This window comes from Lygodium microphyllum, chromosome 24 (genome assembly GCF_053477565.2).
Source record: "Lygodium microphyllum isolate KBCC chromosome 24, Lygodium_microphyllum_v1.1.10, whole genome shotgun sequence".
In the NCBI taxonomy this organism is placed as follows: domain Eukaryota; kingdom Viridiplantae; phylum Streptophyta; class Polypodiopsida; order Schizaeales; family Lygodiaceae; genus Lygodium; species Lygodium microphyllum.
The window spans coordinates 37457385-37601563 of record NC_141158.1 but is presented as its reverse complement, the minus strand read 5'-3'; the positions used below and the strand labels follow the sequence as shown (position 1 = coordinate 37601563).

At 40.9% G+C, this 144179-nt stretch overlaps 1 protein-coding gene across 3 annotated transcripts; it reads left to right on the top strand.

Annotated features, from left to right (window-relative positions):
• The first annotated feature begins 57616 nt into the window (after positions 1–57616).
• LOC148014983 (uncharacterized) lies at positions 57617–126346 on the top strand. Of its 3 annotated transcripts, XM_087665661.1 has the most exons (16): positions 57617–57982; positions 58365–58827; positions 59164–59303; positions 59399–59589; positions 59723–59900; positions 60158–60421; positions 96851–97000; positions 97180–97289; positions 97491–97599; positions 97706–97739; positions 123953–124395; positions 124489–124836; positions 124939–125040; positions 125567–125629; positions 125705–125789; positions 125875–126346. In XM_087665661.1, the coding sequence occupies exons 2-16, from the start codon at positions 58422–58424 to the stop codon at positions 126135–126137; spliced, it is 2886 nt and encodes a 961-aa protein (XP_087521787.1). In that variant the 5' UTR covers positions 57617–57982; positions 58365–58421; the 3' UTR covers positions 126138–126346. The 3 variants fall into 3 exon arrangements, with proteins under 3 accessions (XP_087521787.1, XP_087521788.1, XP_087521789.1); XM_087665662.1 differs by lacking the exon at positions 96851–97000; XM_087665663.1 differs by lacking the exon at positions 57617–57982 and having other exon boundaries at positions 58629–58766.
• Positions 126347–144179: the final 17833 nt, after the last annotated feature.

The window sequence follows — 144179 nt, the reverse complement described above, 5'->3', positions numbered from 1 at the left end:
AAGTCTGTACCCCAAATGGCAGTCAGCACTCAAAAGAAAGTTGGTGCCACATAGGTTGGGTCTCTTTGAGACCGCCATTTGGCCAATCACTCCTCTGAGACTGTCATAATTTGGGCTCCTAGTTTGGCCATTGCAACACGGTTTTCAAACCAACGTTTTTCAAATTGACTTCGACCCTCTGATTGTCGCTTTAGTTGCTCTATCTCTAAGAGATTTGGTTGGCAGAGAACATCATTGAATGTTACAGTTAAGCGTAGTTTGTTAGCTTCCTCGTCAGAGGTGAGTCGTATGCATTCATGCAGGAGCCTGTCATAGTGCTCGTCAAGATGTTCTTGCTCTTCCCAGGATAGGGGGAATGGCAAGTATTCTTCAAGCTGCTCCCTAGGGAATGCTCCCATGTGCTCAAGGACATAGACATGTGTGAATACCCTGATTTTAGCATCCAACTTGGTTAAGCATTTTGCAATACTTCTATGTTCAATGAGGGCTTGCTCGGTTGCTATCTCATGCAAGGTTCTAGGAGTTTCCCTAGGCTTTAGAATAGCTGGGGGCTCATGCCTAGATGAGCAAGATTGGTCAATGCTAGGATTGCTTATACTCTCAGGGTTTGTGTGTGTTTCCTTAGGTTTTGTTGCTACTGTGTCATGGTTCTCCTCAGGTGTGACTGGTATAGATTTGTCACCCTGTTGTGATAGTGTTGTATCCACTCTTGATTGGTCAATGTGAGTTTTGTTGTCAGTGGATTGAGTGTTGCAGGAAACCGCTGATGATGACGGTTGCTTTGACTTATCAAAACACACAGATGTGTCTAAGGTTTCACCGTTGTTAGGGGAGATGGCACTGGGTTCCTTAGTGGGTGGACTCAATGCTTTATTCCCAAGTTCTTCTATGCTCTTGGTATCGATTGTCTTGGCGTCTACCACCACTTGCAACTGTCGTTATTTCCATTGTTTTCTCCTCTTTTTCTTGGGCAATTGTGGTGTCTCCTTTAAGGACTCAGGACCCTGAACTGGGTCAATCATTGATGTGCTCGGTTGGGCCTTAGCACTCTCTTTCTCTTGTGTGCTCTCATGGGACTTAGTTGTGACCTGTTGAACAGCCTTGCTGGGTTGATTAGTCAGATGCATCCTCTCCTTGGCCACCTCTTTGAGAGATTTCTCCTCAAGCCTAGGCTTTAGGTGCTTTGGAAGTCCTGGAGGCATCAAGGATGTTGGTTGCGACGCCTCTTCCACAGGTGAACTGCTAAGGACACGTTCCGCAAGGGGCATTGTCACGGCCAAGGGCTGCGACTACTTTGATCCCTAATTGGAAGTAGTAGCAACTATTTCAGAGGACTAGCTACTATTAGTAGTTTGTAGTGTCAGGTCCTCAGGTAGATTGGAAGTGGTTGTGTCTTTTTTTTCCTTTGAGCATTCACTTGTGCAGATCGAGCCTTAGTTGATCTAGCCATAGTGGGTTGCACAGGCATATCCTTGGTTCGAGAGCTATGGGTGGTGTCAAGTTCCACCTCTTGGACATTTGGAAGCTTAGCTGGAGATAGAGATTGGGATTAAGTAACTACACTTGACGACTGATGTTGTGCTTCATGCTCGTGGCTATTAGATGATTTTGTTGTTTGCTTTGTTGAGAATTTAACCTTGCCATGAGCAATGGTGTGCCTATGATGCCTGTTATCCTCTTGGGAAATCAAAGGCTTCTTAGGCACTAGTAGCTTTTGTGTATCCTCAATAATTACATCTGATATCTGCTTGTCAAGCACGCTAGGCTGAGGATCTACCCTTCGATTAGTCCCGTTTGGTTTCCTAATTTTGATCGTGAGGGGCTCGATCACTCCACTGTTTTTGACTCGAGACTTTTTTTTCGTTTAGATCTCCTCCTATGCTTCTTTACTCTTGATACGATCTGGCCTTCAGTCGTTTGACAAAGGAGGTTTAGCAGGGGATTTCGGCACCCAAACCCATCGGTTACTTGTGTAATATCCTTGAGCACGTAGCAATACCTTGGATATCCATCTTTGTGTTCTACTGACCCTCCATCGATGCCTTCGTCTATAAGGCTTGGGCTTCTTTTGGGGTCTTCTACGACATTTGTAAGTCCAAAGGCCATCCTTGGCATTGTCTCCTGACCTTCTTGTTTCAGTATGGCCTCACTCACTAGTTCTCGTTGCTCGACCTATGCTTGTATCAACTCTTCCAACAATTCCTTACTCTCGTTAGCAGACTTGACTATTATGTCAGCACCTTCCTTGCCTTTCCCTCGAGGTTCAATAAGATTACCCTTGCTAAAGGTTATGACTATCCTCACACCCGGTAGTGTCATGTGTATCCTCTGTGCTACATAGTCGGCCTCACACTTGGTCGCCCTTTTTAAGGGTCTTCCTAGGAGGGTTTCCTTCCCGTAATTAGCACTATTTGGATGTTAAGAGTGGAAAAAGACTGAATTTTTTACTAATTTTTGTTGTTTTTTAAGTCTGAATGATTGATTTTTGATGGATTTAGAGTGGTGTATGGTTGTTAATGGAAGTGTTTGAGAGTATTTTGAATTGTATTGATTATGTTTTGGAAGTTCATGATGATTCTCAAAAGAGATATGAAGCTCTGTAATGTTCTGATAGGTTCTGTTGAGGTTTTGATTGGTTCTATATACCTTCTGTATAGCTTCTGTTTTGTTTTGATTTTCTTCTGTATGAAGCATGGATTGATGATTGATGAAGATTGAGACATTTTGAAAGCCTCTAGAATAGTTTTTGATAGTTTGGAATGGTTTAAGTATGAGTTATGAGGTTTTTATGGCCTTCTGTAACCCTTTGTAGACCTTCTGTAGAGCCTCTGTCTCTGCTCTGTAACTGTACTGTAGTTGCTCTGGTACTTTACTGTACTGTTCTGTAGATCTTTTGTAAGTGTTCTGTAGAATGTACGTGTAACTTTGGAAAAGTTTTCTAACTTTTGGAAAGGATAAATCTAAGTTCAAAAGAGCTAAAACAAATGGAAGAAGCAGCTGCTGAGACTGAAGAGAAGGCTAAGTGACAGTGATAGTAGTGAGCTGTGAAAAGACACTGTAGTGGCTCTGGTGACTCTTCATATCAGACATATCTCTTGGGAGGTGCATCCATGACCTAAGAAGGATTATTGAGAGTTATTATGAGAGTATTGTAGTGAGGAGATGATGTACTATTGATAGAGAGAGAGAGAGAGAGAGAGAGAGAGAGAGAGAGAGAGCCAGAGATAGTCAATTCTATCAAACCAATGTAACTGTATATGAGAGATTGAGAGAGAAAACTATGAAGACATTGAAGATGAATACTATGTGATTGATTTCCATTCAAAGATGGTGTATTCTTCTAGGTTCTTTGTTATATTGATGGATTCTATGAAGATGTTGAAGATTATCATTGATTCTATCAAATATGTGGGAGATATCTACTATGATGCTGCATGAAGATTTACTGTCTTCTTTGTTTTGGTTATCAAAAGAATGAAATAAAAGCTTGTTGATGTTACAAGATAGATTTTCTTGTAGTAGAATCCCATTTTCCTTGGTGTTCCTCTTGGGGCTCCATTGGAGGAACATGAAATAGGATACGCAAGCTTTCAGTTTCAATTGTCGCAAGGATTTTGCACTTCCCTATGAGTGCTTGTGGGTGTCCCCAATAAGGGCTAAGAGTTGCATTAGTCGATGTGAGCTCTGGTTGGCCTAGTAGGGTCAATGATTCATAGGTCAAGATATTAAAATCTGCTCCTTCATCAATCAAAGCATTGATAGTATGCTCTCTTATCGCGGTGAGTTTGACCCTAAGATAAGCAGGTCCGAACGATAGTGGGTGTTGAGATATCGAGCTCCACTTGTGATATGCCAGGGTGACCGTTGTGCATTTATGTCACTGACTTGTTAGTTGCATATGCGGTTGGTACACCGCCCATGAATAATAGCTAGATGACAGCTATCCTTATTTACTCTAGTTTGTGGCTCAGTTAGTATGCCACCTTAGTTAGTTGAGTTTGGTTTGAGACCCATATATAGGGTTCTTCTATTTCTATGTACTAGACTTCTTTTTGGCTTACACAACTAAAAGAGGAAAACTGTTTTCAGCCTCCATCTTTGTGTGTATTCCCCCATTGTGCAAGCAAGAAAGCTACAAGTGAGACTCCTTCCTTCTCTCTCACAATCTTGACATGGTATCAGAGCCTTGTTCGTGATAAGGAGCTCAAGAAAGCAAACCAAGTTCGCGGTGTTCTGGTAAGAGGACCAGTGTTGCTCTCATTTTTCTGTTTTGGGAGCAAGTCTCTGCAGGTAGCACAGCCGGAAAGTGCAAGAGTGTATTGTCTCAGATTGAGAGACCCTTCGTGGTGTAGCAAGAGGGCAGTATATGCTGCGGGTAAGGACTTTAGCCCTTAGTTGCCCTGTTTTTTTGATTTGAGGCCATTTCGATGCATGTTTTGGAGGCGGAAGTTTTCCACACGCACTCAGGAAAAGGCCTCGTTTTATGCTGTGCGACCACTCTTCTACAGGTTGGTGAAAAGTTAATGTAGAAATTGCATCATATGCCTGTGCGCAGAGACATTAGGAGTTACAGAATCATCCTTGTTGCCTATTGATGCAAAATCGTCACTAGGAAGTGACTGTGTGGTCAAATACCACTTTCGTCAGTTTTGCAGATTTGCCCTTGTGAGGCTGAAGCTGTGTTTTTTGCAGTGACAGAATTTTTTGCAATGTTCTGTAATGGCATCTGATTCTCTTTCACAGATTGTCACTGAAAAGCTTGACAAGAACAACTTCCAAGCATGGAAGTTTAGAATGACGAATTTCCTTATGGGAAAAGGATATTGGGAATTCATTGCAGGAAATGAAGAAGAACCAGTTCTTCCTGATATTCCCAATCAACAGCAAATGCATGCATTTAAAGGATGGCATGAGAGAGGCAGAAAAGTTATGTATTGGCTGTCTATCAGTATTTCAGACTCTATGATTGTGCATATTCAGGATGCAAGTACGCTAAAGGAGGCATGGGATACTTTGTCAAAAATGTATAGCACAAATATGCAAGCCAGGAAAATGCAGCTCAAGCAAGAGTTGCACAATGTGCAAAGAGAAAGTATGAGCATCAATGACTACCACATGAAGGTGAAGAAGATTGCAGATGCACTTGCTTCCATTGGGTCGCCAGTGGAAGATGATGATTTAGTTTCTGTGACCTTGAATGGTCTAGGAAAGGATTATGCACAGTTCCGAAAATCCATTTCCGTCCGTGAAAGATTTCTTGATTTTGAGGAGTTGATTGCTCTTCTAATTTCTGAGGAGTAAAGAAATGGTGGTGCATCTTCTTTAGGAGGAACTTCAAAAGAAGTTGTCTTTTACTCAAATGCTGGAAGAGGTAGAGGCTGAGGTAGAGGAGGCCGATCCGGAGGCCGTGGTAGAAATCAAAATATGCAGCAAACTCTAGACAACAAGTCCTATAGAGGAGGACGTGGTAACTCTAGAGGCAGGGGGAGCCAAAGAGGTCGTGGTGGATGGCAAAGAGGCCAAAATGCGAACAACAATGTTGAATGCTACTACTATGGTAAAATGGGTCATATGGCTAAAGACTGCTATAAAAAGCAGAATGACATCATGAATGGAAAATTGCAACAAGGGAATTATGCATCTTCTAGTAGATAGGGTGATGAGAGAAATGAGCATTTGTTTATGATGCAGTACATGACCAATTCTCTGACAAGTGCAGAAGAAAGCAACGATGTGTGGTATGTTGACTTAGGTCCATCAAACCACATGACAGGTCATCCAGAATGGATGCAAGATGCAAGGAAAATGGAAAAACCAGGATTTGTGGAGACTAGTGATGATACTGCACATCCTATTGTGCAGATTGGAAATTTTCCTTTGTCTATTCAGGATGGAAAAAAGAAATACCTGTCGGATGTATTTCATGTCCCGAATATCACCAAGAACCTGGTTTCTGTTGGTCAAATGGTTGAGCAGGGCTTGCAGGTCAGATTTAATTCTCATGGATGCTTTGTTGAGGATATGAAAAATAAAGGTCGCTTGATAGCAAAAGGAAATAAGAAGGGCAGAATGTTTACATTGGATGCAGACATGCCTGAATTGAGTGCAGCAATGTTTGCACATGGGACCAGTGTAGTTGCAGATATTGATATCTGGCATAAACGCATTGGTCATGTTAATGTACAGTGACTTAAATCAATGCAAGCCCAAAATATTGTTGGAGGATTGCCTAAATTCAAGGTTGCAGAAATGCATAAGGTATGTGAAGCCTGTCAGTTTGGAAAATAGGTAAGGAAACCATTTCCTAGATATGTTCAAGAGAGTAATAAGCCATTGGAATTAATCCACTCTGATGTGTGGACTACTAAAGCTGCATCTCTTGGAGGCTGTCATTATTTTGTCACTTTTATTGATGACTATAGCAAAAAAGTTTGGGTGTATTTTATGAAAAAGAAAAGTTTGGGAGGGGGGGGGGTGGGGTGGGGGTTGTTTTCAAGGTCCGTTTTATGAAAAAGAAAAGTTTGGGTGTATTCTATAGCAAACGGGGTAGAAAAGGCTTCTGAAATCTCGTACGGTAGTCAAAAAATTTATCAAAAATCCACAAGTGTCGCTCGTGTGCCTTTTAAAAGCTGTCTTTCACTTTGTGCTTAAAATCGTCCTAGCTGCAGCCGCCGCCTTCGATGTTAAATATTTTTTCCCTAAATTTCAAATTTTTTGGCAAATTTTAGGCACATCCCGGGCTCAAAAATCCGCTCTCATTGGTGACCATGGGATAGGGCGACTCAGCCCATCGAATCCCGCAACAAATCTGCACAAAACAACCGAAGGAAGCATCAAGCTGATACAAAATAGATACATACTAAAACACAACACAATGCTTACCCTACCCCCTGACAAAACCAAGGCATGAAATCCACAAGGAGTAGGCCTAGCATAATCTAATAGAAGGTCCAAAGCTAGTCACTAACCAACTGCTCCAACATGGCCAAACTAAAAAGAACTATCAAAGAGGTTGCCCTAAGTGGTGGTCTAAACTACCTATCTAACTAAGGACAACACAACCAGGAGCTCCTACTAGGCGAGGACTCCTATAGCCTGATCAAGAAGTATTGTCTTTTAGCACATTTCTTCTTTTAGGTTTTTTTTTCCATACTCGGGTGTGTAAAAAGGAGGGAGCTGAGCGTAGTGACCCAAGGAGAACAGGGCATCGGCCTCGGGCCCTGTCTCGGTACCCAAGAACCTACCAAGCCCTCGTGAGGTGACACTTAATCCTTTTCTGACGCTCACTTTTATTTTCGCTCCAACCTTGCTAACTTTCTTCTTTTCCAGCAAGATGCCACCCCTAGGAAGACAGGGCATCGGCCCCAGGTCTGACTGGTCCCCAAGAACCTACTAGGCCTTCGCAAGGCGATGATCAGCTGCTTCTAAATTTTCCTTTCGTTTCTTTTCTATTTTTATAGGGATTAGAACCCCTTTTTACACACATTTGTATATATTTATTTTCTTTGAGATATTCAGGGTTTTTTTTTCTCTATCATCATCTTTTTTCCTTCTGGCAGGCTTCTCTAACTGCCTCACAACTAAGCAAGAACTTCTGGAACAATTGCCTAGCAGGCTAGCAGAACAGGGTCACTAGGACTACTTCCTAAAATAGGTCTTCCAATGCCTGGCAATGTCTTTACAGGAGGCAACGACTACTCAGACCTCCCTCAGTCATACCCAACCTAAACCTGGGACTTCATGCCTTGGATACCGGTCCCCAACAAGAAAAGAAAATCCCCTCCAAGTACACAAACACATATAGCATAAAAACACGTTACTTGAAAAGAAGAAATATCACCTGGATAGGGCCACGAGGAGCTTCCGCACGACATAGGCTCCTTCCAAGCTCTTCTTCGAACCTGTCTAGCACAAAACTAAAACAAGAAACCAATAATCGCACCTGTACTAAACAGACAACTGGCCCTCTTGGCCTAATGAAATAAAGCATTTCTCTACAAAAACTGATCGGCCTCCTTGGCCTAATGAAATAAAACAATATAGCATCTACACATCCCTCCCCGAAATAGTACAAATATACAATAATATGCTCCTTTCCAAGGAGGAAAACTAGAGCTCACAGCCCTAAACTAAATGCATAAGGTTATGACCCATCCCTCTTGCATATATAGCAAGAGGTGTATGCATAACATGTCTAATCAGTCTATGGGTCCAGGATAACAATAATAGATGGGTCTCGGCTACTCTTTGCATCACCCATATCAACCATTGCTTGCCATATATTGCCTGCTCTGATAACATTCCCCAAGAGCAACCGGGTCCTGTCTCATTATTGATAGCAATATCCAAACTAGGACCACATTTGAAGAAAAGGTCTTCTTCATAAGAAAGATTTGCCAGTGATTCCAGTAATGTGGAATCAGTTGAAGAGACACTTTCTTAAACTCCTCAAGTAGGGTCATGGCAGTTCGATGATACATACAAAGAATGCGATTCCGCACTATGTATGCCCCATCTAGCTTATTCAAGATCAATTGGGAATCCCCTTTTACTAACATAGCATGTGCACATCTTGCCTTGAGCCCATCGAGGCATGTCATCTTGAGGTTATCATCTTCATGCATTGATCTCTTGATCACCAACAATCAAGTATGTGTGTCCTCAAGCAATTGAGCCCAAGAGGAGAAAAACGTATTTGTGAAAATACATCCAATGCATTAACATTAAAAAAGCTTGAAAGCTTTGAAGCTTCTAAAGACCATGAGCCGTGGTGAATGCACCCAAAGCTTGACAAGAAATTGAAAGGAACTTTGTTGGAAATCATGAACCCCAGAGAGATCCTTTTTTTCACATGTATTAGAAACCTTAATATACTAGTAAGGTGAATACCTTGAGGGGTTGTATTTTCTAACTCTAGACCTCCAATAGCTCAACCAACTACACCAGTGACCACTCATGGGATCCTAGAATGCCACTTGCATCACATTGTAGAGGTTCTGCTTTTGTCATAATTAACCAAGACCATGGCATGCTTAGAAAAGGAACCTCAAAGCATTATTTACTTCTAATACCTTGAGAGTGGGAAGTTTTGCCCTTAGGAAACTTCAAAAAGTGCCACGCCTTTTTTAACCTAGGCTTGTTTTGGCATAGAAGCAACTGAGTGGGGAAAGCATATGCCTTGACTATCACTTGGGAAGGACTTCAACAATTTACAATACACAAAGATTGATTCATTGAGGTGTGCAACAACTTGACATCTTGATATGGAGGTCTTCTACTCATTGGACACACAACCATAATTAACCTTGGTCTTAATAGTAGGCACCATAAGGAGGTCCTAACTTTGACCACACAAACCCCTCAAGGCATTCCCTTGAATATCACAAGGGAATTCAAAATCAAGTCTTGATCCATTGAAAGCAAAGCTATACCTCAAGTATAAGGCTACAACGTCTAAGGGGAAACCATGTAAGACTTACACAAGGCTTACTTGGGATTGACATAAGAATCTAACACTTCTACCCCCAAGAGAAAGAGCTACATGTTCTTAGACATGACACATCACATACCTCAAGAAATGAAATCAAGTAATTGATAGAAAGCCATTCATGCACTCACCTAGAACCATTCCTTATGGCTCCTTGAGTGGATATGCTAGCTAGCTGCAATTATCAAGTCCTTAGACCCCTTGCATGGCTAAATGATTAAGAGTGACCACCCTAATTGCATACTTATGCATGCTTAACGACATCAAAGCGACACCCAACTCTAGAAGTCTGTAACCTTGGTAGCCTCGATCATCCTAGATAAACTTGGAATAGCACCTAGCATTGGAAATTGAATAAAAATTCCCATAGTCACAAAATCAATTTGAAAAGTATAAGGAAAGGGATGATCTCTATAGCTTCATGGAGCAAGTTGAACAAGTCTACAAGACCAGTAGCCTGTAGGACATTGAGAAGCAAACATAAGCTTTCGAGTTATGTCTAAGAGAAAGTGGCAAAACTTGGTTCACTAGCTTGGATGGCACCATGCTCAATGATTTTTACGTGGTCAAAGATCTCTTTGTCAAGAAATTTTTGAAAGCAGAATATGCAGAGAATTTGATAGTCAAACTCATGAATGTGAGTTAAAAGAACAAGGAAGAAATCTATGATCATATCACTCATGTTTAAAGTCTCTACAAGAGTATTGTGGTAAGTTGAGCGACCCATGCAAAAGGTAATCTCCATTATGTTTATCAGTGGGATTATAAATGAAGAGCTTTATAAAGCATTAATTCAAGTATGCAAAGAGACATGCTAGGTAAAGTCTTTGAATAAGTCATAAGAGCATGCTAAAGGATAGGAGCACTAAAGCTATCCATCCTACAGACATTATCACCACCATACACAATGAGAGATCTACAATTTGTAGCATGAGCAAACAATCTCTGAAATATTAGACAAGGAGAAGGGAGTGAATCTTAGCTATTTAGCCAGGGAGCTTGCAAAGCTTCATGATGACACAGTGAAATGACTTGCAAGACCACATGTGCAATGCATCCATTGCATTGACAACCACCTTTTAGTGGGATGCCCCGATCCCAAGTCATGCACTTACATGAACTACACACACTTTGGACACGAGGCCATGCATTCCCAACTACTTAGGAGATTACCATACCCTTAGACCTATGTATCACAGTTCTATCTAATAAAGGGACAATTCAATTATGGGTGAGGAGCTCCATTAACACTATTAGCACCTAATCAACAATGGCATACGATATCTAGGGTGGACATAAATTTGATAGGAATACCTAGAACACTTGGACCCATTATCACCCACCCACCAAGTGATGCACATGTTCACTCCAAGGAGGAATAAATGGAAGAGGAGACTTACATCAACCCTTATGTCACCTAGGATAAGGAAGGGTATCTAATCCTTATGTATTTTAGCAATGAATTCTAGTGATGGTTGAGGAAAAGGTTGAGGTGTGGGGGGAGCTCACTCTTAGGAAACTCTTAGTTGTTGGACTTGTAGGCATCCAAACCCACATTTCATCAAAATGTCTAGAGAAGGACCATGCTAACAAAGACAAGACTGAGTTGTGGTGTCCTGAATGTCGAGTCACACATTTGCATACCGATTTTCTTGGACATAAACCATTCACTAGTTTGGAAATTGTGCCTTTAGTGCACATAATGTGCAAACACTAGAGAATGATGCCACCCTAATACCACTGAATGTGATTACTAAAGCTTAAGTAAAGTAAGCTATCATCTCAACACATGGGCCTAGCAAATTGGATGTTTCATTGATAAGAGAAAGGAACTTGAAGGAGAGAAAAAAGAGAGCTAAAGAAAATCTCACTTTGAAAACAAAAGGTGTCACATCATTACTACAAGAAGGCATGTCCTTGATGCAGAAGTAAAAACATCAATATCAAAAACCAATGAAAGTGTTAAAGTCAAAGAGTACCTTAACCCACAGCAACAACAATTGGAAATAGCAAATAATGTTAAAATTTGGGTGAAAAAAGCATAAGCACATCTCCAAGACATGGAACCAATAATGAAAAGTGAACTTAACAATCTAACAAGAATGAGCTTACCTTCCTCTCCCACTTACATTGAATCATGAGGAAATTAAATACCCAACATGCCTAATCAAGAGCCAAGTTGTAACATGGCTCAACAACAATAAAACCACCATAGACACAAATACGAAAAGCAAGATGGAAACTTGCTAGCCACTCTAACCTCAATTATGATATCTCCACCACTTGTTCACTTGTTAAAATAAGGCCCTATGCTTTGGGAAGCATCGAAGGAGTGGATAGAGGGATGTATGAAACTCAACCCCATGTTTAGGAAACCTACACGTCAATGCTTCTTGAGAAGGAACAAAAATGTATGCAATTATTCCTATCATAGCATTGGGCGATAGAAGTAGAAATTAGATCCCTAACATAAGGGCAAGAGTTAATGGCCTTAGACATGGGGCAACCCACCTATTGAAACTATCTTGCTTTAATGTCACATTGGCCAACTGAACAAAGGTTCAACTTTTGGGGTTCTGAAGAACTACCCAATCAAGATTGCATGTATCCAATTGTCAATGAACTTTATTGTCATGAAGGGAGTGGATTATGATATCTTATTCGACAAATTGTAGATGAGCAACACACATGCAATTGAGCACTGGGGCAATGGCCTAATGTTCTTTAGGAATCACATGGACGTAGTTAGAATCAAGATGGACATGTGGGAGACCCATTAACCTAGATGTCGTCTCAATTGTGGTAAAAGGTGAATCTAAAACCTCACCGACCTACGAGCCACTCATAAAGTACATACCCTATCCGCATGATGAATGAGATTAGATGCACATTCTAGCAACCATTGACTTGCCCTTGTCGAAAGAGGAACCCAATAGTAGCCAATAGGGTGAGTAGTCAAGGAAAGAAAGAAAGAGCAACAAGCACCTCAAACAAAGCCCTACTCATTGTCCCAATCTAGATGATGGCATGGAGTGCAAATGTAAAACAAGCTTTTTGCATGACCTATCAAATGCCATTCAACAAGCTAGAGGTAATGACAACCCTAGAAACAATTGACTATTATATTGACTGGTATATGATAGAGTAGATCATTGTTGTCGATACTAAAGCTAAGGAAAAAACTGCATTACTCATCAATAGAGTAGTTAAGATCAAACTTAGCGTAAGTACCTCAAGGTGCTAGATGACGTACACGTACAACAGTTACATTATATGAAGTTGCAACCAAATCCCAACTACAACAACCAATCAAAACCTCCAATAAAGGATACAACTAAAACTCCAAGTGAGAAATTAGCTCTAATAGTGATCTAGAAATCTCATTTGCCACCTAGGGCTCAATGTACCAAATGGGACCTTCCAATCCACCTACGATGCAAAAAGTTGAAGGAGGAAAGGAAGAAAATACCCTAGGATTTAGAAGTCAAGAAATAGAAAAAACATATGGATTTCATCAAGCACTTTAGGAAATTTAAGGAAGGAGATCGAATTGTGGTATTGCTAGGAGCAAAGCATCATGGATAGACCATGGATTGATAGAAGCACCAGTCAAGGTAAAGAAAATCAAATTGTGGTATTGCTAGGAGCAAAGAATCAACGATAGACCAATGGATTGATAGAAGGACCAGCCAAGGTAAAGAAATTCAAATTGGCTCTAGCAAGGGAGAAAATTCTCAGGTCGTGTTCATATCTAATGAACTAACCAAGGATGAGGAGACCAATCTGATAAACCTCTTAAAAGAGTTCAAGGATGTATTGGCCAATCCACAGAAGAACTAAAAGGGATCAACCCTAGCATCATCACCCATAGCATCCCCATGGTGCTAGATGTGGTACTTGTGATAGAATGATCATATGTGATGAATCTAAAACATGCGGGAAATAGATAATCTCTTAAGCGAAAGATTAATCTAGGAGATTGAGCACAAATACTAGGTCTGACCTATTGTCATTGTGTCAAAGAAAAATAGAAAGATCAAAGTATACATCAACTATAAAAAGGTCAAAGTAGCAACAAAGAGAGAGAACTATCCATTGCCATACACAGAGCACGTGTTAGAAAGAATCACAAGAAAGGAGGCTTATAATTTTCTCCATGAATTCTTGAGTTGTGATAAAGTGCAAGTTTATCCAAACAAAAGACATAAGACATCATTTATCACTAAGTGGGAAGTGTTTGCATACATAGCCCTTCGGCTTAACTAACACTCTTGCCACCTTCTAGCAACTTATGTGTACAATCTTCAAGAAAATGCTTTAGAAGTGTTTGCAACTCTTCATGGATAAACTTTGTGTACACACCAACTAAGAAGAGCATCTAGAAAACCTTTGACTAGTCATTGAACATTGTTCATAATGTCTTCTCTCTCACTAAACCCCTTGAAGTGCCACTTTTGGATAAAGCACAATCATATTTTAGGGCATGTAGTTTCCAAAAACAACAATGCTATTGATTTTCAAAAGTCAAGGTGATCATTGACCAACTATCCCTAAGAAACCACGATAATGCTATCAACTTTTGAAAAGTCAAGTCGATAATTGACCAGCTACCATTAACAAACTACAAGGAAGTTCAATGCTTTCTTGGTCACATTGGATACTATCGATGAAAGTATACGCTCATTGCTAGATTATTATACAACTTATTGATTGTCTTTGAGTGGACCAAGGAATGCCCTTATGAAGCACTAAAAGAGGCTCTAATAACAACTCCAATTTTATGAGCCTTGAACAAGAAGATAACCTTCCATATAACATTGATGCTTTGAAATTCGCTACGAGATTAGTATTGCGCTAGAGCTTGGATCTAATGAGCTTCACTAGCCGCCAAGTCATGGACATTGAAATGACCTACCCCATTATTGAGAGAGAGGTTTTAGCAATGTTGTTTACTATTTAAAAAAATTCCACTATTAGCAATGACATTCACCTTTTTCATTGATCATCAAGCTCTAGTTTACTCAGTAATCATACCTTCTCCAATAGGATGCATAGCCCGATGGTTATTATTTCTACTTGAATTTGATTTTTTTAGTAGTTGTGAAGAAATAAAAACATCACTACATGACTAATCATCTATTCCATATACCTAATGAAGAACCAATAAAAAAAGGTATTGTGGATGATCTTCTTGCCACACATCTATTTAAGATCTCTTAGGAGGAGGATCTAAATAAAGTAGATCTTACTTTGTATTGGGCTGATGATATTGTAGAGCTACCAAAAAAGGGAATATCTAACCATTCTATTGAAAAGACATGGCTTCATCACCTAATTCTCAAAGCACAACCCTATCAATTGATCACTGGGCAATTGTACTGGCTAGGACAAGATGGCTTGCTAAAAATGTGTGTATGTGAGGATGAGATGCCCAAGGTTCTAATAGAAGCACATGTGGGAGTTGCAGGAAGACACTCTAATGGAGACTCAACTATACAAAATATCATGTGGTCCTAGTTATGGCAACCCACCTTTTTCCACAATGCAATGAAATTCTTAGAACATTGCAATGAATGCTATTGCACAAAGGTGCTTATGCAAAAAGATAAAATGGAGCTTATGCTGGTTATAGCCTCCAACATTTTGAGAAATGTAAGATTGACTTCATTAGACTCATAAGCCCTGCAACCTATTACTCATAGCATATCATTGTTGCAATTGATTACTTAACAATGTGAGTTGAGGTAGGGCACTCGAAAGAACAATGCTTATGCAGTAGAAAAGTTATTGTAAGAGTAGGTAATCTCAAGATTTGCCTATTCCCTTAAGATCGTGAGTGACCAAGGCATGCATTTTATCAATGAAGTGACATCATGTGTTGTCCACTTTCATGGTCATTCATCAAAAGTCATCTCCTTACTATCATTGGATACATGGTCAAGTGGAAGCCATAAACAAAATCTTGACCAACATATTGACCAAAACCGTTTCAACCTCTTACAGCGATTGGGACAATAAGCTTATGGTGACCTTGTGGACATATTAAATAGCCTAGAAGAGGATGACTAGACAAACCCCATTTAAGTTTATATATGGGACCAATGCCATAATTCTAGTTGAATTATTTGTTCTAAGCTTGAGATTACCTATGTAAGAACGATGGAATTGTAGAGATGCTTGGACCAATTGGTTTTTTATGGAACTTGAATGATTATATAGAAATGAGATTTTTAGCAATATATGCCCTAATCTATGACCAAAACACTAGATGGAAAGCTTGGTCTGAGAAGAATGTTAAATAGAGGGCAACTCACCTCCTACATGAACCACCAATTTTGATGTCACCAATTTCTATGTGTGTTGTGAGAATCACAGAGCTTGTACCCTAACGATGAAACTTACCATCGGCTATCTTAAAACCAAATTCATGCCTAAGAAAAAGCATATTCACACTCTAATTGATGAGGGAGCTAATTACAATATCACGACATACAATTATTGGACTAGTATCGAGTGACCTCAATTAATCCCTACCATTGCCAAAGTCAAATCCATATGGGGATACACCATACATTCTATTAAGAATATGACAAGTGATGTTGACCATTGAGACTAAAAGCCTTCCCACCATTTTTTATGTATTTTCTACTGTAAAAGGGGTTGGGAAAGAGGCCTTGTTGGATTGATCATTCAAATGACAAGCCAAGTGCATGGTTGATTATTACACACAAGAAAATCACCTTACTCTATCCAATGTAAAGATCATCATAGCTTTTAGCAAGGGTGCACTTGTTTCCTCCAAGTAGGAAATACCATTGAAATTCTCAACCTCATTGGGTAGAATCCCTAAAGAGAAGGGTAAACCTCAGCTCAAGGTGTTGCTCCAAGTGCAAGAAAACAAGCATGAACTAGTGATCAAGATTGCTCGACCAAATAAGACCCATCAATAGTGGATTCCCACAAATGAATGCAAAAACACAAAGGTAACACCTCATGTAAAATGAGCATACAAATCTACCTACCAAGCATCGATCAAGTCAAAATCAACTAACATCATGACCATACCCAAACCAAATGTGTCTCTAAAGAAGTGCTACATGCACAAGGTTGTTTATCTAAGTATAACTCATGGATATGGCTACTATAATAGTCATAACATAACCATACCCAAATCAAATGTGTCTCTAAAGAAGTGCTACATACATAAGGTTGTTTATTTAGGTAACTCATGGATATTGCTACTAGAACTCTCATAACATCAAAACCTAACCTATAGTTGACTCGTCTCCATTGCAATGCCAACTATTGCCAAAAACCCAAAAACAATCAAGGAAACAATTGACACGATGCCATACTCCCATTGCTAACCATATATTGATATATATAAAGAGAATGCCTACTATTACAACCCCTAGCCTTATTGCCTTATACTTAGTAGGCATTCAATAGGAGTACCTGCCAAATACATTGACTATAGACCCAAGCTTAGAGCTTCCATAAAAGACAAACGACAAGGTCTCAAGTTGCGGGGAGAGACCTAAGGCACCCCTTGGGCCTTCAAGTTGCCTTGCAACCTCCAATTGCACACACTTTGCTATCTTAAATGAAAAAATCCAATAAGGCAATCACCAAAGGATAATGTTTTTTCCACAACACATACTAAAACCCATCAGCCAACTACCCCATATAGAAATCTCATATAATCCTAGAAACATGCAAACTAAAGTAATCTAAATGGCCCACGCATGCTAACTAATCATATTAACCAAATGAGTCCAACAAAACCAAATCCACCTACAAGACTGAAAACCTCTTACAAGAGACATCCATTTTGGAACTATTTGTCGATATGGCCATTGATATAGATGAATATGTCATTTCATGCATTGGATGAGTCGATGATACCTTCATGTTGTTTGCCTATAGTTGTGAGAGAGTAAGACCCAACTAACATCCATAGAAGAGGACTAGGCAAAATACAACTTGAAAATGGAAATTGGGCGATATTGCCACTCAAGATAATGTTGTATTTAGAACCTTACTAAAATGGTACCCAAAGATCTAGAAGTAAAGGAGATGGTGGAAACATGAAAATTTTAGGGATACATAGGTAAATTGAACTATGACAAGTGCACAAAAGTACTTATATCCTATAATCTAGATAGACACATTGAAGCAATCATAGTGAAGGATGTGAACGATCAGCATCGGGTAGACATATCACTATGATAGGATGTGGTACACAAAGCCTTGAACTTGCATGAGAAAGAAGAAAATAAGTCAAAAAGTAAGACAATTGTCTACACTAGGTTTGTACGAATAAGTAGAAGTTCAGGAAACGATGGAGTGAGCATAGAAGACATTCTAAACCCTACTGTGAAGATCTAGGTGCAATTGATTTATACACTTTTTTCTAGCACCAAGTACAACTCCCTAATGAGATAAATCCAAGTGGGGATGCTATTAAGATTAGTATCAAGACATGTGGACAAGAAAAACTTCAACACATATGTCATGGAAACCATCCATGTAACAACCAAAACCCAAAGTTTAGGAATACAAGGACTTTAAGAATTTGGACCCACACTAGTAATAAATAAGAGTGCAGAAAGAAAAAAGCCATAGTAAATGCTATATTCATTGGATTTGATGACATCTCAATAGCAATTATAGAGGAAGTTATCAAGGACCTCTAGATAAGAAAAGCACTAGCATCACAAAGGCCTCACAAGGTATCAATACTTGAAGTTTCATCTTTGCTATAAGGGATACTAGAGCAAGCTAGTGGAAGACTTAGGAGATGAGGAGGTAAGGAAATCATAAAAGAAAGTAGAAGAGACTGCAAGAAGGCTAGCTAAAATGCAATGGAAGCATAAAGCATAGTAGGAAGCTAGCAAAAAACCATCAAGCCAAACCTCCAAGCAAAGCCCGACTAGGAAAAAAGAAGTGAGTAGTTACTAGAGGAAAGAAGAAAAAGAGTTGAAGACACACAAAATGCTAGAATTGAAATTTCACAATAACAATAGGTGACATAGGTAGAGCTACCAAGTTCAAAAATCTATGATGAAGGCAGGAGAAGGAAAATCATCATCAAGGTAGCAACAAGAAAGGAAAAGACTACATCCGAAAGAGGAATCAAATAGAGAGGAGGAGAAATGGAAAGAAAGGCAATAGAGGAAGAGGAGGAGCTCAAATATTAAGAAGTGAGAGATTTGTTCCAAAGCCATCAGGAGATCAATGGAGGATCCAACAAGGTCCAAATAAATAAAGCACATGGGTCCTAATCTTGGAATCTTAATAGAAGTAGGAACTAGTCAAAGAGTAGGCCCGAGTGTAGAAGGAACCTTATTGCATCCACAAGGAACAATTGAGGGTAAGGGATGGCTAATAGCTCCACCACCATTAATCATGACCATCACATCCTCCATGTTGGTGATCACACAACTGAGGACACCTCCAAAAGCAAATAGGAAGATAAGGCGTATAGTTTGGAAGCACAATGTATAGATTGTTCACAAGCAATGTCAGAGGAGACCATAATCACATGTAAAAAGACTAGTAATCATAGATGTAGAGTTAGAGTAGAGAACACCTAAGGTGCCTATGATTGAAGGATCCTCAACCTTTGTGCCTCATACTCGCACAGTTCTATGTAAGAATTCAAAGATCCGTTGAAAGAACCAGAGGACCAACTAAACATGGAAAGAAAATTTGCTTTAACTACATTGGAGAGGGAAAAGGAGATCCATGCGGCATACTAACAAAAAGCAATTAGGGAAAATTTCAACTTGAAGAAGGGATTGGTGGTGCTTAAGGCTAGAGAAGACACAAGAAGGAACTGTGAAGAGATGTAAGAAAAAATGCAAAGTGGAGAGGGCAAGCAGAGTGCAGTTGGAGGGCTAATATGTAAATATCATTCATGATTGTAAAGCTCGACTAGAAGGGGAGTTGAACACATTGTTGCAACTACATGAGCAGCTAAAGATAGAGATCAAAGAAGTAAGAAAAGCCAAAGAAGATGCTGAAGCAAGGAAATAGAAAAGTTATGGAGTTGCGTAATGAAGTAGGAAGCATATTGCACAACTATGAGCTACTCCAAAAGCAGCTAGCTTATGAAATGCACTAAGGGGCAGAGTTGAATCAAGCTTGGAAATAGTAGTATGCAACATTGGAAGACCTAACAATGTGGTATAACAAGGGAATAGAATAGGCAAAGGAAAAGATTGACTAATGTGAAGACAAGAATGCAAACACCATGCTCAACTTAACCATGAAATTAGCTCAATTAGAATGTGAGTGAAACTTGGCAAATGAAAGGGTTACAATAGTGAAAAAGATGATGCAAATACAATGACAAAGTTTTTCCAATACCCTGATTGCAATGTCAGAACAAAGTGAAGGATATTCAATTGAGAATCTTAAAAGAAAGTTGCATCTCACTTAAAGGAGCACTCAAACAAAGCTCGGGAAAGAGTATACCTGAACCTAAATATAAGATGACAAAGTGATTAAGGAAAGTTGGGCTCTCAATAGAAGACTTGGGAATTATTGGCATCCTAGTAGCTGATGAACTAATTTCAACCACTAAAGAACCACTTCCCTTACTTCCATAATTCAAAGTGGAACAATGGGATCCAATGGATACTAAAGAGACAATGCCATGTGAGCTAGACCTTATTGTAAGTGTTCAAGATGAACTTGCTTCCTTGGAAGTAATGATAGATGTTAGGAAAAAAAAGAAGGAAAATGTGTAAATAATTAAGAGAAAAATCACTCCCTCACCCCATTGATGCCAGATGTGCCTTTTTCATAAATGTGGGAACGCAACCCTATCAATTGGGATAGTGAGATCTTAGCACTAGAATAGTGGGAGTCCTAGGATTCACTAATGTGATTTATCTTTTATTTCCATAGGGACTCAACAAGATGCTCCCTCTTGATTGGATCCAAGAAGTAATTAGGGTAGGAACATAACTATGAAAAAGGTAGCTCAAGCATAAGGCCCAGGCTCTTGGAATATGGCAGTAGAAGCCAACTGATTATCGGCACGTGACAAGTTGTTTGAAGTACCCAAGGTAGTACAAGGATATGATTCATAAGTGAAATGGAGGAGAAACATTGTAGATATTAGTATGGAAGACTGGGTTGCATTTTATGGCAACCTAATCCTTGAAAGAGGAGATCCTACCTACACGTCATATCCATGAATGCATAAGGTTGATTACGACCCAAAAAAACATGGAAGATATGAATTTTCCCTTAACATTAATCCCATAAAGAGGATGATAACCTCAAATTCCAAGAAACTAATTTGGTGCCATACTTCAAGTTATTTATGTTTGATTTTTCAGATTGCCTTGGTCCAACCTTTATCATTATATGCAAGTACTTGTGACTGCTCCACACATTATTGAACCGAAGGAAAGCAGCAAAGGAAGAGAGTTTGCATGCACTCTTTTTTTACATAAATGTAGGCATTGATATATATGCTATGGCAAGTCTTTGCCATTGAGCAACCATGCTACCAACCTATTGTATTGAGTTGTTTTGTTGGAGGACATGAATGCTAGGAGGTTCAAAACTTATAGTCACCTTCTAACGATACCACAAGTTATAGTCACCTTTCATTGCAACGAGGCTTGTCCTTAAAAGTTATATATGATGAATAGAGCCTACATTCAAAAAGTCATTAAAGCCACTCTCTCTAACAACATAAGAGATCAAGGAAGAAGCAACATAAAATAGCCACTAAAAAGGGGGGGCATGGGGAAAGAAAATAAAAGAGAAATAAAAGAAAGCAGAAGCTCTAGCATAGAACAACTGCATCCATAGTCACATCACCTAGGGACTCTCAAGTTGGGCACACCTATTGGCCTCGATTGATAGACTCTGCTCCTAACCCCATATCATGTCCCCATTATAGCCAAAGGTGGACTTCCTACTATCTACATGTCCTGTATAATTTGAATTTATGTAACCCATGATTCTAATGTCCTGGCTACCATAGCAAACATGCAAGTCTAGAGTGCTCTTAAGGTATCTCATGATACCCTTCATGGCATCCCAATGTCGCCTACCAAATGTTGCCATAGAATGAGCCACAACTCCCACTACAAATGCTATGTCAAGTGTAGTGGCTATCATGGAAGACATCAAGGCTTACCAGCCTACATATGGAACTACTCAAGGATTGTGTGAATATACTCCTTTTGTGACAAGTAGAGAAGTCCCTTAGAGCGATTGCAAATAATGTGCATACAATGTATGTAAGAAGCATACTCCATGTTCTTCATCTCAAAGCTCTTCTTGAGTTGAGTTTTCAAAGCATCCAACTCATCATGAGCACTCCCAACAATCAACATGTCATCAATATATAGTACCCATATGTCTGGCTACCATCACGGGCATTCTTTGTATAAAGACGCAAATCCATGTCAATGTAGGAATATAATTGTGAATGCATGAAAGTATCAAACTTGTGATACTATTCTCTAGGTGCTTGCTTAAGTCCATAAAGACTCTTCCTCAACTTACATTGTAGGTGTTCCTGACCCTTGTTCACAAAGCTCTTAGACCATTGCATATAGATGTCCTTAATGTAGGTCCCCATGTAAGAAAGTCATTCTCTCATTTATCTAACACAAGTCTAGATTGATCTGCATGACCAATGCCAAAACCAAGCGAAGGGTAGTCATCTTCAAAAACAACTCCCTTTTCTTATTTAAAATCCTTAACAACCAAAGTGATCTTGTATGCTCCCTTAACAACCAAAGGGACCTTATATGGTCCCTTTGGGTGAAGCAATGCCTCTTTTCCACTAAGTAATGGAGCCAAATCCCACATATTATTCTTTTGCATTGAATTAAAACTTAGACTACATAGCCCTCTCCCAAGAGCGACTATCATCTCTATGCATAGCCTCCTCATAGGTAAAACACTCATCACAATAAATTGAAAGGTGAGAAGGAGGTGAGAGCTATGGAGAATGGAGCAAGAGCAAGAAAGAGAGAGACTCCAAATGTGGGAACTCCAACAATCACAATGTGTGACCGACCTTCCCTTTATTCAAATGTCACTGAAAGAATAAGGAATGAAGTGACAGTGATGGACGCCCATCGCTTACAATGTGCAAGTGCGGGTATTGTTAGTGTAGTAATACACGGGCTGCTAGTAGGCAGAGGCATCTTTACCCCCAACAACCTCCCACTTAAAGATGAATCTACCTTAGTGAGGAGTGAGAAGAAAAAAGACAAAAAAAGATAATACAAGAGAATGAGGAAAAACATCATCTCATCCAACACCCATCAACTTCCTAAGGAAGGTAAAGTGCTATGTAGAGAGGCTTTTCGTGAGCAAGTCTGCAGGATTGTGGTCAGTTGAGATCTTGACAAGGTCAACAGACTTTTCCTCAATGACCCCACGAAAGAAGTGATACCTCACCTCAATGTGTTTTGTCTTCGCATGGAAGACTGGATTCTTAGCTAACTGGATAGCACTCATAGAATTCGTATGCAGTGTAGGGATAGCATTTGCAATACCAAGGTCAGCAACCAAACAACCCAACCAAATGGCCTCCTTACAAGCCTCAATGGTTGCAACATACTCAGCATCTATAGTAGAAAGGGCTGTGCATTTCTACACCCTAGATATCCATGAAACAACACCTCCAGCAAAAGTGAAAACATAGCCAAAGGGGACTTCCTACTATCTGCATGTCCTGCATAGTCAGAGACAGTGTATCCCATGACTCCTGTATCCTAGCTTCCATAACATATACACATATTAGTAGTACCCTTCAGGATACCTCATGATACCCTTCACGACATCCCAATGCCTCTTGCTAGGTGTAGCCATATAATGTGCCACAACATCAACTGCAAAAGCAATATCTGGACAAGTGGCTATCATGGCATGCATGAGACTACCCAATGTGGATGTATAGGGAATCTTGGTCATCTCGGCCCTTTGCTCATTTGTCTGCAGACAATCGGCATGTGATACCTTCACACGAGAAGGCAATGGACACCCAATAGGCTTTACATTCTACATACGGAAGCACTCAAGGACTTTATGAATGTACTCTCTTTGTGATAGATAGAGTAGTCCTTGATGCCTATCACGCGTAATACGCATACCAAGAATATGAGAGGCCTATCCCATGTCTTTTATCTCAAAGCTCTTCTTGAGCTGAGCCTTGAGAGCATCTAGCTCACCATGAGCTTTCCCTGCCAAAAGCATGTCATCTACATAGAGTACCAAAATCAATAAAGATCCATCACAAGCTTTCTTCGTGTACAAGCATGGATCCATAGCACTATGACTATAGCCCTGTTGACTGCATAAATGCATTGAACTTATGATATCATTCCCTAGGTGCCTGCTTCAAGCCATAAAGGCTTTTCCTCAATATACACACTAGGTGTTCCCTGCAAGGCTCTGCAAAGCCCTTAGGCTACTCCATGTAAATCTCATCATGCAAGTCTCCATATGTAAGAATGTCATATTGACATCTATCTGATACAAGTCCAAATCAAGTTGTGCAACCAAAGCCAAAATCAAGCGCAGTCATCTTAACCACAAGAGAGAAGACCTCATCAAAGTCAACACCATGTTCCTTCTTAAAATTCTTTGCTACCAATTTGGCCTTATATGCTGGCTTGCGGTGTCTAGGGGTACTTTTCAACTTGTACACCCACTTGGCAGAGCCTTCTTGCCACTAGGCAAGGAAATCAAATCCCAAGTATGATCCTTGTGTAATGAGTCTATCTCAAACTGCATAGCCCTCTCTCAGGAGTTGTAATCACCCATGCACATAACCTCATCATCATAGTTGAGAGTCTCTCTTGCATCTGTAACCAAGACATAATGCATAGAGGGCTCAAAGCACTTAGGAGAGCATCTATCTCTACTAGAATGCCTCATTGCATGTTGTGTTGCCTACCCAACATCACGTCTAACATCTTGGCTATGAGTATCAATTGCTACTGCAGGTTGTCTAGCTGGCTGTATGGGAGCAGGTAGCTCTTGTTGAAAGATAACCCTATGTATCTCCACTACATTTTTAGGCTACCTATGCATTTTGTCATCATGGAATACAACATCATGGTTGTGGATGACTTTCTGCACCTGCGGATCCCAAAGACACTATCCCATCTCACCTGCATCTCCATAGCCAAGGAATATGCATTTCACGCTTTTAGGATCCACCTTATTGTGCATGATGCCAGGAGGCATATTACACGGTGGATTCCGTAAGATTTTATTACCAAGGCTCATACACAAAGTGGATTCTTTGTGCGAGAAGTCGATGGGGACGCCTATCCTTTTCGGGCGTTTTGTTACATGGGTGATTCCATAGCGGGTGATTCCACAAAATACATACTTAAATTAATAAACATTTATGACTTTAGAGTGCACACTCATGATAATTTTTGGGCGTTTTGTTAATTTTATGTGTACATGGGTGATTCCATAGCGGGTGATTTTGCAAAATACATACTTAAATTAATAAACATTTATGAGTTTAGAGTGCGCACTCGTGATAAATTAAGGTTAGGATTGATTTCTAACCAATTTATTTATGTAGCTGAAGACTGCTAGGTATTTACTTTTGTCGGTTTAATTATATTATTTTACTAATGATTGTGAATGCTTTAGTTGATGTGTATGTCAAGATTGTGGGAGAGAAGGAAGGAGTCTCACTTGTAGCTTTCTCGCTTGCACAATGGGGGAATACACATAAAGGTGGAGGCTGTAAACAGTTTTTCTCTTCTTAGTTGTGTAAGCCAAAAAGAACTCAAGTACATAGAAATAGAAGAACCCTATATATCGGTCTCAAACCAAACTCAACTAACTAAGGTGGCATAGTAACTGAGCCACGAACTAGAGTAGATAAGGATAGTTGTTATCTAGCTATTATTCATGGGCGGTGTACCAACCGCATCTGTAACTAACAAGTCAGTGACATAAATGCATAATGGTCACCTTGGCATATCACGAGTGGAGCTCGATATCTCAACACTCCCCCTCGAGCTCAATCCCAATTCCTGCACACCAAGTAGGTCTCTGAACCTGCGCAGCTTCTCTACGCCCAATGCCTTCGTAAATATGTCAGCTACCTGATCCTCTATGCTGACATAAACTAGATCAATAAGACCTCGTAAAACCCTCTCCCGCACATAGTGATAATGCACCTCAATGTGCTTTGTTCTAGCTTGATAGACTGGGTTATTTGCCAAGTGTATACAACTCATGTTGTCACAATAAATGACAACTGGCCCATCTGTAGGCTGATGCATATCATAAAGTAGCTTATACAACCAATCTACCTCACATGCAGCCATTGCTGCGCCCCTGTACTCAGCCTCTGTGCTCGATAAGGCAACTGTAGGCTGTTTCTTGCTGCTCCAAGTGACTGCAGCACTCCCAAAAGAGAACACATATCAACTGGTAGATCGTCTATCAGAAATACTACTAGCCCAATCAGCATCAGTGTATCCAAGCAACTGTATCTGAACCCCAGTCTCATAAAGTAGTCCATACTGCAATGTGGACTTCACATACCTGAGTATGCGTCTAGTCGCATCCAAATGCAGTTTCCTTGGAGCCTGCATAAACTGAATTACCAATCCAACAGCATAGCTCAAATTTGGCCTGGTAATAGTCATATAAATCAAACTTCCTACTATACGTCTGTACATAGTAGGGTCTTCCAGAAGCCCACCTGCATCTGCGCTCAGCTTCACATTCTGCTCCAAAGGAACTGAAATAGGCTTACAACCTGTCATCCCATATTTGGACAGCATGTCCAATCCATATTGCCTCTGCAAGAGCCGTATCCCACTTGGTGATCTAATCACCTCAATGCCCAAGAAATAGCGCAGCTCTCCCAAATCCTTCATCTCAAACTTCTGCTTCAATAGCATTTTCACATGAAGGATATCTTCATCACTGTCACCTATCATAATCAAATCATCAACATAAATAACAAGTAGCATAATACCTTTCTCTATTTTTCTCACATAAAGTGAGACATTTGCCTTGGAAATCTAAAAGCTAATAGTGACAAGATACTGTCCTATCTTGTCAGACCATGCTCTAGGTGCTTGCTTCAAGCCATACAAGGCTTTCTTCAACCTGCAAACAAACTCAAGATGAACAGCATGCACATAACCTGGTGGCTGCTCCATATAGACCTCTTCTTGCAAATCGCCATGCAAGAAGGCATTCTTTACATCCATCCGATGTAAAGACCATCCCTTTGATGTAGCCATAGCAATGACTGCTCTTACAGTTGCCATCCTTGCAACCGGACTGAATGTTTCTTCATAATCAATGCCATATGTTTGTGCATACCCCTTGACTACTAATCTTGCCTTGTATATGTTCACAGAACCATCTGCATTGTGCTTCACCTTATAAACCCACTTACAGCCAATTGCATTCTTATCTTTAGGCAAAGATACCAATTCCCATGTAGCATTTGCTTCCAAGGCATCCATTTCTTCATCCATGGCTTTCTCCCATTTTTGTTTTCCTATGGCTTACTCAAAAGAAGTGGGTTCTGGTTCTTGTATCACTTTGACCATATATGCATAGTGAATGGCTGTAAATCCATCATATTTCATCCTATCTACAGGATACCTAGCTCTGGTAGACCTGTGCAAAGTAGGTTCACTCCTAGGTGCTCTCAAAACATCCCTGGTCTTCCTTACTCCAGGTGTAACAATAGAAGGAATACCCAACTCATCATCAATGCTCTGTTCTGAGCCACTGGATTCACCATCCACATAAGAGTGACCTGCATTCACATCAAACATGGGCTGATCTACCTTCTCTTTTCCTTTTCGTGATACCTACATACCACTATCTACATTGCTTTGAGAAGATTCTCCTAATCTCAATCTGCCTGTCCATGGCGAAGAATGTGAACCACTGCTAGAGGATGCTCCAGGTCCACTAATATCTTGTGACTGCTGCTGTGAATTCTGTGCAGCATTACCATTTTGCCCATCTACATTATAAATCACATTTACTTGTTTATACTAGCTACTCATCTCATCAAAAACAACATCTCTGCTCACTATAAACTTACGAGTAGAAGGGTTATAGCATCTATACCCTTTCTGCTGCAAAGAGTAGCCAATAAAGATGCACTTCTCAGCTTTTGGATCCAACTTGGATCTCAACTCATCTGGCACATGAACATAGGCAATGCAACCAAAAATTTTCAAATGAGAAATATCTAGTTTCCTACCAGTATACCTCTCCTCTGGAGTCATCCCATGTATTGCTACAATGGGAGTCCTATTCATTATGTAGACTGCTGTAGCAATTGCCTCAGCCCAATAAAAATCTGGCAGGTCTTTTTCATTGAGCATGGCACGAGATACCTCTCCAATATGCCTGTTTTTCCTTTCTGCAATTCCATTTTGTTGTGGGGTATGATTGCATGAATATTGCTGCTTTATGCCATGCTCCTGCAGGAACCTTGCAAACTCATTTGAGAGGTACTCTCTCCCTCCATCTGACCTTAGGCATTTTATTTGCAGGCTTGTTTCTTTTTCAACCGTAGCTTTAAGAGTTTTGAAATGCCCAAAAACTTCACTTTTCTTTTTCATAAAATACACCTAAACTTTTCTTCTATAGTCATCAATAAAAGTGACAAAATAATGACAGCCTCCAAGAGATGCAGCTTTAGTAGTCCACACATCAGAGTGGATTAATTCCAATGGCTTCTTACTCTCTTAAACATGTCTAGGAAATGGTTTCCTTGCGTGTTTTCCAAACTCACAGGCTTCACATACCTTATGCATTTCTGCAACCTTGAATTTAGGCAATCCTGCAACAATATTTTGGGCTTGCATTGATTTAAGTCGATGTACGTTAACATGACCAATGCGTTTATGCCAGATATCAATATCTGCAACTACACCAGTCCCATGTGCAAGCATTACTGCACTCAATTCAGGCATGTCTGCATCCAACGTAAACATTCTGCCCTTCTTCTTTCCTTTTACTATCAAGTGACCTTTATTTTTCATATCCTCAACAAAGCATCCATGAGAATTAAATCTGACCTGCAAACCCTGCTCAACCATTTGACCAACAGAAACTAGGTTCTTGGTGATATTCAGGACATGAAATACATCCGACAGATATTTCTTTTTCCCATCCTGCGTAGACAAAGGAATTTTTCCAATTTGCACAATAGGATGTGAAGTATCATTAACCAATCTCCACAAATCCTGGTTTTTTCATTTTTCTTACATCCTGCATCCATTCTGCATGACCTGTCATGTGGTTTAATGCACCTGAGTCAACATACCACACATCGTTTCTTTCTTCTGCACTTGTCACAGAATTGGTCATGTGCTGCACCATAAACAAATGCTCATTTCTATCATCACCCTATCTACTAGAAGATGCATAATTCCCTTGTTGCAATTTTCCATTCATGATGTCATTCTGCTTTTTATCGCAGTCTTTAACCATATGACCCATTTTACCACAGTAGTAGCATTCAACATTGTTGTTTGCATTTTGGCCTCTTTGCCATCCACCACGACCTCTTTGGCTCCCCCTGCCTCTAGAGTTACCACGTCCTCCTCCATAGGACTAGTTTTCTTGAGTTTGCTGCATATTCTGATTTCTACCACGGCCTCCAGATCGGCCTCCTCTACCTCTTCCTCTACCTCTTCCAGCATTTGAGTAGAAGACAGCTTCTTTTGAAGTTCCTCCTGAAGAAGATGCACCACCATTTCTCTGCTCCTCAGAAATTAGAAGAGCAATCAACTCCTCAAAATCAAGAAATCTTTCATGGACGGAAATGGATGTTCGAAACTGTGCAGAATCCTTTCCTAGACCATTCAAGGTCACAGAAACTAAATCATCATCTTCCACTGGCGACCCAATGGAAGCAAGTGCATCTGCAATCTTCTTCACCTTCATGTGGTAGTCATTGATGCTCATATTTTCTCTTTGAACATTATGCAACTCTTGCTTAAGCTGCATTTTCCTGGCTTGCGTATTTGTGCTATACATTTTTGACAAAGTATCCCATGCCTCCTTTGGCGTACTTGCATCTTGAATATGCACAATCATAGAGTCTGAAATGTTGATAGATAGCCAGTACATAACTTTTCTGGATCTCTCATGCCATGCTTTAAATGCCTGCATTTGCTATTGATTGGGAACATCAGGAAGAACTGGTTCTTCTTCATTTCCTGCAACAAATTTCCAATATCCTTTTCCCATAAGGAAATTCGTCATTCTAAACTTCCATGCTTGGAAGTTGTTCTTATCAAGCTTTTCAGTGACAATCTGTGAAAGAGAATTAGACGGCATTACAGAACGCTGCAAAAAATTATGTCACTGCAAAGAACACAACTTCAGCCTCACAAGGGCAAATCTGCAAAACTGATGAAAGTGGTATCTGACCACACAGTCACTTCCTAGTGACGATTTTGCATCAACATGCAACAAGGATGATTCTGTAACTTCCAATGTCTCTGCGCATAGGCATACGATGCAATTTCTACAGTAACTTTTCACCGACCTGTAGAACAGTGGTCGCATAGCATAAGAATGGGCCTTTTCCTGAGTGCATGCAGAAAACTTTCACCTCCAAAACAGGCCCCGAAATGGCCTCAAATCAAAAAACTAGTGACACCAAGGGCTAAAGCGCTTTCCCGCAGCATATACTGCCCTCTTGCTTCACCACGAAGGGCATCTCAACCTGAGACAATGCACTCTTGCACTTTCCGGCTGTGCTACAGAGACTTGCTCCCAAAACAGAAAAATGAAAGCAACACTGGTCCTCTTACCAGAACACCGCGAACTTGGCTTGCTTTCTTGAGCTCCTTACTACGAACAAGGCTCTGATACCATGTCAAGATTGTGAGAGAGAAGGAAGGAGTCTCACTTGTAGCTTTCTCGCTTGCACAATGGGGGAATACATACAAAGGTGGAGGCTGTAAACAGTTTTCCTCTTCTTAGTTGTGTAAGCCAAAAAGAACTCAAGTACATAGAAATAGAAGAACCCTATATATGGGTCTCAAACCAAACTCAACTAACTAAGGTGGCATACTAACTGAGCCACAAACTAGAGTAGATAAGGATAGCTATCATCTAGCTATTATTCATGGGTGGTGTACCAACCGCATCTGCAACTGACAAGTCGGTGACATAAATGCACAATGGTCACCCTAGCATATCACGAGTGGAACTTGATATCTCAATAGTGTAGAGCGAGCAGCGGTGGCAGTGGAAAGCATTGAAGGATAGCGTGTATTTAAGTTATCGTCAATATTTTTTATGGGTGCGTATCTTAGGCATGGCGCCTATATTTTGTCGCGCTTATTTATCAAAGTGCTTGATATTTATTTATTATTTTTGTATGCCCATGGACGCACGATTTAGATATTTGTATTGGACATTGTATTTGGGTACGTCTGACTTCTTGGATGCCCATTAGCTTTAATTCTATTTGGTACAAAAGCAAACTCAAAAGCTAAAGTGTGCCCTTTTGTAATTTGGGCTATTATTTGAGCTCAAAGATGATTAATATATGAAATACATGCTTTGTGGAGCGCTCATACAAGCCGTGGGGGGAGATTGCACCCAATTGGTCTCTTATTCATGTCGTGCAAGCTTTCTACATTGATTTGTGTGCAAAAAGTAGAGTTCTTTTATTCTTGGGGACCTTCTGACTCTCACTACGCGCGCTTACGGCATCCGATCTGTGCACCAGTGGTATTAGAGCAAAGCTGAGATCGAAAGCTTCCAATCGCTTACCATCTTGCACGAAGATGGAGCTCTTGGAACGATCAAGCTCTATAGTCAATTTCGTCACGAACAGTCGATAGCGGTGTGTTCCTGGCAGTCAAGAACCTCCATTTGCACTCTCTGATCGCGAAGGACCAGCCTATGGAGGCAGAGGACCACTTGGACATCTTCTTCTTCAAGTCGTCTGTGAACAGATAAGAAAACTCCTCTTCCATAGCTAAAAAGCTTAAAAGCTTTATCTCAAAAGTTTAAAAAGCTTAATAGTAAGCTTTAAGAAAGCTTAAGCCCCACAATTTCACGATTTGGTATCGCAGCATGTACTCGCCTGGGTCGACGGTGTAAAAAACGGCCCCCCTCCTTAAAAATGAAATCGTCAACAGTCAAATTCTATAAGCTTAATCACATAAGCTTTAAACTCCTAAGTCTTCCAAGTTACCAAGCTTACTTACTTCTCCAAGTCCTGCAAGTCACAGAAGTCATAAAAGACTTACTTCAACCACTCCCATAAAGGCAGTTCACACGTAGAAGCACAGAAACCGTTTATTGCTTTCTGGTAGACCCTGTTCATATTTGCAGACTTGTTGAATCGGTTTCAGCAAATGCAGAAGGCCATACGCAGGTCATACAAAGATTATACGCAATTTCTACAAAGACGATTGTGACAACAAATACCGCAATCGCAAAGGACAAAGACCATAAAAGCCAAACAAAAATTTATGAGCCTTGTATACCCGCCTTTGAGCTACCTCATCCCGCTAATCAAATTTTGAGAGTGTGAGGTCTTTTGGATTTTACAGGATGACTGAACAACATATGGACGATTTTATGGTTGAAGGTGATTTACCAAAACCAACGATGGAACAAAAGTTGGATTTGATTATGATGCAATTCGATGAAGAATGAAGAGCCTGATAAGCTTTGCAAGTTCAATTGGCCAATTTGCAACGATCTACCACCGACAAAGATGGACCGCAACCCGAAGATCTTATATGACGTACCATCGATGCGACACTTGAAGCCCAATCCATCCGTAAAGAAACAAAGATAAGTAAAAGAAACTTCAAATTTCGTACTTTTAATGATGGATCTCAAGATGGAAAGACTGTACTTGCATTTATCAGTCAATTTGATGATTACTTCCATGAAGAAACATATGCTGAGAAAGAAAAAATTAAATGTGTCACTAATCATTTAGTTGATCGAGCATCGTTATGGTAGACTATGGTCCGCAAGAGCATTGATTGTCCCACTACATGGGAGAGTTTCCAAAAGAAGTTTTTGCTGTATTTCCTTCCTCCTCAGTTCCATGAAAAAGCCATTAAGCAATGGGATCTTCTACAACAAAGAGATCGCGAACGTATTTCCCAATACACTGAACGTGTTTTGAATGTTCTACTGCAACTACGCATGCTCGAAGATGTACCTGAAGCGACTCACAAACGCAAGTTTATGTCTGGCCTACTTGGACATTACTATATTGAAGTCAATATGTTTAAGCCAACAACCCTTGAAGATGCAATTTCCTTGGCTCATGACACTGAAGACAAGATTCACGGAAGAGACAAGCGACCACAACAATTTCAAACTAATGGTAACTATGGTTTCAAACAATTCAATTCAAATTTTTGAAGATTCAATCAAAGTTGTTTTCTTCCATCTTCATTCCGTAAGTCTTGGACACGACCACCTGCTTTGCCATCAAATACTAATCCAATCTATTAATAATATGCACTATAGTCGTAACTATTTCAGCCCAAAAATGTTGTGGTAAGCATACATGGCTAAGCATATTGTTTACCCTCTCCTGGATAGTCCTATTCATGCACTCAGCCATACCATTCTGGGGAGGGGTGTAAGGGGTGGTCAACTGACGCTTAATATCCCGCTCATCACAAACTGCTCAAAGGCATGTGAGACATGCTCACCCCCATTATCTGTCCTTAGGTATTTCAGCCTATGCCCAGACCAAACCAAGCCAACACTGAAATACTACAAAGACATCAGACTTCTACTTAATGGAATAAGCCCAAACCTTACATGAAAAGTCATCAATAAATGTAACAAAGTACTTCGCATCTCCTAGTGTGACTGACAGGGCATGGGTCCACAAACATCAGAATGCATAAGAGCCAATGGCTCACCCGTGCATGATATACCTCTCTTCTTATGCAAGTTCCTAGTCTACCTACTATATAAAAAATGATGACATGACGCAAAGTCAGAAGAGTCAAAAGGCAGGATACACTACAAAGCACAAAGCATTTTCATTCCTTTAAGAGACATATGGCCCAAATGAGCATACCAAAGAGATACATGTGGGATAGAACCCACTGCCAAAACATGATCAAGAGTAGAACCAGATACAACCAAAAGATAGAGGCTGCTTGACTTGGCACCTCTCACAAGTACAAGTCTGCCACGAGTAATTTTCCATATAGAGTCCCCAAAAGACACATGATATCCTGCATCATCAAGTTGTCCACTAGCTGACATAAGACTGCGGGTCAATGCAAGTACATGGTGTACATCATGCATAAGAAAAGTACTGCCAGAGGAAAACTGCAGCATAATATCACCTATGCCCACAATATCAAGAGACATGCCAACAGCAAAATGCACAGAACCAAAAATAGTGTGGCATGTATGAAACCAGTCTCTCTGCAGGGTGTCACATGAAAGGACACACCCGAATCCAAAAGGCAACACTAGGCATACATAGAGTGAGTGTTAGTCATCTGTGAGGCATCACATGAAAAAGCTGCAAGAACATAATCTCCATCAGAGTCGTTGGGATGCATAACATTAATTTCCTCAATCTTAACACTAGACTTTGCAGATACAATACTACAATCATAGGACTTCTCCTGCACTTTCTATTTCCCCTTTTCCTTGTTCCTTTCATTGCGTAGTTCATGTTTGTGGCCTAATGTGGCCCTTTTTCCCACAGTGATGGCATGTAACATTTGCATTCCTGCCATGAGATTTGTTATGTGATTTTCCACGAGACTTGGAGCGAGATCTCTGAGAATCCCATCCACCACGGTCACTACCACTACCATTCTTTCCATTTCCATCATTCATGCCTCTAACTATCAATGCATGAGAGACATGTGAGGCATCCAAATTCTTTTTGTTTATCTCTTCTTGAAGAAGAGCACTCTCAACATCATATAGCTTAATTGTAGTAGTAGAGGCACACAAAGTAGTATGAAAGATATCTCAAGAGTCATTAAGAGTGCCAAGCAAGAACAAGGGAGTCACATCCTTCTTAAAATCAATGCCATGCAATACCAAATGTTTCATGATAGAATGGAACTGACTCAAATGAGCAGACATAGTCATGTTCTCCTTCATGCAGAGATCCATAAGCTCTTTTAACCAGTATATCTCGAAAGAAGCAGAACTTTTCTTGTCATACAAGTTCTTAATTTTCTCCCAAAGATCTCATGCACTCTGTGATTCCTCAACTACATTGTAGTGTACTTGTTTTGTGAGAGACAATATGTTAGTGAACTTGCACAATTCATTAAGCTTAAGCCACTGATCATTAGGCGTCATGGCGGACTGCTACCCACTCAATCTCAATGGTTTAACCTGCGATTTCTACAACAACACTTGCCATATTTGGTTTTTCCAATAACCATAGTTTGTACCCTCCAACTTAGTGGTCAATGGCTAGCTGTATATTGATGTAAACAGCCCAAAACCACGAGCAAAGCAAGACAAAATGGCGAAGTAAAAGTGATCAATGATGCTACCCACCAAGTACCATCAATAGTACATCAACATGACATGATTCAGCTTGATAAATATATAGCAGTTTGCATAAAACAGCTTGCTATAATAAATGATATAGCAGTGAGTAAATGAGAGAAAATAGTGAGCTAATAGAGATCTAATGACAACAATGATTGCCAAGTCCAATATTACATCAAAAGCGGGCATAATAGAGGCACGATGACAGCCAATGAACATGAGCCAAACACCCAAATGTGTCAAGAGAGTCCATCAGTACAACCGATACATCCCCTGAGTAATAAGCAAGATGTGCATGCCACTGTGGCAAGACTTGACAAAGGTCGATGTGTGCTCAATGAAGATGGATCAAATTAGATCATAAGCATCCAAGAGTAGACATGGAAGCATCTACCAAGCAAATATCATAGTCAAGGATGTGTAAGAGATCGATGTCTCAAATCTCAAGTAATAGCTCAAATGCATAATCCGCAAGCTCTGGGTAAATCCAAGACCATAATCATAAAGCTCCCACTGGCACAAAAGTCGATGGGAAATGAGCAACCAAGCTCAGAGATAGCATGTAAATGCATAAGACATTTCATAGCCAAGACTATACATCATGAGAGCACCAAGCGCATGTAAGCAGTCAAGTGTATGATAGTATCCAAGTACATCATGTACGAACCCAAGTAAATCTTTGGCAAGCCAAGAAACATCCAAAAGAGGTTCCAAAGTATCCAAGTACAAGCCCAACTGAAGCTCCAAGTGGCAAAGAAGCTCAAACAATGTAGGTAGCATGCATCACTGACATATGCTTCAAAGCATGTACAAATGGGTCATGGATAGACCATAGGTATAGCCTCTGTCACAAAGCATGCTAGTGTAGACCAATGCCAAGTAAGTTCCAACCAATACAGAGCTCAAACAAGGCTCAAAATACATTCCAAAACCATCCAAGACATTTGCCAACCTTCGTTTGCATCCAAATAGTCATAACAAGCATCCGGGAAGCACCCGAGACCAAGAGGCATAACATAACTTGAGTTAAATAGCTTCAGCCCTGCTCTATTACAACAACAAATTCACTGTCAAATTGAACATAAACAAGGCCAAAATCAGCACCAAATCAATGGCATATCATATGCATAGCTTCCCATAACATCCGAGCATGATTCAAGTACCAAATGGCATCAATAGCTAGTATCAAGCAAGCATAAACATCAAAATGCTAATGTAGCACTATTTGGGGCTGCCTGCGGACTGTTATGACAGTCCTAGTCTGAAGTATATCAAACCCAAATGTCAATGCCATGGTTGAAGCATGATCTTATGCCTCAAATGAGATCGTGTAGTGCCAATGGCCTGAAGAGGTGCCGGAGATGAAGGCCACATTTTTGACAGTTGAGAAAATGGTGCAACCTACTAAAATCATGTTTTTGATGTTGTTGAGGGAGATGGACACTACTTGATGGTTAGGGAGCTTCCATGGCTCCTAAAGAAGCTTCCCAAGAGGCGCATAGAAGAGAGAGAGCTTAGTTCCAAACCTTCATGAGCTGAGCCATGACTGCCCTGTTCTTCAAACCATATGGGCTGAAATAAAGAGGGGAACGAGAGCTCCAATACTTGCAGATGAATGTCCTAAGAGGTTACCCAAGAAGGATGAGACCGATTGGAAGCTCAAAAAAGGTGTGGCTATGGTTGCCAAGAGTGAAGACAAGAGTGTAGGTATTCGAATGAATGCTGAAGGAGTGCTCAACCATGTTCAAGACTTCAAAGAACCAAGGTTTGATACTAGTTGAAAGGTGAGAAGGATCGAGCAAGAGAGCACGGAGGTGAGAGCTATGGTGGACGGAGCAAGAGCAAGAAAGAGAGAGACTCCAAATGTGGGAACTCCAACATTCCCAATGTGTGACTGGCCTTCCCTTTATTCAAATTTCATTGAAAGAATAAAGAACGAAGTGACAGTGATGGGCGCCCACCGCCTACAATATGCAAATGCGGGTACTGTCAGTGTAGTAATACATGGGCAGCTAGGCAAAGGCAACTTTACCCCCAACATCAATTGCCATCACATAATGCATAGAGGGCTCATAAACAATCAAGAGGATGTAAGGCTCCTCTAGTAGAGTATCTCGAGACTGGTTGGGTAGCTTGTATATATTGTCCTCTCTGTCCAATATCATAATCCTATACAACAAATGGATCCTAGGCCACTGCAGACTCTTTCACGAATAGTCATATTTATGCGCTTTGCAATGCCATTCTAGGGTGAAGTGTAAGGGGCAGTCACCCTCTCTCATCACAAAATTGCTCAAAATAATGTGTGACATAGTCATCCCCATTGTTAGATATTAGGTATTTCAGTCTATGCCTAAACTAGTTCTCAACCATAGTCAGAAAGCACGAAAAAGTAGGTTCAACTTTTAACTTTTACTTTATGGAATAGGGCCAGAACTTATGCGAATAATCATCAATAAATATAGTGAAATACTTAGCACTACCCAAGGATTAACAAGGCATGGGACCAAAAATATCCAAATGATCAAGAGCCAAAGGCTCACTCATATGCGAAGAGCTAGAATTTTTATGTGTGTTACTGGTGCACAGATCGGATGTTGTATGCGCGCGTAGTGAGCACCGGAAAGTCCCCAAGAACAAAAGAACTCTACTTTTGCACAAAAAACAAGAGAGAAAGCTTACATGACATGAAGCAAAAGACCAATTGGGTACAATCTCCCCCCATGCCTTGTGTAAGTGCTCCACAAAGCATGTATTTGATATATTATTGATCTCCAAGCTCAAAAAATAGCCCAATTTACAATTAGCACGCTTTAGCTTTTGTGTTTGCTTTTGTCCCACTAAAGATTTAAAGCTATTGGGCGCCCAAGGAGTCGGACGATGCCCAAATACAATGTCCAATACAAATATTTAAATCATGCGTCCATGCACATACAATATAATAAATAAATATCAAGCGCTTCTATAAATAAGCGTGTCAAAATAAATATTGGTGCCACGCTGTCGTCGTATTAAGGGCTGAAGGTCTACCACCAGGGCTTTAGTGCAGAAGAGGAGTTTAGGATTCAAAGTTCAGGAAGGAGAAATAGATTGGGGTTTACTAAGATCCGGGATTTAGAAATGATTTAGGTACGGAAGAAGAATTCAAGCTTTTTCTCTATGTATTTAGCATACATGAACGGAAGAAATAACTCTATTTTGATTACATCAAATGCCTTTGGATACATACATCATATCATAAAGGATATTTTTAGATTCTCAATTCAATTATGAATATCAAATGCAAGTTCTAATGGCTTTTATTTCAAGTACATAGATGGGATTTCAACCCTTTGGAACAAGTATTATGTTGATAGACTCAAATACATTCAAGATTTGGGCCAGTAATACATGAAATAATTTGAAGAAGCATAATTTTAGCTTCAGCCCTGTTTTAAAATAGAAATTTCTAGCCCATAATCAAGCTCAAAATGAGTCCATAAACTCATGAAGAAGCTCCTCTAATCATTAATGAACAAAATCCTAACGAAAATATGTAATTTCCTTCCATTATAACCACATAAATCTCTTGTTTGCTCATAAAAATGGACAATAACAGTGGGTTTCCCTGTTTATGACTGGTTATTTCAGCCCATATACCTTCAAAATCCTCACCCTTTGCTTGCCCCAAAGTCACTCAAGTACTTGGGTACAAGTTGGGCTTCATTGGACCAAGAATGAGGTAGACAAAATGAGAGAAGTCGTGCATAAGAGCAGGCTGAATACTTTTCTCTCAGATTTTTCCCTTTTATAGACTGTTTAAACATGCATTTTCGTCAGACCAAATGGGCAGAAAAGTGGAGCTCTCACCGTGTTTACATCTTCAGCTTCTCGGCCTGTTGATCTTCAGTTTGCATGCTCCAAAGCATGCACCATAGCTTCAGCTTTCTCCAGTTGTGCTCAGACTGTGCAGTCCGCATTTTGCACCAAAAATGCAGGCTGCTCCTTGCTTAGGCCCAGGTCACTTTTTGACCTACCGAGGTCACTTGCTGGTCGCTTAAGTCTATTACTTCAAGTCCCCTGTGAACTTAGTGGACTTTTGGCAACTTTTAGCATTTTTCTTGAGTTCTGACCATATTTTTGCACCTGAATCAATGTGATTTATCCTACAGATTGTCAATTACTTCCAGTTGACCAAGTTGTAGGTTCCCATAGACTTATTTTTCATCAATATACATGGTATAACTGAAAATTATATGCTAAATACAAAAGAACTTATGTAACTAAGTTGGTTATTGGATAACAATGTCTGAATTTTGTATGCAAATTTCTCATATAACTCCCAGTGAAGTTCTTCTGTGTTCATAAGAATCCCATGATTTATATTATGAATAGTAAACTATTTGACATTCACCCCCTCCTAACCTGCACATCCTCTAGCATGTGCCATTTCATAAGATTACAGGTCAAGGAGGGTCTTCTTCTAATATATCTTCATCTTCATTTTCTAAGTCTTTTTCTTCCTGCATGTCTTCAAGTAGAGGCTCATATCTAAGTCATCAAGTTCATAAGTTGAAGATTCTCTTCATTTGAAGAGTTTGATTCGTTTCCCGACTATTGGTATCTTAATCATGGTCCCATCCATTTCAGCCAAAGAGTAAGTAGCATTATTATGTACTACTTTTACAACATATGGTCCAAACCATCGCTTGGCTAACTTCCTATGAGCACTATATTGATTGTCCAGGGTGCTATCATAGACAAGTACCCAATCATTCTCTTGAATAGCTCTTGGACGGAGTCGATGATGCTTGTCAAACCTCTTCTTATTCTTTAATCTTCCTATTTTCAGCCTTTCAATGGCTGTTTTGACATCTTCTGGCCTTTTTTCGAGTTGCCTTATGCGCAGAGACAACAACTCTTCTCTATTCATGCCTTTATCCCAAGGTAAGATACTCCATGTGACAATGGATTCCTCAATAGGCATAACATGTGGTTGTCCATATATAAGTTCAACCGGCATATATCCTGACATTGCACTATGGGTAGTTCTATCAGCCCATAATGAGAATGGTAGCATTTTAGGCCATTTCCTCATCTTTCCTTTGCATGATTTTGCTAAAGCTTTAAGAATTGGTTGATGACCTCTTTCACTCTTACCATTGCCTTTAGGGTTGTAGGCTGAAGTAAGAGATAGCTTAATTCCCAATTGAGTAAAGAAATGGCGAGCCTCATCAGCATCCAATTCTCCTCTATCAGCAGTTACTTTAGTTGGCTGCCCAAGAGTGGAAGGCAATCTGTTTCAACTATAATGTGTGTGCCCATGAAGTACTCCCTGTCACATTTTAATGCAGTTACTACTCCCCAAAGTTCTCCTTTAATTTGAGCATACCTTCTTTGTCGTTCATTAAGAACCTTCGCTCCAAAGCGGATTACATATCTATTGCCTTCAAGGTCATCTTGACCAACTGCCCATCCTATTCCAATAGGACTTGTGTCCACTGTGAGTATAATGGGCTGTCCATTAGAGTAATAAACCCTCTTTAAAGTGGGTGCTGAAATCAGCATTTTCTTGAGTTTCTGAATAGCCTGAGTATGTTCTTTTTCCCATATAAACCTTTGGCCCTTTCTTAGCAGCTGATAAAGACTTTCAGCAACATGAGCAAAATGTGGTATCCAAATAAGGTAGAAGACACATGCACCAAGAAATCTTCTCACCTCTGAAACATTTGTACATTCTTCCTGCATTTTGCTGATAGCATCTATTTTGGATGGAGAAGGCTTTCGGCCATATGGACCACACATATGTCTGACCACAAGGACTTCTTCGACTCCAAAAAGAGATTTAGATCCTGAAAGAGTAAGATGGACTTCTTCTAATTTAGACAAGATTTGAGCACAATCATTAATATGATCAGAAACAAACTTTCGACATCCAAGTTCATTGAGTTCATTTTTCTTATGAACTTCACATCCTTTGATTGAAACATCATCAAGAAAAGAAAGAGTCAATTGAGGAATATAATCCCTCAATACTTTATGCATAGCATTCATCATGTGAGCTACTGAATTCGTAGTCCCTTGAGGTAGAGTACACATGTGGACTACGCCAAGAGGCGTCTTCATTGTGGTAATGTCTCGGCTTTCCAAAGCAAGCTGAAATTGGTCGTAGCCTGAATATAAATCTCCCATGGAATAGATTGCCCTACCTACAAAAGCTTCAGTAAACTCATCAACAATTGGCCCTGATCCAACATTTCTAATAGTGACTTTATTGACGGGTTGTAAATCTTGAATAAATCGCAAAGATCCATTCTTCTTAGGTATGGTAAACCATCGGTTGGAATATGGAGCTGAAGATGGCTCCAATATTCGCATTTTTATCTTTTCATTTAGAAGTTCCAATAACTTAGGCAAATGAGCCCTTGGAACCGAAATTGGTTTAAGATTCCAAGGAACATGTGGGACCGTAAAAATCACCATTGGTGCCACAATGCTTGGATCCATACAGCCAATTTCATGCGGCTGAAATGAAAAGGCCTTTGCCATGATTCTTTAACATCTGTATGAAGATTTTCTTTTTAGCTGGTAAGAGGAAAGAGTCTTCACCAATTTTCAGCTTTTGTAGACTTTCTACTGTAAATTGGTGACCAATATCTTTAGGATCACGAAGGCTTGGCTATTTGGATACCCTTTCTGCCAGTCCTTTGCTTTCAGGCGGTAGAGGAGTAGCTACCAGCTTGACCTTTTTATCAACTGTTTTATACTTTGTTTCTACCCTTACTTCATCCTTGTTTGGCTGTCCAAAAGCTTCATAATCTGCAAATTTTTGAATTATGTCATACATATCCAATGTACATACATGTATGGATTGATTTTCAGCTTGATTTTCAGCATGAACGGTTGTATAAATTTTAGCCATTGTATCATTATAATTCAGCCCATAAAATAGTCCTGAAATTTCTTCATCTTTAGGTAAAACATCAATTTGCTTCAGCTCTTGTTCCATATGACACAAATATTTTCTTTCAGCCCTGTTCATGGCTGAAAATTGTTTATAACAGCCCACACTATTGGCTGTAAAAACCTGCAAATCAGCTTTTGGCCTTGCCTCCTTTATATGTGGAGGCAATTTTTTGTGACATGATGCACTGCCATAGCCTCCACTTATAGCAGTGCTACTCGAAAACCCTTAAATTCTCGAGCATTAGGAGGAACATGATGATCTCTCAATCGATCTCTATTCCGGTGGTGATTAACACAGACGGTCAGGGATTGGACAGCTTTGTCATTATCCTTACTTCTTATCCGAGCATATGATGAACCATCATCAAGAGCCTTTGTCTCTAAATGAGACTCGAAAATAAATGGTTGTCCAAGAATGATAGGATAGCTGCAGGAATCTTGAACAAAGAAATGAAATTCATCCTTTACATTACCAATAGTAACTTGTACGTAAGGACATGCTGCATAAAGATCGCCAGAAGAGTTATTGGCTGCCTTCATGCGCCATCTTGGGTCCACATCAGTGGGCCATCCACCATTCTCATAGAGACTTCTTGACATAACATTAATTTCCGAACCATGGTCTATAAGGATGGAGTTTCTTTTTCACCGATTTTAACAACAGTTTCAATAGTCACCCTTGCCTAATGGGTACGGGAGTAGTGACTACTAGGAATAAAGTGAGCTTCACTTTCTTCTTGCATGTTGTGAAGAAGAGCCTCTTTCTTACGCATGGGCTACACTTTAGATTGAGAAGTCCCCACCATAATGGCTTCTTCAGTTTCTACTTCATAAATGTCTTTATCTTTGGCTTCTATGGCTGCAATCAATTCTTTGATTGGCTCCAATCGAATCCCTTGAGTTTTCAGCTTCTCTTCATCCTGCAAATACACATGAAGTACTTGCAAAAAAGCATGTACAGATTCTTCAGTTTCCTCACCAACATATTGTCTTTTTCGTTTAATTACATCAATTATTACATCATGAAATCCTCATTTTGCAATATCGAGAATTTCACCTAATGTAAATTCAATTCTTCTTCTAAGATCCGTTTAAGATCCGTTGCGGTCTCTATGTGAGATTGCAACTTGTAACTGGGATGCTTTCTTTTTCTTTTTCCTTCTGTCTTCTTTGCTTAAGGGGCATCTCCCATGTCAAACTCTAGTGGTGGTGGATTTTCAGCAGCCTTTTGTTGGTCTGGTTTACTTCTTATTATGCGTTTAGTCGGTCCTGAAGAAGAAGGACCGGCAACATCTTCTTCTATTTTCTTCTATCATGGCTTCTTGATTATTAATTTCAACTAATCAAGCAAAAGCTAAAAATGAATCTATAGGCTCGATCCAACCGGTTCTTCCTCGAATACATTGATTGGCACGTTAAATCATCTTTAGTTGCCTTGCCTTGCTCCATGCGATCCAAGGCCTGCATCCACACTTTAGATTTTGCATTAGTTTTACATGCTTTAACAATTTCATTAGTTGGCTCAATTTGCAGCCCATAGGTTGCAGCATCAACAGCTGCATAGGCCGTTCTTGTTGCCAAATCCTCCAATCTTTTCTTCATGCCATCGTTGTCGAAGTTTGGCTCAAGAGGAAGCCCCATTTTGGTTGCATGAATTTTACCATCCTTCCAAAAGACTAATTTTTATGCTTCAGCTTCACAGAATGCGCCACACTCCCTCTTGTCATGTTGAAGGCTATCACACCAAATACAACGTCTTTTGAAGCCTTCTTGTATAGGCCTTTAGGCGGTTGACCGACCCCTTTCTTCTACTTTTACATCAAGCTTTTCCACTTTAGAATTAATCTCTGTTAGATTAAGATGGAGATCCCACATGCTTTTAATTAGCTCGTCCATGACATCCTTCTTTGGAGATGGAACATAAAAATTTATTGGTTGCTCGGCCATAGAGACAGGAGGTCAAGAAACTGGAACAGGCTCCTTCATAGATTCAGTTGTTGCAGGGGTTGATCCCCATCTTAGGCGCAATAGCTCTCTTCGAGCAATCATATTAACTACTTCAGTGACATCACTCCAAGCAGTCTTCAATCCCATCTCAGAGTTAGGGTCTTTAAGTTGATCAGTTAATTTCTCCTGAAGAGAAGAATCTGCAACCTTTAGAAATAATTCAATCTTTTGACTTCCCATACCTTGTTGGTCGTCAGGATCTAGTTGGGCAAATTTGCTTTCAAATTCTCGATGAAGAGCAGTGGCGGTTAGACCCTTATTGGGCCTTTCAACCCATTCAGTGAAGACTTTCTTTGTCATAAGGCCAGAATCTTCAAGGAAAAATTATTCTCGAAGAGCCTTCTTGAACACAGTCCATCCCGCATCTTTTTGGAAAAGACCATGAATTTGGTCATGGAGGCCATGCGCAGCCAAACGGGCAAAATAACGACTCCAAGCATGTTGAGGGACTCCAAAGAAGACCATCTTGTCAGTATAAAGGCGGATAAAAGAGGATACATTTTGCCCATTAAATTGCTTGAGCTCTTGTCCAACTGCTTCTAAGGCTTTAATGGCAGCAGCATCAATCCGCTCTTCTTCTTGTCTCCGTTGTTGTTGCAATTGCAACTGCTGCTGAAATTGCAATTGTTGTTGTTGGCTTTCTTGCATTAGACGAACCAACTGTTGCAAGGCATCTCCTCCCGAACTTGATGATTCTCCCATTAGACTTCTTCTTCCGCAGCGGACTTTCACGTCGGGTTCACCACTGTCGTCGTGTTAAGGGCTGAAGGTCTACCACCGGGGCTTTAGTGCAAAAGAGGAGTTTAGGATTCAAAGTTCATGAAGGAGAAATAGATTGGGGTCTAATAAGATCCAGGATTTAGAAATGATTTAGGTACGGAAGAAGAATTCAAGCTTTTTCTCTATGTATTTAGCATACATGAACGGAAGAAATAACTCTATCTTGATTACATCAAATGCCTCTGGATACATACATCATATCATAAAGGATATTTTCAGATTCTCAATTCAATTATGAATATCAAATGCAAGTTCTAATGGCTTTTATTTCAAGTACATAGATGGGATTTCAACCCTTTGGAACAAGTATTATGTTGATAGACTCAAATACATTCAAGATTTGGGCCAGTAATACATGAAATAATTTGAAGAAGCATAATTTTAGCTTCAGCCCTGTTTTAAAATAGAAATTTCCAGCCCATAATCAAGCTCAAAATGAGTCCATAAACTCATGAAGAAGCTCCTCTAATCATTAATGAACAAAATCCTGATGAAAATATGTCATTTCCTTCCATTATAACCACATAAATCTCTTGTTTGCTCATAAAAATGGACAATAACAGTGGGTTTCCCTGTTTATGACTGGTTATTTCAGCCCATATACCTTCAAAATCCTCACCCTTTGCTTGCCCCAAAGTCACTCAAGTACTTGGGTACAAGTTGGGCTTCATTGGACCAAGAATGAGGTAGACAAAATGAGAGAAGTCGTGCATAAGAGCAGGCTGAATACTTTTCTCTCAGATTTTCCCCTTTTATAGACTGTTTTAACATGCATTTTCATCAGACCAAATGGGCAGAAAAGTGGAGCTCTCACCGTGTTTACATCTTCAGCTTCTAGGCCTGTTGATCTTCAGTTTGCATGCTCCAAAGCATGCACCATTGCTTCAGCTTTCTCCAATTGTGCTTAGACTGTGCAGCCCGCATTTTGCGCCAAAAAATGCGGGCTGCTCTGCTCCCTACTCAGGCCCAGGTCACTTTTTGGCCTACCCAGGTCACTTGCTGGTCACTTAAGTCTATTACTTCAGGTCCCTTGTGAACTTAGTAGACTTTTGGTATTTTTCTTGAGTTCTGACCATATTTTTGCACCTGAATCAATGTGATTTATCCTACAGACTGTCAATTACTTCCAGTTGACCAAGTTATAGATTCTCATAGACTTATTTTTCATCAATATACATGGTATAATTGAAATTTATATACTAAATACAAAAGAACTTATGTAACTAAGTTGGTTATTTGATAACAATGTCTGAATTTTGTATGCAAATTCCTCATATAACTCCCAGTGAAGTTCTTCTGTGTTCATAAGAATCCCATGATTTATATTATGAATAATAAACTCTTTGGCAACGCCTAAGATGTGCGCCCATCAAAAATGATAATTTCTACTAAATAACTTGAATACACGCTATCGCCCAGTGCTTCCCAACACCACCATTGCCTGCTCTACACATCAACTGAAGCATTCACAATTGTTAGAAAATAATAAAATTAAACCGACAAAAGTGAATACCTAGCAATCTTCAGCTATAAAATAAATAAATTGGTTAGAACTCAATCCTAACCTTAATTTATTACGAGTGTGCACTCTAAACTCATAAATGTCTATTAATTTAAATATGTATTTTGCAAAATCACCCACTATGGAATCACCCACTTGCACATTAAATTAACAAGACGCTCAAAAAGGACAGGCGTCCCCATTAACTTTTCGCACAAGGAATCCACCTTATGTATAAGCCTCGGCAATAAATAAAATTTTACAGAATCCACCGCAAAACCTCACGGAATCCACCGTGGAATATACCTCCTAGCATCATACACTCGGGGTGGGATAGCAATTGTCCTCAATTGCTATTAGCTCAATGTGGAGCTAGCAGTGAGGGGTAAGCACTTAGGTCTCGAGCGTGCATCCATTGGGCCTCTTCAATATGATGATTTCTAAACTTAACCAAATATCTAGAATATCTATGGCCACTTCGAGTGGTCATGAAGTCAGTATCTAGAATAGTTTTAGGCTCAAGGATTTCAGTTTCTTTTTCTAGCAAGGGAGGGTTTTCATAAACATGGTGTACAGGTAATTAGCCTCTAAATGGTCATAATAAACTGATATGAAAAGTGTTGTGGATTTTCCAGTGTTGTGGTAATTCTAGTTTAAATGCATTGTCATTGATTTTGTGAATGATCTTGAAATGTCTATAAAATCTAGGGGCTAACTTTACAAGAGGATGTTTGTCAACACTTTGTAATCTTTGCTTTTCAAACAGGTGTAGGTAATCTATATCCATAAATAATTTCAAATGGTGCTTTCTGTGTAGCTGTATGTGGTGTGTTATTGTATGCAAACTAAAGTAAATGTAAATGTGTATCCCATGTTTGTGGTTTTGAAATTATGTATGCACACAAAAGATCTAAAATGGTACTGTTATTAGCTTTTGTTTGCTCATTTATTTCAGGATGAAATGCAGATGAAAAATCAATCTTTTCCAAAGTTAGTAAACAAAGTAATCAAAAAATTATTGCAAAATCTAGAATCATGGTCAGAAATAATAACTTTTGGCAAACTATGATTAGTGAAAACAGTTTTAAAGAACAATTGAGCAGCCTGAGATGCAGTTAATGTTTTCTTGCATGGAATGAAATATGCTTGTTTGCTAAACCTATCAACAATAGTCCAAATCATGTCATGATTAGCTTTAGTGTTAGGCAAACCAGTGATAAAATCCATTGAGATCTGTTCCCATGGTCGTTCTAGAATTGGTAAAGGCATTAATAAACCATATTGTTTACCATAGTGTCTTTTAACTCTTTGACAAATTAACCATTCAGATACAAAGTTAGATACATCAAATTCCATGTATGGCCAATAAAAATCTTCAATTAGTGTACGTAAAGTAGAAATAATTTCTCTATGGCCTTGGTATGGGGGACAATGAATTTCATGCAAAACAAATGATCGAAATGGAACAGTTACACATAATTTTTTTCATAAAACATAAATCCATCAGTGTAAGACAATGAATCAATGGGAATCCAATTCTTTGCAACTAATTTATTCCAATCAACTTGAAAAGTAGGGTCTTGGTCATAAGTATCTTTCATAGGGAGAAGAGAGTCAAAAGATATCACAGAAATATTATGTATAGTCGGTCTTCTACTTAAAGCATCGGCAACAACATTCTTTTTTCCGGGTTGATATTGTATGAGTGGATGAAAACTTTAAATAAAAGCAGCCCATTTAATGTGTCGGTTAGATACTTGTGGTTGACTAAGGAGATGTTTAATACTTTGCTAGTTAGTTTTGATCATGAATTCAGATCCCATTAAATAGTATTTCCATTTACGTAAAGCTTGTACTACAACTAGCAATTCCTTATTATAGATAGAATATTTAAGTTCAAAGGGTTTAAGTTTGCAGCTAGAGTAGACTATGGGATGAGAATCTTGCATAAGGACTACTCCTATTCCAGATCCACTAGCATCAGTGAGACTACTAAGAAAAATGATCTATTGAAGTCAGGTAATTGCAATACAGGAGCATGAGTTAAAGCATGTTTCAGTAAATCAAAGGACTTTTATTGATTGTCAGACCAATGATACACAATGCCTTTCTTTAATAATTTTATCAAAGGTAATGCAAGCAATGAAAAATTTCTCACAAATTTTCTATAGAAGCTAGCAAGACCTAAGAAAGAACGTAATCCATGCACATTTTTATATATGGGCCAATTCAAAATTGCTTCTATCTTTATAGGGCCAACTTTAATACCTTCAGATGAAACAATATGTCCTAGGTATTCAATTTGTGTTTGGGAAAATTCACTCTTTTTTGGATTAGCATATAATTGATTCTCTTTCAATAATTTGAAAACCAAAGATAAATGTTCATAATGCTCGTTCTCATTCTTACTAAAAACCAATATGTCATCAAAGAAAACAATGACACAATGTTGATGCTTCAGAAATATGCGATTTATCATATGACTGAATCTGGCTGGTGCATTAGTTAAACCAAAAGGCATAACAAGGAATTCATAGTGTCCAAATTGTGTTCTAAATACAGTTTTGAATACATCATATGTGTCCAATCTTACTTGATGGTATCCAGATTTAAGATCTATCTTGCTAAATATTGTAGATCCTTGTAGCTTATCCATAAGATCATCTATCCTAAGAATCGGATATCTATTCTTAACAGTGATTTTATTTAGGGCACGATAATCAATGCACATGCGATAGGTATTATTTTTCTTCTTCACTAATAGGACATGTGCACAAAATGGAGAACTACTAGGTCTAATGAGTCCTCGAGTTAACAATTCTTCAAGTTGGGCTTGAATTTTTTTCTGTTCAATTTGGTTATGTCTATATGGTGCTTTACATGGTGGTTGTGATCCAGGAATTAGGTCTATTTTGTGATCTTCGGGACATATAGGTGGTAAGCCAGGTGGTAAATTAGCAACAAAACAATCTTGAAATTGTGAAAGAAATTGTGCGTGTCTAGGATGCATCTGATTTTCTTTAGCCTTGATTCCATTCACCCATATTAAATAGGACTTGCTACCTTTTCGTAATTCACGTTTAGCCTGAGTATGACTAAGCAATGGAAAATTATCGAAAGTGTGCATACCATGCAATGTGATTTATTCCCCAGTAGAATGAATTTTCATCGAATGCGTAGAATAGTCTATATCAAGATTGTACTGATGACGCCAAGGCATTCCTAAGATAATGTCACTAGATTGCAAAGGCACAACCAAGAAATTTCTACTTTCGACATAATCACCAATTTTAATTTCTAAGTCATGCATTCTTGTGTTTCATTCTATCTAGTGCCTAAGAATGCAGCCTTGATGTGATAATGTGTAGAAACAGTATGTAAATTCAATTCTTTGACCAATTTTGCAGAAATAAAGTCGTGCGTGCTCCCATCATCATGTAAAACAGTCTTTTCTTTACCATGCACAAGATATTTCATCGTTAATAAAGAATGGGGATTTGGCATACCTGGTAAAGTATCTGAAGTAGTACCAATGTCGTCATCGTCTTCCATGAAATCCGGCATTTCTTCATGTTCTTCATCTTTTGTCACTTCCAAAAAATTAATGTGTATAGTTGGCTTTTTGGTTTGACAATTCGCCGCTAGATGTCCGAATTGATGACATTTGTAACAGACTATGGGTTTGGCTTTAGATACATTATTGGTAATAGCAGGAAGTTTAAGAATGTTGGGATTTGGTTGGAAAGATGGCTTAGGGTTTGGATTTTTGTTTGATGGTAAAGCATGTGGTCGTGTCCAAGATTTACGAAATGAAGATGGAAAGAAACGACTTTGATTGAATCTTCGAAATTTTGAATTGAATTGTTTTGAACCAAAGTTACCATTAGTTTGAAATTATTGTAATCGTTTCTATCGTCCTCGAATTTTGTCTTTAGTGTCATGGGCCAAGGAAATTGCATCTTCGAGAGTCATTGGCTTGAACATGTTGACTTCTGCATAAAAATGTCAAAGTAAGCCAGACATAAACTTGCATTTATGGGTTGCCTCAGGTACATCTTCAAGCATTCGTAGTTGCAATAAAGCATTCCAAAAACGCTCGGTATATTGTGAAATAGGCTCACGATCCCTTTGTTGCAGAAGATCCCATTGTTTGATTGCTTTTTCGTGGAATTGGGGTGGAAGGAAATTCTGCAAAAAATTCTTTTGAAAAGTCTCCCAAGTAGTAGGACAATCAATGCTCTTGCGGACAACAGTCCACTATAGGGATACTCGGTCAACTAGATGATTAGTGACACACTTAATTTTATCTTTCTCAGCATACTGTTCTTCATGGAAATAATCATCAAATTGATAGATAAAAGCAAGCAGAGTCTTTCCATCGTGTGACCCATTGAAAGTACGAAATTTGAATTTCTTTTACTTATCTTTGTTTCTTTCCGAATAGTTTGCGCTTCAAGTGTTGCATCGATCGTACGTCGTATAAGATCTTCAGATTGTGGTCTATCTTGGTCGGCGATAGATTGTTGCATATTGGCCAATTGAGCTTGCAAGGTTTGACATGCTCTTCATTCCTCTTGAAGCTACATCATAATCAAATCCAGTTTTTGCTCCCTCGTTGGTTTGGGTAGGTCCCCTTCAGCCATAAAATCTTCCATGGTTTGATCGGACATCCTTCAAAATTCCGAAAGACCTCACACTCTCGAAATCTTGTTAACAGGATGAGCGTAGCTCAAAGCCGGGTTTACAAGGCTTATTTCTCTTTTTTCTTTTATGGCTTTTTATAGTATTTCTCCTTTGCGGATGAGAAATTTGATGTCACAGTCGTCTTCCAAGAAGATAATCTTGAGTGTAGACTGCATGTTGTAAACTGTTTTCTAGAATCTGGCTCTATCAGTCCATAGGTGCGAATAGGGGCTTCCAGAGAGTTAAAATCAGGTTCGTGTTTAAGCCGGTGAGAACTGCCGCTATGGAAGAGAGTTGGAATTGACCTTTGTGACTTAGTAAGGTTGAAACTTAAGAAGTTTAAAGCTTTAAGCTTTAAACTCAATCTTTTTTTTTTTAAATTAGGATTTTGATATGTCCTAAACGACGTCGACGTCCTTCACGGCATCCTTCCGCTACGATTTGACAAATCGTTTAAGCTTAAGCAAAGCTTAAAGCTAATATTAATGAAGTTTCTTACTGTTCTTCTCTGAGAGAAAAAAAATGTCTTGATGAAGGAGCTTCCCGCATGGTCTTCCGCCTGTAGAGGCCGATCCTTTGTGATCTAAGTGCGTAGTAGGGATTCTTGACTGCTAGGAACATGTTGGTATTGACGAATTGCCACAAGACTGACTATAGAGCTCGATCGTTCTAGGAGCTCCGCCTTCGCGCGAGATGGTAAGCGATTGGAAGCTCTCGATCTCAACTTCGCTCTAATACCACTGGTGCACAGATCGGATGCTATATGCGTGCATAGTGAGTGCCGGAAGGTCCCCAAGAACAAAAGAACTCTACTTTTGCACACACACACACACACACAAAAAAAAAAAGAAAAAAAAAAAGAGAAAAAGCTTGCACGATATGAAGCAAAAGACCAATTGGATACAATCTCCCCCCATGCCTTGTGTGAGGGCTCCACAAAGCATGTATTTGATATATTATTGATCTCCAAGCTAAAAAAATAGCCCAATTTACAATTAGCACGCTTTAGCTTTTTTGTTTGCTTTTGTCCCACCAAAGAATTAAAGCTATTGGGCGCCCAAAGAGTCGGACGATGCCTAAATACAATGTCAAATATAAATATTTAAATCGTGCGTCCATGCGCATACAAAATAATAAATAAATGTCAAGTGCTTCGATAAATAAGTGCGTCAAATTGGTGCCACGCCTAAGATGCACGCCCATAAAAAATGATAATTTCTTCTAAATAACTTGAATACACGCTATCACCCAGTGCTTTCCAATGCCACCACTGCCTGCTCTACACATCAATTGAAGCATTTACAATTGGTAGAAAATAATAAAATTCAACCAACAAAAGTGAATACCTAGTAGTCTTTAGCTACAAAATAAATAAATTGATTAGAGCTCAATCCTAATCTTAATTTATTACGAGTGCGCACTCTAAACTCATAAACGTCTATTAATTTAAATATGTATTTTGCAGAATCAACCACTATGGGATCACCCACTTGCACATTAAATTAAACAAGACACCCGAAAAGGACAAGCATCCCCATCGACTTTTCGCACAAGGAATCCACCTTATGTATGAGCCCCAGCAGTAAATAAAATTTTGCGGAATCCACCGCAAAACCTCACGGAATCCACTGTGGAATATACCTCCTGGCATCAGTTACAAGTCTACCTACCATATAAAAAATGATTGCATGAATCAAAACATGAAAATTTTAGGGGTAAGAGATACTACAAATAAGTCAATACTTTTATTCTTTTAAGGGACATATAAACAAGATGGCGATGCCAAAGAGGTCTTGACAGTAGACTTTGTGATGCTACAATCATCAAAAGTCTTAACATTATCCTACACTTTTCCTTGCCTTTTTCATATTTATGGGCTCATGGAGATACATTTGATAGCCCATGTACACATCTGTCTTGTTCATTTTAACATTCATCGACTATAGATTGTTTCATTCTATTGACTCTTTTCTCTTGCCCTCTTCTCTTGTATTCATTTCCTTTTAGTCAAATCATACACTTCTGCATTTGTTACACTCTGAGAAATCATTATTCTTTGCATTTAGCTTGTGTCTTGCTCTCTCTTCTCTCTCCACATATTTGTGGAGCTAAAAATTTATTACATATTGATTAGCTCTTTAAAACAGCCCCAAAACATGTAAATTACCAAAAGTTTTATTAAATGGGGAGTGGTTCTAGAGAGCTTATGTGTCCCACATGCAAAACCCTAATTTGGGAGGAGGATCCTTTTGCACCTATAGACAGACATGCTAACCACCATGTAGCCCCATCCTTGTCTTGTAGGTTTTAGCCATCAACCCTTTTCCACTAGTTGTCTAGCCTCCCCAGTGATTGTTACTACATGGTCTATACCTGTCGCTCAACCTCCCACTACTAGCAGTGATTAGTTGTCATCATCTTCAAGTGGTTACATTATGTGTTTACCAATGCCAACCCTAGAGACTACTATGTTTTGGTTTCTAGCCTATTGCCCTTCCATTTTTAGCATTGACTTGATTTGCATTGGCATCTATATCAGGTCATTTTTGTGTTTTCGGCACTTTTCTTCATCATCCTCTGCTCTAATTGGTGGTTATTACACGTTGCATTTTATGGCACTATGATCGATTATGATCATCTTGTCTACAATAATGACATGTAAGAGCTAACTTGGGGCCATGGGATTTACTATGATCCTATCTATGGGATTTACTATGATCCTGTTTATGAGATCTAGACTTTGACTTACCCTAATGTATATCTTTACCACATCGATCATTACCATTTATAACATCGTTATAGCCTCTTACAATGAGTGCATGAGAGGTGTAGGTTGCATCAATGTTCTTTCTCTTTACCTTCATAGTAAAGTACGACATCCTCTATATCTTTGAGTATAAAACCATCTGCAGGAGCATTAGTGCTGATGGTAGTGTAGAAAGTCTCCCATGACTTAGTGAAAGTGAAAAGCAAGAATATAGCCCTAACATTCTCCTCATAGGTAATCCCTTGCAAAGTAAGTTGGTAGTAAATAGAATGAAACTCATTCCACTGAGTAGACATAGGCATGCCTTCCTTCTATGACGGTCCAAAAGTTTATTCTCCTAGTGCAACTACGAAGCACAACTTTGCTCATCATACAGATCACATATTTTCTCCCATAATTTCCATGCACCACACTCAGTCTCAATGACATTAAAGTATACCTCCTTAGACAAAGATAAGATGACAATCACATGATAATAGACTTGCATAACTCATCATGATCATCCTAAGTATGAGCATCCATGTCCTCATACTTTTGCATTTCAATGGTCTAATTTGCTTCCTTTGCACCAAACCTACCATATCTAATTCTTCCAATAATTGAAGTTATTTCCATCCAACTTATCAATGTTAAAGATGGCACTATCCCTAGAGGTACTAGAAGCAATTGCCATTATGACTACAAAGAAAAGAGAGAATGGGCTACTATAATAATAGTAAATCAATCCCAAAATTGAATGCAAGAGGTGTGGTGTAATACAATGTATGGCTGTCCATGAAATGAATGCACTAAAGTGCTCAAACCAAGTGTTAACTCTCAACGAAATGATTGAAAATCGAGTTTCAACATTGATATCCATAGAACTACAAAAAAAGAGTATGCAATAGTAGGCAAAAGTCCAAAAAATGACAAGTTTCCATTGCCATGGAAATTCATAATAGCGGCCAAGAAATATAATACAACTAGCAGTGTCGAGAAAGAGCATAAACCACCAAGTACCAAACACTGACAAAAAACATCCAAAGGTGTTAGATACATAGATGCACACCAAAGTGCTTACCGAGAATGTATCCACCACTAAAAACTCACTGATAATAATAAGTAATGGGTATCCAAAGCAAAAGTTGATTAGCACACAATAGGCAATGTTTGCAAAGACAATGTATGCATAAACCAACAAACCATGCACATAAACAAGATGCTCCCATAGTCTCTAACGAACCAAGCTCTGTAAAGGATATGCCAAAGTACTCCCATGGAGCAATCCAAAATGTCTAAAGGAGGAAATAAATGTATGTATGTATGTATAGGGGGGTGTGTGTGTGTAAGAGGACTTCAAGCTCATAAAATTGAGAAACGAATGAACCAAGTAGCCACTGCAAGTAGGTATATAACCAAGCTCAAAGCTTAACAAGAGTATAACCATACATGTATATTAGTGCAAGCATCCATGTAGAGTCCTTGGGTAGTATGTAGGTATCAAATACATAAGCATTCAAGTTGTATGCTTGCTATCCACAAGGTATTACAGTAATAAATCCTTAAATGGTGGAGCTATATGAACTCTAATGGATCCAAATTGCTTTCTCAAGCATTAATATATCATCCCATCATCGAATCTTTAGTGGATAATCATCAAAGAAGCATAAACATTCAAAAGTTTGCTACCCCAAATTGTGAATAATAGGTCTATTCACAATTATCAATCAATGACCAATCATTCTCTTCCCAAATAATGCCTAAGTTAGAGTCCAATATGCTCAAAAGAACCCTAAAGGCTAGAGTGATCGAGGGGATGCAACAACAGCAGGACAATCCCCAAAAAAAGCATGAAAATTTGTAGGGGTTGCTCATGGTTCTTCTATTACTATGGTTGAACTCAAAGGTCACTTGACAATGGCCAAATTGATCTCTATGGATTGTGGAAGAAGCTAGAGATGTACCTCAAATGGAAGAAGGTGTGGTTGCCATGGAAGCTTGGTTGAAGTTCTCTTTCCAAGGTTGAAGAAAAATGTTGGTGAAGCTCCTCGAATTCCCACTCACATACCAATTGAAAGATGGAAAGGGTGAACAAGCATGAGAGTACAAGTGGAAGCAAGAAGCAAGAGCTATGGAGGTTGGAGCAAGACCGTATGTGGAAACTTCAACATATTGACAAGAAATGAGGTTGTTGAGTACATAGACACATCCCCTATCGATATATGACAAGGAAAGCTAACAATGTCAATGAATATTATATTCTAGTGGACATGTACTTGCTAGGCCACCAAACTTAGATAGCCTTGCATTTTATGAGTACCATAAAAACTATAGCATCATCAAAACTACATTTACAGCACAAATGAAGATGTTGCAACTCACAAAAGAGTTAAAAACTATAGCTCATTGTGCTCAAACAATAGACCCATAGGTGGTCTATAACCAAGTGATCAATGTAACCTTTGGTTTGCATATTGTGAAGGGGACTTTAGCTAGTAGAAACAGCTTTCTCATATGCTACTACACCTACAATCTCATTACCAAGAATAAGAGCATATTGTTGACAACAAGCACAATAGTAGCCACAACTAGACTATCCAGTCTTTCCACCATTTATTATTGGTTCGTCCACAACAATATTGGGTATCATTTTAAGAAACTGACAAACGATTCATTTCTCAAGTACAATGTACCCTTAACAACATTCAAGGGCTAGTTGCAAAGTGGCAACACAAGGACAAAATATCAAACACTTTCTCTACAACATAGCATGCAAAGGGAATAACAAAGTATATACATGACACATTAGAAGGCATGGAAAGAGCAGTAGAACGACATAAAAGGAGGCTCATTTGAAAGACAAAGAAAGATATTCAAACCTATTAGCCCATAAATTTGAGATCAATATCAAAGTAATATCGCATAACACACAAAGACGAGAAACCTAAAGAAGCGAGCAACAATCCTAAAGAAAAAAATGCAACTGTTGCAATGCATCACAATTTGCATGGATACTTAGGAAGGTGTAAAAAGTACCACTTTTTGAAGAGAAGAATCTGGTTATAGTAGAAAAGCATTGTACTTGCTTCAAGGTACTACTTTTGCTTTCGTTTGTTGATTCAAAAACTATTCGCTAAAGTTAACTTGCTATGCACACCTGTGCAAGAAAAGCCATGAACATACAATGCACCTAAATTATATTGTGGTACAACACAACACCCTCTTTCATCGAAGAATACAATCACTAGACTTGACTACATGTGTCTTTCCTAATTACTACGGCTGGGTTCACAACAGATGGAGGAATAACGAAGGGTAGGGGCATGTTATTTGTATGGAAGGATGCGATTAGTTAAAGGAAAAGTGAATTTCCTCCATACCTACTTTTTAATGTGAAGTCGAGATATTATACTATACGATATTATATAGTAGATGATATGTACAACCTCCATACCTTCTTAAATATTAGTGGTATGTCCCCTTGGAACAGAAACATTTTCACTCAGAAAAGGTGAGTGTGGTAGGCTTGAGGGTTTTGAGCCCGTGGGCATAGCGAATAAGGTCTTTCCATATTTGCACTAATCATGTTAGACCTCCACTTGTTTGTGCATAGCCCTTGCTCGATTCCTTGTGTGAAAAAGAGTGGAGATTTCTTCCGTTCACTGTAGTGTGAAGCCCGTGCGATGCAAACTACCTTTGTTATGCATTTAAGAGAAAGAGGAGGCTTAAGGGACCTAGGCACACACTATAAAGCTTTTGATTATTAAAACACGCTACAAACTGCCTGCGCGAAGGTCTGACCTAAAACAAAATTCAGGATAATTAATTAAAATCGAGGAGAACAAAAAAAAAAAAAAAAACACGAAAAAAAGCGCACCAAACGGATGGGAGCTTCCAAGGCCCATTTCCTTTGTATTTTTGTTGGCTCCTTCCATTGTGTGTGTTGCAACAACAAACAAATTCACTCCTCACTAACAGAAGAAGCAGCTTTCCAGGCAAGGCTGTTTGCCAGGTAAAAACACAGGAACAGGAGGACGACGAGGAAGAGGAGGAGTTGGCGCTGACCGTAGCAATCACGACAACCTCGTTGGTCGCGCAGCTCCCCGCAGCACAGCGTCACAGGAGAGGGCAGGCGATTCCTTCCTTACCGGCAGAGTCAAGCACTCCCCTGGTTCCACCCTCAGTCGGGTGCTTCAGAGGCTTCTGGCGATCAACATGCCTAATCCTCCTCGAGGAAGCTAGAAACATCATCTGCTGCTCCTGTCACCGTCCCCTGCGTCGCCCTTCCGGTGTAAGTTCCCCGTCCCGGGCTTTCATGATTTGAAGGAAAGCTGAAATACGACAGTTGTTCAGGCCAGGATTGCAGATTTCAGACATGATTTCGGCAAAAAATCCCTCAAATTCCTAGGAAATTTTATGCAGATACAACGTTGGACCGTTCCTTTTCAAATGCTCGAGCAGAAAGCTTTTTTATTTGAACCACTGTTTTTTGCCGATACTGTGAATACCTCTTTACGTAATTTGTGTTTCTCCCGTCATCAGTTGACAGAAGTAGTTCTCCATTTCTTATGCACCTTTATTACCATGAAGATTTGTTGTATTGATTGGTTGCACATTTTGTTTGACACTCCGATGAGAATTTGAGAATCAATGAATTTCTGATGTTGACACAGGCACAAAGCAATTCTGCATTTGATTCATCAGCAACAGTGCCCTTCTGATACTAAAGCATGAGTCAGCCACAAATGCAGCACAGGTCTGCCATTATGAACGGAGCTAGCCGGCGTCGGTCAGATAGAGATCTCGGGAATCGGGCCGAGAATTTTGTAACAGAGTATCAAAACTACAAGCCTTTTCATCCTGTCAGGTCTGGGACTGAAGCTTCCACACAGCATGGCCATCAAAATCTCAACTCCACAAGTGATTATGCAGAACATGTCGGTGTTAGCAGGCTTGTTGGAGACCAGGATGAAATATTTTTGCAGAGAGGAAGCAAAAGTGGTGGCCTTGGACCTTTGAATGAACGCCTAATATATATGACAGCCTGCTTAATCGGCCAGCCTGTTGAAGTTCAGGTGAAAAATGGGTCCATCTACTCAGGCGTCTTTCACACAGCAAATGCTGAAAAAGACTACGGTTTGTCTTTAATGCCATTCCTTGGTCAGTACAGGAGAAGATTAATTGTTTAACTGGAAAATTCAATACCAGTTTGCATTTGACATTGAAGCTTGAGTTTGTTGGGCCGTGCCACTGCACACTTTTCCAGCTAATATATGAGACAAACTAGTGTGTTTTGTTAAGGAAAATTCAGGCTGATTGCTGAGGCTCAGTGATATGTTCACAGTTAAGTCAGGGAGCAATTATTAGCAAGCCAACTTTGCTTGAGCTAGAAAGATTTTGTTTTTTGCATTCCACTGCTTTGTCATGCATGAATATGCGACACTGGGACGATCTCATGCCTATTTGACACAGGTGTGGTGCTAAAGATGGCTCGCCTTGTTAAAGATGGTTCAATAAAAGGGGTTAGGACTGATGTAGTCAAAGATCTAATAAGGAGACCTGTAAAGACTTTTATCATCCATGCAAAAGATCTTGTGCAAATTATTGCAAAGGTACATCCACCGCTGTTCATCATCAAGCTTTGGCATGTGTACAAAGCAGTACAATGCATTCAAGTGATGTTCTTTTTACTTGTTTTCTTTCACAGGATGTCCCTTTAAGTGGAGATAGCTCACAGAATGGCCGGTCTCGTGAAAACCGAACAGAGTTACTCACAGATTCTTTCCTATCTCAAGGACGCCATTCGGAATTGGAACGAGAGCTCAAGCCTTGGACTCCAGATAAGGATGATCCTAAAGATTTAGGTCTGGATTCGACATTTCAAAACATATGGAATAGGTAATCGTATCTACCAGGTTGAGGTTGGCAAAGATTTGTCATACGAATGATGCCAAAGCGTGAAAAGAAAGTTTGTTATGAATGGTACTATTTCTCACATATTCTTTTAACCATTTTGCTTGTAAATTTTCAGAAATTGGGATCAATTTGAAATCAATAAGAATTTGTTTGGGGTTGAGAGCACGTTTGATGAAGAAATCTACACCACCAAATTAGAAAAGGGCCCACAAACAAGGGAATTGGAGAGAGAAGCACGGAGGATTGCGCGTGAAATCGAAGGCCTCAGCTCCAAAAACCTTCATGTTGCTGAGGTGATACTATTTCAGACATGTCTTTTTCATTAGCTTAAGGTAGCATTTGGAGGGCATTTGACTTTCACTCTTTTCCAGTTTTTGAGTTTGATACAATGTCAAGTCAACAAGGCAGCTCTTTCATATTCATGAAGGTGTTATGCATTGCGACATTTAATCATTGTGTTTTGGGTGTATTTAATCAGAGCAAGGAACCTTTAAATGCTCTTGAGTGTGGCACAAGGCTCTCAAGCAGACTTTTGTTTCTGTAACTTCAGGAGCGAGGCATGCATCTAAGTTCTGATCTGGATGTCATGGATGAAGAGAGTAGATTTTCATCTGTTCTACGGAGCAGCAAACTGGACTTGGGTGAAGAAACCGAGGACACAAACATTGATGTGCACAACAATGAAACATTTGGAAGTTCTTATGACGAAATTGATGCTAGTCGAGTTGGTTCAACTGAGGATGAGCCTGGCATGAAAAGCACAAATGAGTTGGATGGTAGATCAAGCAGGTCATTATCTTCTGAGTTGAATGAGGTATCTGCATCTTTGATCTTGCTCCTTCTCCTTTGCACGTGTAAGATCAAATTCTGTTTGGTTGATTCATTATTGTGTCATTTATTTTCCCAAATGGGGCTTCTACTAACTTGGAAGATATAAGATGCAATTTTGTTTCAAGGGGGTGAGCTCACCTTATATAGACGAAGGTCCCAACGAGTTTTATCTGGGTTGGCAGATGAGGAGTTTCCCTGTGGATTTGAAATCTTGTCGTACTTCTCACCTTTCCTACAATCCTTCCAAATCCAAATTTTGAAATAGTGGGAAGTTCAACTGTGCATCAATGGTTGTTCTATCATGGAACCTTCCTAAACCTAGGGTCATTCTCCATGCTACTTCCAGTCTGGAGGATCAAATACTTCTTCACAATCAGTTGCTCAATAAGACTTAAGGATTTCTTGTGTGAAAAATATAAGTGGGTTGGGTGCTATCAGATTCTGGAATGCAGTAATATAGCAGTACCGCTTATCCCCATGCTTTCCTGCATAGCATTTGAACATTCTTGAGGATCCCTGCATATCAGCCTAGTTAATGACAAATGGTCTTTACAAAATGTTGTGTGTGTTCATTGATTTCACCTTCCATGTTTGTTGGGCATCAATTTCATTGCACAGCTCCGAATTGTGTCACAATTTATAAGATCTGTGCTTCAAACAAGCCAACCATGCAAGAGTCTCTTGTGAGTTTAGACAACATGCTAGGGTTCCAATCTGAGGTTTTTGTAAACCTGTGGAATAGAAGGCTATGCAACATAAACAATGTTGGCCAACCTGAGCTGTCACCAAACAGGCATAGAAGGTCAATTCTATTCTTTTTGTCTAGGTGTGTTGTGAACTATCTTGGAAACCAGGATCAGATTAGTGATTGCATCATAACTTGAAGAAAAGAGATTGTGGGACATAGAAGCGACCTTTATGAATTCAATGCTGGAATCTGTAAATCCAGGAAAAACATTATATAGAATTTGTGCACTCCAAATTGCAGTTGAAGGCACCTTCCTAGGAGATTGTGAGGTGGTAGTCTCACATTTGGTCAATGCTTGGCCCTTGATGTATTGGATGACGAGAGTTGTTGACATTAGGGTTATCTCCTCCTATCTTCTAGCCACTGATATTGGCTAGCAACTTTTTATATGGTTGGCAAGGTGATTTTGTGCTGCCTGGTCTGTGCCAAGTTTTCTTTTAGTAGATGCACGTCTTCAATGGTGTGACCATTACCTATTGATCATGTTTGAACTTTTGACATGGTTCAGCGGACAGGTTGTGATGGAAACATTCTTGTGATAGAATATGAGATCTGTTATGTCTTTATGTGAAACTCATGTTTCATATGATGGGTTTGATAGCTACATTCATATGGAAGGAATGCAGATTTTGTTAGCATTGCATATATTTTGTGCTGGTCATCTTGTGATTGTGAGCTTTGTTAGAGTTTGATAGAGACAATGGAGCTTTGACAGCCCTTGCATTCGGGTTTCCAGTGTGTCATTTTTGTTCTGAGTGTGTTCACACTGCTTTCGGTGATCTGGATCGAGGCTGCATTTTCATTGGAGGCGGCAGCATTTATGATGGGGCAGCCAGTTTCACAGGTTGCTGCATTATATGCAGGTGCATGGATCAGGTTGGCTAGAATTGGGGGTTTTTTGCTATGAATAGCAGCCCCCCTGGCTGCTGGCCACTATTCTGCCTGCTACTTGTTAGCAGATATGCCAGCTCATGTGCGAGTCTATGCATGCAGAGGCTGGGGACATTATTTAGGATATTTTAGGTTTTGGTCATATTTAGCATTTATTGCTGGCCGACCTGATCATGTTGAGGACATGTTTTTGTCCTATATATTCAGGCTCCTCCTCCTCACTCAGTGACTCACCTGCCATCATAGGTGGAGACTCCGGGGAGAGAGGAGCCAGTGCTGGTGCCCATGCAGCCAGTGACTCATTGTTGTATGCAACTGTCTCGTGTTGGATATCTGGATTCCATTTCCCGAACATACATCTGAGTTCTCATTTGTATTGTGCTCTTCAGTGTTCTTTCTTTCCCTTTCTCTTTTGTCTTGTGTTTTAGCAGTTTATTACAGCACATGTTTACGCGTCCATTGCTGCTCCACTTCTGACACTACTAGCCTTCTCTTTGTATTCAGACTTTCATTCTCTCTCATCAGCCTGATTGGGTGCCCTCATTGATGCGTATCAGTTGTGTGCAGAGACTGACCAATGTAACCTTGTATTCAGCCTTCATTTTCAGATCAGTTTAGTGTGTTCCTTCTATTCTCTATGTTCGTTGCAGTCTCTCTTCCCTTCTCTCCTTGTTGTGTTTCTCTTCTTTTGCACACTGTCACATGGTATAATCACCAAATGAGAGGACCCGGAGCATCTTTGAAGAGGAGACCACTCTGTTTGCTGTTTTGTGTGCAGGAAACTTGTGTTTACAGCTCCTTAAGGCTAGGCAATTGAACACCAAAACGAAACCTTTCTCATGAAAAATTGATTGTTTTTGGCAAAGACGAGCCATGTACAGGCTGTGTGCTGCAAAATGCAGCCTTTGTAGCCGATCTCTTCCTCATCCGGAGGAGCCCTATTGCATCATTGGACATCTGGATGAGTGCTAGTAGCATTGGTCATAGTAGTGGCCCCAGTGGTATCACCACTGCATTTGCGTTTAACATGCGTCTAGCAAGGCCTCCCAAGAGATTAAACATCCAAGTTTGAATTTTTGGTTGAATATGGATGGTACTATACATGCTAGTGTGCATTTCAGGTTACAATACCCCATGAGAATTCCATTGAACAGCTAGCATAGGTGGCTGAAGATCAACTGCATTTTGCATACTAACATTGGCAAGTGCAATGGCATCCATAGCTTGAAACATTGATTCATCCCCAAAATAATGCGGATACATAGATGGTTGAGGAATTGTTTGTTGTCCACTACAAATATGCTGATCATTACTCCCTAATGGACAAACATGCTGTTGAATTGGGGTTTCTTGCACATTTGGCATTACAGGTGCTTGTGTATGCAATAGTTTCGACCGAAAAGATTTCCCATGAGCTTGAGCCGCACTTGGCTATTTAGAAGGTGAAGCAACCTTTTTCTTTTCAACAGAGGTTGCTGAATCAATTGTTGCAAGTTTATGACAACACTTGCTAGTTGTGCCTTGAACGCTATAGTTGCTTCCCAAGCACCTTGTATATGCTGATTCCCACGCTATTGAACTACATGCTTACCAATTACATTCGCTGCCCATTATCTTGAAGCATTTTCAGAATTTGGTGACTAGAAACCATGTATTGAGTGTCTCTATGAAGGGGATTCCTATTCCTCACTCCTATTCCCACTATTGTGTGACATCTTTTACTATTTGCCCCTTGCTGTGCACTAAAACCTTACTTTTACTGGATTACTGCAAGTCAAAATGCACGTGTTTTCATCTTGAGATGACCACAAGGTCATCTGTGGCAGAAAGATAATGATGTCTCGGCAACAAAACTGTGAAACCAATCTTTGGAAGCCCAAAGCTTAGTGAAACACATTTTAGCAAACACTTAACTCAGCTTAACAATAAATTCAATTGGAAAATTCCACACAGAACATAGCTAGAGTGCTCTTGCACCACCCATGATACTTGTTGGCCCCAAAGCTTGGTGCCTCTTTGAAATTTCTTTAGAGTACTAATGTATACTTGAAATTGGTTACAAATGGTTGTATTTTAGCAGTTTCTCGCAGTATAACTAGTCCACACATGCACAACGACCTTGTGACCCTCAATGTTGGCCTCCAACGAGTTGTAGATTGCCAAAAAATGCTATTGAACACTTCAACTTGCCAAATCTTAAAAATGACAACCATCATTTGAGCCTAATTTTGTGGAACATTTGCTTGGACAATTGTTGTACATAGTTCCCAAGCAATTCCATACCATTCCTCTTGCAAACATAGGGATTTCTTGAAGGAACTATGAGAATATCACTTTTTTCATGGCAAAGTTGTCCAGAAAGTGCACTAGGATTGAGATCTTAGTGGAGGAGAGAGAATCTCAGCCCGTAGTGTTGTAAACATCAGCATACCTTGCTATAAACAGAGTTATAAAGCTTCCCAATAGTTTTCCTATGCCGAGAGAGGAGAAGATTGGGTGTTGTGTACACTTTGTTTATGTTGTCGACTCATATCCCATGGCCGAAATTTGCAATTTCTACAACATAGAAGAGAAGAATGGATGTTGTCAAACTTGGACTGCTAAAAAATGAGAGACAAGGAGATCCCAAATACCCAAGATAAGCTTTCTAAATGAATAACCAACTAATTTGTAATAAAATCTTGTTTTTTGATTAAGGGCTCATGAATGTCTTGTTGAGCTAAAATATGCATTACTTGCTGATTAGCCTCTTAAACAGCCCCAAAACACACTAAAAATGCTCTTTTAGATTAAAACCCTAAAATGGGGAGCGGTTCGAGAGAGTTCAGTGGAAATCCTAAAACGGGGAGTGGTTCAAGAAAGTTTAGTGGAAACCCTAATTTTTGGGCCACCCTTTTACATCTATAAATAGATAGGCTGTCCCCATTCAGCAATCATCCTTGTTTGCAAGTTACACCAGCCCACACACCCTCTGCTGCTGTTGGCGCTCAGTTCCTAGCTTGCAGCCCGTCTCCATCTGCTGTCCAGCCATCATTGACTGCAGCCACATCATCTTCGGCCTGTCCATTGCTGTAGGCGATAGCTCTCAGCTGCTTGTGACTGCTCCAAATTGTCCCAGACTGCTGTTCAGCCTGCTGCCCATCATCTCTAGGGTCAGCCAGCCTGCATTTTCAGCATTGCAGGCCCTGACACTCTCAGACACTGTTTCAGCCTGTTGTTTACAGCAGACTGTGTACAGTTTCCAGCCTCCAGACTGCTGTGATTTGGTGACCAGCCTGCTACCATTCACTATTTCAGCACTCCTACACTCCAATTGGTGGTCACAGACTTGGGATCCGTCTTCGGTGGACGTCACACTCCGACATTGCTTTGCCCTTGAGCACACTGTACACTCTTACATTCATTTACAGTATTCATTCACTTCAGAGTTGTGTTCTCTCTCTCTCTTCTTCTGTTTGTGTTTGAGTTTTTGTGTTTGAGTTTTGAGTTTTGTGTTTAGGGTTTGAGTTTTGCCCTCTGTGTCTGTGTCTGTGTCTTTGTGTTTCTGCTGTGGTCGTACACTCTGTGTGTCCTCAGTGCAAACCCTAGCAATCTTCTTAACATGGTATCAGAGTGGGTGCTCTTATAAAGAGTATCCTGCGGATATTGTTGAGAGCTAGTCTTTGTGCAAGCACACAATACGACTCGTAACCGAATCACAATGTCCCAGATACCTTTTTCTCCAGTTCCTATGATGTCTTATCAGGCTTCTCCATCATTGGAGGCCTTGAGACGGCATTATGGACTCCGTGAGGAGGACAACACTCCACCTTCACCAGATTTCACTAACATGACAAAGGAGGACTTTGAGGAGTACTATGGCAACAAGTAGGGTGATGTTTATACCTCTTCTACCAGTTTTGCTACTATATCCGGACCAGTTGGTGAGGCTAGCCACGTCTTCAATCATGGAGGATATACGGCATTCGGAACGTCTGGCGATCCATCTTCATAATCTCAGCCAGGTCCAATGTCAGGTTTGTACAATTCTTTTGTGTTGCATGAATCAAAACCCTCACCTGTTTCTTCTTTGAAGTATAAGATCCGGATGGCTTTGCGTATGTGAACTTCAATAGAGGGGGCTCACGAAGTAGAAGGAATTCAGGTACACCTATAGCTTCTGTTTCATTTGAGCATATCACACACATTTCTCACTTCCCTCCCATCCCACCCTCTTCTATATCACCCCTTGATCATCTCTCATCATCTTTCCAAAATCTTGGATTACACTCCACATCTGCTTCACACACCCTAGGGGTTGGATCTTCCATCTCCACTCCTAGCACCTTTTCCTTCTCCACCCCATTCTCTACCTCTTTGCACCATGGTACTTCGTTAGGGGGAATGCCACCCTTTAACACAGTGCCTCTCACCTTTCAGCAAATGAGCACACCCATCACCTGGGTCGACTGTGATGGGCATCCCCCTCATTATCCCCAGCTTCACATCTCCCATGACCACTCATACGCAGGGGTTTCCATCCTTAGCTTATGGTGCGTCTTCACACTCTCCTTGGGTTACACCTACGCAGGGATTCCTATCTTCTGCTCCCCGTGTTCCCATCCCACCTCCTCGGGTTCCTCATGTGGCTACCATGCCCATGCCTAGTCAGCCCATTCCTACCTATGGATCCACCTTGCACACTACCCGCATGCCAAGTGGGCACTCTGGGGCCCATTCCCAAGTGTACTCCACTCCCCTATCCTACCCCCACTATGCTTTTTCACACTATCCATCTCCGAGCACTACCGCTCCTGTTGCAACGGCCAAGAATGCCTTCACGGATAAGACACGTTTTAACGGGTCAAATTTCACTACTTGGTCGAATTTCATGCAACAAGTGCTTGAGTCTCAGGGCCTTTGGGACCTCGTCATTGGTCTAGAGCCTATGGCGGACCCTCGACTAGCTCACCTTGACTACATCCGTCAATGGAGAGTCCGCAATGCTACAGCCAATGTTGAGTTGATGCAAGGATTGCTTCCTGAGTTTCACTCTTAGTTACAGCACTTCCCGCTCGTGTCAAAATGTTGGAGTCACCTTCTCGACCGCTATGCGGCTCGTGATCGTACTCAGCGCATCAGTCTTGACTTTGAGCTTCAAGAGTTCTCTCTTAAGGAAGGGGATGATTTGAAAGTCAAGCTGGCTGACTATAGGCGGTTACTTACCAAGTTCGCCACTACTGGCTCTCCAAAGTCAGATGATGATCATGTTACATTCTTCTTGAATAAGTTGCTCGCAAAATACTTCAATTTCATTCAACACATCATCTCCCAACCTCGATTGTCAACCTTCTACGAGTTTGAGTGTCAGTTCTTGCGTTACGCAAGGCTGCATGATCAAGTCCACAAGAAATCCTCATCACAACCTTATTCAGAGCAGAGGGGGTTGGTTGCTTTTTCTTCGGGAGGGAAAACCACCAGTGGGAAGAACTCGCTAAATGCAAAGATAAGCCAATCAAAGGGTGACTCCTCTTCCTCTGATGGAACCAAATAATCAAGACCTATCTGGCAGCAACTCCCTAAGAAAAACCGGTTTTGCACACACTGCCAGAGAGCAGGCCATGTGGATGAGAAGTGTTGCTCCAAGGCCCAAGGTCTTCCACCTAAAAAGCTTCAGCAGATCGCTGTGACTTCACAGTCCAGTGGGGCTACGCCGTCCGCTGTTGCCCCATTTGCTCCTCCAGTCCCCACAGCGAGACTGTTGGACATGTGGTACCCGGACAGCCTCAATGGCTATCCTTCTCTACTCTTGAAGGTTTGGTTGATTGGTCTGCAGGTTCTGATCCCGTTGCACTTCATGCATCTATCTCACCTTCCTCTTCACCTCGTCAGGCGTTCCCTTGGCAGAGCCCTGCTACTGGACGTACGCGATGGTGGCCACCTTCTTAGACTAGCATGTCTCTAGGTCCTTTCAGATACCCTAGGTCAGTCTAGCATTCATTTTTTGAACTCTTGAGTCGGGCCCATAGGATTTTTGTCTCTACATTTTAAGTCTTCCATTGCATTTACTAACACACACATACATATTTGCATCTTTGCACTTGTTCCTTCAGTTAGCTTTTCATTTTAGTTTAGTTTTGTTTTTGGAGCATCTTACTACTGATCTCTGTGATTGTAGACTTTGATCTCCTTTGTAGGTTTTGTTTTCAGTGTAGGTCTAACATGCAGGTTTGCCCAGTCCTACCTGGGCTAGAGACTTGGAATGTGCGCCGTTCCTTCATGGTTTCATCATCCTTGGAGTTTTGCTCTTCTACTAGCATGGAGGCTTCCCCTCCCGAGGCGGATCGCACAGCATCTCTCTTGATGCTATCATGGCGGTGACTTCTACCTAGCTCCTCCAGTTGGGATGCTTCCTCCTCCTCTTCATTCCTTATGGTTCTCGGCACCACATGAAGACCGACATCAAGCGCCTCTTCCTTCTTCGGCATCTACATCTAGGTTGAGAGGGGGTTCCTACTCTTCTTGGTATTCTACAGGCTTCAATACTTTGTCTTCGACATCGGCTTCTCCCCCCTGTTGTACCTTACCCTTTGCATTGCATGATTTCATAATCTTTGTACTAGAGCGTTTGGGCAAGTGAACAATTTTCCCATGAGGGACACTGTCCAAGTGGCACCTGTTGTATGAGCATTCTTTAGCTTGTAGCATACTTTGCATCTCATTGTGTAGAGCACCACTTGAGCGGATCCTAAGCTGTTTCCATTTGCGACTGTTGTTACCACACCACCATCCTTCTTCATCACATGGATACCTCATCATCTACTTTTCCTCATCATCGATACCCTGAGTGGATGGGTTAGCTTGTACTGTTTTGTGATGTGTTGGGTGTACCCTCCCTACTCCCGTCTTTTGGGTCACTATTCCTCAATCGGCCACATCCCATAAAATTTACCACACTTATTCCAAAAAAAAAAAAAAAACACAAAAGTTCCATGTAGTTCCATCCGCCTTTGTAGGGCTTGGTAGGCCACTGGGCAGTCGACATGCACCCTTTGTCCGATGCCTTGTTCTCTCTGGGGTGACTACTTGGATTCCCTTGGTAAGATAACCATCGCTTCTGTAGTCTTGGTAGGCCACTGGGCAATCGACGTGTAGCCTTTGTCCAATGCCTTGGCTGCTTTGGGGTGGGTGAAACCAGCCTTCCTTCTCGGATAGGGTGGTGATAACCTGATTTAAGAGCTAATTACAGCAATAAATAAATGCACATAAAATGAAATACACACTTTACCATAACATTCTGGGATAGTAGACTCGTTGTTGGCCCCAAAACTGGCGCCCCTTGCAGTATTTCTTTAGTTTTCATTCAATTGGAAGGAGTACAACTTGAGATTCTTCAACCTCCTCCTGTTAACCAATTGCTCTTGCTGTCATAAATGACGAGCAAGCCTTTTGGGTCATTTGCCCCTTGATTCACTCAGGACTTCTTCTCCAATTTGACCCTTGGCTGGCCAAATGCTGCCCCTAATCAATTTGGGATGGGTTGGCTCTTGAAATCCCTTGATAATCTCCAATTATCAGCTGCTAATTTCAATCCCTTGAGCCTTCAATCTTTGGCACGGATCCCAAGGTGGTTGCTAAACCCTAATTTCTGCTGTAAATTAGGGTTTACTGCTGAAATTACAGATCAGCCCACCAAAAATGGCTGAAATCTCCTCCAAATGGCTGAGAATTTCTGAGAATGGCTGAGCATAGGCTGAAGGAGATGAGAGAATGCTGTAGAGAGAGAAAATTCTGAAATTTGTCGCGAAGAACTGATCAAAATCAGTTGCTGCCCTGTTGTACCAGCCCCAAACGGATGCTCCAACAACAATAGGAGTATCATAGATTGTGATCTTCAGGAGAAAGTGCATCAGCAGCAATTGCCAGCTTCCCAAGGTCAAGAATATGCAATCTCCATCACCAAAATGGTCTCCAATGGCTGGGAAATGGCCCCAAAAGCTGGCAACCAACAGTCCAACACCTCTTTCCAACAGCTCCAAAATGAATAAACGAGATTTCTCTCTCCCTTCAGCCCTATTTAGCCTTTCCTCCACTTGCATGGGAAAGTTTTGCCAAGTGGCAGCTTTCTTAATCCATTTTCAGCAATTTCCAGTCATTTAATTAATTTTCAGAATTAATTAATTCTGAAAATTAATTCAGCCCTTAATCCATGCCCAGAAAATTGACCTTGCCCACTCAAAAATTAATTGGCTAGGCCATTTGCAACCCAAAGTGGTCCCATGCATTAATTGACCCTTGGACAAGCATTAATCCATTATTTAATGCCTAGTCCCTAGTGTCACCACTGACACTTAATGGCCAATTAATGGTCCTAGGGGCAAACTGACATCCAAATTCACCTAGAATCTAACAAGTGTAACTTGTTACAACTTTTGCCTTTCACACCCATCTTTTTCACAGGGTCCTTCGGCCTTTAACTGTGAAAAAGTAGCTTGGACCTCACATGTGCAACACATGTGCATCTTTTAATTGCACATTTGATTAATCCTTTAATCAAATGTCAATTAAACATAAGCAAAGCATCAAATTTTCACATCCTCGTGACAGTGGGACACCTTGGGGTACATCAACATCACAATGGTTGGCCTAACCTTTCGGCTCAGTTTTGGGCCCGAGAGGGGGGGTGTTTATGCATTACTTGCTGATTAGCCTCTTAAATAGCCCCAAAACACACAAAAAATGCTATTTTAGAGTAAAACCCTAAAACGAAGAGCGGTTCGAGAGAGTTCAGTGGAAACCCTAAAACGAGGAGCGGTTCGGGAAAGTTTAGTGAAAACCCTAATTTTTGGGTCGCCCTTCTACATCTATAAATATATAGGTTGCCCTCATTCAGCAATCATCCTTGTTTGCAGGTTACACCAGCCCACACACCCTCTGCTGTTGTTGGTGCCCAATTTCCAGCCTGCAGCCCGCCTCCATCTCCTGTCCAGTCATCATCGACTGCAGCCACATCATCTTCAGCCTGTCCATTGCTGTAGGCGATAGCTCTCAGCTGCTGGTGATTGCTCCAAACTGTCCCAGATTGCTGTGTTCAGCTTGCTGTCCATCATCTCCAAGGTCAGCCAGCGTGCGTTTTCAGCATTGCAGGCCTTGACACTCTCAGACACTGTTTCAGCTTGCTGTTTACAGCAGACTATGTATGGTTTCCTACCCTCGATCGGTGGTACACTGTTGCATTTACCAGTTTTCAGCCTCCAGATTGCTGCGTTTTGGTGACCAGCCTGCTGCCATTCACTATTCAGCACTCTTACACTCCGACTAGTGGTCACAGACTTGGGATCCATCTTTGGTGGACGTCACACTCCGACATTGCTTTGCCCTTGAGCACACTGTACACTCTTACATTCATTTACAGCATTCATTCACTTCAGAGTTGTGTTCTCTCTCTCCCTTCTTCTGTTTGTGTTTGAGTTTTGAGTTTTGCATTTAGGGTTTGAGTTTTGCCCTCTGTGTCTGTGTTTGTGTCTTTGTGTTTCTGTCGTGGTCGTACATTCTGTGTGTCCTCAGTGCAAACCCTAGCAGTCTTCTTAACATGTCTTGGTCGTTAATCATAAGTGAGCTGCTCATTGGACCAAACTTAAGCTCAAGATCTACTTTATAACTCAAGTGTCCTAAGTGAGTTGCTTATTGTGTGAAACTTACAAATGTAACTCACTTTTAAGGTACGCACTTTCAATTTGATGAAACCTTGTTACTTTTGCCTTGCACTTGTACCACATAGTTTGTATATTTCTTCATGGCATGCTCAATGTCAAATCCTTCACTGCAGATGCAATGGTCACCATACCAAGAGCTAGGGTACCATAATCAAAGTTCATTTTAGTAAGATTTATTTAAATCGTGAAGTTCATATCTTATTTTGGTGAAGTGTGATTGCTAATGCGACTAGCAAGTCTTCCTCTTTTATCGTCGCCTTTCACTAAGGTGGAGAAGGGAATTTGTTGCCCCTATTTTGTCCTGATGTGCAATTAGTTGTTGCTACTCTCAAAGCTAAACAAGCAGCCCCAAAGCGCACCAAAAATTGTTGACCTGGTAGGAATAATCATTCCTCAGTTTGTGAATGACTGCCTCCACACTCAGTCAGATCCAAACAACCCTCTTAACTTACATGGGCAAGTTTGCCAAGTGGTGAAGTGTGATTGCTAATACGACTAGCGAGCCCTTCTCTTTTATTGTCACCTTTCACTGAGGTGGAGAAGGGAATTTGCTGCCCCTATCTTATCATGCTATGCGATTAGTTGTTGCTAGTCTCAAAGCTAAACAAGCAGCCTCGAAATGCACCAAAAACTGTCGACATGGTAGGAATAATCATTCCTCAGTCTTTGAATGGTTGCCTCCACACTTAGCTAGACCCAAACAGCCCTCTCTTAAATTTCATGGGCAAGTTTACCAAGTGGTAGCTTTTCGAAAGCAATTTGTAGTATTAATTAATTAAAGAATCAAATATTTAAAAATAAATTAATTATCAATGTGTCCCTACCCATCAATTGGTTGGTGCCTATCCATACCTACCCATCAATTGGTTGGTGTAGTGATCGGGAGGCACGAAGATCGAGATAGTCGGTGTTCCTTACGTGCGGAGAGACAAAGAGAGTGAGAGAGAGCAGAATAGAGAGTGTGTACGCTTGTTGGGTACAATGAGGAGTGTACCACTTTAGATTTTTAGATAGATATATATTTGTAAGTACAAGTGCTAAGGGTGTGTTCACACCTGAGCACATTAAAAGGCACGAGGGCCTTTATTCCCAACAACCTCTCACCTAAAGGCAATGTACCTTAAGAGGAGAAAAGAATCAGCTAAGTCTAGGTATGTACACAGCTGAAATACATATATCTATCCAACTTCCATCATCTGTCAACAATGAGCAAACCGCTTTGCTGGAAGACCCTTCGTGGGGTTTGCAGGATTATCATCTGTATGCACTTTGACAAGCTCAATGCTCTTGCTGTCAAGTACATCTCTAATGAAGTGGTACTTCACCTGTATGTGTTTTGTCTTTGCATGAAAGACGGGATTCCGTGCTAGCATGATAGCACTTTGACTATCACAATGGAGAACAGGTAACTCTGTGTTGCCAAGCTCTCCCACCAAACATGAAAGCCATAAAGCCTCCTTGCATGCCTCAGTGGCGGCCACTTTGCCTGTCTAGTAGACAATGCAACACACTTTTGTAGCTTGGAGATCCAAGAGATTGCTTCTCTTGTGAAGGTAAACACATACCAAGAAGTGGACTTTCTGCAATCCGCATGACCAGCATAGTCTTCATCCGTAAAGCCAACAACAGATGCCTTCTGCTTTCGAAAGCAGATGCACAACTCCTTTGTGCCTTTGAGGTATCTTATAATACCTTTCACTACATCCCAATGCTTTTCGCCAGGGTTTGCTATGTATCTGCCAATCACTCCCACTGCGAAGGCAATGTCAGGATGTGTAGCAACCATAGCATACATCAAACTGCCAACAGCTAAAGCATATGGTATCTTGGTCATTTTAGCCTTCTCATCATTAGATGTAGGGCTGTCCTCTGCACTGAGTTTCACATATGGAGACAATGGAATCCCGATTGTTTTTCCCCCCTCCATATTGAAACACTGCAAAACCTTGGAGATATACTCCTGTTGAGATAGATAGAACAATCCCTTTGACCTATCTATGAGTATTTGCATACCAAGAATGTGATTTGCATCACCAAGATCCTTCATGTCAAAGCTGCTATGATGACTTTGCTTTAGTGAATTCAAGGCATGAGTATCCCTGCCAGCAATCAACATGTCATCAACATGCAGAACCAAGATAATCAGGCTACCATCTGCTGCCTTCTTAGTGTACAAGCAAAGCATAAATGTATCAAATTTTTGATACCATTCTCTTGGTGCTTGTTTCAGCCCATACAAACTTCTTATGAGTTTACATACCATCTTCTCTTTCCCTTTTGCCACAAACCCTTCAAGCTGCTGCATATATATGTCTTCATGCAGATCACCATGTAAGAATGCAGTCTTTACATCTATCTGTATGAGCTCCATATCTTCAGCTGCAACCAAGCCCAAAATGGTTCTTAATGTAGTGATTTTGACTACAGGAGAGAAGATCTCATCAAAGTCAATTTCATGCTCCTGCTTGTACCCCTTTGCAACCAATCTTGCTTTTACTTTGGTGGGGAACCAGAAGTGATCTTCATATTGTAAACCCATTTACATGGAATTGTTTTCTACCCTTTAGGCAACTGCACCTAGTCCCAATTGCCATTTTTCTCAAGAGAATCCATCTTTGACAACATGGCTTTATACCATTTCTTGCTGTCCTGTCTGTCCATTGCTTCCTTGAAGCAAGACAGTTCACCACAGTCTATCAACATGACATAATCAGCCACATTATTTGCACCAGGAATGAATCTATCAGGTTGTCTAATAGCCATAGACGATCTCCTAACCCAATGATCATTGTTTGTTGGCTGTTGAGCATTTTCAGCTTGTTATCTTGGCATTTCAGCCTGCAAATCAGCATTAACAGCTTGCTGTCCTGGCTGTTCTTGCACATGTAGTGGCTCATTATCATGGGTAATAACTGACTGATCATTTCCAGCATTATTTTCTGCATTTATAGGTTTATTTACATCAGGTATTTCCTGTTGTACAACGGGCACATTTTTCTGTCCAAAAGGTATTTCTTCCCGGAATACAACCCTACGGACCTCCTCAGTCTTTTTGGGCTGTTTATGCATGTGATCTTCTCGAAGGATAACATCATTGTTGCGTACTACTTTCCTTTTCTCGGGATCCCACAATCTATACCCCAATTCACCCTCCTCACCATATCCTAGGAAAGTGCATTTACAGGACTTTGGCTCAAGTTTGCTACGTTTTTCTTTACGAATGTGCACAAAAGCCATGTAGCCAAACACTTTCAGGTGAGCATATGAAGGTGGCTTGCCGGACCACATTTCTTGGGGAACTTCCCCCTCCCCAAAGACTTGTTTGGTGACCGATTAATTAAGTGTACGGCTGTCACAACAGCCTCTAGCAAAAAACCACACATATTCCCCACCATTATCAGAGCTAAGACACTTGAGTGTCTTATCAGTTTGATTTTCAATCAATGCCAAGAATTTTTTGAACTTGTCAAGCACTTCATCCTTGCTACGAATAGGAAAAACCCATAACTTTTGTGTAGCATCGTTGACAAGGTGACAAAATATTTCTTTTCCCCTAAAGATAATCTTAGCATTTGATATACATTTGAATGTACTAACTCTAGAGGAAAAGATTTCAGCGAAAGAGACTTTTTGTGAGACGTCTGTGCATATTTACCATAAATACAATGATCACAATGCTCAAAATCAGCATAATGAAGACAAGGCAAGTAACCCAAACGAGAAAGCACTTTCATTCTTGTTTGACTCATCTGTCCCAACTGGCCATGCCACAAAGAAACGCTGGGCTGCTTGGTAATGGCAACAACATGATCACTCACACTAAATGTGGTATGAAAACCATCATCATCTAGCTGCCCTGTGTTAATCAAGCTCTTCTTGAGCCGAGGTACATGCCGTACAGGCTAAAGTGTGAAGATAGAGCCTTGCTGAAACTGCAACTGCACACTGCCAACACCTATAATGTCACATGCATAGTTGTCCCCAAGATGGACAATACCATGTCGGACCCCTATATAGGTAGAGAACCACTCTCAATGAGAGGTTGACATGAAAGGAAGCACTTGAATCGAGAATCCAAGTATGCATGTCCTCATCTGTATCTGCAAGTAAAGCATGTGCACCAAAGTGTGAAGAGACCAAAAGTACGTCATTCCCACTGTCCTCATTGTCGTGAGTGACTACATTCACCTCTTCAATTTTGACATTGCTATTCTTGGGTTGACCCTCTTTCTTCTCTTCCTTGCTGTCATTTGTCTTCTTGCCCTTTTCTTTCTCTTTCTTCCATTTATAGCAATCACGTTTAAAGTGACCCTTCTTACCACAATGGTGGCATTCAACATCTTTGCCACGTGATTTATTGCGTCCCTTGCTATCAAATTTGCCTTTCTGCTGTGATCTGCCCCTAGTATGCAAAGCACTAGAAGACTTAGTGGATGCATTGTTTTGCCGATTCATTTCTTCCATGAGTAGAGCACTTTCTACATGAGTATACAAAAGAATCGCATTCGCATTGCTCATAGCAATCTTGAATGTATCCCGACTCTCTAGAAGAGTGCAAAGCAAGAACGTAGCCTTAAATTCTTCATCAATCAAGAACTTCAAGGTAACCGGCTGGCTGAAAATAGAGTTAAACTCACTCAAGTGAGTAGAGATTGCTATGCCCTCTTTCATACGCAAATCCATAAGCTTTTTCAGCCAATACACTTTGCTTGCAGCACTTTTTTGTGCATATAGTTCTTTCAGTCGAGTCCATATAGCATATGTAGAATCCAAACCTTCAATGTTAAACAGCAAGGCGTCAGAAATTGATAGCTCGATGGTTGAGCGTGCAAGCTTATATAACTCATTCGAATCTTCCTGTTCCATATCCGGGGGCTTTGCCCCTTTAGTTTTAATCGGCTTTGCCTACTTCTTTTGCAACAGGATATTGTAGCACTATTTTTGCTAAATTGCAAAGTTATGTGCTCCTTCAAGCTTGTTTATGTGCATGAGATTACTATTGTCACTGCTGCCAGCCGTGATTTTCAGCCCAAATGTGACAAAAAAATCAGCAAATGCAGGCCCAAACTGTCACACAAGTAACCAAGGTACAAACAGGTACCAACCATCAATAAATGACCACGTAGATGCTAGTGATACCAGAAGATATTTTGAAGCCCTATCACACTAAGCACCCACAACTACGCTTCTAGCATAAGTTAATACAACTTTTGCCAACTGTACATGTGCATCTCACATGTGCACAACTTAATAATGCTAGAGCTAAGCATTGAAAATACGTCTTTGTGATAGATAGAGCTGCCCCTTGAAATCCTTGCAATCTAATTCCAGCAATGACCACTCAAAATTCTCTACGTGTTTGAAATTTCGACCACTTAAACCAATTTCAATCCACACATACGAATCATAAATTTTAAGAGTGCAGCGAATGTGAAATCGTATGGACAAGATTGAAAGACAATGAACAGGAGAGAAAGGGAGAGAGAAAAGAGAGAGAAGAACACAGAAATCTGCAGTTAATGAATGTTGAAATGAAGAGGACAGATGTACTAGGGTTGTTAGTGTATCTTCTCGAGCTAGATCTCTCTCACCAACTTGAAATGAACAAGCGGGGAGGGTAGGCTGAAGTGCTGCTATAAATGGCACAAAAAGAATGCATAAAATAATGTAGTTGGCCAACCAAATCTGGTCAACCTGCCAAATCTTGCTGAAACCACCTCAAAACTGGCCACCATAAATGCAACACTGAATGCGATATGCCCAACCTACCAACTTGGCATTGAACTGCTGGCTGAACCTGCCTAGACATTGGTGATTGCTGAAAAGAATGCCCAAACAATCAATAGGAAATGCGTAAGTCCCTCGGAGAGAACTAATGGCACCAATTGTATCTTGAGAAATGCAGTCCAGGGGATGACTAATCTCTAACACCCCTCTCAGATCTTAGACGTGGCATAAGGCCCAAGGATTTGGAGTGATATTGGAGATCAACTTGAGGAAGTGCCTTTGTAAACAAATCTGCTAGATTATCCTCTTGCAATAAACGACATCAATAGTCTCATCCAAGAGCTTCTCTTGAAATAGATGGTACTGTATCTCAAAGTTCTTTGACCTAGCATGAAACACTGGGTTTTGTGCCAAAGCAATGCAACTCTCATTGTGGCAATGAAGAGTCGTAGGACCTATTTGAGGGCAACCAAGCTCCCCTAGCAATGTCCAAAGCCACACTGGCTCACATGTGGTAGAAGATGCCACTCTATACTTTGCTTTTGTGGAAGAAAGAGCAACAATGGGCTGCTTCTTGCTACCCCAGGAGATAGCACCTACACCCAAAGCAAAGCAATATCCTATTGTTGACCACCGTTGGTCAACATCTCTTGCCCAATCTAAATCCATCTAGCTTGTAAGAACTGAAGGTGAATCTCCATTACTTGCCAGATAATGAATACCAAGGTTGGGGGTGTTAGAAGTGGACGCAACAATGGAAGTATAAACATGTGTTGAAATAAATTGCTGAACACAAGACAGAAGAGAAAGGAAAGAAGAAACACTGAAGAACACATTACAGATGAGAACTCAGAAGATCCACACATGTGATGGTGACTGAGTGACCGAGGAGGAGGAGCCTTAATAAATAGGACAAAAATATCTCCTCAATATGATCAGGTCGGCCAGCATTTAATGCTGGTCGAACATCAATAAATGCTAAATATGACCAAAATGAAGAACATAAGAAATGCCTAAAATAATCTAAATAATGCCTAGCCCTAAAGCATGCACAGACTTACACATGAGCTGACATATTTGCTAACGCCCTCTCTTAGATCATGGGTGATTTGATACAATACAATGATACAATGATAAGGAATCATAAAACATACAACATAGAACCATTGAGTAGAACCATGGATACCCAAGCAGTGGATGTGCAAGCCACCACCAAGGTGCCTCGAAGAAAACCCGATGTCGATGTTGATCATACTAGCACCTGAAAATAGAGAAGATCATAGCATCTCTGTGTGTTTGTCGCAATGTCTCTCAATACCATAGATGAACATCTTGTCAAAAATGCATCTGGAACATACATAACCATGGGTTCCCCGCCTTAAGCTAGACCTCCAAAGTGCCCCCTCATGTGAGCTCATGACTAGGAACCAATCCCGTTCTCTATCAAATAGCCCATCATGAACTTCGATGTCAATACCTGTGCCAGGATTTGAATTTTCTAGACTTCGATCGATGCATCAGGGAAGTCCCTCTCTAGATCCTGCACATCTGTATAGATGTATAGATGAGACGCGGCTACCCCATCTGTCCATCCTCTCACACTCCCTCTCTCTAGCACTGGAGAGTTGTGAGGGATGCCATCATCACCACCACTAGTAAGCAACAGAGGAAGGGGCCATCAATCCCTTCTTGCAATCTGAAGAAGCTGATCCTTTCCGTGCCTTGGCCCTTGCTTTGGCTGGAGGGTCGGAGTCCAAGGATTAGAGTTTGAGTTTGAGGTAGATGAGGACTCGTCGGAGGAGTCCACATCCCGCTTTGTCTTCTTCTCTTGCTACTTCCTAGAAGCTGCTAACTCTTTGCGGTCCTTTTGTAAATGCCCTTTCTTCCCACAGTAGTAACACTGGGTCTTCGACATCTTCTTCTTCGAACCCCTCTCTAAAGCTGCAAAAGCCTCATTGGAACCTCCATAAGATGATGAAAGCCTCCCTTGTAACCGCTTTTGCATAAACCAAGCTTTCATCACAGCACTCCATGTGAGATAGTCAGATCCATGTAACTTATCAGCAGTGGACATGCACGGAGGAGCCATCTGTTGAGAGGATGAGAAGAGGAGGAGAGAAAAGAATGTATTTGGAGAGGAAACACAGCCAAACCATAAGCACAGACTGCAAAAAATGAGAGTTCACATGTAGTATTCACCAAATGTTGACCAAAACAAGAAGAAATCTGCTGCAAAAAGTCAAAAACTTGGCTAGAAACTGCATGAAGCAGCAAAAACAGCCTAATGATGCAGTTGCCCAGCCAGGAGGAGATCCTGAAACACCAAAAGGTAGGCTGAACACTACCGCCAATAGGAGAAAACTGTTGCAGATGCAGGCTGGATCAGAAACACAGGCAGCAGAGGGGCTGACGCAGGCTGTACGGATGTTGACATCAGCAAACGCAGCATTAAATGCATGATAACAACAGTTGCCTGATTAACAATGGTCAAAACAGTCCTGATATCAACAAAGAAAACACAGCAGGAGCATAGAACTTGAAATCTGATATCATGTCAAAAGTGGATACAACAATGGAAGCATAAACATCCGTTGAAATAAATTGCTGAACACAAGATGAAAGAGAAAGGAAAGAAGGAACAATGAAGAACACAATACAGATGAGAACTCAGATGTTTGCTTGGGAAATGGAATCCATATATCCAGCATGAGACAGTCACACACAACAATAAGTCACTGGCTGCATGGGCACTGGCCAGCAATATGATCAAGTTGGCCAGCAATAATTGCTAAATATGACCAAAATGAAGACCATTAAAAATGCCTAAAATAATCTAAATAATGCCCAACCCTAAAGCATGCACAGACTCACACATGAGCTGACATATCTGCTAGCAGGGGGTTCCCCTTGGGAACCGCAAAATCCTCATAGCACCCTTCCAATGTACCATCTTGGGTTCACTCATGAACTTGGCCAACCATAGCCACATGGAACGAGGAATGGGAAATGGTAACGGAAACGGGAAACATGGTTGGAACGGGGGAGGCCCATTTTGGGAACGGGGGGAACGGGAATGTGATTGGAATGGAGAAGCCTCATTGTGGGAATGGGAAGTTAAAAAACAATTCTACATTAGACAATTTCACAAGTATTCAAAGATACTCTAGAGTCTAAAAGAATACTGTAAAGATCATGTTGATCATTGCATTTGCTATGAATGGTGTTGGTAGCTGCGTGCGAGATATATTGTATTGTTAAGGCCAATTGATATTGCAAAATTGAAAAATACAAATAAGACTTGAACACATATTACAAAGACTAAAGTCTAAAGTGTACTGTGCACACAATTTACAAAAATTAGAACTCTAATGATTAAACTTTAGAATCAAAGAGTCAAGACTCAAGAGTCAAGAGTGGCGAGCCATAATTTATAAATACTAAGCAATGACCAAAAGATACATCACATGTGTCATGACTCATGATCACATTGGAAACTAGATTGTAGAGTCTAGTGACTAGTCTCTAGTACATAAAAAAGGTACATCATAATATTTGTCATCAATGATCATACATCATACATGTCTCTAGGTCCTAGGACCTCAAGAGTTGACTCATTGACCATATAACCAATGCTCTCCTCTGCTACCTCCTATGTTGCCTTCTCAATCTCTCCTAAGTTTGGGACTTGCCTTACTCTTTGCTCCTCCTACTTGATCTTCGACTTAGTAAAGGGATTGGCCTTTGCAGTCACAGTGTTTCAAAGCATTCGTAAGTTTACACTGATGAAGACAAGATCATTAGCCTTCTGCACACCAAGGGTGCTCCTTTTCTTGGAGGCAATGTGGCTATAAGAGCTCCACAATTGCTCCAAATAAGAGGAGCTAACAGCCTGGCTTAGTATGCGAATTGCTAGGCGCTGAAGCTCAGGGCCATCATAGCCATAATCCTCCCACCACAAAGGACCGCCTCTAGTAAACTTGTCCATCTTTGCATTACCACAACCATATGAATCACGGAAATTCCTATAGAGTACAAGCTGATCCTTCACTATGGGCCTCATCTCAATATTAGAAACCATGCACTCCAAGATGCGTCTCCAATCATCAGCAATCTTCCTATCACTCTCATGTCCATAACCTTGAAACTGTGGGTCCAACATGTATGCTGCTGAACGCAAATGAGATGCATAGGTATCCAGAGTACTTGTGTCATGAGGACATGTATTTTTGAAACCTCATTTAATATGTGGATTAATTTTTAATCATATGATTAAGTAAATGTTGCACATGTGAGGTGCAACTGGGGTTACAGTAAATTTACGAGCTCGGGACTCGAGAAAATCTCGGGATACCAAAGGCAAAAGTTGCTATAAGTTATGGGGCATAGATACTTGGTGGTATCTGGTGTCAGTTGTTGGCCTAGGTAATTCATTTGGCCATAAGTGTCAGTTGGTGACACTAGAGAAGTGGCGTTTAATGGTACCTAATGCCAATCTGATGGTCAAAGATGATGCAAAGACACTCGGGAATGGAAGTTGCTTAGCCAATTTAGTTATTGGCCAGTCAGATTATTTTTTAGGGCATCAAAATAATTATTAGATTAGTTTTCAGTATTTAAAGGCTGAAAATTAATATTTAATTATGAAAAATGTTGGGAAAACCATTTGGGAAGATTGCCACTTGTCAAAAATGCCCATGCAAGACTGAAAAACGTCTTTAGAGGCTGGGGAGAAGCATTTTTATAAATTCAGCCTGCAAGAGAGAGCGAGAGGAGACTGCTGGTCTGATTTTGCAACCATTGGAGAACCTTTCTGAGGCAGCCAGGGGTAGAAGAAGACCAATTAACAGTAGGTGACAGCATCTACAGGCTGTTGAGATAGGGCAACAGCAGTAAATGACTGATTTTCTTCAGTTCTTTGCATTTACATGCTGTTGTGACAAGGCAGCAGCTGCATTTGATTGATTTTCAGTCATTCTTCGCGACAAAACTTTGAATTTTCTCTCTCCACAGCTTTTCCTCCATCTCCTATCCATTTCACAGCCATGCTTCGAAGATCTCAGCATTTTGACCCTTGGAGGCTGAGAAATTTCAGATTTCTCTGCTGAAGACCCTAATTTGCAGCAGAAATTAGGGTTTTGCAGCAGCCTCGGGAAGCATGCCCGAAATCGGAAGCTCCAAGACTTGGATTCAAGAGGGCTGAAGCTGTTTTTAGCCTATTCAAGTGGAGGGACCAACAAATAATTGAATTTGGGGCATTTTCCATCTCCATCAAAGCGGGTGAAGGCCAATTGATTGCCCGAATCAAGGGGCAAATTAGGTTAAAGACTTGCTGGTGATTTTGAACAGCAAGGGGAGTTGGAATACCAAAAGGGATTGGGAGAATCCCATTGTAAATCAACTTTTTCTTCAATAAAGCTAAAGAAATACCGAAAGGGGCGCCAATTTTGGGGCCAATTGGATGTGCATTGTCCAAGATCAGTAGGTAAATTTGTATTTTCAGATTTGCATTAATTGTTTGCTATTGTAATTAAGTTGTAATCAGGGATCTACCACCCATCCACGGAAGGAAGGGTGGTTACAACTTGAGGAGAAATTTTTTAGTCTTCTTTGAAAATTCATGGCGAATATATTGATGGTTAAGCACAAAGGTCACCATTTCCACAACTTTAGTAATGGTCAGCTTAACCCATGAAAGCTTACCAATATCCTTGAGAAGATTGTTTAAACAATGAGCCATGCAAAAACAAACTCTAATGTGAGGATAGTAGCTCTCAACTATGGCACCAACTGCTCTATTTGTTGGCTCACCATTTGCCATAACACAACCATCTCAATGCTGTCTATCCACTCATGGGCAAGTACATCGGCACTCTTACCTATGCCTGAAGCATCATGAGATTCAGGCATTTTTCGTATCCATTTGCCTGAAGCTATCACTCCATACATTTGCGATTAGTGTCACACCATGGTGTACCCAAAGCTTTTTCGTATCCTTTGTAACTTGCTCAACCTTGCGTCTCTCCCTCTCCAAGAGAGTAGTACGCAAGTGCTCTAATGATGGTGGCGTGTAAGTAGAGCCATATTCGGCAACCTTCTTCAACATTCCCTTGAAGAACTTTGACCTAATTGATTATTAAACACAATACACATCATGATTTCAGATTTCACACGTATAGTATTGGATACATTGATACAAACTTCAAAGATCAAAATAAGGATTTATCATTCAAAATTAACATAAATTCATTAAAATATTTAAAAGATAAACAAAAAACATTTATTATTTTACAAATTTCACCTTGCAGTATGAAAGGTAATGTGATTTGCATAGAAAAAGCGAGCAATAGCAGCATCAGTCTCCTCCTTTTGTGGATCCCACAAAGCCTCAAGGGTACTCTGTCGTTGTATATGCGAGGTACATCAGAAGTAGATGCCCCAACCTCTAATACATTGTGGCTTTGGACATGGGAGGATGAGGGTGTAGTCGTAGTTGATATTGTAGAGAGTGCAACTAATGCTGCTCGTGGAATGCGTGTGGTGGGATCAACAGCCATGCATTGCCTTGATCGAGCCAAGGCATCTTGATCTTGTGCACGTGCCCCGAGCTCTTGCCTCTTCTAAGGCGTCATTCGTATACAAAAGTGCACCTCTTTTCCTTCCTCTCCCAAGAAATGAGCACGCACCTTATCAGCCCCGCTTGTGCACCCATAAGGACGTAGCTTGCATGTCCATCGACATGCTCCTCCACCATGAGCAAGGCGCTCAATGTTCACTTCATCCCACCATGACCAATCTCTAGGTGCATTGCGCCGAGTTTGGCCTCGGGAGGAACCAGCAGTAGCCATTTCTGATTATTGTGATGAGCAGGCGTGACTGCAGTCTACGCAATTTGCAGGTAGGCCCCAGGTGGCAGCAGGTAGTGTGTTGCGTTGCAGGCAGCAATTGGTTGCGTGATAGGGGTGACGGGGTCTCACGATGTAGACAGAGCGAGAGAAGTTGAAGACGTGGGCGATTGTTGGTCCAAACCACCAAACGGCACTCTATGAGTAAGTGCTTGCTGGAACTTTCCGTTCCCAACATGGAATGGCCTTATTGCAACATTCTTAGCATGGAATGTAGGCAGAGTGAGAGAAGTGGAAGATGTGGGTGATTGCTGGTCCAAACCACCAAATGGCACGCTACGAGTAAGTGCCTATTGGAACGTTCCGTTCCCAACATGGAACGGCCTTATTGGAACATTCTTAGCATGGTACGTTGTGACACGGCACACAAGGAACGTTCCAATTGTAGGGAACACGATTTCCACTCCGGTGCGTTAGGGGGTGGCGTTCCCACGTTCCAAGGCTCTATTCCACCTGTTCCATGTGGCCAACAAACCTACACAAAAGCACAAATCAACGTGAGTGTTAAGAAGCCAAATCAAGGACCCAATCAATTGCGTATAGCGGGAAGCATCTGTTGCCAACAATGGGTGGCATCAAGCTTGTCGTCAGCCCCAAGCATGCCCAATAAATCATTGTTATTATTGTTGGCCATGAGTGCAAATTAGTAATAAAATTATAATTTCCAAAGGAAGAGAAAATAAATCCCTCAATAATGCTGAACCAATGATAGAAGAGTTCTTGGTCACTTCAAGGGAGTTGAGTAATTTAAAATAATATTTTTCTCTTGTTCTCCTTGCTGAGAATTTTTTTTAAAAAAAGTTGAAAATACTAATTTTGTAAACTTAGGTATTACTTGACAATCAGCAATATGCTCAAATCAGAGATAAATGACTGCGCAAATAATAGAAATTTTCTTCAATGTCAGGGAAAAACAAGACGAGCAAGCTGAATATTATGATTGTTGTGCATGTCGAGGCTGAAGAAAGTGATTGGAAGCAAAAGTCCCAAAATTCTAGTGCCTCGGAGGTGACATTGGGCAAAAGCCCCACATTTTTCCTTAAAATTGAAGAAATTATATGAACTTATTATCTAGTTGACGTCAAATACCGTACATATAGTTTAAATTAAGCTTGGATTTCAATGAAATTTGTTGAATATTAGAAAATCCCCAAAATTTTCATTAGAATTTGGGTTGAGCGTGAACAATAGAAAGCCCTAAAATTTATTGGGAAATTGAAGGGAAATATGAAGAAGTTTTGTGAAATTTGTACTTGGGTAGCGCTCAATCTTGCCTTAAATGCTGAATTTGGCTTGAATTTGGATGAATTTGGCCCAATTGTCAGAATCTCTAAATTTTCTTGTGAAATTGGAGTGAAAGTTGAAGAATTTTCGCCAACTTTTTAGTCGCATGACGCCGAATGTTGGTTATAAGCGTTGAATGCCACATCCAAAGTTAATTTGGGACTCAATTTTGATGAAGAATACTGAATTTTTGAAATGCCCTAGATTTGCCAGTGAAATTTGGCCAATTCGATAAAAAGTCCCAACTTTGCTGATGATTGTGTTGAATCTTTTCAAATGGTTGTAGAATTTGGAGAAATTGATAAAAATCCCAAAATTTCTAATGAAATCTAGGCTAGATTGGCTGAATTTTGTAAAAAGTCCTAAATTTGACTCAATTTGTGCATGGGAAGCTCATGAGGGGCATTGTAGGTCTTGATGAGGTTGCACAATAGATCGTTGGAGTAGAGGTGGCTTGCAAGATGATAGTTAAGTGGTCTCGGGCAAGGGCTGTGCTCTAGAAGGTTGCACCTTCAAACTGATGGCCCAAGTGAGTGGGTGCTGCAGGGGGAGTAGCCACGTGGCTTACACACGTTGGTGATGTTTCTTAGCAGTTGGCGCGCACAAGAATTGTAGTTGCAAAGGTGGAAGTAGCAGATCTGGGCGGTATTGTTTGTTGCACAAAATTGAGTAGAGAGCAATGTTATTTTAGGAGCTTTCAATCGGCACTAGCAATAGTTGCAACATTACAGAAGATGTTGAAGGCATGTAGTCGGGATGTGCTGTGTTGAATGGTGGATGTGAGCGATGGCGATGGAGGTAAGTGGCTCTAATACCACTATTGGCCTTGGTGAGGAGTAATTGCGCGATTAAGTGAACAAGAATGAAAGATGATGTGAGAATTAATCAATGCACAACAATACTCAATCACAAGATGAGAGGCAATATATCAATGAATGAGAGAGAGTACAATGCTCAAGGCAACCACAATGAATAATACCACACTTATGTGCTAATGATGCACAAAGTGCTTTTTTATAGTAAAAGTTAAGCCTAAATGGTTGAATGGTTATATGAAACCCTAACTGAAACTCTAACCCTAGTGTCATGTGTCACGTAGTGTTTAGGACACTAGGGGCAACAACTGTGTTTAATGATAGTTCCAATGCCTAGGGCATCAATGCGTAGCTCATAAGATGGCCTACACAATTTGCCCCTTTCTTTGGCTTTAGATTCGGGCACAATGCGATCCTTGGACTCGTAGACCGAACAAATGGGAGCAGGCTCACCCCTCAGATTAGCTGTAAATTCTCAATTTACAGTTGCTAACTTATTTATGAGTTTGGACACTAAACTTAGTAGGAGTATAAGTCATGACAGATTATCCACAACATGGCAGGCAAGTTGAGAGGGTCAATTAAATCCTAGATGATGTGCTTTGTGCATATGTAAGTAAAACATAAACTAAAGAAGAGTACTTACCTATGATAGAGTTGATTGACTTAAGAGCCTTTGAAAGTCTACTGCTATTTGTTGTTGATGCATATAATTATCGTTAAGAAGAGAGGCCAAGCTATTGCTATTTTTATCAAAGAGGGTCTAGGATATAACACAATGGCATGAGGTGTGGCAGGCCCATAGAGGTATAAGGAAATAAGAGAAAAGTGTTGGGTAACGATAGAGTTCTTGCATAAGATTTGGCCTAAAGTTGCCATAAAAAATTGAAGGCCTATGAAAGAAGGACCTAGGTTGATGACTCCAATGATCAATGCTCCCTCCTAACATAGAAATCTCAAACTTTGTAGAAACCTAGGGTGCTTTGTGGTTTTGCCTTGTTAAATTCAAAGAGTTATTAGAGAAACTTCCTATTAAACAAAAGTTTTCAAATAGTTAAAGAATACTTGGAATCCAACAATGAGAAGGACTATTGATACTAGTGTTAAGTTTGAAGAATAACAACAAGGATCCATAACCCTTTGTTCTGATGACAAGCTAGAGCAAGATGAGATTCAACAAAATGACTTGCCCCTCTCCTTGACATTTTCTTAATTAAGAGTCATTTCTTCTAACAATCGGATTTATATCTATACTTCTTTTACAAGTGAGATGTATGATGTTGGATGCTTTCTATCTTAGTCTAATGAATATCAATAAAGTTTTGGAAGGATATTACACTTTCCCACTACGTGTCAAGGCTTAATCTTGGCATCATAAAGACCTATCAATATAAGTATTCAGACAAGCCCACTTCTCCATTATATGTGCTCAAAGCTTTCTCTAGTGTTTTTGGCTATGCTTGCATAGGGAAATATAGAGACAAAGTTATTTTTGTGGAAAAAATGTTGCTCTTCGAATATTTAGCTTTTCTGGAGTACTAGTCCATTGACGCTCACCATCAAAGGTGGCATGTTGTAATATGCTTTATAGATATGGAATGTTAAGACTTGAGTGTAGTTAGTTTGTTGAGGGAGGAATTTATTATTGATGGACATGTATTTATGTCGGTGAGAGTGAGGAATGCATTTGGCCTCTTTGGTGACATGAAAGTTTAGGCTTTTGGTGGGTGAAAAGATATTATTAAAGATAATGTTGTTGACAATGTTAGCACACTTCATTGGTGAGTGCTTCCATAATATGTTGGGGTTAAAGGCACTTGTGCCTAGCCGCCCATTAGCTCCTTATGTAGTGGGATTGCTAAAGAAGGTTCAAGTAGCCAAAGATTTATTAAAAGATATAAATGAAATGTTAAAACTTACATGAAGCAACATTTGGAAGGTAGAAGAGAAAGTTAAAACCTATGCATAGTTGCACTCCTACTACATATGAACTCATCAGTTCTATATAGATCATAACATATGGTACATATCCGTGACATTTTTTTTCCCATGTAAACCAAACCACATGATATGTTCCAACTTCCAAGTCTTATGTGTATTATCATAATTCCAAGCCTCTTTCACACACACTCTCCCCACACCACCCCCCCCCCCCCCCCCCGCAACAACAACTCAATTAAGGATGGGATAATAGAGCTTGTTTACTGTCCAATGGAGGAGAATGAAGCAAATATTTTCACCAAAGCTCTTATGAAGGATATACTTCGAGTTCATTTTTAGAGACTTGGCATTGGGCCGAGGATGTAGTTTCGCTTGTGGGTGGACATTGAGGAGGGGGGGGGGGGATTTTGGATATATCAATGCCCCACCCTTCTAAGGTGCCGCCATACCTTATAAAGTCTTAAGGTACCAATTAGTACCATATTTTATCTTATGGTATGGTATCATACGTTTCATACCTAACAACTATGAGCCTATGCTGACCAACATAGTAGACCTCTAGTGTGTGAGGAAGGAGAGAGTGTGTATGTAAGGGCACTTGAGCAATTCATGAAAACATGACAATATTTTCCAAGTCTTGTGGCCCATTCACTTAAGAAGAGAGGTGAAATGACTTATAAGCTCCAGCTTCTTGCCAGACATAAGATACTTCTAGTTTTCCATGTGAGAAAATTGTTGAAAAAGCTGGTTGAAGCTGATTATTTTGTCCTAGGGGATGGTATAGTGGAGCTCTTTCATAAATAATCCCTTCCGCATGATTTAGAAAGGGTTTTATATGCTCATAGCAAACAAACAAGACACTATTTACCAACGTCCAAGAGTGCTTGGTAAAGTGGGAGAACTGTTCAGAAGATAGTTCAACATGTTAGTGTGTAAGCAATATTCAGAAAAGGTTTTCCACGTTGTAGTCAAATCTTCCTGGTTTTGTTTTCAAGGATGAAAACAATACTTAAGCAGGAGGAAGTGGCAACTAAATGTTGTCTAATTAATGTAACCATTTATGGGGAAACACCTTAAGGAGTTGTGATCATGCTTGTATCGTAGAAAATACAACACTTTTGTAGCCTGTTGATCCAAGAGACTGCTTCTCCTGTGAAGGTAAACACATACCTAGAAGTGGACTTTTTGCAATCCGCATGACCAACATAGTCTATATCCGTAAAGCCAACGACAGATGCCTTCTGCTTTCCAAAGCAGATACACAACTCCTTTGTGACTTTGAGGTATCTCATAATATCTTTCACTGCTTCCCAATGCTTTTTACTAGGATTTGCCATGTATCTGCTAACCACTCCCACTGCAAAGACAATGTTAGGACGTGTAGCAACCATAGCATACATCAAACTGCCAACAGCTGAAGCATATGGTCATTGGTATCTTGGCCATTTTAGCCTTCTCATCATCAGATGTAGTGCTGTCCTCTGCACTGAGTTTCACATATGGAGGCAATGGAATCCCAATTGTTTTTCCCCCCTCCATATTGAAACATTGCAAAACTTTGGAGATATACTCCTGCTGAGATAGATAGAGCAATCCTTTTGACCTATCTCTGAGTATTTGTATGCCAAGAATGTGATTTGCATCACCAAGATCCTTCATGTCAAAGCTGCCATGAAGACTTTGCTTCAGTGAATTCAAGGCATGAGTATCCTTGCCAGCAATCAGCTTGTCATCAACATACAGAACCAAGATAATCAGGCTCCATTTGCTGCCTTCTCAGTGTACAAGCAATGATCTACTTACCGCCTTCTCTTTCCCTTTTTACACAAACCCTTCAGGCTGCTACATATATATGTCTTCATGCAAATCACCATGTAAGAATGCAGTCTTTACATCTATCTATATGAGCTCCATATCTTCCCGAGCCCAAAATGGTTCTTAATTTAGTGATTTTGATTACAGGAGAGAAGATCTCATCAAAGTCAATTTCATGCTCTTGCTTGTACCCCTTTGCAACCAATCTTGCTTTTACTTTGGTGAGGAACCAAAAGTGACATTCATATTGTAAACCCATTTGCATGGAAGTGTTTTCTACCCTTTAGGCAACTGCACCAAGTCCCAATTGCCATTTTTCTCAAGAGAACCCATCTTTGACAACATGGCTTTATATCATTTCTTGCTGTCCTGTCTGTCCATTGCTTCCTTGAAGCAAGACGGTTCACCACAGTCTATCAACATGACATAATCAGCCACATTATTTGCACCAGGAATGAATCTATCAGGTTGTCTAGTTGCCCTAGACGGTCTCCTAACCCAATGATCATTGTTTGTTGGTTGTTGAGCATTTTCAGCTTGTTGTCTTGGCATTTCAGCCTGCAAATCAGCATTAACAGCTTGCTGTCCTGGCTGTTCCTGCACATGTAGTGGCTCATTATCATGGGTAATAGCTGACTGATCATTTCCAGCATTATTTTCTGCATTTATAGGTTTATTTACAGCAGGTATTTCCTGTTGTACAACGGGCACATTTTTCTGTCCAAAAGGTATTTCTTCCCAGAATACAACCCTACGGACCTCCTCAATCTTTTTGGGCTGTTTATGTATGCAATCTTTCCAAAAGATAATATCATTGTTGTGTACTACTTTTCTTTTCTGGGGATCCCACCATCTGTACCCCAATTCACCCTCCTCACCATATCCTAGGAAAGTGCATTTACAAGACTTTGGCTCAAGTTTGCTACGTTTTTCTTTACAAATGTGCACAAAAGCCATGTAACCAAACACTTTCAGGTGAGCATATGAAGGTGGCTTTGCTTGACCACCCTTCTTGGGAAACTCCCCCCCAAAGACCTGTTTGGTGACCGATTAATTAAGTGTACGGCTGTCAAAACAGCCTTTGGCAAAAAACCATGGGATAATTCAACATGAGACAGTATTGTACGGACCTTATCTTGTATGGTCCGATTCATACGCTCTGCAACTTCATTTTGGGATGGATTATGAGGAGCAGTGAGCTCCCTCTTTATCCCTTTGCTGTCACAAAAAGCGTGAAAGGCCTTGGACATATTCCCCACCATTATTAGAGGGAAGACACTTGAGTGTCTTATCAGTTTGATTTTCAACCAATGCCAAGAATTTTTTGAACTTGTCAAGCACTTCATTCTTGCTACGAATAGGATAAACCCATAGCTTTTGTGTAGTATCGTCGACAAAGGTGACAAAATATTTCTTTCCCCCTAAAGATAATCCTGGCATTTGATATACATTTGAATGTACTAACTCTAGAGGAGAAGATTTCAGTGAAAGAGACTTTTGGTGAGATGTCTGTGCATGTTTACCATAAATACAATGATCACAATGCTCAAAATCAGCATAATGAAGACAAGGCAAGTAACCCAAACGAGAAAGCACTTTCATTCTTGTTTGACTCATGTGTCCCAACCGGCCATGCCACAAAGAAACGCTTGGCTGCTTAGTCACGGCAACAACATGATTATTCACACTAGATACATGGAGAGGATACAAAGTATCACTTTTAGAACCTCTGGCAATCACTTAGATCCCTTACAGATCTTCAAACCATCATCATCTAGATGCCGTGTGTTAATCAAGCTCTTCTTGAGTTGAGGTATATGCCGTACAGGTTGAAGTGTGAAGACAGAGCCTTGCTGAAACTGCAATTGCACACTGCCAACACCTGCAATGTCACATGCATAGTTGTCCCCAAGATGGACAATACCATGTCGCACCCCTGTATAGGTAGAGAACCACTCTCGATGAGGGGTTGACATGAAAGGAAGCACTTGAATCGAGAATCCAAGTATGCATGTCCTCATCTGTATCTGCAAGTAAAGCATGTGCACCAAAGTGTGAAGAGACCAAAAGTACGTCATTCCCACTGTCCTCATTGTCGTGAGTGACTACATTCACCTCTTCAATTTTGACATTGCTCTTCTTGGGTTGACCCTCTTTTTTCTCTTCCTTGCTATCATTTGTCTTCTTGCCCTTTTCTTTCTCTTTCTTCCATTTGTAGCAATCACATTTAAAGTGACCGTTCTTACCACAATGGTGGCGCTCAACATCTTTGCCACGCGATTTACTGCATCCCTTGCTTTTAGATTTGCCTTTCTGCTGTGATCTGCCCCTAGTATGCAAAGCACTAGAAGACTTAGTGGATGCATTGTTCTGCCGATTCATTTCTTCCATGAGTAGAGCACTCTCTACATCAGCATACATAAGAATCGTATTGGAATTGCTCATAGCAGTCTTGAATGTATCCCAACTTTGTAGAAGAGTGCAAAGCAAGTACGTAGCCTTAAATTCTTCATCAATCAAGAACTTAAAGGTAACCGGCTGGCTGAAAATGGAGTTAAACTTACTCAAGTGAGTAGACATTGCTATACCCTCTTTCATACGCAAATCCATAAGCTTTTTCAGTCAATACACTTTGCTTGTAGCACTTTTTTGTGCATATAGTTCTTTCAGTCGAGTCGATATAGCATATGTAGAATCCAAACCTTCAATGTTAAACAACAAGGCGTCAGAAATCGATAGCTCGATGGTTGAGCGTGTAAGCTTATATAACTCATTTGAATCTTCCTGTTCCATATCCGCGGGCTTTGCCCCTTCAGTTTTAATCGGCTTTGCCTACTTCTTTTGCAACAGGATATTGTAGCACTGTTTTTGCCAAACTACAAAGTGTTAAATATTACACGGTGCAGCGAACAGAATCTGAGAAAGAGATAGAGAGTACACAACAGATAAGAGGAGAATCAGTAAATTCTTTAACTCCAAACAACTGATACAAAGATGGCTCTGTCCACCCGTGCGCTTCCACTGTGTGAAGCTTAGATGGCGATCTAGACAGAAGATAGGTGAAGAGCTTAAGGCTAGCTGGAATAACAACTCTGATTGGGTGAAAGATGAGTGAAAGATGGCTGCGAAGGGGTTTAGCTTTTATAGCCCGCGAAGGTTGTTAGGTCGGCCTGCTGACCTCGACCTATCATATGAGCCTCCACTAGTCGGCCAGGGAATATTCCCTTTACCACTTGAGTTGCTACCAGCTTAACCACTCCGTCTAACCCAAAGATTAGACCCACAACAGTCACCTTTTTGCCATCCGGTCACATAGACCTCATCTGATATACAAGTCAGGACTCAACCAATGTCCAGGCTCACATTTGGCTTCTCCTCATAATGGGGACCTTACAACTTTGAGCACCATGGATCATTGGTAGCACCTAATGAGGGTGGGGCATTGATCATATCTAACAAAAGTCATGTGCTCCTTCAAGCTTGTTTATGTGCATGAGATTACTGTTGTCACTATTGCCAGCCATGATTTTCAGCCCAAATGTGACAAAAAAATCAGCAAATGCAGGCCCAAACTGTCACACGAGACGAAGGTACAAATAGGTACCAACCAGCAATAAATGGCCACGTTGAAGTAGAGATTTCAGATCTGTAATTAAATTTTTAGAAGCACCAAACCATGTGCTACAGCATTCCACAACTGATTACAGTTGTTCCAAGGGCATATACATCACATTACATGAGAATACCAAATTTTAGCTGCAATTTCTGTTGTACATGTACCCACGAGCATAAATTTTGACATGAACGGTCAAAAACCCCAAAATTTTTGTGCTCAAAGCATCAACCACACATCTGCATTTTCTCTGTTATGCATAGAATAGGCCAATTTGGCCAAAATAGAGCAATTTCAGCAATTCCCCCAAATTTTCGAAGTGTTGGATGTCCAAAATTGCATGGAATTGAGCTTGCACGTACATAAAATGACTAGATGGTGCACAAATTTTACTCAAATTGCCAAAGCCCCAAATTGCACGGGGTCCAATGTCCATCAATGTCGAGAAATTGGGTAAATTTCAGCCCAATTTGTGTAGGTACATGAAAAGCCTCAAATATCGGAGGCAAGATGTCATAAATTCGTACAATTTCCGAGACAAATTGTATTGCCCTGCATCACAATTCCCAAATTTGGGAAAAGCCCCAAATTTTCGGGCCAAGATTGCATAAATTTTAGTGAAATTGACTCATCCAAGGAAAAAAATCTCACTTGCATTTGAGAATCCCCAAAAACATTTTTGAGGCCTGCGCATTCAATGTCTGCAATTTTTGGTCCAAAGGACACTGCTATGTGTGTCGGGCACAAATTTGGGAAAACCCCCAAATTTCAAGACACAGATTTTTATCTATGCTTGTAGGTGTGGACACCTGGCAAAACGGGTAAAATAAAGAAGTAAATAAAAAAAAAAGACCATTGACCTGAGCCAGACGCCCGTCATGCGGAAGATCCACAGTCACGTCACGTGTGTAGCTCGCCTCCAATCCCGTCGCGTATGGAGGCCCGTTGTGTGTGCAGCTCACTACCAGTCCCGTTGTGTGTGCCTCGTAGCCCTGTTGTCCACCACGCAGTCCTGTTGCCCGCCGTATTCTGTTCGACTAGCAACACGTTAGCTGCCCTGTCGCACACTCCGGTCAACTGTCCACGATGCTGCAGCTTGACTCACGCCGCCTAGTCAGCTGCCCTGTCACACACTCCTGCTCGCACTTGACTGCTTGCTGACGATTGGTGCCAACTCCGGAAAGTGTACACAACCTGCTCGCTTGTGACAACTCCTGCTCGTGGAGTCCACCTAGGATTCCTAAACACTTGAGCTGTCTCTTGCCCTCTCTGATACCAATTTGTAGTGGCCGGGAGGCACAAAGATCGAGACAGTCGGTGTTCGTCACGTGCGGAGAGACGGAGAGAGTGAGAGAGAGGAGAGTAGAGAGTGTGCGTGATTTGTGGGTACAATGACGAGTGTACCTCTTTAGGTTTTTTAGATACATATATATATGTGTAAGTACAAGTGCTAAGGGTGTGTTCACATCCGAGCACATTAAAAGGCACGAGGGCCTTTATTCCCAACACAAATTGGGTGGGGGAGACTCCTTGACCAAAAGTGGGCGGGGAGTTCATCTGTTTAACAGGTAAACGACAAGTCATGTCCTCTCCGTTGTGTAAAGGACTGCGGATGCCCAACTCCTAAAGAAGTATTTTGATTGGTTAATACTTGCAAAGTGGGCGTCCACCATTTGGTGTGTAACCAGCCTGAGATACATTGACAGCAAGGATGATAGGGTTGAGATGAGAAGAACTTGACCAATATAGAGGAAGGCCGAAATGGCCAAAGAGCTGTGAGGCTAGGGCTTAGGCACATGTAAGAGACATGATAATCTGGGGGTGCAAAGTGGTTGTATTATCAAGAAGATCAAATTACAGTGTGCTAAAAGCTCCTGCTGTTTCGAAGGTCACTGTGTCACTGGAATTTGTGCTTCTTGTGTTGGAGTAAGGCAAGTTGTGCTTCCTGCGTTGGAGTAAGGCAAATTATGCCTGTTGTGTTGGAGTAATGTCCTGGTGGAGTGATATCTTCTTGCCTTTCAAGGTATATTTTTATGCAGAACACAGCTTGGGACTTCAAGCTGATGATGATATGACTTGAATGGTTTGTCAGATTTTACTAACCCTTCTACAACTGCTTGTCCCCTGTCATTCCTATCTGCATCTTCCTCTTGCTCATCTAGGTCAATAAATTCAAATTTCAATATTTTACTGCTTGCTTGCTTGTTCCTAATCCTTCTCTGCCCTTTCATGTGATTAAAACCACATTAGAATTGTTAATTCTTAACAATTCTTGATTTTTTAATGCTTTGAGATATTTGCGCATGTAGTATTAATGCACACAATACTAAACTTCCATGCTTCAGATAACAAAGATAAATCTTTACAAAAGTTACATTGAAAACCTCTATATGAGTTTTCATTTCATAGAACTCATAGTTCCTTCAGGCTTTATTCCAGCTTAGGTCGAGTTCTCAGTTGTGTGTAAGACATGTGACATAAATTTTATACCATGCCTTGCAAAACAAATATGTTTCCTAGAGTATCCCTCTTTATTCTTGTTCGAATTTTACTTGTGGTCATGTGATGGTAAATGGCAGACAGATGTGATGTGCTTCCTTATGGCTGTGGGATGATGACATGAATGTGTTGGCTGAATGCTGGGGAATTGTTACACTGAATCCAGGAAAAGCTAATACACGGTTCCACTGTGCATGTGCGTGTGTGGTGCACATAGAGAGAGTTGGCCTGCTAAAGTCCAAAGTAAAGTGGGACAAATGCAGTATCTTCTAGCAAAAACGATAGAAGCACATGTCCTTGGTGCATATGTCAAACGTCACATTCTCATTGCTTTGATCTTACCACTAAATTTGACTGTCCATTGCACTAATCTTGATTCAAGCATAGACCCCCTCCATAGAAAGGGCTACAATTGCTCTCTCCCATCTTTAATACAGAAGACGTTTAGAAGTCTCTTAATAGATTGTCCTGCTTCACTGCAGGCGAGGAATAAAAAGGACCAGTCTTACACAGGAACGGACACTGATGCAGGAACAGTGGATGTGTGGGTTGCAACAAGTAAGATTGCAGACACGAATACAGAAAAGCTTCGGCATGCAGGTGTTGGTGATCGAAGCAAGCGTTCTATGAAGGTAGAGGAGCCAAAAGATGTAGTTTGGAAGCTTGAAAGTTGAATGATAAACTGCTATTTTGGACTATTTGATTAGAGTTATCTTTTGCCATTAGCAGTCATGCACATTCTTTCCTGTATGCAGTACATTTTGTAGTGTGCCAATACTGAATATTCAAGTGTCTGTTTTTCTGTATGAAGGTTGGTGGGTTGCCATCGCCTTTGGTCTCACCATTGATAGCGGAGACAACAAGCATTCAGGCTTTGAATTTGGATCCTGGACTGCCTCAAGTGACAGAAGATGTCTACAGGTTTTTCTTTTTCTTTTTTTTCCCTGATATTAAGCCTTGTATGGGTGGTGTAAGCAATTTGCTTTTCATATTTTTGTTTGCAAATTAGAGGACCGTATGTAAATTGGGCCAGTAAGGCAATCCCAGACATTGAAGGCATTTGAAAACTTATTGTGCCTACAGCATTAATGAAACTTCCAAGGATTTGTTTCTTCTTTACAGAGAGTTCAATGAATTTCGGCAGCAGGAGAATGCAAAACGTGGGAAGAAGCAGCGGGAGGAGCAAGTAAATGAGCTAAAATCATTCAGTGAAAGTTTGAAAGATCTGACAGTAAGAACCATTTGAATCTCCTCTATGCAGCAAGGCCTTGTCTTCTAGTGTACAGAAGAGAATTGTGTTTTGTGTTTGCTCATTAGAGGTTTTTTCCACATGGCAGAAAGACATGGATCCTCACTTTTCAAAGCTATCAAGTAAGTTATTGCTTCTCAAGATATGAGTAAGTTCGAGTAACTTTTGTGTCCATCTAAGGTCACTAACTACCATTATTGGGAGTGAAATACTACCACTTTGAAACATGATAAATGATGCTACTCCAAGATTTCTGAAAAAACACTGGTTGGGCATTTTGAAGAGTTCAGTCTAGGGTGTTCCAGGGAGACACTGGAAGCTTGTGAATGCATGAAACTCCTTGAACCATAGGCTATGTGTGACTTTAAAATATCCATAGGGTATGGTCATAAAAAGCATGAGTGGTTTCAGTCATGCCATAAGTATGCAAGAATCAGTTGAAGCCTTGTTAAACATTTGGTAGGAGGTCTGATGTGTTTCTTAAAACATGTATGCGTTAGATGTGCAGGGTTTTGTGAAAGGAGTTCTTACATTGTAGTTAAATTTCATGCTCTAGGTGCATGTGAATTGTGTGTGGTGGGTGCGTACTTGTGTGCACCAAATTGCTACCTAAAAAGAAAGAGCAATGGTGCAGGTATGGCCTAGCTTTCTAGGAAAATCACATAAGCCAATCAGTCAGTATACATCTAGGATACTTCTCTGACTGAAATCCATAAAAAAGATGTAAGTACAGAATGCAAAAATGATGGGCAAACTTGATTTCATGACTTTGGATCATCCTGAAAGTTTGCTATGAACATTTGAAGGTATGATATTGGGTTTTTAAAAATGATGGGCAAACTTGATTTCAATGACTATGGATCATCCTGAAAGTTTTCTATGAACATTTGAAGGTATGATATCTGGATTTTAAAGATGCCACTAGGTCGATTCTCCCAACAATGCTTCTTTGTAAATGTTACATTAGTTAAGCATTGCATTATTTCACGTGACATGATAAGTATACCTCCAAGATGTAATGGAAACCTCCCAAATCATCCAAAAAAAAAGTGTCATGCACATTAGAGTGCTAAGTAATTAATGCGGCCATATGCTTGGACTCTGCAGGCTGCAAGCCATTCCTATCCTTGAAGTGCCCAGTTGAGATGGTTGTTTATCTGTGAATCTCCCCTTTACAACTCGGGGGCCTGTTCTCCAACACTCTATGCAAGTGCTGCCAAACCTGTAGAAGGCTGTGAAGGATGGGTGATCAGGGAAAAATATTATGGGCTGTAGTGAAAATCATCGAAGAGAGGGCCTTGATCTCCTTTTAGGCATGGCCAAGATGTTCATTGTCTGAAAACCCTCCTGGAGAAGAAGCTTCTAGATCTGTGGTTCCTGACCACCAACTTGCCCAGCAGGGTCTAGCTCTGATACTGCCATCAATGGTCTCCGTTTGATTCTCTGATCTTTTTCCGAGGCCTTTTGAAGCATGATAATCTTTGTCTAACAATGCTATGCCATGCTACCTTGGGTTGGGTGTAGCTCGATCCATTCAAACCAGGCCAAGGGAAATTTTGAACGAGCTGGCATAGCTGAGGTGTACAAATATACGAAGCTTTTGGCAACAAAACTTGGTTGACCATTACTAGAGTCCTACTCATTAGTGAGAAGTGGATGTGGTCTAATATGCCAGCTTCCACAGCGTGAAGTCAATCACCTGTACAAACTGTTAAGCATCCCATTTGGAAGCCAAAGTATCTGACTGGCTTGCCCTCTGCTTATGAATTGGGTGATGTGCTGCTTTAATAAGATTAGTTGCAATATAGTTGCTATGTAAAACACCCTCAAGGGTAATTGCACACTCGCCAACATTGTAGTGCTATTCTTTGTTTACAATGCTGTATCATTTGCATCCTTAAAAGCCTAATGGCCCCTCAGCCATGTGGCCTTGGATAGCAGGAAATAGTTTATTGACTGTCAGAAGGAAGAGGTAACTGGCAAAGGGGAAGCTGGAATTTCTCACCCTTTTGTAGCCAATGATCACCTTGTTACTCGTTAGCTGATTAAGTGTTGGAACCTTGCTGATCCACTATCGATGAAATCAGGACATAGTACACTTCAAGAAGTCCAATGTACTCTGTTGGAGGTTTCTCAAAATCTAAAACTGGCATTGCTATGCCTTGACCGTTGTGTTTAACCCACTCAGTAGCCTCACAAAATGTGAAGATGTTGTCTAGAATCTGTCAATCCTAAACAAAGCTTGTTTGCATTTCATAGATGATGTTTGACAAAAGGGTAATGTAACTTCCTAGCGATCATCTTCTATAGGGCCTTGTAGCCCATTGACAAGAGAGTTACATGACACCACTAGTTGAGAACAACTAACATCCCAAAACACACCCACTGACCCACCCACACCACCCACCTCCAACACATCAAAAACACATTTGCATGTGTCCTAGTGGGTTGGGCATTCTAGTGATATTTAGGTATTTTTTTGTGGTCATATTGATGGTGAATTTGGTATTGTATGCTGGCTGACCTGATGCCATTTATGGCATTCTTTTGGCCTATTTATTCAGGCTCCTCCTCCACACTCCGCCATTCATTACTTGCAGATCAAGTGCATGCTAGGTGGAGAGAGGGAGCCGGTGTGAGTGCCCATGCAGCCAGTAACTCATTGTTATACGCAAATGTCTTGTGTTTGGTATATGGATTCCATTTCTTGAGCACATCTCTGAGTTCTCGTATGCAGTGTCCTTGTGTTTTTTCTCTCTTTTGTCTTGTGTTCAGTAGTTTATTTCAGCATTCTTTCATGCCTCTTTGTTGCATCCACTTTGGACACCCTTAGCCCCATGGCTTTGGATCACAGTAAGTAGGAGATTGGCTTTGTAGAGAGAAGGAAGAGGTACGTGACCAAGGGGAAGCCTTTATGACAAGCTTCTCTAGTTGGAATTTCTCACCCTTTTGTAGCATATGAAAACCTTGGCCTATGAAGTGTTTAAATTGTAGCCCATCTTGTGGGTTGGCACATCAAGCCATTGCCATTGTGTTGGCTCTCACCTTCTATCACAATTTGCATTTCCATATTCAGTAGCTTATTTCAGCATTCTTTCATGCCTCTTTGTTGCATCCACTTCGGACACCCTTAGCCCCATGGCTTTGGAATGGCTTTGGATCACAGTAAGTAGGAGATTGGCTTTGTAGAGAGAAGGAAGAGGTAGGTGACCAAGGGGAAGCCTTTATGACAAGCTTCTCTAGTTGGAATTTCTCACCCTTTTGTAGCATATGAAAACCTTGGCCTATGAAGTGTTGAAATTGTAGCCCATCTTGTGGGTTGCCACATCAAGCCATTGCCATTGTGTTGGCTCTCACCTTCTATCACAATTTGCATTTCCATATTCCTAAATGGCTATATGTCATTGTATTGCCATTATCGCCGCCATTTGGAGTTTCCACCATTAGTAGTTGCCAACTGTACGACCACATGAAGCAACATCACCACTTGGCTGCACTCAATGCTGCCCTAGTTCACTTGCATCAGCGCCGCTTAGATTCACTGCCTCCTTTGCCCATTCCGCGGGTATTGCTATTGCTACCTTTGCCAAGGCTTCCATTTGCAATAGATTCTTTGCCATTCAATTGCTGCTGTCACCTTCTGCACTGCCTTGCTTGCCGATAGCAGTCGATAGTGTGGCCTCGGTACTCACATGTCAAACACAGTTGCCACACCACTAACTTGCCCTTACATGGAGTGTTGTCTGCTGTCAGTTGCTCCGGTGCCAACCATAGTCCCTTTTGGGTGTCTCCTAGGTTTGTCTTAGCTGCCTTGTAGTTCTAACCTCGCCACCCTACAATCAACGTTGTAAATAGCATAGAAGATAAACAGAAAGTGTATGACAAAACACAATGATGAAATAGTAGAACTCAAAGGTGAAGAGTAACTCAGAGTGAAAGAAGAATGATTGAGTGCTGTATGCTGAAAACACACTATGCAAGAGCGAATACAATACCACGAACCTCTATAGATCGGGGGAATTGGAGAGTGTCTTATACTTTGAATGGATCCTGAACTGCAACAAGCAGCCTCTAGCAAAGCGATCAGCTGCTGTAAATGATTGGAAACAGTAGTGCTGCCTGTTTTATCCCGAAAACACAGGGCTGAACCTGATGTGGACTGATCTGATGAAGTGCACAGCAATTGTGAGGTAGGCAGCAGCTCCCGAAGGTAGTGGAGAAGTATGGCGGCAGGTGCAGGTAGCAAACGTAGGGTGCTGCAGATCAGGTGACAAGAAATCTGATGACGTCAGCACTATACGGCAGGAGCTGAGCATTCTCTCTCTACAGCTTCATGTCAACAAGAGAAAGGTTTCTTTTTCAACATATTTGGCTTAAAAAAGGGATCAACAAGATATTTTGCCGATGGACTAGTGCCCCTCTCCGGGTTTATTTTCTTTCTCTTAGTTTATTTTCGGCATATTGTTTTTGCTGATCATGGCCAACAATAACAATGATTTGTTTGGCATTCTTGGCGCAGATGAGAAACTCGATGGTACCAATTAGTGGGCTTATATGATGTTGCATGTTCTTGTCACTAAGTATCTATGGAATATAGTTTGTGTTATGGATCAAAGGCATGTTTGTAACAAATGTCACCACATGCTAGCTCCACATTGAGAGGTGGTTCTAATGATGCAAGAGTCACCTTCATCTTCTACCTTGGTCTCCACTCAATAACACATTTGATGGGATGACCGTGACTCCCAAGGGCATTCTCTCATAACTCTATTGGTGAAAAGAGGGGTTATTCCCACATTAGATTATGCAAGTTAGCCAAGCAAGCATGGAATCAGCTTGCTTCCTCAAATCAGGGTGCAATAAAACACGCATTGCTCATCTCTGCAAGCAACTAGAAGATCTTCACGTGGATGGAGGAGGTAATATGGATTCCCATCTCACAAGTATTACAGATCTTTGAGAACAATTGCTTAATAGGGCTGAAGTGGTTCTAAATAATTAGCTTGTTTCCATTGCTATTAGTGGCTTGTTTAAGTCATAGTAAGGCTTTGTGACTACTTTGAGGTTGGCAATTCTGGGAGACTGAAGTTACCTACACCTTTGACCATCTTGTATGTATTTTATTGTTGGAAGAACAAAGCCATCTCAATTGTAGTGCTACCATGGCATCAAATCAGTTTTTTTCTGCCCAACATCATGGAAATGGCAAATCTCAATGTAAAAAAAACAAGGTGGTACCAAATCAGCAACCACTCATGCTGGTCAGACTTCTTCTTCCTTTCACATGGCTTTGAAGTTCACTTCTTTCCATGCTGTCCATCCTCATTGAACCCTCACAAAGGTACTTCTTCCAAGCCAAAGATATATAATTACTATGGAAAAATAAGACGTGGCATGATTGAATGTTGGACACATTGCATTAGAGAAGGAGTCTTGTCTTGCTATCACCAACAGAATTGTCAAGTCCACCTAGCATAAGGAAAATATTTTCTGTGAAGATATGCTAGGGTTTGCACAAAGAAAACGTAAAATGTACGAACATGACTAAAACATAACAACGTAGACAAAAACAACAAAACACAAAATAGAGAAGAAAAGATGCTGATGAAACTAAATGAATCCCAAAGAAAATGAATATATGTGCAATACGCTCAAAAGTAAAGCTGTCCAATAGTCGATGACTCTTGTGGAGCGGGTTGAGAGAGCTATCAGTGTGTTGACATCCATAGGAGACGGATCCCACGTGTTGAAACCACCGTTTGGAGCTTAGAGATGCTGGAGAAGTGGGTAGACAGCAAAATGTAGCATACAATTGACTATTGGAGCAATGTGCGACCTTTAGGTTTTGTCCAGTAGGTGATTGGTTTGGCTTGAAAATGTAGCTGACTATGCGTATTACATCCTTGGACATCCTAATGGGCGCTAGTAGCACTAGTCACAGTGGTTAAGAAGTGATTTAGTGAGAATGTACTAAGGACACTTCGCAGGTAGGGTAGACGAGTCCTATTTATAGGACTTAAAGCCCAAGTGTGCACATCATTGTGTGATCACCACTCTTGGACTCTTGGCCCATTGGCTGACACATACGTACACTTGGATGGTGTGGGTTGGTGGTATGGGATGCCAACACTTGGGATGTGGTTGTGACTTGGAGTATTGCTAGCTCCTTGGCTTAGGCAAGAGCCTTTTTGGCTCTATGGTTGGGAGGTGAGTCCGATGTCCAGTCCCTTATATTCGTGAATATCTTTTGCGTGGTGTTTTGCGTGCTGGTTGGATCATAGGGGGATGTTTCATTGGTGTTACATCCTTGGACTTCTGGATGGGCGCTAGTAGCACTAGTCGTAGTGGTTGTGAAGGGACTTAGTGTGAATGCACTAAGGACACTTTGGGGCTAGGGTAGGCAAGTCCTATTTATAGGACGCACATTATTGTGTGATCACCACTCTTGGAGTCTTGGCTTATTATAGCCGACACATTTGTACACGAGGATGGTGTGGGCTGGCAGTATGGGACACCAATGCGTGGGATGGAGTTGTGACTCGGAGTGTTGCTAGCTCCAAAGCTCGGGGGAGAGCCGGTTTGGTTCTATGGTTGGGAGGTGAGTGATATCTAGTCCCCTATATTTATGAATATGGCTTGTATCGTGGCTCATGTGCAGGTTGGATCGTGGGGGAATGTTTCAATGTGGCTTTAAGAAGAGGGCAATAGTTGGGAACATGTTTTTAGGAGCTGCAATTGTCAAGGTGGTTGTCTAACAGGCAAAAGATGGTGATCAGCAGGCAGGCAATGGCTGTAAACAATAGAATGCAGCAGCTTGAAGGTCGTGGAGCAGTAGAGGAAGCTGACGTTAGTAGGTGGGCTGGAAAAAATCTCTAGAAGGGCAGGTGTCAACTGAAGATGACCATGCCAAGGGCTAGAAAAGGATGGCAGCAGCAAGCGATGGAGCAGGCAGCCATGTGATGATATAGACTGAGTGGGGTAGTCTGGAACTGAATGACAAGGGAGGCACTATGCACACCATCTATTTATAGATGGGAACCAACCAAAGTTTAAAAGATGGCTTATGGGACATTCAAACTCTTTTAGCATTGAAGTTTGAATTTTGGGGCTGGTTCAATGAACTTATTAAGGCTCAATATCTAATGCACCATTTTGAGCTTAATACCCCTTCTCAGCCCAAAATTGAAACCAGGAGGAAGGCCAAGTGTGGCGCACCCCTTGTTACCTCGAGAGGTTCTGTCCTAAAGTAGCTATGGCATTGGTCAATGGGTGCATATCGATCACAAAGATCCTACCAATACTATAGAGTTGATGGTTATTTTTTCTCAAGAGTCCGAAGAGCCACCCCAGAGAGGCCAAGGGCCAAGGCACTAGCCAACAGGTGCAGATTGGTTATGCAGTGGCTTACCAAGATCGACAAAGGTGACGTAAAATCACTTTGAACTTCTCTCTCTCTCTCTCTCTCTTTTGTTTTGTTTTATTAAAAAAAAAGAAACTTGTGCTCATATGGGAAAGTGATGATGGTTGGCTCACAAAACACAAAATAGATGGCTTGGACACAACCACTTGCAAGGGTATCGATGATGAACTAAAGGCTGTGGATATATGTACTGCTGGCAGAGATAGCTCGGGATCTTGAGGAGTGAGACTGTAATTCTTGTTGCATCTGGTGAAATGCTTGTACCATAGCATCACTTTCCTGTTGCAGCTCCTGAGATGGTTGTTGTAGGGAATTCATAAACTGTGCCACAGTTCTAGGTTGATGTAGTTGATCCAAGTTGTGAGGTACAAACATGTTAGGCTTTTTCATTGTCTTTGCACTAAGTGTACCTTGCTTAGGGAGATCATATGGATTATTGGAAAATCCTTGTCTTATTGTGTCTTTAGTTTTTCTCTTGTCTGAAGAGGGTTTAATAATGCAAGAAATATTGGGAATTGGATTTGGAAGGTTGCCATGTGGCAAATCTTGCCAATGGAAGTGGGAAGAAGGTTGTTGGAGGTTGAGAGAGGGTCATTCCAGCCTTGTGCGAGAGAGAGAGAGAGAGAGAGAGAGAAAGGAGGTTGCCAATGCTACTCTCTAGGAGATGGCGACCTGCAACAGTTGACATGCCATATCCAACCAATAGGAGACTCTCTAGGAGATGGCGACCTGCAACAGTTGACATGCCATATCCAAACAATAGGAGACTCTCTAGGAGATGGCGACTTGCCTAGAAGAGGCTATATTAGCAGGCTGTTGCTCATAGTAGGCGATAGGATTTTGGGCTGTACACAGCCCATTCAAGGCTCCTAGGTAGCAAGTGGCAGCAGAAAATGGCCTTTGGAACAGATATCAAGTGATTTGAAGAGATTCTTGCAATGAAACTCTGAAATTTATCTTTCTTGGCATTCTCTTTTATTTTCTAGCCATTTCCAATCCTTGGTAATTTCCAGCAGATTCAGCCATTGGAGGTGGAGATTTTGCTGAGTCTTTGCTGTAAATTAGGATTTACAACAAAAATTAGGGTTTGATAGCACCACAAGAAGCATGCTTAGAAATTGAAAGCCTAGAGACTTGAATTTCAATCACTGAAATTGGAACAATTTTAGGAGATTCAAGTGGCCATTCAGCTAGCAAACATCTTGGGCTGAATTTGTCACCAAAGGAGCACAATTGAAGGCCGATTCCTAAGCAAACCAGGGGGCAAATTGGTTCAAGGGACAAATCGGTTTGAAGGCTTGGTAGTCATTTATGACAGCAAGAGGCACTTGGATCAGTGGAGAAGATTAGAGAAATACCGCAAGACACTAGTTTTTGGGACCAACAGGCTATCCACTGTTTAAGATTAAGTGGTAAAGTGTGCATTTTAGTTTATGTACTTTATTTGCTTGCTATAATTATTGATTAATCAGATTATTATTGTTGAGAAACCCTTCACCCTTCACTCGTAGTTTGTGTTTTTGCGTTTTTGCATTTTGTGTTTAGGGTTTGCAGTGTGAGAGTGCGCTGCGGAAGAGGAAATACGAACACGGAGGGAGAGAGAGAGAGAAAGCAGAAAATAAGGAAGAGAAATCTGCACTGACTGAAATGAATGCTGAATACAAACGGGAAGGCGGAAGGAGACTGATCAGTCCCTGCACGCAGCCCACAGCGTCAGTGAGGGCACCAGATCAGGCTGATGATGATGGCAGCACCACCACGGGGGAGGAGTGTCGGAATCTGCAAGAAGACAAGTGATCAAGTGGGGAGGTGGGCTGCCAATAAATAGGCAAAAGGACAAACCCTAACCCTAACCCTAAAATGGGCGCAAACCCTAAAATGGGCGCCCCATAACAGTGACCAAAAAGTGGCCGGGCAGCCAGTGGCTGCCCACTAAAAGAGGCCAAAAAGAAATACACATCCTAAGATAGCCAGTCAAGAGTGACTAGCCTCCCCCATCATAACACATAATAGACATGTCAGAGCTCCTAATGTCCTCGTCTGACTCAGACTGAGGCTCACAGGCAGAAGATGACAAGGCATGACAAACATGACTGCTAACACCCCCTCTTAGATCCTGGATGTGGCAAAAGGCCAAGGGAGAAACGGATCCTGGGATGGCAAGAGAAATGCCAAGGTCGATGAAGTCCGTCGATGTAGACTGCTCTGCTGAAGGAGCTCCTCACGATCCTGGGAATCCCCCTCTAAAACACTAGGGGCCAGGGAATCCAGAGCCGCATCACCGAGATCGGCCTCCTCTGAAAGGGATGGGGGGTACGAGGGAACCATCGGAGGAGAGGGTGGGGGATGGGAAGGAACCTGTGGAATAGAAGGTGCACAAGCGGGAACGGGTGTAGCAATAGACTGGCGCGGAGGACCCTGCATCAAAGAAGGGGAGTGGAGCCTGTAAAGCCCGCTCTCCTGCCAACCTGTAGATAAGACAGCTCTTGTAAAAGAATCCTTAATAACAACGGCATGCTCGGTGAAGATCACTCGTGTGCCAAGCCTCGTAAGGCCATAAATGGAGAGGAGAGGAAGGCCCAAATCCGGAACATGTAGGGCCTGTGAAAAGGAGCTCGAAGGTCGGTCGGTAAATAAAGGCAATGTGCCAACACCACTAATAGGCACCGATAAAATGTCACCAACAGTGACTGAACCCTCTAATGGACGGAGATCCTGTAACAAATCACCTCGGGGAGTCATATGACTCGAAGCACCATTGTCCACTAACCAAGGTTGCACAGAAGACACTGCAGCCACCATGGAAGAAGGATCCTCCTCCAAAGCATGGATATGAAGGAACACTGACTCATGGGTAACAGCTGGTGTAGAGGTAGAAGAAGGCTCCGATGTAGATCCACCCTTCGCTCCCGGACGAAGGTGAGGGTACTTCCAGCATTTCTCCTCGGGATGTGTTCCTTTCCCAGAGTGTGGGCACTTCGGTCTCTCTGAATCTATGTCAGAGCCTGAAGAACTATCCTTCTTCGTAGCCTTTGACTTCTTCTTCTTCGTCTTCTGTCCTCCCGAACCTGCAACAAAGGCTCTAGTGGAGTCGGATCCACTAGCATTGACCTCTCGGAGTCGCTCGTCATGCTCCAAGACAAGCGGGGATAGCTCCTCCCATAGAGCTTTTCACGGGTCCTTGATGTAAGAAGGCTGGTGTAGAAGACATCAAACCGAGGCGATGGCAGCTGAGTCAAAAGAATCATAGCCATGTCTTCAGAAGATATCGTTCGACCGAGGGATGCAAGCTCATCCCTCATATCCTGTAATCTGTTGATGTGGTCCTTCATGGAAGGACTATCATCAATAGGGAGCATCCGCAACTTCTTTTCGAGAGATATCCGGTGGGCAAACGTCTTCTGTTGATAGAGAGACGCGAGCTTTCTCCACACGTCTGCTGTAGTCTTCAACCTGCGAACATGAACAAGGACATAATCCTGCAAACTCAGAAAGAGGAAAGATCTGGCTCTAGAATTAAGCCGATCCCATAAGGCTGCACGATCCATAGATGTCCCATCTGCGGGATCCACCTGAGGCCGGGGAATAGGAATAGAAACAAGCTCCCAAAGATCAAAGGTTTCCAAGATACACTCCACCTTGCAGGACCATAGAGAAAAGTTGGAGCCATCCAACCGGTCCTCTTTGGGCAGCTGAGGAAGTACGGGTACCTGTACAGGGGGTACCAAAGGTTGCATCTTCGGCCCACTGGAAGAGGCTCGCCGAGATACATGAATAGAAGGGGGACGGGAAAGAGGAATAGACTCCGAACGACGGTCCTCGTGATAGAAATCACGCCTCTGTTCAGATGAGCGTCGAGACAAAAGCTCGTCATCTGAATCATCAAAGCCCGTAAACTGATGAGAAGACATCTTCGATATCTGCAAACACCAAAACACAACAAGGGAAGGTTGCCGGTGCCGAAACACAAACACCAGAAGCTCCTGAGCTGGCCGCCTTGCACAGAACGCAAGGATGATGTCAAACGCAAATGCTAACGATGCAATCACCACAGAAAAACAGCCTCCTGCCTCAAAATGCCAGTAAGGAAGATGTCGCCCAGCTGTTGGGGAGGCCGCCTGGCTGAAAACGCAAGCAGGAAGAGGTCGTTGTTGACGTGGCAGCCACTGGAGAAGGCGCCAGCAGCAAATGCAAATATTTGGGACCTCCCGGAAGGGCCGCCTTGGCTGTTGGGGATGACGCCAGCAGCAAACGCAAAGATGTGACACCAAAACAGGGCGCCTTGATCAAGAAGATGGTGCAAAAGGTGACGCCTCAGCTGTTGGAGACGCCTTGACCAGCAAACGCAAGGTTGTGGGTGTTCTCCCGCATAAAACTCAGCTCCATGTACTCTCCTTCGGCTCTGATACCATGTGAGAGTGCGCTGCGGAAGAGGAAATACGAACACGGAGGGAGAGAGAGAGAGAAAGCAGAAAATAAGGAAGAGAAATCTGCACTGACTGAAATGAATGCTGAATACAAACGGGAAGGCGGAAGGAGACTGATCAGTCCCTGCACGCAGCCCACAGCATCAGTGAGGGCACCAGATCAGGCTAATGATGATGGTAGCACCACCACGGGGGAGAAGGAGTGTCGGAATCTGCAAGAAGACAAGTGATCAAGTGGGGAGGGGGGCTGCCAATAAATAGGCAAAAGGACAAACCCTAACCCAAACCCAAAAATGGGCGCAAACCCTAAAAATGCCCTAAAATGGGCGCCCCACAACAGTGACCAAAAAGTGGTCGGGTAGCCAGTGGCTGCCCACTAAAAGAGGCCAAAAAGAAATACACATCCTAAGATAGCCAGTCAAGAGTGACTAGCCTCCCCCATCATAACACATAACAGACATGTCAGAGCTCCTAATGTCCTCGTCTGACTCAGACTGAGGCTCACAGGCAGGAGATGACAAGGCATGACAAACATGACTGCTAACATGCAGCCCCAAAAAGGGGCGCCACCTTAGAGTGACTGTGCCTATTTATAAGCCACTCTCTCATTCATTCCTTACAGTTGATCCTTCAGTTTGTCACTCCCTCTCTCTCTTCGTCAGTCTTTTGATACTCTCTCTTCCATCATCTCTCTCTCTCTCTCTCCTTTCCTACCACCATCTCCACACTCTCGTGGCACCAGTCTTCATCTCCAGTTGGCTCCGTTTATGGTGGCAGTGTGCTCCTCTTCAACCAATCAAATATGCATCTGTGTAACCATGCAAGTCCAATGGTACACCTGCACCATAGAATAAGACATAGTCCAATGTGGACTTGACATAGTGCAATGTGTGTTATATTGCATCCAAATGTGGCTTCTGTGGAAGCTATAAAAACTAACTCTCCAAACTAACTATGTAGTTTAGGTCTGACCTAGTGATCATCAAATAGATAAGTTTGCCTACCACAATCTTTTGATACATAGTGACATTCTCAATTAAGTCGCCCTCATGGGCACTAAGCTTAGCATTGGCATCCAAAGATATAGATATAGACTTACAATCAGCCATATTATACTTCTTTAACACATCCAATGCATATTGCCTTCTTTGTGATAACTATATACCCCATGCAGTCTTGGGTATCTCTATGCTGAGAAAATAGTATAGCTCTCCCAAATCCTTCATCTCCATCCTCCATTGTTGGCGACAACATCTTTTGTGCTCCTACACCTTGTGTTTGGAGTCCACACTCTCTTGGCGTCAGCATCCACCCTATCTAGTGTCATCCTCCACCCTTTTGGCGGCTCCACCTTCTTGCGTTTGGCTGCTAGGGAGGTTCCTCACGATCTGGCATCTCTCTCGAGCAGGTGTCACCTTCATTAGAGGTAGTTGCACCTTGCGTTTGGTTCCTGGCTGCTTCCCACCCTTCTGACGTAACTCCATAGCTGATGTTTCACTTCCAAAGGTTGTCTTCATCTGCGTTTTCAGCATCTGGCTCATCCTTAGCACTTGTTGTCACTCCGAGCAGTTGGCGTCACCTCATTAGGCTTGCGTTTACTAACGGAGGCTTCATTAATTGTCTCCCTGCTCGTAGGTACCACTCTTCATCCTTGCATTTGCAGATTCAGAGGCTCCTTACCCTTCAACGGCAGTCTCCCTACTCTAGGCGACACCTCCTCATCTTGTGTTTGCAGACTCAAAGGCTTCTTCGGGAGTCTTATTGCACTACAGGGCTTCCTTTGTGCTACGACACCCTTGTATCAAATTCACTTCATCAGCATGATTCATCTTTTATCATCTTCTGTGTTTCTTTTCTCTCTCAGTGTTTGCCGTACACACTGTGTTTTTCCTCGTAAACCCTACTGTCTCTCTGATCACTTAGTCATTTTGACATGGTATTAGAGCCGGAGGTGCTTAGAGAGCCAAAAAGATCCTCCTCATCAAAGAAAGACGAAGACTGGTGACGGTTTTGGTATCAACATTTGATTTCTCTATCATTTCCACTGTGCATTGGGAGATATCCTTTTTTTCCTCCCACCCTCCCTTCTCTAGTTTGCCACACTGGTATCATGGCATCTCCGCCGACAGATTGCCTTCTAGTGGGTGCTACTACAATGGCAAAAATGGGCATCCCACCGAAGACTGTTGACATCGACCTTTGCTCCCCACCCCTCCGGAGTATATGCATCTTCCACTAGGCACTCCTTGTGCCAACTCTCCTTTCTGGGCCACAGAGATCGTTCTGCATCGGCTATTAGAGTATTATACTCAAGGCAATAAGCCGCACTCCACGCGTACTAAGTCCTTTGGAGCACACGGAGGCTCTAAGACCTTACAAGGCGATAAGTCCTCTTGGAGACTGCCCCATTGCGTGGAGGTTTCTCTCACTCACTTCTAGGTATAGTGGCTTCCACGACTTACATCTCCTCCACAGTCCACTCTCCTGAGAGCCTGTGATTGTTCCCCACCCTTGGCTCATCTCGAGCCTCCTCCTTCCCCACCCTATTCCACTCAAGTTCGAGAGGGCACAACTGCGTGCTTTCCGGCTTCTTCTTCTGAGCCCTAGATACCTTCTTCGGGACAATTGGTGGCACTTCCTTCGTCATCCAATGCTTCACAGTTCATGAGCCATGAGTGGTTGGGTTCCCTTTCTCTCTCAGACTAGGATTTAGAGGGGAATTTTCTTACTTCGCCCTCAGAGGGGGCTTCCAATTCTTCTTCGGCTTCAAAGCGGGGTCCTACTTCTACTCCTTCCGATTCAGAGAGGGACCCTATGTGCCATGAAGTTCTTCACACACCACCACCTTTCACTTTTCAGGAGTGGCTCTCCTTTGACCAATCATTTTCTCTACTGATACCCAGGATCTAGAGGACCTACTTAGTTCGGGGCCCTGGGATCTTTAGCAGTGACTTGGTGACTAGGCCTTCGTATTCCTTTCAGCATGGAGTCACAGAGCTAGTGGCTTCTCTCCCGAGGTTGAGTTTGGGGTTCTACAGCTCATCCTGTCTCGTGATTATCTTCAAAGGTTTCCTTTCAGGTGGTATTCTTAGATTACAAGGTGGATCTTCTTCGTCCATGCTGACCATCTTCTTCGTCTCTTGGTTAGCATGGAGCCAATTCAGGAGATTGAGTACGGGCATATTCTTATGGTTCTCGGCACCACACAAACTCCGACATTCCTCCTATTCAGTGCATGTTTTCATCATCTTTGTACTAGGGTGCTTGGGCAAGTGAACAATTTTCCTACGAGGGACACTATCCAAGTGGCACCTGTTGCATGAGCATTCTTTGGCATGTAGCATTGCATCTCCACTTCACTCTTCTCGTCCCCCTTTTTGAGTCTGAGAGGGGATGTTGAGAAAGCCTTTAGCCGCAAAAAGGGGGTGCCACCCTAGATTGACAGTGCCTATTTATAGGCCACTCTCTCATTCATTCCTTACGGCTGATCCTTCAATCTATCACTCCCACTCTCTCTTCGTCAGTCTTCTAATACACTCTCTTCCATCATCTCTCTCTCTCTCTCTCTCTCTCTCTCTCTCTCTCTCTCTCTCTCTCCTACCACTATCTCCACACTCTCTTGGCGCCAGCCTTCATCTCCGGTCGGCTGCGTTTATGGTGGCAATATGCTCCTCTTCAGCCGGTGTCTATCCTCCATAGTTAGCGACAGCATCTTCTGTGCTTCTATATCTTGCGTTTGGAGTCCACACTCTCTTAGCGTCAACATCCACTCTATTTGGCGTTATCCTCCACCCTTTTGGCGGTTCCACCTTCTGTTTGGCTGCCAGGGAGGTTCCTCACCTTCTGACATCTCTCTCCAGCAGGTGTCACCTTCATCAGAGGCAGTTGTACCTTGCGTTTGGTTCCTGGCTGCTTTCCACCCTTCTCACGTCACTCCATAGCTGGCGTTTCACTCCCAGAGGTTGTCTTCATTTGTGTTTTCAACATCTGGCTCATCCTTATCACCTGGCGTTACTCCCAGCAGCTGGCGTCACCTCATCAGGCTTGCGTTTGCAGACGGAGGCTTCATCGGCTGTCTCCCTGCTTATAGGTACCACTCTTCATCCCTGTGTTTGCATATTCAGAGGCTTCTCACCCTTCGACGGCAGTCTCCTTGCTCTAGGTGACACCTCCTCATCTTGCGTTTGCAGACTCAGAGGCTTCTTTAGCAAGCTTCCTGCACTCTAGGGCTTTCTTTTTGGTGCGGCACCCTTGTATCAGATTCACTTCATCAGCATGATTCATCTTTCATCATCTCTAGTGTTTCTTTTCTCTCTCAGTGTTTGCCGCACACACTTTGTGTTTTTCATCGCAAATCCTATTGTCTCTCTGGTCACTTGGTCATTTTGACAATTACCACCCTCTCGTAGAAGGAAGGATGGCTCATACTAGTCTCTATATTTGGTATGAGGGATTTGATTTTCTTATTTTTTATGTTGATAATATAGTCATCACCTAGATCGATGCTGGTCAAATTGTAGCATTTAAAATTGATATGCAATAGACATTTGCTACTAAGGATCTTGGTTTTCTCCATTATTATTTGGGCATTCAATTTGCAGCCCCTGAGGGGGGCATTGTTATGAGACAGTCTCGAATCTGCCTTCCTCCTCAGAGAGGGTGGTAATGACACGATTAGTCAATAATTACAACAAGCATAAAATTCACATAAATTGAAAAAGCACATTTTACCAATTTAATTGTGGACATTGGATAGCCTGTTGGCCCTAAAATTGGTGTGCCTTGCGATATTTTTGTAGCTTTTATTGCAAATGGATAGAGTACAACTGTGATTCTTTAATCTCCTCCACTAATCCAAGTGCCTCTTGCTGTCAAAACTGACGAGCAAGCCTTCAAACCAATTTGCCCTTTGGTTTTCTTGGGGACTTGCTTTCACTGTGCTCCTTGAAAGACAACTTAAGTCCCAAATTTGATATGGGCTGGTTGGTCTCTTGAATCTCCTTGAAATCCTTTAACTTCAGTTGTTGGAACTCAAGTCCTAGGCCCTCAATTTTGAGCATGCATCTTGAGGTAGTTGTCAAAACTTATTTTGTAATTTATTGTAGAGATTTTTCAATATCTACACCTCTGATGACTCAAGTGGCTAGAGTCATGGTTGTAGGATGAGAGAGGGTGCCATAGAGAGAGAAATTTCAAAATTTCATTGCGAGAAAGATTGAGAAATTGCTGTTGACCTGCTCAAACAACCATTGAATTTGTCACCTATAGCTTAAGACCACCAGAATGGCTGTTGTCCCCTCTTGTATGTTGTCGAGTGCACTGGAAGAACCTTGGGCTTTTGTCACCTGCACTTGGAGGGGTTCCAAACTGTTGTTGGTTTTGTGTAGGACTGGCTTGTCGTGGTTGCAAATTACATCAGTAACATTTCCTTGCTCTCTAACATGCTACATTCTCTCTCATAAAGGCTGAAATAGACTTCCACCAAGCCCCAAAAAGGTTTTTCCCACTTGCATGGGTAAGTTTTACCAAGTGGCATCAAAATATGATTTTAAAAATTAATTTAATAATTATTCTAGTGCCTTGAAAAATAAATCCACATATTGGCTAGGTCAACTTATCTTCTAAGTATGCCGGAGCAGTAAGTAGCCCTTAGATTGGCATTAATTAATTAATTAATATCTAGTCTATAATGTCGCCATTGACATTAGTAGCCAGTAAATTGGTCTAGGTCAAAATTTGACACTGGATACTGCCTAGGATGTTGTCATGTTCTCCTAGACTAGTCCGCCCAATCTATTGTTTTCTGCTGAAGGAAGAGAGAGACTAGCCACCTCATCCTTAGTTGCTAGGTTGGACAACATTGTCAAAATGGGATAAGTGGCCAAAACAAAGAACAAAGGGCTCAAAGGACAGCTCTACCTAATAGATTAGAAAAGACGAAAAGGTTCGGTGACTGCCATTAAACAAAGCTTTGGAAGAAGAGTCCAAACCAATAGTGCTAATCAGTCCAGATATTCTAGGACCAAATCCCATCCATTGCATTAATTGATTCAAGAAGAACCACTCTAGTTGGTCAAAGCTTTTTCTAGATCCAATTGAATCATCACAAGCTCCTGATTTGTGCAATGTGCATAGTCTATCTCCATTTGGACATTCAAGATATTATGCAGGATGTTCCTTCATTTGTTGAATTGATATTGTGTAGAATGCACAATATTAGGGATGTACAAATGCAATTTATTAGCCAAGACTTTCATAAGATCTTGTACACACTATTAAAATAGAGCTATCAAAGTTGTGGCCAATTGAGTTGCATATGTATCAAAGAACTCAGAAGTGAGACCATCCCATTCAAGACTCTTTATCTTTAGTTAAGTGCAACAAAACCATTACCTCATCTTGTGATATGTCCACATCTAACGATTCAGCTATATCTGGCAAAACTTGATTTTTAACCGGTTCACAAAACAAACAACTGGTTGCTAAGATTGTCTGAAACATATGATTGCGACCCAAGCAAATTCATAAAGTAATCTCTACACATATGCACAATTCGTTGAGGATTTCTAACCATTTCACTTATAGAATTGCTTTGCCTGACCACATTTTCCTTGGCATGTAATTGCCGATAAAATTTATGGGACTAGCAGTTATTATCTTGCAATCCCTCTGATAACACAGCAATTTTAGCCTGCTGATAAGACCGCATTTGACTAGTTTCAATGAGCTGTGACAGTTTCATAGAGGTAGAAAGCAATAGATGGTCTTGGGCAAAACCATTAGAAGAGACTATGCCAAGGCTAGGAGCTGCTCCGCAGCCTGCAATATTTGTTTGTGGAGTGCAGCTGTTTCACTCACTCTCTCTTTGACGCGAACGCTCACACACGCACACACACTCTCTCTCCCTCCCTCTCTCTCTCTCTCTCTATCTCTTGCATGCACACACAATTGCCAAGAAACACGTTTCATAAGGTTAGGAAACTCGTTTTGTACTTGGGCATTTAAAAAACGTATGAAGCACCTATTTTAAATTTTCAAAAGAGCACTACTCTAAAAAATGTGTTTGAACTTTTGTAATCAACACGTGTGACAGATTCATTTGACATATTGGCGGGACATTGATATTGATTGCAAGAATTTTTATCGAGTTTTTGTCTATGATACATGTATATATCGATGGCTTTTTCTATAATTAAATCTAATATTGTGATGGATAATGGACCATGTTTCATGTATATGTAATGCCATGTTGAATCTCTAGTTGCATTGTATAGGATCATGAATAATGATAATGATAAATTACATTATATGAGGCATAGGATAAAGTCTCATAATAGTTTTCTTTCATCTTGTATGAAACTCGTTTCTATTGTTTTAGGAAACTCGTATAAAACCTATGAAACTTGTTTCGTACCTCCTGTTTCAGAAATCCTTGGCAACTATGTGCATGCATGATTATTCCATACTTGGGCCAACAATTAGCCTTGTTTCCAATTTCATTACTGGCTGTGTACAGCAAGCAGGACTGCTCTAAGGTAATGTGTGAGGTGAAGCGGCAGGACCACTGTGTGGTGTCTTAGGCAGGAGACATGCTGCAATTGGGGAGGAGGAAGGCAGCTTTTTCTCTTTTTTGTTTTTTTCTGTTTCTTTTTTTGGGGGGCGGGGGGGGGGGGGGGGGGGGGGGGTTGTGGGAGGAAGGGAGTTGCATCCATAACTGCATTACTAGTGGTCCTTTTTTTCATCATTGGTTCTTTTGATTAGCACGTCATTTGTGTTGGGTGTGAAGTCCCTTCGTCTCCGTGTAAATAGACTTATGGGTGTGAACATACCCTTAATGTACCCTAACATATAAATACATTATTTTATTCTTTGTGTACCATCACATCGGTACACCTATCTCTGTGTTCACTCTTCCTCTAACTCTCAGCTCATCTCTGCCCTTTAGCTAACGCTTCGACCTTGCACGCCATTGGGCAGTCTCACCCCTTCAAACTGGTATCAGAGCTTCGGTGAAGGTGTGCGTGCTTCTCGAAGTCAAGGCGAGTCAGTTTTAGCTTGCGCGTGTGAAGAAAATAGTAGATCGTTTTTCAGCAGAAGGCTGTGCGTGCATCGAGGCGACACATTTCAGCAAGCTGTCACCTCCCACAGGTCAGGTTGTCAGTTTTCTGGTCTGTGCTAACAGGCGATAGGCAGACGACAGCCTGCACAAGTCAGACGACTGGAGATGACAGTTCCCAGGCAGGCGATAGTCAGGCGACATCAGACGATTGCAGACGACAGCTCCCTGGCAGGTGACATCAGATGACAGGCAGGTGACAGCTCACGAGGACAGGCGCAGGCAGATTTGTTAGGCGACAGGGACGCGGGACAGGCGGCTGGTCAACGGCTGATGTTTTCGTCACGATATCAGTAATTCACGTCAATTTTTTATTAATTTTGCAAGGAGACCCCTTGCTCACTGACCGGGTTCGTGTGCTCAAGCACAGTTCGCAAGTTTGTGCAGATTTAGGCACAGAAATTTGGGGCTTTTTCAGATTGAGTACTGCTCATGCAAGATTGAGGCATCTGTGTCAGAAATTGCAGACATTGTGTGCGTTTGAATTGGGGATTTCGCCAAATTTACTGAAATTTTACTTAGCCGAGTGAAATTTCTCAACGTTGGACCCATAAAATTTGGGGCTTTTGCTGTATTGGCGAATTTTTGGTCAGCTAAGTTAGATTGGCTGACATTGGTGCACAATTGGACCCAAGAAATTTGGGGCTTTTGCAAAACTTTGTGAAATTTTGCTAAATTTGCTCGTTTTATGCTTTCGGGAACATTTATTAATGCAATCGGGGTAGATTGGTCAGTGAAATTTTGGGCTTTTTACTGAAATCTGTGGATTTTGGCAAAGTTAATGCGTGAAATGCACTTTGGGAATATTTCTGAAGCAATCTTGTTGCCATAAGCAGAGTGATTTGAGCATGTTTTATCTCCCTCTTGTGCGATTTTGGAGAAATTGTAGAGAATTCTTGGTGTTTTGGGGTATCATAAGTTGATACGAGCACATATGTATGCAGTACACATGTTGGGCAGCTCCCATTGAGTTGATGTATTGCTGATTATTCATGTTGCAGCAGTCTTAGTGATCATTTGTAGATGTGGGATTGGTGCAGATGTATTTATGGTGATATTGCTGAAGTGGGAGTTATCTGGCAGTGATGTATGCATTTATTGTATGCTGAAATTGCAGTCATACTGTTGAAAGTCATTCATTCTACTGTTGTACATGTACTTGGATTGAATCTTGCTATTATTTGCTAAAAAAAAATTTGGGCTGAAATCAGCTGAATATTCAGCTCATTTTTGCTGTCATAAATTGCAGCATTGAATTTCCGGTGTATTGCTGAAAAATGGCTGCAAATGCTTCTAGCAGCAGTGACACAAAATCCCTCTTTGAAATCAAGAGGTTTGATGGCACTGGCTTTGACTTGTGGAAGGATGGGATGCAAGGCATTTTGTTTCTCAAGGACTGTGAAGATGCTCTCTAGGAGACTAAGCCTGCAGCTATGACAGATGTGGATTGGGCTAGACTTAATAAGAAGGCCATTGCATACATTAAGATGGCAGTGTCTGATGATGTACTTACATACATCAAGCATCTTGATACAGGTTATGCTATATGGAAAAAACTTAAGGATACTTATGAAAATACAACTCCTGTGCATCAAGTGCATCTTATGTGTAAACTTATGAACATGGAATTGGATGAGTCTAAGCCAGCATTTGAGCATTTGAGTGCTTTCACAGGGATTTTGAGTCAGTTGCAGGACTTTGGTTTGACTGCTTTCGATGATAAATTAAAAGCTATTTTCTTATTGATGACTTTGCCTGACAGTTGGGAATCTTTGGTTGTGTCACTTAGCAACAACCCCGCTTTGACTTTTGATGGTGTTAGAGGTTCAATCCTTAATGAAGAAATCAGAAGAAAGTCTAGTGGTGAAAGCAGTGGTTCAGCTCACCATGTAAGAGGTAGGTCTGAAAAGAGGGGTAATGCAGCTAGTAAAGGGAAAAGCAGAAGCAAAAGCAAGGGCAAACAACAGGATGTCACATGCTATCAGTGTGGGCGTAAAGGGCATAAAAATCTTGATTGCCGATACTTCAAGAAAGAGCAAGAAAGAAAGAAACAGTAGGGTAAGAAAAAGAAAGATGATGACAATTCTTCCTCAAAAGAAGTTGCAAAAGCAAATGTTGCATCCAGTGTGGTCATTGAAGAGCTTCCTGACACTGAAGAGATACTTGTTGTAGCCTCATGTAATGGTGTAGATATTATGGCAGCAATAGGTGATATGCACATCACCAAAAAGGAGGTAATTGATGCCTTACTTTCAGCTCATGATGGGCTGTCACAATCATGGATAGTGGACAACGGTGCTTCTTTTCATGTTACCTCCTCTTTGGAGTCATTTTTTGATTACACTGCAGGTTGCCTAGGCAAGGTTTACTTGGGTAATAACTATGCATGTGAGATAGAGGGTGTTGGCATCATTCACTTGGCTCTTGAAAATGGCCAAGAGCTGATTTTGTAGGAGGTCAGATTTGTACCTGGCATAAAGAAGAGTCTACTATCAGTTGGGCAGCTTGATGCTAAAGGGTACTTTACTGCATTTGGTGGTGGATCTCGGAAGGTCCATAAGGGCTCTATGTTGATTGTTAAAGGCAGCAAAAGGGGGACTTTATATTACTTGCATTGTAAAGCATTACCTGGCAAGTTCTTGGCCATGGCTGAAGTCCATTCACAGATGGAGCTTTGGCACAAAAGACTTGGCCATATGAGCCAGAAAGGCCTTCAGGTTCTCTTCTCTTTAGGGAGATTTGATGTAAAAGGCTCTGGTCTCGAATTTTGTAATGATTGCTTATATGGAAAACAAGTGAAGTCTCCTCATTACTCTGGTGTCGTTAAGAAGTCTAATGCTCTTGACCTAGTACACTCTGATATGTGCACTATGCCCGTTAATTCGTATGGGGTTGCACGGTACTTTGTTACTTTCATTGATGATTTCAGTAGAAAGTCATGGGTGTATACACTTAAGAGCAAAAAGGAAGTGTTGGATTCTTTTAAAAAATTTCATACTTTTGTTACCACACAAAAAGGGCTTAAGTTGAAAGCCATAAGAACAGATAATGGGGGTGAGTATGTCTCAAAAGAATTTAACAAGTTTTGTGAGATGCATGGTATTAAGAGGGAGTTGACAGCCCCTTATAATCTTGCATCAAATGGCGTGGCTGAAAGATTTAACCGCACACCTTGTGAGAGAGTCAGATGTATGCTGCCCACAGCTAATCTCTTGGAACAATTTCGGGGAGAGGCTCTTAAAACTGCAGTTCATGTATGCAATCACTTTCCCAATCGTGCATTGGAAAATGGCATTTCTGAAGAGGTTTGGTTTGGCAAACCTGCTTCATATGACCATTTGCGTGTCTTTGGCTGTGATGCCTTTGTGCATGTACGTGTAGAACAGAGGACCAAACTAGACATGAAATCCATCAAGGGCATCTTCATAGGATATGGAGATGAGGGAGAGATGGGTTATAGAGTTTGGCTTCCTCAGGGCAGGAAGATAATATGCAGCCGAGATGTAGTATTTAACGAGGTAAAGTTGTTGAAAAATGCTACACATGGTGGTCTTGACAAAAAGAAGGTCAAATTTCAGCATGAACAGCCAGCCATTCAGCAGCCATTAGCTGAAAATTCTGTCTCTTTTGATGCTGAAAATGAGCAGCAACCTATTGTGCTACAGCCAGAAGATCATGGACAGCAAATAGATGCACAGGATGAAATAGGACAGCAAGAAGAACATGCTGAAAATAGATTACAGCAGCAAGAAAATGTTGAAAATCAGCCACCTGGCGATGGTGTGCACATTCCTCAGGATGTAGGCCCACTGCCTGATAATACAGATCATTGGGTAAGACGGTCTACACATGTCATGCAAATAACACATGGGAGCTTGTACCTTTACCCAAGGATAGGAAAGCTATTCCTAATAAATGGATTTACAAAGTGAAATGTATTGATGGGAAGCCCAAGTATAAGGCACTGTTGGTTGCTAAGGGCTATACACAAAAGGAAGGCATAGACTTCCAGGAGGTCTTTTCACCAGTGGTGAAGATGACTACGCTCCGTGTTTTGTTTGCTCTCACTGCATCCTTGGATTTAGAGTTGGATCAGATGGATGTGAAGATTGCTTTTCTTCATGGTGACTTGGATGAAGAGCTGTACATGAAACAACCAGAAGGATTTGCTATTCCAGGAAAAGAGCATTTGGTTTGTAAGCTGAAACGCAGCTTATATGGGCTGAAACAAGCCCCTATACAATGGTACAAAAAATTTGATACCTTTATGCTCAGCCATGGATTTAAACGCAGTCATGCAGATCACTGCTTATACACTAAAAAGGCTGATGATGGCAGCATTATTGTGTTGGTTTTATATGTGGATGACATGCTGATTGCAGGACAGCATAAGAGTACTTTGAATGCTCTTAAAAGACAGCTGAGTTCAGCCTTCTCTATGAAAGATTTGGGGCAGCTGAACACATTTTGGGCATGTGCATTAAAAGAGACAGAGGGCAGCATTTGTTGTTTCTCTCACATGACAAATATATCAGCAAAGTACTTGATAGGTTTAATATGGCTGATGCTAAGCCTCTTGGTGTGCCTTTACCGCCACATTCAAAGCTTAGCAAATCTGATTGCCCTAAGGATGATGCAACTGCTAGTATGATGAAGGGTATACCTTATGGATCAGCTTGTGGATCTTTGATGTATGCCATGGTTGCAACTCGCCCTGACATTGCTCATGCAATGGGAGTTGTTAGCAAATTTATGTCTAACCCTGGCAAGCCACATTGGGAAGTAGTGAAATGTATCTTTAGATACTTAAAAGGTACACAAGAAAAGTGTATATGCTATGGAAAGGGTACATTAGAGTTGCAGGGATTTTGTGATTCAAACATGGCAGGAGATCTTGACACTAGGAAATCTACTAGTGGGTATGTTTTTACTTTGGCTGGTGGGGCTATCTCTTGGTGTTCAAGATTGCAAAAAATTGTGGCACTGAGTATTACAGAGGCTGAATATATTTCAGCCACAGAAGCTTCTAAGGAAGCTATTTGGCTTAGCCGTCTGGTCAAGGATTTTGGTCTTTCTTCACGTACACCAGTGCTTGGTTGTGATAGCTAGAGTGCTGTATGTTTGGCTAAGAATGCCATGTTCCATGCACGTACCAAACACATAGATGTTCGGTATCACTTTATTCGACAGGTCTTGGATGATGGTCTTGTCACACTGACTAAGGTCAAAACCCAAGATAACCCTGCAGATGTTCTCACTAAGTCTCTTGTAAAGGCTCAGCATGAGCATTGCATTCGTTTAGTGGGAGTTGGTTAGCTTAAAGGTACCACTTCGGGTCTTTAAGTGGGAGGTTGTTGGGTGTAAAGTCCCTTCGTCTCTGTGTAAATAGACTTATGGGTGTGAACACACCCTTAATGTACCCTAACATATAAATACATTCTTTTATTCTTTGTGTACCATCACATCGGTACACCTATCTCTGTGTTCACTCTTCCTCTAACTTTCAGCTCATCTCTGCTCTTTAGCTAATGCTTTGACCTTGCACGCCATTGCGCACTCTCACCCCTTCAATTTGTTAGCCTTGTTTACAACTCCATTACATTGCAACATCATGCACAGGCTTATGAAGGAACCTAAAAGGTCCATATCAATTGCAAATGCTCTACAGAGTATTGTTCTGGTTGTATGTATATCTGATAAGTAGTTCTTATTTTCAAGGACCTCGGAGACTGTTATCAATCAGTACCATGTGGTGTAAACACCTATTTGAGGCAGTACATGTGACAAAGTAGACTGTTGGCTAGTGTATCAATCCAATTTGGAGTGCCACAGGACTCCAGAGTCGTCTGAAACTGAAATGTTTACCTTGTGATGCATTTATTCAGATGACCAAGGTTTTTGTTTGATTGTTTCTTCCCTTTTCAGTAAAGTGTGAGTTAGTACAAAAAATGAACTCCTTAAGAGGGACATAATGTCTGCAAGAACCTAAAATGGAACATGGAGAATCCAAGTAGAGTTACCAAATTGATTAACTTGGATAATGTTAAAAGAGTATTATTGGAATGGAGTTTGAAGGTTCATTGTTCACTGTATGTCTGTAACTCATCAACTTTTCCTTGAAACTTGTTATGCTTTTCAGGGCAGTGTTGCTGATTATGGCTTTAATTTTTCTCATGTTTGCTGATCATGGCTTTAATTTTTCACACGTTTGGTTTTTTTCTGCTTTCTGTCAGTAGTAATTGATCTTTAGAACTCAGTCTTCAATACAAGAACTTTTAGAAAGACAATCATTGAAGTAAAGCATTTAAAGCTTAAGACTAGTGGATATTTGAGAGTCTATTCCTGATGTTGCCATCAAACATGCCATTGCAGTTAAAAGTGCATCATTGGAAGGTGGACAAAGACAACCTACAAACACTGAATCAAAACAAACCATGGTGGCTGCTGCCTGTGCTCCCCCAGCATCAGCATTGCCTATCCCGACATCTATAACACTGCCAACTAGCACTTACACTATCTCAGAAGCTACAGCTTCTGAATCTGTTCAAAGTCATACTGCATCATCAGGGCTTGCACCAGATGCATCAAGGATTGTGTCTACCAGTAATTCTGATATGGGATCTATTGCTGGTGCTTCTAGAGCAGAAGCACCATCTATAAGCAGAACACAATCTGGGACCCAAAACAGTGATTTGCCTGTTTCTCCCTTGAATTCAACCACATCCAACACAGCCCCATCCTCTCCATCATCATTATCTGGGGTTTCAACAGGGCCTGCTTTGATAAAGAAGTCTTCTCTTAATCCAAACGCAAAGGTATAGGAAACTGTTTCAATGCAATTCTCTTGCTGTTGAATTTTGGTCAAGCAGGCAAATTTTTCTTAAACTAAGGCTGTCTGGTCTTCTCAGGAGTTTAAACTAAATCCAAATGCAAAATCATTTACACCAAGCTTTACTCCTGTAAGGCCATCTTCACCACTGGTTCAAGGATCTGTATATGTGGCTGGGGGAATGCCACCAGTGGCACCGTTACAAGCTGTACAAGTTGGTGTCAGTGTCAACCCTTTGATACAGCAGCAGGGTCAGGGAGCAGCTAAATTTACACCATACAGCCCAGTTGCTGTAGCAGGCTCAGGTACAGCTCCCTTCTTGCAGTCGCCAGGAGCAACGTTCACACCAGGCGTGTCAGGAGCAGGTGTACCACCTACATTAGCAGGGCAAACTGCGTTGAAGATGCAACCTCAATTACAACCACCTGTAAGCATAAGCGAGTTTTAAAAATTTTACACTTAAGTTCCTGTAATATTTATTGTGTTGTTATATTGGACCTTTCAAGAATTTTATGCAATGTCGTTTCAGGCTGTAGGACATTCCTATGGGTCCCAGCAGGCCATTAGATTCACTTCCCAGGCTCCACCTGTGCAGCCAGCATCAACATACTTGCACCCCACCAGTCAGCTAGTAAGTGCTTATTCTTGTTAACAACTTCAGCCACGAGAAGGTTCTTGACATCTGTACTTATGGGGGTCTATAGGTTATTCAGCACTGAATACGTACTTAGGACATTAGCTTTGAGATAATTTAGTAGCTCAAATCAGATCTCTGCATTTCATTATTATAGTAGCTTTAAACCTTTTGCCAGCCTTGACTAGATAAAAAACAAGCAGTGGTTTCTTTGAAATAAGCAAGAGCAGAGAATAATTGGACATTGTGTGTCACCATGGAGTGATTGTTGGCACATGCATGAAATAAAAAGCTGATGATTAAGTCAAGCATCTTGAAGCTGCTGTGGCATATATCTTGCCGTTACTGCTTGAAATATATGCCTGTGTATAGTTCCATACTTCAAATCTGAAAATCCTTTATCTTTGATCACTTGATTACTGCTTGAAATACATGCCTGTGTATAGTTCCATACTTCAAATCTGAAAATCCTTAATCTTTGATCACTTGATTATCTAAATTCATATAAATGTAATGTTGGCAGTACTCACAACAAATGATGTACGGTCAGCCTGGGCAAGTTGTGTACTTTCAACCTTTCCCCCAGGTATAGCCCTTGTCTTGTTAACCCATTGATGCTTTTGTTTTCCTAGGAAGGTTGCTTAACAAGGGGATTTTGCAGGGGCCTCCAATGCCACCACCACAGCCAGCACAGACAACTTCCCAGCAGCAGCAGCAGCAACAGCAGCAGCAGCCAAGACATCATGGTAGGCACATGCATCTTAATTTGTCTTGATCTCTATCATCTCAAAGAAGCATCTCAAAGGTTTTTGTTCAACATTCCTATAACAGGCACTGGAGTCCAAGCAATGCAATTTTGTATGGCACCACCTTTTATGGGAGGACAACCTTTTCTTCCACAAGTACAGATGTCTCAACTTCACAGCCCCATGCCTCCAACAGCAGGTGTACTAGCTCCTACCACGTTGCCAGGCATACAGCCTTCCCAAGGAGTAGTTGGAGGAATAGTTCCTGCAGCACAAAGTTCTGGCAGTCTGTCTGGTACCAATGCAATCCGGGTTGGTGGAAAGGTTGCTGGGGGAACATTCCAATAGTAGATTCTCATAGAATTGAGTTCATCTGATTCAAATGGGTAGCTGCTAGTTTGTGTCGGTAGGTCATTATTTGTCAGGAAAGTATAAGTGTAACATCTGTACATTTGAGTCATAATCAAGCAAATCAGAAAGTAGATTTAGGAGCCATCAGATGTTATCTTTTCTTTTTGCAACCTCAAAGTTTTTGATGCCAGTATTTGATTTACGTTTTTCCTTGCAGCATAGCTCGGTGCTTAGTTTTTCTGACAAGGTCAGTACATAAAAAGTCATATCATTGACTAGCCATTAGATTATGGATGATGTCTTGAATCTGAAATATGCAAGGTATTCGTGATTATTGCATCAGTTTTGTGAAACGTTACAGTGCATTGATTAGCCTGGTCAACTGTAATAAGTTTTAAAATGCTCTTTTCACGCCTGTTCAATACAAACATTTGAGGTCAACAAATTAACGGCTGGCAAAAGGGTTAGAAATCCTTGTGGATCCTGTTCTGCATATAGCTCCTTTTTGTTTTTTCAGAGGGAGAGGTCTATCTTCCACTAAAGACTAAAGTTGGCTTATGAGGCCCAAACATTACGTGCATATTCATAGATGATACTTTCATTCGGGGATATTTAAGGAGAATTCAGAACTCAATTAGGGTTTTGTAAGGAAATTCTCTAAGATCTTGTCATCGTTACAATATAGAAAATAAAATAGGGAGTTCCAACTAAAAACCACTAATATATGTGCATTAACTTCAAGAAAGGATTTGGGACTAGAATAGCAGAATCCCAGTGTAATAAAGAGTGGAGGCAGTCACCTTTACATTGAAACATTTTCAGGCATTTAAAGCTCATGCAAAGTTTAGTAAATTCAATTTTTAACACGTTTACTTCCATCTTGTTTAGTTTAATGATTAGATTAGGATTTGAGTGTGGGTGGAAAACTTTCAGAGCACCTCTCACATAGCCATAGTTGCATGCATCTCAGCTTTGAACACTTCTTGTCTATGGTCAAATACCTGAGTTATAGCAACTTACAATGCGACAATGGAAACATAGGCTATCAAAAAGAGGCTGTATCACCACCCCTTACATAGCCATCCATAGACATAGCCATAGGTGGCTATAGTAAAGGATTTGGGAGGAGAGTGACAGAAGAACCCTAGTGTAATAAAGAGTGAAACCAGTGACCTTTTCATTGAACATCCCTTTTTTCTGGCATTCAATGTCCATGCAAAGTTTCCTAATTTCAATTTTTGGCACGATTACTTCCATTAGCTTAAGGCTTAGATTAGGATAAAAAATGTGGGAATAAGCAGGGAAAACTTTCTCACCACCTCTTACATACTTAAGTTATAGCAATTTACATTGCAACAATAGAAACACGAGTCTACCAAAAAATAGGCTGTAGCATCTTCATGTGGGTAACAAGATGTGGAAAGTTGAGGAAAAATTATGCCATTAGAAGTGGATAAAGCAAATGGAGGATTGAAACTTCGTTGAGGTAAACATATTGAAGGGTTGGTTTCAAGCACTATTGTAGAGAACATGTTGAAAGAAAGAGTACACAAGGTCATAGTAATCCAAATTTGTGCACCAAAACAAAGGTATGAAAATGGTATGCAAAATGTATTGTACTAGTGTTGTGAGCAAAAAAGGATGAAGTTAAATTTGCATTGTTGTTGAAAAGGCCTAATTAGTCAAAAAGCATATAATTACATTCATATTCGAGGGTAATACTAGTGAAACAATGAAAGTACTACATGTAATATTGGAATAATGGTGATCCTTGAAATAGTATAGTTCAAAATATCCCGATATTCAAGTTGAAAAGCATTTTGAGATTATAAGAGAGTTAGTTCTACTCGTAACATTTTTCTTGTAGATTACAAAGTTTTTTAATTTGTAACTAAAATTGTTGCTTATGTAGAGGACTATGAAGGGTTGGTTTGGAATTTTCCTAAAATAGGTATACTAACTATAATTAGATATCCTCTTCAAGGAACATATCTTCAGGTGAAGGGAATAAGTGATCTCCATATCGTGGTATATGAGAAGGTGACTTGAAAACTCTTAAGTACATGCTTACATGATCAAAGTTAAAAGTTAGAAGTCCTCATGCGAAGCACATATCTTCAATTGTAGGTATGAAAAGAGCACCTAACAAAGACAAGGTAGTTTGCTTGACATACTTTTAAGGAAAGCCCACGTATAGACATTGCATGCTTTATGTAGGATCATTGTGAAGTTGGTACTTCGATGCATTGAATTTAGATAGATGCTTGCATTGGACAAAAAAGGAGTTACACTTTTACCAAACAGATTACTTTCTTTTTGAGATTGGACTTCATGGAGAAGATGCCATATAACTACAAATCTTCAATACTCAATAAATGGGAAGGAGGTTCCTATTATGCCATTAAATGGTGGAATAAGAGCAAGAATATTTTAATTGAGGCCATAAAGAAAATGAGCAACATGCAAGAAATCAAGATATATTTCTAAAGGGAAATATGAATTATGGAGACTACATCACACTACAATAAAAGACCATGAAGGTCTAAAAAAAATTTAATATTGTATGAAACATTATCAATATTCTTTGACACTTGGGTGTGTTATGATATATTGGTAGTGGTGTGTGAACATAGTGAGGATTGTCAAAGCAAATTTTCCTTCGAGTTTTTTCTCTCGATTTTATATGTATGCCTATTCACTTTTTAGGGTATACTTGGTCTTGTATATATTTTCTATTGATACCTATCAATACACTATTCTGTGTTATCTCAAGCTTCTTCTTCTCCAAGTTGTGCGTGTGCATTCTTGCAATCCTAAATCCAACAATTGGTATTAGAGTAGGTTTAGATCTCTTGGGTAAAGTCCTCAACACCCTCTCCTTGATTTTCTTTGATTCAGATGAGATTTGATGAGCCTTCACAATTAAAAAAAAAAACTATTGAGCGAGCTCCTAAGGAGTCAACATTCTCAAATTCTTTATTTGGAGTTCTTTCGGCCTCCATTCGTATCATTGCTAGTATTGCAAATGCTATTTTCTCCATTCATGCATAATTTTTGACAATAGTCAATTCTATAGGTAAGAGCTCTTATAGTCTACTTTGTACTTTGGTAAGCATAGGTTGGCTTTGTGCGTATTCTCCTCTATACATGCAACTTTTGCATCGTCTACTGTCAATGGCCATGGCTAGCAACAATGATGTATTCTATATATTGGTTGTCGAGGACAAGTCGGATGGAACCGACTGTGTTGGCTGTTGAGGACAAGTTGGATGGAACCAACTATCCAATATGGGCTTCTATGATGTGCCATGTTCTCATTGCAACATGGCTTTGGAACATTATGCATGGAATTGAAAAATATTTGGTGATGTTTTGGAAGTTGCAAGTGCAGGAGAAACAATAGAAACATTTGATGTTGAGGATGTTGCATGTTCTAGTTCTACTCCAATTAATGCTCAAGCACCACCATCACCTACTCATGAGCAGATTTGTTGGGATGATAGAGATGTAGAGGCTCATGTATGTAAGATAAATAAAGATGTTTGGAATATAATATCCCTTTGTATCAAGATAGAAATGAGGCTCGAGTTGCTTGCTTGCATATGTAATTAGAGAGTGATCAATGAAGGTGATCCCATAGAGTCTTTTGGCAAAGATCAAAGATCTTAAGGAGTTATGGATTGTTGAAATTTTGCTAGACGGTTCACATATGCATACTATTCTCAATGGTGTTCATGATTCTTATCATAGCTTTACATCTCTCCATTTGATGATGAAAAGAAATTTGAATGCTTTGTTGTTCGACGAGTTGGTTTTCTTTTGTTGCAAGAAGAACAATGCCAAAAAAACATGTCCATTATGCATGTTGCAAATCAAACTTTTGTAGCTAGTTAGACAAGTGAATGAAAAACTACCCAGTATAGTGGGGGTACCTTCAACTTGAAGCTTGGCTCCCCAGAGCGCGTTGCGGCATGGAGCTGTAGTGCGTGTCACCTGGGCATGGTTAAGTGTCTTGGGGCTCCCACCTGGGTTGTGGGGTGAGAGGTGAGTGGGGTGTTGGCCCGAAGTGAAGGGTTTCATGGGTGTGCCCTTGCGTAAGCACCAAGAAAGTTCAAGTGCCTTAGGAAAACTCCTTGCCCGATGGGGGGAGGTGCAATGGTGGAATGTTGAGTTGCGCCGGCGTCGTGTTGTGTTGCGTTATCATGCCGTGTCGTGTTGGGGTGATGTGCTGTGTTGAGAAGCCGTGCCATGTTGAGGTGTCGTGTTGTGTTGAGGGGCCGTGTCGTGTTAAGGGGGACTGTGTTATGCTGTGCCATGTTGTGTTGGGATGACATGTTGAGATGGTCCGTGGCGCGATGTGCGTGACTGGGTCCGAGGGGGATCCATAATACTTCAACTCGAGGCTTGGCTCTCCATGGTGGGTTGCGGCATGGGGCCGTAGTGTGTGTTGCCTGGGCATGGCTAAGTGGCTCGGGGCTCCCACCCGAAATAGGTGAGTGGGGATGGTGAGTGCATTTAGTGAGAGTGAGGGGGATTGGGTAGACATTTTGTGGGGTGAGAGGTGAGTGGGGTGTTGGCCCGAAGTGAAGGGTTTCATAGGTGTGCCTTGCATAAGCACCAAGAAGTTCAAGTGCCTTGGGAAAACTCCTTGCCCGATGGGGGGAGGTGCAATGGTGGATTGTCGACGCTGTGCCGTGTTGTGTTACCGTGCCGTGTCATGTTGGGGTGCCGTGCTGTGTTGAGAAGTTGTGCCGTGTTGAGGTGTAGTGCTGTGTTGAGGGGCCGTTTCGTGTTAAGGGGGGCTGTGTTACGCTGTGCTGTGTTGTGTTGGGATGACATCTTGAGATGGTCCGTGGCGCGATGAGCGTGATGTGGTCCGAGGGGGATCCATAACACTTCAGATCAAGGCTTGGCTCTCCAAGGTGCGTCGCGGCATGGGGTTGTAGTGCGTGTCGCTTGGGCATGGTTAAATGGCTTGGGGCTCCCACCCGGAATAGGTGAGTGGGGATGGTGAGCGCATTGAGTGAGAGTGAGGGGGATTGGGTAGACATTTTGTGGGGTGAGAGGTGAGTGGGGTGTTGGCCTGAAGTGAAGGGTTTCATGGGTGTGCCCTTGCATAAGCACCAAGAAAGTTCAAGTGCCTTGGGAAAACTCCTTGCCCAATGGGGGGAGGTGCAATGGTGGACTATTGAGTTGCGCCGATGCCATGACGTGTCGCGTTACCATGTCGTGTCGTGTTGGGATGCCTTGCTCTGTTGAGAAGCCATGCCGTGTTGAGGTGTCATACTAGGTACAAAAGAGGCTACTATAGCTAATGAAGATGTCTCTTCTTCTAAATTAGAAATATTATGCAAGATACAGAGTGGGTATTTAGGGTGCGATGTAGTTATGACCTTCTTTACATGATTCTTGCATGCTTGTTTGGAATTCAAATGTATGATACTTTGATAGTGATGCCACCAAGCATATTCCTCTTGTGTCTACCCCCAAAGATAGTATTATCACCTGTGCCAATAACTCCTCTTATCCTATTCAAGGAGTTGGACAAATTGTATTATCTACTGCTAATGGCACTACTTTCACACTTACATATGCTTTGTATATACTAGAGAGAAATCATAATTTGATGCTAGTTTTTGCAGTTGCTAAGATTGGGTTGATAATCAAGTTTACTATTGATGATGGATACATAGTTCATGTAGAAGACATGGACTGCGCAATTGTTGTAGATTTGTAGGTTCAAATGCAAAACCTTAGTGTGCATATTTTGGCCATTTGAATTTTTGCTAGTTTGTTGTGCCTCCATAAATCTAATATGGTGTCTTGAGTGGCTACTATTGAGACACCTAGAAAATATTTGTGGAGTCTACATATTGAGTAAAATGCAATGTGCTTTATTTTCAAAGGATGGTTAAGTGGGTACTATTTGCAGACTATACCTTGTACAAAGTGATGTTTGCGATTGAATGCAAACACGATCTTTTGGTAACTACTTATAGTTCGTGACATTTATTGATGATTACTCCATGCATGCATGGTTGTATAGTTTGAATGCTAAGTCTAAATGTTTTTGGGCTTCAAGCAACTTGTTCATATAGCTGAAAGCTTATTGAGATATAAAGTGGGCACTCTCCATTTTGATAAAGAGGGAAGCATATGTCTAAGGAATTTAATGCATATTTGGTTGAATGTGGGATATAACATCCAGAGTGTCCTACACAACACATCAAAATGGTGTAGTTGAGAGAAAGGACACATATCTCATGGAGATGGTGCAATGTATGTAAAAGGTGTATGTGGTTATATGTGGGATAAAACGTTAGTGTATAGTATTGTACACCACAACAAAATGGAGTAATTCAGAGAGAACAAATCTCTCACACGGAGACAATATGATATATAATTAAAACTCAAGCTTTTCCACATGGCTTGTGGCTTGAGATTGTTTTGTCTCCACACCACTTTAGTCTCTAAAAAATCCAATCTCGAAAATTGAGTAGGAGTGGGCTTCATAGCTTGCCTTGTGAAGTTCCAATACTAGTGGATAAACATGTGACTAGCATGGTGTCTATAGACCTTATGAGATTTCTATGGTCGAGTTCAATTTAATTCTCATACATGGAGGCCAACAAGAACTAGAAGGTAACATTGATGGCAAATGTTTATGCCAACAAAAGGGCATTGACATTGGTGAGAGCTTTTCTCCCACTTGTTGTATGATAATAACAGTAGCATTTGTGCACTAGCAACTCATAATGGCTAGAATGTACATCACTTGGGTATGAACATAATATTTTTGAATGATGATTTACATGAGGAAGTATATGTTTTTTAGCCTTGCACAGATTGAAATATGCATTTTATGATCTAAAGCAGGCACTTGGGGCTTGACATGAGACAATATATGCATAGTGCTTGAGGTTTTCAAAGTAGTCACCCTACATGTTAAACATGAGAGTGTTGTGCCTATAATCACTATGGTTTATGCCGATGATAGGTTGCTCATCAATCCTAATGAGATATATAGATTACATTTCTACTATGGATCAACAAAACACCAATTACCATATTGCTGATTTTAAGGCTCAATTGAATTCAACTTTTGGTACGTTAGATTTGGCCTATTTCACCATTATTTGGGAATTTAGTTCAAATGGTGTGATGGAGGTATTACTTTTTGTCAAACAAAGTATGGTAAGATATTACTACTCCTATGGAGATAGGTTAAAAGTTGAGCCTTCATGATGCCCATGGGCTTAGAAAGTGCTTTGATGTCTTTCTCTATTAGGAGGGTATTGGAGAGTGGATTTATGTATGCATTATGAGCATAATGAGACATGACATCCAACTTGTAGTTTCATAGATTAGTAGGTTTTCCCATAGCCCAGGCATCAAGCATTGGTAAGTAGTGAAGCATATGTTTTGTTACTTAGTGATACTTGATATCTTGGGCTATTTTATCCCAAGGTGGGCCATTACTGCTATATTTACATGTCCTTCGGGATTCTTATTGGACTAGTTGCTAGGACATGTGTATTTGCAAGTGGTTTTTGGTCTTCACACTTGGCAGCTCATGTATATCATGATTGAGCAAGAAGTAGCCCATTATGGACACTTCTGAATATGAATTTGAGTAAAGCAAAACTTTCATGGCTACGATCAAGTGTGTTTTGCTCAAACACCTTTTGACTAACTTTGGTGTTGGATGGTTATTTGCCACCATCATGTCCATTAACACTTAGAGTGAAAAATCAACACAATTACACATAATCTTGTATTCCATGCATATACATAAAGAGCACAAGTTTATGTTAAACCTTCATCATAGTGTACATGTGAAGAATGGCATCAGATTTATGTAACAATGGGGAAATACAATATGCAAGATCCCTTTGATCTTCATTGACTTGCCCCTACTCTAGATAATCACATGGAAGAACTTGGAGGCCTATTCAAGAAACTTGTGTGTGTATCAAGGTGAGGTGACACACACCACTCTATATTGATAGCATATTGTTGAAGATCACCACCATATGCAGGAGATATTCTCCATATTAAATTTTCACGGTTTTCATTAGCACACCATTTAAATCCAATATAAAAATCTTAGTTCATCTTCAAGGAGCTTTGGCACATACTTTGTAGCTCCCTAGCCAAATGTCCTATTAGTGTAAATGACACCCTTTGATTGCATCATCCTAAACATATGCTTCAAGGTAGATCACAGTTTAAGGTAGGTTCCCTATGATCTTATTTTCATGAACATGTGCCAATAAACACATCTATAACAAATTTCCATTCAATAAACTCAATTCCTTCTAAGAGTACAATGCATTATCATAATGCAAGGGGGAGACTCTTTGTAGGAGAGATCATCTTGGCATATGTAGCAACATGTGACAACCTTGCTGATCTTTTCATAAAGGCTTTGCCTTGTGAGAAGTGCAAAGCTTTGGGTTCACTCCCTTTAGTGGATTAATTGTAGTCCAACTAGACTCGTTACTTTCCTATACATGATGCTAGCTCTTGTTCATTGCATCACTCATAGGGGGATTTGTTACCATATTTTGGTAGCGATTGTGTTAACGCAATTAGGGTTAGGTATTTTTTTCTTATTTAGGAGGTTTTTTCCTTCAGCCTGTATACATACCTATTCATTTCTTAGGGCATATTTAGGCTTGTAAACTTCTCTATTGATACCACTCTGTATACTTTATGTTGTGCTCTCTCAAGCTTCTACTTCTCTCAGACGTTTGTGTGCATTCTTACAATTCTAAATCCAACAATTTTGGCATGTATATATATCTATTCATTTCTTAGGGCATATTTAGGCTTGTAAACTTCTCTATTGATATCACATTGTATACTTTGTGTTGTGCTCTCTCAAGATTCTACTTCTCCAAGATATTTGTGTGCATTTCTACAATTCTAAATCCAACAAGGTGAAGAATGACAAGTGGGCATTTGAGAAAGAACTAAGAAATTTGGATTCTATATAAAATAGGCATGGTCAAATTGTGATATTACATATTACATGGTAATACCTTCACTCCACATCAACTATTATCGTAATTAAAGTACTTTTGAATTGTTAATATTTATGTAATGTTTTTCAACAAACACTTTGCAACGAGATGTCTATATGAAGAAGTATAGACACCTTATAATGATCTAGGTTATTAAAGTGTAGAAAAGTTCCATTACATAACTAGAAATGCTTTCTTTAAACATACTGAACATTCTAGTGGATCTCAAAACACAAACAATGTAAAAAAGCTTTTGAGAAGCTCTAATTAGAAAACTTTTGGAGGTTGCACATTAAACAAACAATTACAACATAAAACTCCAAGAAGAATTCAATATTTCTTAGAAAGAGAGAATATGACAAGTTTTATGCAATTTGGATATTGTAGAGGAACATGTAATGAGTGGCAACACACAAAAACAATGATAGACCATAGGTGGGTGAATATAGTATAGATAAGAGTCTTTTGTGTAATTTAGACAAATAGTGCAAATTACAAAGCACTAGAAAAATGAAGGCTATTTTTGTAAAGACATGCCACTCAACAAAACCAAGTACAATTAATGTATTTCTCACAATGATATCTTAAAAACACTACATCATTATTCTTTACTCCACATTGTACTCGCTATTACTTTGTAAATTCAATTGGTATTCATTTATTTTAATGGCATGTCATCCCTTTGAATTTTCATAATATGAAATTTTTGTTTCTCCTCCTCCTCCTCCTCCTCCTCCTCCTCCTCCTCCTTGTTTCTCTTCATGTTCTTGTTCACATTCTCTTCTTTGTACTCTTCTAGACACTCTTCACCTAGTTAGGCTATATTAGTTAGTCCTGCTTCCATAAATATGATGAGACGGTGTTTCCATACACTCATTCAGTGCACTATGTCCTTTATGCCATTTTCCAAAGGCTATGCAATTTAATAGAGGAAATATCTAGCTCTTAAGCATGACTTTGCAAGGTAGTGACATGGGATATGTAGCATGGTCAATTTCTCAACAAGGATGATCTTGTCCTTTTGAAAGAAGTCAATGGCCACCATAGAACATAAACAAATATTTCAAGAAATATTGTGGTCTCTCAATCATAATTTAATATCCTCAATGAAAATATGATAGCAAAGCAAGTACCTTGTGAACACAGGAACTTACAAGCTTCAAGTGAAAGCTTTTGGTAGTCCATTATGTGGCATAGTTACTCTCACTCATCTTCTCTGATCTAGGGATGTGCCTTCAGGTAAATGTCGATGGTTCTGTATAGACCATCATCACATATCCTTGCATAGTCTGGAAGTGGTGCTGATAAAGACAGAAACTTGGCTGGCTTCAACTTAACATCTAGGGCAACTTCTGCGAGATAACCATCTATTAGTCTTGCCACCATCATTACAGGAGCGAGTGAAGGGGAGCTTATCAGAGGTCCCTCATCTATTGAGCCAAGCCCCAATAGATTGTGAATGATGGAAGGCCTGCCATTGAAAGTGAATCCTTAACAGATCCACCTGCCCTTTCAAGGCCTAAAAGGTTGGCCATCTCAATCCCTCTTCCATTGTAAATCTATCGTAAAATGCAATAGCACCAATTTTCAAGTAATATTCAGAACCATTACAGGCCTGAGACACAACTGCAAACTCCTTATCAAGCAACTCTCTCTTGAGTTTTCTTAGATGGGTGCTAGTCATCTGATGTACTGCATAATCTTGTATTGAGAGGACTTCCACATTGTGGTGTTTGCAAAAGAAATTCTCTTTCATCTATCTTAGTAGACCTTTCTATTCCTAAACCTAAAAAGTTTCTACTGGAAGTAATTGATGATAGCAAGTATACAATCTGAGGTATAGTAGGCCCATGCAAAAGCTTCCCCATAAGAGCCTTTCTAGAACCAAGAGTAACAGCTGTAGAATCTGAGCGACAATAACTCATTGAGTTAGGTCATTTCAGGTGGTGTTCAAGTGTTGTCAATCAACTAAGACCTTCAAACATGAATCTAGGCTACTCTGAGCTAGAAACTGGCAATAAGCATACAATTCTTCTAAATCTTAAAAGCAATGATTGGACACAGTAGGAGTACAATGAGGGTTTAGATTGGAAACATCAAATGCCTCAACAAGAGCATTACTCACATGGTTCTACATCTTATCTTGTGCTATAAACATATAAAGAAGTTAGAACTTTATGGGTAGGGGAATTGCATCATTGGATTGATGAAGCTTATATGTAGAACTATTTTACAGTTCACCGGAGAGAAAATTTTAACAGCCAAGGTAATTTGGAATGACCAAACATTCTATTCAAGAGGGTATGGATTTGTGGAATTGACTTCTCATGTTGTAGAACATAAAGTACTGCAAATCTATAGTGGTACCTTCATGCCTCAAATAGAGCACACATTTAGACTGAATTGGGCTTCTTTTGGCCTTGGGGAGAGACAAGCTGATGGAAGCTCAGATCAATCTATATTCAAGGGGAGACTTGTATACCCCAATGCATTGATTGGTGTTGCCATTGGGGGTAGACCAACAGATCAAGAAAAGAGACTTACCAATACCAAGACATAGCTTGGCATGCTAACTAGTGGCAACATAATGGCAAAGCTATCAAAGAGTAGTAGCAATATTATGAGCATCATAAGCGAAATTGAATTCAATTTGTCAATTGCATTGGCAAATGTACTTATGGTTTTTGATGATACCATGATGGCACTAGAAGTGGTAGATGTAGTTCGGATAGAACCAGTACTTGCACAACACTTAAGATCTCATATTCATTAGTTGATACTGTCATGTATAGTAGAGGCTCTTATTAATCTTCATGGTAACATTGTTTTGTAAGAGTACAAAGGTCATGTGAAACCCAAGAAATTGCTGGTTGGATTGATCCCAATGGTTAATGCAGAGCCCTAAATAGATGTAAACTGATCTAATTGAATCACTAAGAGATTTGTGTACTAGTGACATAACTCTTTTGTAGTCCTTTCAAGACCAGATGTAGTTTAGCCACTCATATCATTATTAGAACGATCCTCAAAGCAGCGATGTCAAGAATATGTAGTGGCACTACTCTCTATTCTTATTGTAGAGGTTGCTGCTAATGAGTGGGCAAGGGTAGCTTGCACACCCTTATTGGTCAAGTAGTGGGTGGAGTGTTCATTAGATGGGCAACTATAGCTTCATTTGTTAGACTACTTGAGATAGGCTCCATTAAAATTGATAAACATGCTGCCTTCATACTACACCACCTTTGTATTTATAATGAGAATGTTTGAGGTTGTGTGGAGATGGCAAAAACCCTTTTGTTAAATAATGCTGGATTGAAAAGGAAAATACTTGCATTAAATGCTATTTGGTGTAGTCATGAGGGTCACATTTAGCCATCTTTATAGGATGTGAGCATCTCATTGGAGCTTAATGAGAAGGAGCACCTTTAGTCCAAATGTAAAGTGCAAGCTAGGCAAAGCCATGAGGTTTTACAGAACCATGACTCTAAATGTACTAATGAAGAGGTAGCAATCAACAAAGATCATGCTCAGATTGTTGCCCAAACTAATGTAGATACTTACGGGTCTATGGAAACACATGATATAGTGCATGTTCAAGGTGCTACAATGAATTTTTTAGCTTATGTAGTATAGCCTACTCCCCCATGCAATTGTGGATAGGTCAACAGAGACCATATACTGGTCATTGAGGATCTTGTGTCACAATCAATGCTTAAGGATGATACCATGGATCATTTTTATGATACAACAAATGTATTGGATCCCATGTAAAAATTACACGACGCAGCGATCAGAATCTGAGAAATAGATAGAGAGTACACAACAGATAAGAGGAGAATTAAAAAAAAATCTTTAGCTCCTAACAACTGATACAAAGATGGCTCTGTCCACCTGTGCACTTCCACTGTGAAGCTTAGATGGCGATCTAGATAGAAGATAGGTGAAGAGCTTAAGGCTAGCTGGAACAACTCTAACTGGGTGAAAGATAGATGATCGATGGTTGTGAAGGGGTTTAGCTTTTATAGCCTGCGAAGGCGGTTAGGTCAGCTTGACCGGCCTACCATATGAGTGTCCACTAGTCGATGAGAAAATATTTCCTTTAGTGTTGGGGGCAACTCGATGCAACGTGTCTCGAGTTGCTACCGGCTTAACTTCTCCGTTTAACCCAAATATTAAACCCACAACTGTCACCTTTTTGCCACCACATAGACCTCATCTGACATACAAGTTAGGACTCAACCAATATCCGGACTCACATATGGCTTCTTCTCATAATGGGGGCCTTATAACTTTGAGCACCATGGATCATTGGTGGCACCTTATGAGGGTGGGGCATTGAGCATATCTAATACCCCCCCTCAATGTCCACCCGTCTCGCAGATAAACTATCTCCTCGGCCCAATGCGGAGTCCCTGAAGATGAACTTGAAGCAGATCCCTCGTAAGTGCTTTGGTGAAGATATCCGCTCCATTCTCATCTGTTGGATAGTAGACCAGTTCCATTATCCCATTCTCCATCAAATCACACACATAGTGATAGTGGATCTCTATATGTTTGGTGCGTGCATGAAACATTGGATTTTTGGCAATGGCGATGCAACTCTGATTGTTACATCTCATCACAATGGGTTCTTCATTCTGCACTCCCATATGCCATAGGATCCTTCTCAACCATACTGCTTCACATGCAACAAAACAAGCTGCCTTGTACTCTGCTTCGGTAGAAGACAATGCCATTGTTGGCTGCTTCTTACTAATCCAAGAGAAAATTCCTGAACCCAAAGAGAAACAATAACCAGAAATTGACTTCTTAGAATCACTGTCTCTTGCCCATTCTAAGTCACCATTCCCCACAAGAGAAGTTCTAGAATTGTATGTGATACCATAGTCAAGAGTTTCCTTCAAGTATATGAGCACCCGCATCCTAGCTTTCCGATGACTCTCATGAGGTTTGTTTGAGAACTTGCTCAAAACACCAACAACAAAATTGATATTTGGTTTGGTGTTACACAAGTAGATCAGACTGTCGACCAACGTCTTGTACCTCCCAATGTCTCCTAGTGTTGATGTATCCTCAACAGATAACTTTGCATTCACCTCCATAGTTGTAGCTATCTCCTTGTACTCGGTCATGCCAAATGCCTTCAAGATCTCCCATGCATACTTCTTCTAAGAGATGAAGATCTTTCCAAACTTCAATCCCCAAACAATAGTGCAACAAGCCCAAGTCTGTTATTTCAAAACTCAAAACTCAAAGCCTTTCAAGTTTGGTTGATCATATCTTCATAGTCATCTGTAATAAGAAGGTCGTCCACATATAGGAAAATCACTATAGACTTTTTACCATCCCTGTAAACGTACTAGTTTGCATTTGAGGCACATCTTTTGAAGTTTAAGCTTAAAAAGAACTTATCTATCTACTGGTACCATGCTCTGGGGGCTTTTTTGAGCCCATACAATGCCTTCTTCAGCTTACACACTTTGTTCTCAGAATGGGGGGACCTCAAACCTTGGTGGCTGAGCTACGTACACCTCCTCCTTGAGGTCACCATTTAAGAATGTTGACTTAACATCCATTTGGTAAATTGGCCACTGCTTGTGGGCGGCCACTACAAGTATTGTGTGAATAGTGGTCATTCTAGTAGTTGGGTAAATCAAACCCTTCAACTTGTGAAAATCCTTGGGCCACCAGTTTGGGTTTGTACTTTTCTAAGGTTCCATGAGCCTTGTACTTTACCTTCCAGATCCACTTGGTGCCAATAACCTTCCGCTTTGCTGGTCGCGATCCACTAGCTCCCAAGTGTCATTCTTCATTATGCTATCATACTTGGCTTGCATAGCTACCTTCCATGCTGGATCTACAAGTGCCTCTTCTGAGTTAGTTGGCTCCTTTACTTCTCTCATAGTCTCAACCATCAAGGCCATATTAACTATGTGAGCAAAATCCCTCCTTTGCTCCGCTATTCTCTGAGACCTCCTTGATTCGTCTACCTTCTCCTCAATAGATGTAGGCATAGGATTATTGTGGTCATAGACTTACTTCACCCAACGTAGCAATGGCTTTTCCAGTGGGGTAATGTCAGGTTGGTGAACTTTTTCCTCATCATCTAAGGATAATACTTCCTCCTCCTCATGACCAAGATCAGTTATGGGCAGCAACAACTAATAACATATTTCTCCTAATTTTGGAAACATACAACATTTGAAAGCTTTTTGACTTCACCATTTGCAACAACAAAAGAAATAATACTTGTGCCCGTAGTAGGGCATTTTGCATCATTTCCAATAGTCACAATGATGGATTCTTGTAGAGGATGCATAGAACTATATAGACCTTTCTTGTTGGTCATGTGACGGGAGGCCCCACTATCCAACACCTATGAGTGAGTGGTAGATTCTTCTTGTGCCAAGGAGTACATTTTCTCAATGGTTGCCATGAATAACTCCAACTCTACTTCAGTCGTAATGGCTATTTATTTCTCTTTACTTTTAAGGGTACCATTCTTTTTGTCTACCTTCTTGACATGACAATCTGCGATTGCATGTCCTTTCTTCTTGCAGTAGAAGTACTCTCCTTGAAACTTCTTCTTATTGCCCTTCTTCTTTTTTTCACCATCATTTTTAGTGGATGAACCACCATTGCCTTTTGCATTGGTAGAGAATGAAACATCTCCATTGTTGTTTCCTTCTCGGGCTTTTAGCCTCAACTTCTCCTCCATTGCAATAATGCACAAAACTCCTCAAAAGTCAAAGCTTGAGGTCTCACATGAGAATTAAGGGCAGTTACTTGTCCATCAACTTTTTGTGGACAAATCCGAAGCCACCTCTGAGCTAGCTCCTCGCTAGCCTTTTATATCCCAGCGCCAGCCCTCTGGTTGCGTAGATTCTTAATTCGAGTAATGATGCTTCAGCTGTCTCTCCTTCATCAAACTTCTCCGCTGCTAGTTGATTCTCCAAGTTTTGAATCCTTGTTTGGTTTCGCATTTCATACTGACTCAGTAGTATATTCCAAGCCTCTGATGCTTTGGTTGTATGTTGAATCAAAGTTAGAACACTGTCAGAACAGCTTGTAACTAAGGCACACAATGCAGTTGCATTCCTTTGTTTCCAAGCTCGTAGAAGATTTGCATTCAGAGGAATCGTCACACTAGAATTTGATGGGTCGGGGGTAGGCTGTGGTTCTGCGTTAGTCCCCAGCACAGTCTCCAAAAGCTCATAAGAATCAAGGATAGTTGTAAATTTGAACTTCCACAAGGTGTAGTTTGTACCATCTAACTTGCCTTTGTTGAAGGTTGGTGGATGAATCCTCAATGTTTGAATAGCCGGTATAGCCACACCACCTCCTGCATTGCTTCTTGATGCACCAGAACCACTTTCAAAAGATGACATCGTTCCTCTTTGCTGTTGAAGTCTTTGCCTCTTGCGCACTCTTCGATCCCTAGAGCCCCTTAGGCTTTGATACCATGTAAAAATTACACGGTGCAACGAACAAAATCTGAGAAAGAGATAGAGAGTACACAACAAATAAGAGGAGAATTAAAAAATTCTTTAGCTTTAAACAACTGATACAAAGATGGCTCTGTCCACTCGTGCGCTTCCACTGTGAAGCTTAGATGGCGATCTAGATAGAAGATATGTGAAGAGCTTAAGGCTAGCTGGAACAACTCTGACTAGGTGAAAGATAGATGATCGATGGCTGTGAAGGGGTTTAACTTTTATAGCCCGCGAAGGTAGTTAGGTCGGCCTGACCGCCCTACCATATGAGCCTCCACTAGTTAGCCAGGGAATATTCCCTTTAACATCGGGGCTAGGGACGCTACCCTTGGACCCTCAGGACTATCTCCCACAGGGTCTTTATGACCCTGAAGAGATGGGATCAATGGTGCGCACACAAGGCACCTTAGTCATGCTCCTCGATCTCGGCCGTCTATCCACGAAGAAGTAAATCCATAAAGCCCCATAATCCCAACCCACGAAGTAGAATGGTGTTGGCGGTATCCCTTTCAAAACCATTGATTTTGACCTTGACCGAAAGTAAACCCAGCATTTGTAGTAAACACAGGAATAAAAAAACCCGGTTTGCAAAGTATGCAAATTCGATTGAGGACTGTGGCACCTTTTTTGCTCTCGGTATAACCAGTAAAAATACCCTGCGAGCAAGGCATGCTAAGGGAATGACTCACGTTAAGATATAACATCCATACTACAACAACACACTTGCTCGAGCAGTGGAAATCTTTGTGTTTCTCCAATGATGGCCTCCGCATCGAGGTGCATTTCACTCTATCTCTTCCACTCATGCTCATAATATATGTAGTGTGATATTGTGATAACAGATTGGTGATGTGTTCTTGTTTAGTCAATGGCAATGGATTCTAGAGAGTGATGCTGACATTGGTGACGATGATGTTAATGAGGAAACATCGGTTGAAACATCGAGTGAGAAGGATGAGATACATGATACTTATGTTGAAGAGAATGATACAACACCACAAGAAAGTGGTAGCTTTGGGCCAAATCCATTAAATTTTATCTTGCCAAAGTACATCTCGTTCGACCGAAAGAGTTACATGTTGATGGTGAGTGACTTGAACGAGGAGAGAGCTATCACGTTAGATGTGCTTCAGCAACTCAACAGGAGGGAGTTACTAGACTTGAAGAGATGGAAAAGGATCAAAGAATCTCTTTACATTTTCATAGATGATGTGGGTCAAGTTGTGCTTGCTTTGAGATCAAAGCCGTCACTCCACATTGCATGCTTGGAGGATTGGAAGAGCATATCCATTGCAAATCATATAAACAGGGTTACAGGTGCTCATGAAGGTGTCAGTGCGACAACTGAGTCTATCAAATCAAGGTGGTGCGCTGACATGCGGAGCCATGGCATTCCTCTCCCCTATGTCAAGGAGCTTATCAATTTGTGTGCTTGCAAGGCTATCACAAAGTCTTATCAATTTGATGGAGTTTCCTTGTATTCATTTCATGCGGCGGAAAAAAAAGTGCCTATCATAGAG

Coding starts and splice junctions, on each gene's coding strand:
- LOC148014983 (XM_087665661.1), top strand. CDS start 58,422: ATGAGTCAGCCACAAATGCAGCACAGGTCTGCCATTATGAACGGAGCT. Junction 59,304..59,398: donor TTGTGCAAATTATTGCAAAG/GTACATCCACCG, acceptor TTTCTTTCACAG/GATGTCCCTTTAAGTGGAGA. Junction 60,422..96,850: donor TATCTTCTGAGTTGAATGAG/GTATCTGCATCT, acceptor GCTTCACTGCAG/GCGAGGAATAAAAAGGACCA.